Below are 144,179 nucleotides of genomic sequence, written 5' to 3'. Positions count from 1 at the left end.
AAATTCCTTGCAGTCACTTGCTGCTTGGCCAGTTAAGCCTCAAACTGCATCTTGCAGGGAAATAAGACAAATCAGCTCTGGGTATGAACCCTTCTGCAGGAAGGCACAGCCCAATCTTGTCCAGCCTGTGTGTCCTGCTCTCCCTGCATCCCTGCAGCTGGCTGAGGGGCAGCTTTTACACCAAAATTGCTAGAGTCCTGAAGTTCTGTTTTCTACATGAAAAATCAGCTTTTCTTAACAAAAAAAAAAAAAAAAAAAAAAAAGAAAAAAGAAAAGAAAAAAGAATTTAAAATATTTAAGTGTGATCACTTAAAAAGGGGTGTGTGTGCATGTAAATAATTTTAAGTCAGTCTCAAGAGCTTTGCTTGCCTGACTCATGATCAGGGATTTTTTATATATCACATCAGAAAGTACTGTAAAACATACTTTCAAAGCCTCTGAGGATCTTGGCCTCCTTGGAGTATTCAAAAGCATCAATTACACGAGCATTACGGGCAGGATAGTTTGTACGAACCCTGTTAAAAAGTCAACCCGAGACTTGTGCCTCTAAATCCCCTCACTGCCCCCAGGGCTGGAAGTGATTTTTGCCCAGGTTTCGGCATTAGGAAATGTTTCAGTTTAAAAAACGTTGAAAAACATTAAAACCAGGCCGTATGCACTTATTATTGAGAAAATCCCACACAGATGGACTGCATTGAACCACGAGCAATTATTTTCTGCCGTTCTCGTGGTTAATGAGATGATCAGAAGTCCCCGGCGGCCTTCCTCTGCCTGCAGTCCTGTGCATCAACCTCCTCTCCTGCAGCCTGGGGCTGCACAGCTCTGGCACCAGCCCCTGCCAGCCTGGGGCTCCCTGCCAGCGGGCTGAGAAGGCAGCAAAGGCAGATCCATGGTTTCCAGCAGCTGTAAAACCCAGGTTTTTTTGGTCCTGAGCGTATTTGGGTGTGCCTGTGCATCAGGGAGGAGCTGGCAGGAGTTGGTACCCTGTGGCAAACCCACATGTGAGCAGGAGCTGCAGGGGTTTGGCACAGCACGGGTGGCCGAGACAAGAAAAAAAAAAAAATCACTTTTTTTCCCCCTGTACTAAATCAGGTTGGGTGTTCTGCTGCCAGTGGGGACGTGTTTGCTGAGCGCATCCCGCCGTTGCTGAGCGCGGTGTGCCGGTGCCGAGCCGTGGCAGCGATGGATGGAGAGCCCTGGCCGTGGTTGTTTACATCCCCCGGTGCCTCTGCGCCGCCGGAGCCCTGCGCACCCGGGCCGGCATGCACACTCACTGCTCTGGCATGAGCAGAGCCCAAGGTGGCTGAGCTCTGCATCCTTATCAGCCCAGAGCCCTAATTACTGTCCGAACCTCTAATACCTCGGGCTTGGCCGGTACCTCGCGGCCGCAATTCCCTGAGACAGAAGCTGTTATTGTCCAGATGAGGGGTTTGAAGTCTTGCAAACACAAACCTACCCTCAAAGGGAATTTCTTTCTCTGACACTTTCCAAGACAAAGAAACATTTCTGCCTGGGTTTTTGCAGATGGATCTGGCTTTTTTTTTTTTTTTTTTTTTCCCTCTCCACCCTGCCCCTCTGGATATTTGCTGGGATGCCTGTGTCTGCTTTCAGTAAGGAAGGGATACGGGCAGGGGTCAGGACCACCGCCCCAGTGTAGGGCAGGAGGGCAAACCTCACTGCCAGAGGTGCTGCAGCCTGTTTTACTGGAGTTCTGGGCTCCATCTTACTGGGACTCTGGGGTGGGATCCATCCCATGGCTCTGGGGCTGTGAGCCCTGCCACTCTGGGGATGCCGTGGGCTTGGGGTGGCAAGCAGAGGAGCAGGGCTAGCTGCAGGCTGTTGCCAGTCAGGACAGCCAGGACTGCTCCAGGCTGCTTTTCACAAGGTAAGGAGCTGAAAGTGCTGCTTCCCCTGGTGCCATCACACAGGCACAGGCACAGTCTGGATGTGGCCCCAGAGAGCCACTTGCCAGCCCTCTCCCAAAGTTCAGTTTATAACTGGGAAATGTTGGGATCCTTTCTTTGCACCATCCACCTGCTTCCAGCAGGATAGGACACTGCCTGCTCTGACTGGGGCTGGCTGAGCAAAACAGTGAAGGGAAATCCTGTGGCCTTTCTGCAATGTGAGTTAATCAAATTGTGCCTCGTTAGCAGCCCAGGAGGTGATAGCTCAGAGCAAAGCTCCTGCTGCCTGTGCTGGGCTAAGAGCAGGCTCTCATAGACTGGTGGAATCAGCGATTTAAAGGGGTAACGTGATCAGATGCAGCCAGTTATTATAACAGCCTTGGTGACTTTAATGAGGTCCTGCACAGACTGGATTACCATGGTCACTCATCCATAGTTCATTAGAGCCTGCGAAAGGGGATCCACAAGAAGCCATGAAATACGATCTCCTAATCTCCCCTAAGTAGGAGAAGCCCAGCTATAAAAAAAATGCCTTTTAAAAATACCCGTGAAGTGAATAAATCTCCCTTGTGCTAAAAGGCAACGACAGCGGACCCGTGAGAAGGGGATCTGCTCATGGGATGTGTTTTCCATGCGTGCACTTAGAGAGACTTCACACAAGGGTGGTGTGCCTGGGTGGAGGAGCAGGAGACTTTCTAAAGGTTTTCTTGGGATTCCGGGAAAAAAACAAATAAATAAATAATGGCTGGGAGGAGGAGTAGGACAAGCAGACCTGCTGACCCCATGGGCAGCAGTGGGCAGAAAGCCTAGAGGAGAAAGGTCTGCCCACCTTGGAGGGATGCCCACTTTCTGGTGTCCCTCTCTGTTCCAAACGCCTCACCCAGTCTGGGGCTGGATACATCATTTATGGGTAGTGAGTGGCAGCCAGCTGGCACCTGCTCCTCTCAGGCTGTTCCCAACCAATCCCTTTCCCAGGAAAGGTGGGCTTGGCATTAGCCCAGATATCCTGCCCACCAGGACAGCTTATTGGGGTGATGATGCTTCTCTGAACATGACACAACACCTGGTGCCATCAGGTCATGTCTGCAAGTTCCCGAGTCTGAGGACATCACTCCCCTCAGCTGGATCCTCTCTGTGGAGTGAGGTGGTGGCCCAGGGCCATTTCAGGGTTAGAAGAGCAAGGTATCCCCCAGAACCTGAAGGAAGTGGGATGGAGCAGCTGGGACAGAGCTGTTCCAACAGCTGACAGTGATTTCCACAGCTGGTTCTGTTGAGCTGAGCCGTGTCCAGCCCCGCTCCATGGGCAATGGGAAGTGGAACATCCCTATGAATAGAAGAGAAAGCAGTGCTCCAGAAAATATGGGGTGAGATCCACAATCCCTGCATTATAGTGCCGGCAGCTCTCTTAACTGGGAAACCCACATTGCTCCACGGGCAAAGGAGTTGGCATGGCAGCAGGGATGCCAGTGTGGAGGGATGCCCATACAGGACTGCCCAAGCAGGACATGCAAAGAGAAACCCTGAGAAGATTCCCTGTCCACTATAAATGAACCCAGTCCTTATCAGGGAGAGCATTCAGTAAGTGATTAAGTGACGACTTTATTAATTCTGCTGCAGCTGGGACTGCTCAGGGGCTTAACCTGAAGCATGTGCTCCTCTGGCTGAGGGTCTTAATGCACTTAGTGAACATCTGGATATGGCCCGCCCCTTCCAGACCTTTCTTCTCTCCACGGGCAGTCGGGTTATCTGGAGGGGAAGGAAGCCTGAAAGCCGACTCTGTCCTCCAGGGCCACTCTCATTCCTCAGCAGGCCCAGGGGACAATTTGGCAGTAAGGAGCGTCGCGTAAAGGAATGTCCCGTGATGGACGGCGCTTAATGGGACGCCTCCACGTGCACCCCTGGCCACGGGTGCAAATCCTGAACTGTTCCCAGCAGCCTCCTGGTGTGGAGAGGTGATGGCGAGGCTGAAGGATGCCCACACTCACCCTCACAGCATGGAGGGTGATTTCCCTGCAGACACCTCTGCGCAGGCACTGGTACCTCTGGACGCGCAGGCTCTGCAGACTCCAAACGCCGAGAAATGTTTGACAGAGCAGCATACATATTCCAAACATTGTTTGATTCATGTTTTAAAGTCTCACTTGCAAGCATACTTCCCCAGCTCAGACATCAATCACTGCAAATATGTTCTTATAAACAAAGAAACACAGACTGACTGTCTCTTCCACCCTTACCATACGCAGGTCACCGGGCAGCACCCTGGGGAGAGGAGCTTCCCAGCACATCTGAGTCCCCTTGGAGGACACCAGCTCAGGTAGCTGAGGAAAAGTGATGGGAAACCTGCTACCAGTGGCATGGGACCATCCAAGGATGTGTATCCCAAAGGAAGGCAGTCGAGTCCATCACTGTGCTGGGAATGACTCGCTCCTGCTGCACAGCCGCTGTGCAAGGGTGCTTGTCCTCGAGGTTACAGCTCTCCCTTCATCTCCTCATCTCACTCCATGCCCCACCCAAACACACACCTCTGCCATTACAGGGATGAGATTTCCCCAGGCAGGAACAGGGGATAAAGTTCCTGAGGGTCAGGATGAAGTATTTCCTAGCATGTGGGGTTCCTGCACGCTTGTATCAATAATGAGAGCAGACGCATAATTTCATTTTATGCTTTAACTCTGAATGTCTGATTATCACATCTACTATCTCAAGAGACCCCCTCTTCCTCACCACTAGGGAGCTGGTGTGGGCATGGGAGTGTCATAGCTGGCCGCTCCCCATGGTCACTGCACTGTCACCACCAGAGTTTTCCCACTGCCTGCAGGGACATGGTGAGGTGCTGGGTCATGGTTGTACCAGCTTCCTCAGCTACTGTGGACATCCCAGACCCCACAAGCCCCAGCCCTTGCTACCACACTGCAGGGACACCAAATGCAGCTCTGAGGCCACCCCTGCCACCAACGGGCACCCCAAGCATCTGGACAAAAGCGGTGAGACATGACAGGGACAGTGGAAAAAAAATGTCTGCTCCAAATTCATGGGGTTTGGAGGCTTTTTAAAGCAAACTCCCTTTCTTTAGGATGCTCCAGAAAAGTTCAGGATCCTGTTGGTAGGTGACTCTCGCACTTCTCAGCCCTCTGTTTAGGAAAAATAAATAGGAAAGAATCCAGAGGCGGTGCTTTCCTCCTGCTCCGCGAGATGGATCAGCTCTTGCCACTGCAGGAAAACTGTCCCACCGTGATCTAACCCAGTGCTTTGTCCTGAAATGCTCTGCCACGGCTGAATACATGACTCCTCTCAGGCAGGGTGACACATTCCAGCCCCAGACAGTGACACTGACAGATGCAATCAGCCTGCAAGGTTTAGTGGGAACACGGCGCTGGTGGAGCCAGCAGCGGGAAATTTATGAGGAATTCACGAGAGGAAGAGGAGAATGAGGAGAATGAGTTTGCTGATGCACGGCGAGGGAGGAAGATCCCAACAGGGCAGCAGCTGAGCCATGGCTTGGTGGCATTTGCTGGGGGCAATTTGGTGGCAGGGTCTTGGCTGTGAGGAGGGAACAGCAGCATGGTGGGACCAGAAAGGGGTCCCGGCCCTCAGCCACAAAAAGAGCAATTGGGAGGAAGCTCTGTGGCCATCTTCTGCATGGGAAATGATGGCCCTGTGTCCCACCACAATTCCTAAATTGAGTAAACCCCACCCTGCTGCCAAGCATATCCAGAACTGCTTTTTCAGAATAGAAATGCTTTTTCTGCCATGTTTTGGGCAGGCTTAAACTCTCCCAGGTCAGGAGCTACATCTAACAGGTCACTGGGGCTCACCCAGCCCAGGGCTGAGCACCAAATTGCTGATGGGAACCTGCTCACTGCCTGAGCTCCCTATTTCAGCCAAAGCACTAAGGCCAGGGAGATTTTGGACATGTACATCCCAGGTTTTCTTCCTCCACTCTTGCCCTGCACCCCTGTCAGTCAGACAGAGGGCCAGTATCAGTCTCCATCTCTCCTGACTCAGCCCAGCACCAGCTGCGATGGCCTGAGATAGCAGCAAGTGGCTCAGCCACAGGGCTCCGGGGGCAATTAGAGAGGAGACAGCTCCTGCCTGCTCCCAGCTCCTTCCCACACCTCAGGGCAGGGCTTGAAACCTCTGGAACCTGCTGGGATGCTCGGGGGGCTGCATGTTTTGGGATACTTCCCCACAGAGGGGTGAGGAGGGCGGTCCCACCCCAGCTCCCACAGCCAGCAGGGTCTGACAAGGCTGTGAGGAGGGAAGAGAGGGGAAAAAATGTCTCATTGCTGTAAGGAGATTTACTGGGCTTGTTATCAGCACAGGAAGAGCCAGAGCTTAGGGGAAAATGGGAGATGCTTTGCCTATTGCGGTATTTTTTCCTACTGTGCTCTGAGCCGGCTCATGCGGCGCAGGCAGGCGGCACACTCGGCTCCACTGCCCCCTTTCCAGCCACCTCCGTGTGAGCCCTGTCTCCTCCAGCTTTCTGCTTGCTCAGAGCCCAGAGCACCCGTGTTCCTTTCAAAAGTGCTTTGTGCTTAGGTGCTGGTGTCCATAAGCCCCGCAGAGCCCCTGGCGTGGTGAATGCTGCAGCCCAGCTCACCTGGCTGGTGGCCGCTCTCCTCATCCACCACACTTGGGTCTCAGCAGCTGCTTTTGACCTGGACTGGGGTTTGCAACCACAGCCAGGACCAAGAGATGGGTGGTTGTGGAGCTTTTGTTGGGCTTCCCCATTCTGCTGCCTGCTTGCACCTCACACCATTGTCACCACACCACTCCTGGGTTGGATCCTGGGGCTTATTTCCATGAGATCTCCAGGCTGTGGAAGGTTGGGAACGAGGTTTTTTTTCCTTGGTGAGAAGAAGGGCTATACTTTGTGCTTGTTTGAAACCCCTGCAAACACCCAGGGGAGCACATGTGTGCTGGGGAGCCAGTGCATTTTAGGGGGCACATCCAGATACATGTGGGAGCAGGGGAGAAACAGCTTCCTCATCTCATAGACTGCATAACAGCATCCATGGAATTAAAACAAGGTCTGAGCAAGAGAAATACACCCACAAAGGCCTTTATCTGGCAGAATCAGAGCTCAGCAGCAGCACGGGAAGCAGCGTGCAGCTCACAGGAGACCCAGCCCATCTAGAGTTTCGGCTCTGGTTAATGACACAGCAAATCGAGCCTGTCATCTTTAGACATGATGTTTCTTGTCCTTTTGGCCCAAGAAAACAATCACCACCTTCTAAAACTGCAGTTTCACGGTGGTGTAGCCCTTTCTCCCCCCATCCTCTCCAGAAGAAAGGCGGGGGCAGCAGCTCTTGGGGTGGGAGGACGCGGCACTGGGCGCTCACCACCCTCCACCCCACGATTTCAGCATCCCCCCGAGCAGATGAGGCTGGGCCAGCTTCCTCCTGGAGAGCCACAGCGAGGTGGAGTGCCCATCCAGAGGATCCCAGCTCCCCCCATAAACTGGCAGGTTCAGGCAAATCCGTGAGGAAAAACTTCTCCCTACCTCCATGGGTGTTGAGCTCCTGGCAGGGCTTCACCAGGCTGGACTTGCTGCACAGGAGGGGCAGCTGCATGGCAAAACTTCACTGCCAAAGACCCTGGCACAGAAATATTTGTGCCTAAATCACAGACTGATGCCACTAGCAGAAAAAGCAGCACCATATTCACATACATATACACATACACATGCTGTATATATTTCTTTATGTTTACGACTACAATCGTAATTATATTTGTACTTATGTTTATTTTATATAGTAAAAATATTTATATTTTTATAATATAAAATATATATTTATAATATATATTTATGTATTAAAAGATATTTTAAAATATAGTATATATATAAAAATATATATAGTATATATATATAAAATAGTAAAATATAATATACATTATATATATATATATATAGTAAAATATTGATTTATATATGCAAGTTTATTCTTATCTATATATGTATAAATAATGTATCAGGGTTGCTGGTGTGTATATTGCTGGCTTAGGAATTACTGTGGGGTATTTTTGTGCTCTAGGTATAACATGGAGTATGTTAAAGAAACTTTAAGAAAGGCTTTAACACCTTGTTGGAAAATGGCTTTTGTTTGTCCCAGGGGGAGTGCTCTCAGCTCCTGCATATGATGGGCCCTTCAGAGAGGCCACAGGAGCTCTGGGGCAAGATCAGAGTGGGGCTGAACGCTGGTACAAAATCCCTCCCTGCCAGAACTCACGCTGCAAGCCTTCACCCCGATGGAAAATGCGCTGTGCTGAAGTCAGGGAGACTCCAGCAGCCGGGATAATGAGCAGTGAAGTGCTGGTGGTGGCCACCACCTTGCCAGCACCCACCAGCTTTGCTCATGTCCCACAAAACATCCCTGGAGCCGCTGCACCGCCAGCGCGGCGCATTTCACAACATTTCCCCAGGAGTGTTTGGATTCAGGGTGTAAAACAAACCACTTTTGTCCAAACAAGATGCTTCTTGCAGAGATGGCTATTTTGGGTTGGGTGTTTTTTATTTTAACGGCCTTTCAAAGAGCAGAACTGGTTTGCACGAAGCTGCTCCAAATGTTTCCAAGCAAACTTTAAGAGAAAACTGGAGTTTCACTTAAGCGGGTTTTAATGGGGAAGGCTTGTTTTTCCTTCATGTTCCCTGCTCTTCTTGGAAAACCGGGAGCCAAGAGAAGAAAGGTCTTCAGCTCGCAGCAAACGATTTTGTTTCAGTTTTGAGAAGTAGGGAGGGATCAGCATTTTTATGGGAGCAATTTATTTCCTTCCAATAAGCTCCATTTCAGACAGTTTTTTTTTTCTCCAGAGCATGTTAGGAGGAGTCACATATTTACTGTGTATATTGATATACAATAAAAGCGTTATTCTTCGGAGGTCTGGATTCACTTTTTGCAGCATGTCCCCATCCTGTGACTCCCTGGATGCAATGAGGTACAACATCCATGATGACACCATGGACCATACTGACAAAAGGACTCTCAGTGTCTCTGTGCCTTTTTGACCCAAAATCCCCCCACTTCCCCCCATGCCTGTGAAGGCAGCAGCACAGCCATGCTGGGTGCTGGATCCCAGTTTGGGATGGGGAATAGTGAGCTCTGGGGAGGCTTCCGCCACCTCCCATTTATAAAACAGGGGGGGAAAGGGTGGGAAAAAGCACTAAAATTATTTAAGACCCCCAACTCCCAAATAATTTTCTGTTGCAAAAAAAGTATTAACAGATGCTTGTTAATTCTTAAAACCATCTCAATCCAACCTTGGAAAACCCATCTTGAGAGTCCTGCTGTAATGGCTGGCCCAGCAGCTGCACAGACATCTCAGGATGCAGTGGGAGGAACCAAGGGAAAATCAGTCCCTCTGCTCCCATGGAAGTGAGCAGTAACTCCTGCACCTGAGCAGAGAGAACACCTGGAATTTTGAGAGAGCTGAGTATAACCAGGATAATAAAGCACCACTAATAGCCCTCATCCTCCTACCCTAGCACAGTTGGGAAGGCATAGCCAGACCTGGCATGAGACACTGTGTGATGAGAACTGCAATTGCCCTGAAAATCTTAGAGACAAAATTAATTAAAAACCCCATGTGGATCCACACAGAGAGGAAGATGGGAAGTAGGGATACCAGAACATGGTCCCACCACAGGGAAACATGGACAGGATGCTGTTCCCTGGCTCTGGCTGCTCTGCAGTGCCAGCACATCACACTGAGCCTGTGACACAGCAGAGCCCTCTTAAAAGCATCCCGACCACTGTCAGCAGCCTTTTCTCACCACAAAGCCATTTACCTGCAATGTCACACAGACAGGTGCAGAACAGGAGCTCACCCACCGAGCCAGGCCAGTCCGTGAGCCAGGCACAGTAGCAATGGGACAGGAGGGAAGCCCCTCTTTCAAGGAATGTGAGATGATGGCCTAACAGGGAGCAGAGAAATCCCTCATGCACATGTGGTGCCGTGGTACCTGGGGCTGGAAGGTCCCTGAGCTCCTGGAGTTGGAAGGAGTGGGAAGAGAATTCCCCACAGCGGCACCACCAGGGTTAATGGAGAGCAGAGGGAGAGGGAGAAGGACACATCTCATGACCCACCTCCCTTTCCCCACCAGCACATAGGAGATGACCCAAACCTGCACTAAGGGAAAGGTTGGAAGCAGCAAGTCCAGCTCTGCCCATCCCGAGCCAGCAGTTTGTCTCCAGCTATGCCCCAAACCAGATGCTTTTGACGAGGACGCCAGGAGCTGCCTTAATAAGCACTTATGCAATCCTTCTCAGCAGAGGAAATGTCTTTCCCAATCCCCAGCCATTAGCAATTGGCTGATGCCCTGGAGCAGGACATTCTAGAACCCTTGTAAATTTGCTTCAGGAGTGGAAAGTGGTTCGAGGAGGGAAAGGCACTGGTTTTTGTCAGGGACCTGAATCATCTGGGAGCTCTTCTCCACTACTCCCCAAGAGTGGAGAGTTGCCACCACGAGCCAGCAGCCAAACCCTGCCCTGAGCCAGGTGATCAAGGATGGAAGAATGATAGTGGCAGCTTGTACCCCAGGGTCAGCAGCCAGCCTCAAGGTTTTGGGGGTCAGTGTTTGTCTCAGCAAGGAATCTGAGTGGAAAAGAAGAAGTTTTAGGGTAGAAGCATCACTCCTGATTCAGTGCAAAACTTCTTTCAAGAAGAGAGATCAACCAGGGAGCAACTGGACCCACTCTCCATGCACGTGGCTCACCTGGACTGCCAGTCAGAGTTCATGGGCTGGGTTTTTCTGTCATCTCCAATTTCATGTCTATAACATGTAATTTAATATAAATAGAAATTCCCCTTTTAGCAGGTGGAGCCTCCTTCCACTGATTTCCATAGCAATCAGATGAGGGAACAGCTCTGTTTTAAGTGAGACTCAGGGCACCCATGCCAGCCTAGGGTGATGATTCTGGGGCTGGTTCCAGTGGCGAGGCTGCTGTTACCTTCCCTTTACCTGTTGTTTGCATCCAAACCTAATTGCCAATTGACATGAGCAGTCTTTGAGGAACTGCTGCTCCATCAGCACAATGAGCCATTGTTGAAATGGCCGCAGCAATTTTCCAGGTTAATTTATGGCCGCCACACCCCATTAGCAGCAATAAATGTGGAGCCCGGTTTTGCCGAAATTGTGAGTTACGATTTTTCAAATAAATACATTTTCCTATAAACCAGCTCTCTGTTTAGTTTGAATGTTCCTCACAGACACATCCATCTACATAAAATACACAGGAGAGGAAGCTGAGCTGTGACTTTGCTCTGATGACATAAAAACTTTTGTAAACACAATGTCACTTACAGTACTAGCAAAGAGAGAGCCCAAAAAATAAACAGCGAGTGCCTGGCCCATCCCTTCAGGAGCACATGGAAAATTTAATACTTTTTTCCGTAAAGCTTTGTTTTCCTTTTGATTTATCCACGCAAGACAGTGGCTGTTTGGCCATAAAGAGATGATATTTCTTGAGGGGCAATGGTTGCAGTCATCCTGTGTGTCGCCATAGGGGCGGCACAGGAGGGGCGTGCACAGAGAAGATGTTGTGGGTTGCTGCTGAGAACAGGAACATCCAGGCACAGCCCTGTGCTCACCCCCAATTCCTCCTGCTCCTTCCATGGGGCTTTGACAGACTGTACCTCACTGGGAGCTGCTCCTGGGGTGCTGATGCAGGATCAAGCAGCCCAGTGATGCAGCCTGAGGGACTCAGGCAGTGCGTGGGCACAGGAGAGCACAAGTGTGAACTCTGCTGCACCCCAGCACCCCTCACCCCTATGAAACCCATCCTGGCACAGCAGGGCACGTGTGGCAAACCCTGCTGGGGAAGAGAGATGCCCTGAGTGGGCTTTTGCAGCCCAGCCTTGGCTGTGACCCCAGAGCTGAGTTCATTGCTGATCAAACTGACTTGATTCCATCCACTTCTGCAGGTTCTCTCGCTCCTCACATTGCCAGGAGGAAAATAATCCCCCAGAAAAGCTCTCCTTGAAGCAGACTCTGCTCATGCCTCAGTTTCCCAAGGGTTCTTGCCACTGTCCCCTGAGGCCTCTGAGAGCAGAACTGTTAGGAAGGTGCTGAGTGATTATTATTGCATTATTTCAGGCAAGTGCTATAAATACCCAGGGGCACCTTTAGACACAACCCAGCTGCCCAGGGGAGCTGGCTCAGCCCTGCTCTGCGCCTGCAGTGGCTGAGGAGGGGATCGAAGGCAGTGGCTGAGGGAGGAGGTACCCTGGGCATAACCTGCTGGGGGAAACGGTGTGGGGCTGTGGGGTGACAGGGCTGGGACCCTCCTGGCTGCACCCTGGGGCTTCAGAGGAGCTTGGTGTGGGGGGGATGTGGGTGCAGCAGGGTGCCGGGATGCTGCAGGGAGATGCTAACAAGGAAGACAAGGGGAATATTTTACGGGGCTGCAATGTAAACAGAGCTGGAGCAGAGCCCCTTTTTATGGAGTCCCTGTCCTGCCAGGGCATCTGCCAAGGCCCTGATTTACGCTCCTATTTAGATAAGGGAGCCGGAGGGGGGGAGCAGAGCTGGCGTCAAAGTCACAGGACACCCGGGGCTGCCGCTGGCTGGGCGCTGATAAGGAGGTGGCTGAGAGGCCAGGGCCAAAACCTCAGCTCCTGTCCTAGAAATGGGGATGGATGCAGGGCTTGGTGGCCCCTGCTGGGTTTGGGGTGCTGGGGTTCAGAGACCTGGGATGACCTCACTGCCAACATGCAGCATTGGCCCCCTCACCATCACCTGGCCATGAGGGCAGGAATTCTTTCCCTGGGAAGGATTTGAAGGAAAATAGATGGAGAGAAACATGGTTCTTCCTGCCATGCCAGCCATAAATCGCCCAATCCAAACTGCTCAGTGTTTTCTCCCCCATGCGAGTGGGGAGATGTGAAATTAAAGAAACTCACCAAAAGTTTGAGAAGTGCTAAATTTGGACGCCATGACAAAGGCAGTCTGGTTTGATTTAGAAGGTGTCGGCATGAAAAGGGCTCTGGTTTTATTATTTTATTAAAACACCAAAGATTAGAATGATTTTCCAAAGGAAAAATCAACCCTCTGGTCCCACTATTTGCTCAGCTGAGCACTTCCAAACTCTGCGGGGTCCAGGGACCTCCATCAGGGGGTGGATTAAGCAAGATAATGCCCAAGCTTGGGCTGGACTTACCTGGCTTGGCAGCTGGAAGCTGGAGGTGACTCTGGTGCACAGCTCAAGGTGACAGCTCCCAGCTGGATGTGGCTGTAAGTGGCCTGTGCAATGCAGGGCTACGGGGATGAAAGGGGTATTTTTGTGAGGTATTTCTAGAGCTGGGGTTGAGTGCCACAGACTCTGACCTGGCAGTTTGCAGGGCTGGGGAGAAGCTCAGTGAGGAGCCTGGGTGGTTTGTAAGAGGAGCAGGGCTCCACAGGTGATGCTCTGCCAGCATGGAGGGGTGAGGCATGAAGTGGGACCCCTGAACTTCTCCCAGGTGGGCACTGGCTCCCATCAGCTCTGAGCCGGGCTCGGGGATCCCACCCAACCACGGCTGTTTAGAAGGAAATCGGGGACACAACGCCCTACCCTACCCAAGCCTGGCTCCAACAGGAGAGTAATCACTAGCAAATGTTTGCAGGGCGCTTGTTTAAAGGGGGTGGGGAAGAGGGGTCTTTGCAGCAGCTGAGAACAAAGCAGGGGGGAACAAAGCTGGGCAGATCCGGCACGGCCGCTTCCCCCCAGCCGCCGGGGCCCGGCAGAACCGGAGACCTGCTTGCACCCTGCCCCGGCCCCCCCAGCCTCCTGCCTTTGCAACTCGCCTTGTAACAACTAACGATGGAAAATCCGAGGCATTTAAGTGGCTCCCGAATCCGCCCGGGAACCGTGATTGAGAGAAGTCAAATAAAATTTGTCATCTTTAAAATGCAGGAGGACGTTAATGGTGTGTTAGCCCGGATGATTAATACAAGCGCCTGCAAACAACTCTCCAACGTTTCCACCCTCCGCTGCAAGATGAATCGCTGGAAAGCGCCGTTAATCGCTAACATACCTTGGGCCCAAAGCCCCTTCCTGCCCCGCCGCGCTGTGATCACCACTGCCGTGCCCAGCCTGTCCTCACTGGAGTCACCGCAGCAAGAGCCGGGGTCAGCCCCAGTGTCGCCCAGCAGGGCTGGGGGTGAAGCCCTGGCTCTGGGAGACATCGTCCTGGGGATCTGTCACCCATGGGTGCAGAGGCGAGCAGGATGTGCTGTCCACTTCAGGCCCCACCCTGGGCTTGGGTTTGGGGCTGTGGTGAAGTACAAGATCCCAACCCCAGCGTGTCCCCCCAGCCCTTTCGTGGCCAGGCTGGGACAGGAAAACGCAGGGCAGGTCCCCGGCTCCCTCTTGTAAATACATTTGTGTGCATGGACAGTATAATTTTTATATATTTATGTATCTATGCAGAGTCTGTACACGGGTGAGCAGCACACACGTGTGTTTATAAGCCATGTGTGTGATAAATGTGCATGTGCCACACGTGTGTGTGTCATATACTTATAATGACATTGTGCATGTGGCACATCCGTGCTGCTGGTGTATGTAACATATATGGGTGCACGTGTGTGACACGTTTGTGGAGTGTGTGTACAGCACAGAGGGCTGTGGGGTGCATGCTGCATCTTTGTGGTGCATGTGGGCAACGTGTGCAGTACAGAGGTGCGAGCAGCAGTGCATGGTGTAACCAACACAAGTGCAGCGTGGATTTGTGCAGCGTGCATTGCACAGCGTGGGCGTGTGCTGGACACGCGTGCAGTACACATCCCTGTGCAACCGTGCAACACAAGTGTGGGCCAGGAGCCCCATGTGCAGGGAGGGAGCCCGCACTCCATCCCTGCCACCCCCAGCCGCAGGGGTGCCCAGCCCGCCTCACTCCGATACCTTCGCCCCCTTTTCTCCCCATCCCCCGGCTCCGAGTGCGGCCCCGAGCATCCCGCACTGCCCTCCCGGCCCCGCCGCCTCGCCGCGCTCCGCTCCCACGTTCCGGCCGTCGGAGGTGCGGGCAGCCGCGGCTCCCCCGCCCCGCTGCCGGCTCTCCTCCTCGGGGGGCTCGGACACCCCTCCCCGGCAGCGGGAGGCAGCGGGAATCAGAGCGCTCCGGGACGGGGGTGGGGTGCCCCTCGGTTCTTCCTCACCCCCTTCTTCCTGGAAACGAGGAGCGGGCGGGACCGAGGGCAAGCGGCGGAGGTGTGAGCCCAAGCCCCCGAGCCCGGAGCGCGGCGCACGCCCCCTCCGCCGCTTCGCTCCCCCCGGGGCCTCCGCGCATCCTCCCCTGCCCATTGGCTCCACGGCGGGGGGGCCGCGGCCCTATATAAAGGCAGGGTCGGGAGGCTCCAGAAGGGGTTAAAAAAACCCCAAACAACAAACCCAAATCCCCAAACCCCGACCGCCCCACCCCAAACCCCACAGCCGCCTCCGCCACCGGAGCCGCGCTCCCCGCAGCCCGCCGCGCCCGCCCGGCGGGGAGCGCCTCCCGCCCGGCCATGGAGCGCTGCTGAGCGGCCCCCGGGGCCAGCGGAGAGGATCATGAACCTGGTGGGGGGCTACCAGCATCACCACCACCACCACCATCACCACCACATGCTGCACGACCCTTTCCTCTTCGGGCCGGCGGCGCGGTGCCACCAGGAGCGCGCCTACTTCCCCGGCTGGGTGCTCAACCCGGCCGAGGCGACCCCCGAGCTCGCCGGGCAGAGCCCTAACTACGGCCCCGCCGAGTACGGCCCGGCCGGCCCGGGGCGGCTGGAGGCTCTCAGCGGCCGCCTGGGACGGCGAAAAGGTGTCGGGGGACCCAAGAAGGAGCGGCGGAGGACGGAGAGCATCAACAGCGCCTTCGCCGAGCTCCGCGAGTGCATCCCCAACGTGCCCGCCGACACCAAGCTCTCCAAAATCAAGACGCTGCGCTTGGCCACCAGCTACATCGCCTACCTGATGGAGGTGCTGGCCAAGGACAGCCAGCCCGGGGACACCGAGGGCTTCAAAGCCGAACTCAAGAAGGCGGACGGCAGGGAGAACAAGAGGAAAAGGGAGATGGTAAGAGGCGGATCGGGACCCGAGTCCCTGCTCTCCGTGGGCCCCGAGCGGGCGGGAAAAAACCCGGGACTGGGGAGGAAAAATTTTCTAAACTCTCCCGGCCTCGCTGAAGCCTTTTTTTCAGCGTAACAACAACAACAACAATAATAATAGTAATAACAAATCTGTGAAGGGAAACTCGTCGAAAAATAGCCCGCCCGACGGGCCGGGTGGGCTCCCGAGCACTTTCCGCGAGGGGTCAGCCCCCGGGTCCGGGACTGGCCGCGGCGGAGCCTCCCCCGGGCTGTCCTTCACCTCTCCCGGGAGCTCTCCCAGGACGAGCGGGAGCAGGAGCGATTCGGAGCAAGGGTGGCCGCTTCTGCCCGTGCAGCAGCGGGCGGGTGGCGGGGTGGGGACCTCTAAAGCCCCTCTTTGTCCTCGGGCTGGCAAAGCCGCTCGGAGCTGCGGGGGCCGGCCTCAGCCCTGCGGTGGGCGCAAGGGGCGGGCGGGCGGCCCGGGCTCCGTTCCTGACCGCTCCTTTCTCCCTCCTCTCCCCATCTCCTCTCCCGCAGCAGCCCGAGGTCTATTCGCAGCCTCTGGGTCACGGCGAGAAGAAGCTGAAGGGCCGGACGGGTTGGCCCCAGCAGGTCTGGGCTCTGGAACTGAACCCCTGAGAGCTGCCCCGCCGCCCCGACGGCCCTCCCCGCCCGCCCCTCCATGTGCAATGTTGGAGAGAGCCCAGCCCGGCCCCGGAGCCCATCCAGGCGCAGGATACGGGGAGCCGGCCCGGCTGCCCTCCGCCCGGACGATGCTCCGCGGGAGAGAGAGACGAGAGCGCTTTGCGGGCTCGGTCCTGCCCGCCTCGTCGGCAGCGGGGACCAGCCGGGCCCTTTCCCCTGTCCCCTTCCCGCATTTGCAGTAATCGTTGCTCCTTCCCGCTGCCAGCAGCGATCGGCGGCTCCTGCCCTGCCGGGCCGGACTGGAGCGGTTCGATTCGTTTGCTGTTGTAAATACGAGCCCCCGATCCCCTCTCCCCGTCCGCTGCCTGACCGACGTGTGGCTGCGGTGAAACTACCTAGAGGTGCATTTGGGAACACTCCTGTGCCGGGTTTTCTACCTCAGATCTGCATGACCACTTCCCGAGGGACCGAGCGCGCCACACCACGTATTTAAAACTGAATAGCTAAAAAAAAAAAAAAAAAAAAAAAAATTAATAAAATAAAATTTAAACTTTATGCAAACGGCCTCGGGTCCGAACCCTCTGCTTCACCCTGCTCTGGCAATCGCGCTGCTCTGGCCGGGTCCCCTGCGCTGCTCACAGGGATGCTGCGGGATTAAAGACATCCCTGAAATCAGTATTCTGCTGTGGGGCCGATCCATGTGAGGGAATTTCTCCTTGGGGAGCTCGGGATCCTTTGAGACTTGTTTATGCCGTCCTTGCTCACCACAGGAGCTGGTGGAGCTCCGCAAACGTGTCCCTGCAACCTCCTCCAGGGCACGGACTCTGCCCCTGCCCTACCACCCTTCCCTTCCCTCCCCAGGAGCCCAGCTGGAGGGACTGGACTCGTATTTGGCTTGGGGAAGGCTGGCAGGATCAGGCCTTTTCAGCGTCTGGGTGGCACCATAGAGCTGTGGAGCCCCAGGTTTTGTTGCTGCCATGCAGAGAGCCAGGGCTCGGCTCCCCTGTCCTGCCGGGGCAGCCCGGCCGGCTCCGGCACCGGCTGCGCTTTCTCACAGGGATCCCCTGCTAGGCGCTGCCTCGGCCACATTTCGAAGGAGCAGCGTCCCCTCCTCGCCATCCGAACACGATGGATGCCACCAGCCTCAGACACAGCAACGCTAACGCAGCCCAAATTCTGTCACCACTCAGGAATTAATCCTTAATAATCAATAATTAAAGCCAAATCCCCACCACTGTGCACACACGCTGCTCTTACCAAAGAGTTCCAAGACGTGCGTGCACGGGCTCAGAGCCTGATCCTGCCTTCCCAGCCTGGCCACGCTGCCGTTCCCAGAGACACCGGGATAAACCCTTACACTCGGGCGGCTGCTTGGGGCACAGAAAAACAGCACGGGGAAATGTGTACATTATTCTAGGGCTAATCTGAGGGCTCACAGCAGGAACGTTTACATTTTCTGTTTGAAACAAAGATTTTGATTGCGACTAAGTTATAGAAATAATGATGCAAGTCTGTAAAATACTGACACATCTATTAATCTGCACACACCAAGAATATGCCAGCTCACCCGTGGGGAAGTGGCTTGGGTTTTAGAGCCACTTTGTGCATGTGGAGGGATGGAGGGACGCACAAACATTGTGGGGTACAGCCAGTGCAATTAACTCTCGACGAAGAAGAATCTGGCTGCGTGAATCAGCTTTCCCTCGCTCCGGAGCCGCTGCACGGCTGCCTTCCCTGCCCCTGATCTATTTTCTGATCCCTTTGAGCGAGGCTGGGATGAAAATCGACTGCCAGAGAAGAGCAATGCTCGCCCGCAGTGGTACTTTTTTGTTTGAGGTGTAAGAGGTTTAGCATGATATCACTTCCATGAGTGAAGTAGAGTAGGGCACTCCTAAACCCGAATACCTTCAAGAGGGAAAAAAAGGAAAAAAAAAAAAAAAAAAAGGAAAACGTACAGAAAGTCAGCCTCAAAGATCCTATTTTATGTCTAAGTTTCACAGTCTCCTAAAGACTGGGCTCTTATGGGAAAGCTCCCAAGCTGTCACTAACACTACACTCCAGCACGCCATAAATGTGTCCGCAGTCCTGTTCATATGTGCCAGCCGGTATCTGTGTATCCATACAGCACCAAACGGGGCTGCCCTTCGGCAGCGATGAGGGAAAGGGTTAAATGGGGGCTCAGGACTTGCTCTGCCGTGAGGCAAAGGTGACTCTGCACGGGAATCGTGTCCCCGGTGCCGGCACACCACGGTACATCACTCTCAGGCTGCGCACCTTTCACCCCACCAGAAACCTCCGCTGGTTTTTACCCTGTGTGTTTCCAATTTTGCTTCTGGGAAGGGGCACCCGCACAGCCAGGGCGATGTTCTGCCTGCATCCGCAGGATTTTTTCTTTTCTTACCACAGGTTTCTGGTAGTGGTACCTGCTGGCTGCAAACTGCTGGGGAAGGTGTCCCCAGTGCCAGCCTCCCCTGTCCCGCGGGATTTGCCAAGTGAAAGCGCTCTCCGTTTCCACGGCTGCAGAGGATTTCCCTGCCCAGCAAAGGGGTTTTCCTGTGAGGTAGTGGCTCAGCGTTTGGGGGAAGAGAGGGGGAAAAAAGCACTAAACGTGTCCTGTAGCCTAGGGCTTCCCCGCTCTCCAAAACGCTTTGGAAGGGCTGCACTTGCCAGCAGCGAGCTCCGTCCCCAGCTCGGCACCGCTCCGGCGGTTCCGCCGCTCCGGGGCCGGGACGGAGAGCCGAGCTTCCAGCTCAGCGCCTGCTCCAGCCTAGGATGGGGTCGCCCCTTCACCCCCAAAGGGAGAGGAGCTGCAGGGGGATGGGAGCCCTGCACAGGGACAGCCTCCCTTCCTCCGGCAGCGAGCCGCGGCTGGGAGCGGCGTCCCGGCAGCCTCGGGCCGGCAGCGGCAGAGCTCCCGGTGCCGCCGGCACCAGAACTCACCGGAAGATCGGTTTGGCCACCAGCTTTGAGTTTTTGGCTATCGAAATGCCTAGCTCATCGGTCAGGGGAGATGGCCCTGCACATACCTTCGGCTCGACCCTGCCGTGAACTTGATGCCGTTGGGAAGCAGCTGGCTCGGGGCACGCAGGCGGGGGCCGGCAGTTGCCCGGGCAGAGGAACACGCACGCAGGGATCGCTTGGCCCCGGGGCAGCATCTTACGTGCCAGGTTCCCTGCCGCTGGAATCCAGGCACGAGGGACATTGCAGGGGACCCTTCTGCCAGCCCTGCTTGGCCCCTGGCTCCCTGTCTGGCCAAGGAAGCAATGCTGTGGGCAAGGAGGCTGTCGGGTGCTTCTCACCCCTCGCTCTGCACCCCTGGATTGGCATGCAAAGGAATGGCTCCTTTTTTGACTTTTTTTTATCCCCCGCTTCTTTCCTGCCAAGCCCAGACCCCGCTTCTTGTTGTTGTAGGTATTTATGGGCCTGTTTATCTGATCTCGGGGGAGCCTATTCTTATCTCAGAAGCAGCAAGGGAAGGGTTACACTGGACAGCTCGGTAGACAGGATGGAGCCAAATAAAATACCAATCTGACAAAAAAAAAAAAAAAAAAAAAAAAAAAAAAGGGAGGAGAAAGAAACACCCAGACCCAGCCACCCGATCACCCATGAGCACTGTCCAGGCTGCATTGCAGGCTGGATTTGCCAGATCCCAAAACAGCTGCTGTGTTCAGGCAGACAGCACAAGCCTGAGCAAAAAATGCCCAGGGACAGAGCAGAGGAGAGGACAGTGTAATGACACTGAAAGATGGGAAGAAAAATAATCTTTAGAAGTTTCAGGTCGGTTGTTACGGCGGTTCAGCCGTGATGCTGCTGTCCCGTGTTTCTCGGGGTGAGCACGGAAATGTCCCAGCTTGGAGTAAGAGGCACAGCCGGTCCCCAGCCCTGGCAGGGACTCACTCGAGGTCGTCCCGAAGGTCACGGCCAGGGCCAGGGCTGCTGCCTCCCGCCACGGGGCCCCTCTGGGCTGGCCCAGCCGGTGACAGGGCTGGGGGAGGCAGGGGGCAGGGCAGCCCCCACCCCGGACACCAGCGTGGCAGGGAGCCCCACCTCTGCTTGGCCTCTGCGGAGCCCGAAGGTGCAGCAGGGATAGGACGGGATCGGGCTGCATGGGATGACCCCTCCTGCCTTGGCAAACAGGGGAGCAAGGGCAGCCTCATGCCAGGGGTACCCCCAGTTCTTGCCCCCTCCCCACCCCACGCCCCCCTAATTACCGCTCTTAAGGAAGCGCCTGGTAGTTGTGGCCATTTAAGGTGGCCCCAGCCCCTCTGAGTAAGGGTAATTGGGCCATAATTTGTTTTCGGTGTCAAGATGGCGTCAAAGATAAGACAAAAATCTCCAGGTTTGGGGGCTAAAGAGACAGGAGAAATCCTGACCCGGGGCCGACCTCGGAGGAATGGCCACAAGCCCCAGTGAGTCACATGGCAGGTGAAAGATTTACTGCCAGAGGAGCTTTTTGATCCTCTCCCAACACTCGGAGCCTCTCAGGCCAGTTGCTGGCTCCTAAGTCAGGCTGTCTCCTGGGAGCACTGCTCAGGTGGGAAGGTTTTCTGCCCAACCGAGGCCCCGCCCAGCTGCAAAGTTCATGACATTCAGTAGTTCCTCCTCAAATCTCCATCCTCCTGGAGTCACGTGATGCCCAAACCCACCCAAAGGGATGATGCATTTCTAATCCTCAGCTGTAGGGGTGATGTCCAGGCATGGGAAGACTCTGCAGCCACAAGGTAGATGAACACTAACTTTTTAAAACTTTCTCGCTTTTATTTTCTAAACCAAATCCAAACTCTCTGGGTTTTCACCCCTGTGGCAGTTCCTGCTTGGCTCTGCTTGCGCTGAGCTCTGCCCAGGGTAAATTATTGCATGCAGCTGCCTTTGTTGGGAAAAGACCAAGAACCCTGCACCTTGGGCCAACCTTCCCAAGACCATCCTTTAAGCAATGGACAAACTCATCATCCATCCCACATCTCTGCCTCTCCAAAGCCAACCTGCATTGCTCCTTTACTCCATGAAGGCTCTTTCTCCAGTGCAGAGGACTGGGAGATCTACAGCTTTCTGCAGAATTACCTGCTCTTGTCCTGCTCAGTGGTGGAGCAATCCCCACAGCAAACACCTTCTGTGGCAGTGCTGACACTTTGCTGCCAATTTCCCAGTGATCTCCCACGACATCTCAGCAGAGCCCTCAGGTGAGGGGGGGTGGTGTGGGCTGGCACAGCAGCCCACTTGTGTCTCATGCAGCAGCTGGATTTAAGGCCCAGGGTGGAAGGACTGGCAGAGGACCAGCGCTGTACAGCTCAGGGCAGGGGGTGGAACCATCCAGGCACTTTGCTCAGCAGCACTCTGCCACAGCCCTGTGATGCTGGACGAGCTCTGTCTTTCCTGGTTACTCCAAAGCTGAAGTGCAATAACAAACCTGGAGGTGCTGCAGCTCCAGGAGCCTTGGAGTTGATCAGAGGGGACAAGGAGCCAGATGGGGCTGCTGGAACACAAGTGAGAAGCACAGGCTGGGAGGAGGATGTGCACTGGGGAGAGGAGAATGAGAGGCAGTTACCTAAGAGCAGAGGCATTGCAGAGATACAGCACACGCTTGGAGCCTCGCTGAGCCCTTGTGACAGATCCCCAAGGCAGGGAAGGCCCTTCTTGCTGTTTCCTTTCCCCCTGCTTCTTCTCTTCTGTGAGGAATTCAGGTCCTGGCCACCCTGAAAGGCTTTACAGTAACCAGAGAAGTAAGGGAATTTATGGCATCACTGGCAGCTGAAAGCTGAGGGATTGAGAGGAAAAGCATTTTTTTCCCCCTCAAACTGCAGCAACCTTGACAAAATTGTCATGGCCTGTGACTGACCTGCAGGAGCAGCTGAGGGGAAAGCAGGGGCCAGAGCAGCCTGGTTTAACTGCCATGGCCAGGAGCTCCTTCCCAAACTGAGATGTGGGAAGGAGTTATGAGTTAGGAACTCTGAAATTCCTTCCTCTGCTCACCTGGGCTTCCTCCCAGGCCATGGCTGCTGGACTGGGAGCTGCTGAGAACCCAGACACCAAAGTGAGGTGCAGAGGAGCTGGATACAACAGGCTTGGCCCACACAGGTGTCAAGGCCAGGAAGAGACACAGGGTTTATGGGGTGCCCATCACTGTGCTCTCTGGCAGTCCATGTCTGTGGTAGGAGAAGCAGCAGAGCCACCCCAGCTACCTGACAGTTCCCTCCTCCCCACAGCACCAAGGTGTTCCTGCTGAGGTGAAGGTGCTGGGGTGATCGTGGAGTACTTCCTGCAACACCTGAAGGGAAGAGATCTTGGAGAAAGTTCAAAAGGCAGTTAAGTAAAAGCACATTGGGGGTTTTCAGGTGCTTAGGGAAGAAGCCAGCATTGCCTGCAAGGATTAGAGATGTGAAATGGACTCCAGCTCCTGGTAAAATGAGACGGAGTGCTGGTGGAGCTGTGTAGTTATTCCTTATTGGATAGAGGAGAAATTTAAAGAAAAAGCGGAAAAAAAAAAAATGCAAGCAAGCTCTGAGTCTCTCTCCCCCACACTCCTCCAGCACAGCCACATCTCTAAGACACAAAACCATTAAATCCACATTCACATATTTCCCTGGTCCTCTGTGCTGCCCTTTCTGCTGGGGAGCAGGGAAGCAATGCCTGGTTTCCATCAAGGCTGCAAGGAGGCCACGGGACGGCTCACGCAGAGGATCGGACGTGTTCAATTTCAATGTCCAAGCAGGAAAAAAACCCTCAAAACCCAAACAAACCGTTTTTATGATCTCCACATCCCAGCACAGCATAATCCTGCTTCCGGTCTCTGACAGGCACAGCCAGCTCCTGCCAAGGAAGCATCTTCAGGATGGGGACACGGCCCCGGTGCCCCCGCAGCTGCCCTGGGCTCGGAGGGGCAGCGATCCCCCCCTCTGGCTTCCTGAGCTAACACTGCCCTCGCACGGCAGCCGCGAGTGCAGAGAGGGACGTGCAGCTCTCGGCCCACCAGATCAGTCTGCTGGTTCCTTTGTTCGTCAGTGTGAATATGTTAAAAACACTGAGCAGATTCCGCCTTGGTTTCAAGCCTGAAATCTCCTGTGGGTTTCTTGGCAGGGAGCAAACATGAGATTAAGTAGCATTATTCATTGCTCCGTACAAATAACAGATTAACTGGCAGTTTATTTCTATCACAAGTCTGCATTATACCCTCTTGTACTAAAGTCAGCACCTGCACAACAGGTTGCTGCTTACAGCTGTCCTCCTTTAGCCCTGCTGCCTCTCCTCCTCATTGTGCTGGCAGAAGAGCCCCCAGTCATCAATTTGGGAATGCAAATGACACAGTTTTCCCCTTCCACTGGGGCATGATGCCCTTATCCTCCCCTGAAGACTCTCTCCTGACACCTCCTCAAAATGACAGCACACAGGCTGTGTGATGTGATCCACCCCTGGTGCCCACCTGTGTCACCTCTGGTCTTGCCTTCCTCCACTGAGAGCTCCCCGAGGCAGGGACAACCTCCTGTAGCACAGCAGCATGTTCCAAAACTACCCATGTTCATTAAGGCCTCAGAAACATCCACAAAGGCAGGCACTGGGGACACCAGGATCTGTTTTGGGTGTAAAGCTTTCGACATCTGATCATCCTCCTCTGTGAGAATCCAAGTGTGTGAAAAGCTACGCTACAACCTCTTTTCTGGCTAAAAATCAAGGCTAAAAGCACAACTCAAACAGTGCCAGCAGAGCCTTTAAAAATACCATGACAGAGTTCAGACAAGTAAGTGCTCAAATCCCAGTTTTTTTCACTTGCTTCCTCAGTGCAGCAAGAAAGTGAGGCACCTTTGCTTGTAAGGCTGATGGTCAGGAGGAGTATCAGAAAAAGAAATGAAACAAAGCATTCCATGGGTAAGGATCTTGAATGCTGGAATGATCCATGTCATTACTGCTCTGGAGCAGTGCCAGCCTTGTCAGCTGGGCATGCAGGTTTGACTCTGGACAACAGGAGCTATAAATTATGATGAAACGAAGCCAAGGATGTGTCTGAGAAAGGAGCAAAAGCACATGGCTGAACTAGACATAAAGAAGATTCAATAGGAAACATGAATCAAATGAGAAGCTGCACTTGACAGACTCTTCGTGACACAGGAGGGGAGGAATTCCCACCACAGAAAAGCCCAACACTCCCCAAAATGCAAGGGCACGTGGCTCTTCAACAGCCTCCATCTTTCTTCCAAGTTGTATTTTTGTTGCATTCAAAAGACTCCATGAATTGCACCTGTGCAACCCACATGGGTTTGTCAGAAAATATCCCATCACCTGAGATTTCTACTGCAGTCTTGGCATTCCCACTGAGCAGTGCAACTCTCTGCTCCATGTCTGCAGTGTTTTCAGCCCTGGGGAGGTGCGTGAGAAAAGGCAGTGAATCTGAGAAGCCTGGCAAAAAACATCCACACAAAGCAGGACTCCCTTGGCTCTGGAACCATCGGTGCTGAGGGCAGAAAGGCAAACAAAGGAATGTGAGCCTGGTTGCTAGATAGATCATTTATTAAAGTGAAATTCAGAATTTTATCTTTGTCAGACAGTACAGAGTTAAAGTCTCATACACAGTGGAAGCAGGACATTTCCTACACCTCAGAGAAATGAGTTCTACAGTTTTTGCTATAAGTTACTAAGTTGCTTTAACAATACACAGCTATATTACACAGTTAAAAATACAAGGTGTCCAAAACATTTGGCATAAGATCAGCACAACACATGGAGGCCAGAAACAGAAGAGGGAACACAGTTTTCTCTCCCAGTAAGCCTGCCAAAAGACTCCAAACCATTCTGCAAGTTACCTGCTACCCACCTCCCCTGCAGTAGCTGTGGAGCAGAGGTGTGGGTAGGACAGGAGTAAACCCAGCCCCGGTAAGGCTCAGGTAAGCCAGAGGCTCCTGGAGCCTGCTGATGTGCAGGATGGCCTGCAGAGCTGCTTGCAAGGGAAGTTCAGGTTTAAAGCAGGAACCTCCCCCTCTCCCCACACTTTGTTCAAGCATTTAGTTCATCCCAAACAGCTGTGTTCACAAGCAATTAAAAAACAGGAGACCAGGGATAGCTGTGAAAAGTGCAAGGAGTATCTTACATCCTAACAGTTCATTTGCACTTTGAAAGTGGAAAATGAGAACTCCCTAACTTGATAAGCTAGAAATGGTTAAAGGGCATCAGTGACACGAGGAGTGAGGCATCAATAACATTCCTTCACCTTTGGGACTCTTCTGTCCTTACTCTGGGCAGCACAAGGACTCCTTTTGGAAGGGAGGCCACCTTGTATTACCCACGTTTCTAAAGTGTAGACACAAAGTGACTCTAGTGCTCCAGGAAGTCCAGCGATCTGCAAACTTAAACAAAGAGTCCCTCAGCAGACCCCTCCTCTCCCCTCCAACTGCGGGTCCTGCTGAAGATCTCCCATTGGTATTTACATTTGGCTCAACCAAAAGATGTAAAGTGCACAGCTCGCCCTCCTCCCCCTCTCATAAAACATCCATCACAAGAGCTGACACAGAACAAATCTCTCTCCACGCTGCTGCTGCTGTGGAAGTGTGTTTTGTTCAGTCTCCCTGTGGGCCATGTCCTGCTTCATCCTCCCTGTGCCATCATGACCCACATGAAAACTCCCATTTACTGTAGATTATTTCAGCTCTTGTGTTCAAAGCCTCTCTGAACCCAGCTTGCACTTTAGACTCACTTGAAATGCCAGGCTTGACATGTTCTGGTCAATTCTTGCACCCTGGGGTATCTAGTGGTTTACCAGCCACATTTCTAAGGAAAACTGGGACACCAGAATACTGGAGAGAAGTGGTACAAAGCTCTGCTTTTCTCAGGCTGAGCATCTAAAGTGCCTGGCAAAAGAAACATTACTTTTTCCTGCAATAGTTTACTTCAGTTTGATATACAACAATCTTTCAGATTATGAAATTTTGAAAACTGCATTCTGACAGAGCCTCCCTGGATGTGTTTGCACTTTTCAGCCATCAGGCTGCTACTGACTTGAGTCTTTGCATGCTTCCAACTCCCCTGAGTTGAGCTCAAGCCAATAACTACCAGCAATGATTTCTTCTTCTTCCCTTGAAGTGAGCAGAGGGTCAGCATACAGGATGAAATTAACCCCAGAAGAGATGTTTCTGCATTATTTGGATTGCATACTAATGGCTTTGGATCTATTCAGAACTCTAATTAAGTTAATGGAACTCTGCAATGAGAATTGAGCTAGGCTATGGAATTACATTAGGCTATATAATGGCTGGAGACCTTCAGAGACAATTCCTCTGCCCCAGGGTGAATGTCACCTATGCAGGCTTGTAAGAAATAAGCTTCCACTATTATAAATAGAAGATGACATCTGGTCATCCTCCATGCCCCCAAGGCTTGTGCTCCATGGTTCAAAGCTAGACAGAATTTAAGGCCCATCTGTGAAAAGCAAAATGCAAAAAAAATATCATACCAGCCAAAGCGATTTGGGTCTTACACCTTTCCAACAAGTCCCATCTAAAAGTGCTGAGAAAATGTCCCACCTCATGGCTTCACAAGTGTGAGGTTCAAACACATTTAATTTGACATTTAAAATAAAAAGTTGGAAAGTCTTTTTTTTTTTTTTTTTTTACTTGGCATGCAGCATAAGGAATCGAACACACAGCACGGTATCGTACACAACGACAATTGCATTGTTGCGTTTTCTGGTTATTAGACACTAAATGCTTTTCAAGAATCACAGGCACCCTGAACATGGATATTGCTACTGAATTGACGTGTGGTTTCAGTTCATAGCACGGGAGCCAGCAAGTGGCTGACCCTTCCAACAAGACCATCAGCTTTCTGTTGCTCAAGGTGTTTTGCTCTAGCTAAATTGAGAACAAGGTAATAAGGCATTTGCAAGGGGTTTATAAGGCCATGGGGTCTGACAGCCAAAGATTCTTCTGTTTCTTTGGTGTCTTGCCTCCAAGCTTTCCACCTTATAAACAACTGCTAATGGCTGGTAAACATCTCTTCATCATCACACTTCACTAAGAATTTTTTTTTTTTCAAAAAAGTATAATTGCTTTAGAAGTGAAACCAACAAGGATCACATTTAACATCAATTGACTATTTCAGGAAAAAAAAAAAGGAAAGAAAAGTTTCCTGGATACCACCTCGGCGCAAAAGCATTCCAGTGAATTCACCTGAACAGATGGAACCTGCCACCATATTTCCTTGAAAAGAATCATTTTGCTGCTGGCTACTAAAACACCCCAACAGATTTATTTACTCTTAAAAATAAAACAAAATAAAATACAACCACAAAAAAAAGTAAATCCCAAACAAACTACATTTTTACAGTTTTGGTCTAGAATCACAGAATCACAGAATCAATTAGGTTGGAAAAGACCTCTGAGATCATCGAGTCCAACCTATGACCAAACACCACCGTGTCCATTAGACCATGGCACCAAGTGCCAGTCTTTCCTTAAACACCTCCAGGGACAGTGACTCCACCACCTCCCTGGGCAGCCCATTCCCATATTTAATCACCCTTTCTGGGAAGAAATTCCTCCAAATGTCCAACCTCAACTTTCCTGGTGCAGCTTGAGGCAATTTCCCCTTGTCCTGTCCCAGGTTGCCTGGGAGAAGAGGCCAACCCCCACCTGGCTCCACCCTCCTGTCAGGGAGTTGCAGAGAATGAGAAGGTGCCCCCTGAACCTCCTCTTTTCCAGGCTGAGCAACCCCAGCTCCCTCAGCTATTCCTCACAGGATCTGTGCTCCAGATCCTTCAGCAGCTTTGCTTCCCTTCTCTGGATCTGTTCCAGCACCTCAATGTCCTTCCTGAATTGAGGGGACCAGAACTGAACACAGCACTCAAGGTGTGGCCTCACCAGTGCCCACTGGAGGGGAAGAATCACTATGAGGCATAACCCTCTCAACTCAGAAACTCATTTTCCCTTGGTAACATCCTCTGATTACATGAGCCCTTTGAAGGTTAGCATGCAGTCAGAGAATGTACCCTTCTAACCATCTGTCCTGAATGAGAGAAGCCAGAGCGTGTTGACTGACGTGGGAACTACTCCACCCTTTCAATAAGGAAAGGACCAGCACAAATAGGAAATTTTTAAACATTCATGAAATACTGACACAAGACATCCTCTCCTCATTCCTTGAACCTCTCTCTTGTATGATGTTCTAAAAATGCATACAGAATTGAACAAGGAAATGCTGAAATAATCACACTCCCAAGATGTCACAAATGGGACATGTTCCATAACAGATTATTTTTGCCTATGACACAGGACTTAAGACATGTTGAAGTTTGTTGAACATGTTTTTGGAGTATTAGCAAACAATTCAGAGTGATGTGAACTTGCTTTAAACTGTGACTTCAATTTTAAAGAGACCCTGGGAGAGCTTTAACAAGAGCTTCACTAAGTGAACCCTTCATGCCTTACAAAACACAATGCAGTACTAAGCTGGGACCATGACCAGTGTGTTTAGCTCTTAAACAAAGCTTCATCCAGTTTTGAAATAATAAAACCTGCCATTTACAAAATGCTAGCTGAAGTTTTCTACTGTTCATTTCGTTGCTTAAGGCTTGTTAAGAATATCCTCTCTATGTGGAGTCTTGGCATCTTGTACCAGAATGGAGACACTGGTCAGGACAGCAAGGAAACAGAGCGGTGCTTTAAATCATGAGATCCCCTGAAGAGAATTTGAGGTCACTGGAGAACAAGCAGTCACAACCAACACTTTTAAAAGCTCCTTTTGCCAAAATAATCACTGTATTATCTGTAAGGACACCTCGGCTTTAAATAAAATCAGGGTGATCTCCTCCTACAGTGCCCTGTCAGGGAGCACCAGTGCCACCCTCACACACACAGCTCTCGTGAAAGCACATGTAATGTTCATGGAAGGCAAATGCTTTGATGCTTCTTGCCCATGAAAAAGGGAGATGAAATGTATCATGAAATGCTCCAGTCAGATCACTGCCCTGGTTATGGTGCCTCACCCATAAATCTGCTTTATACTAAACAGAGCCCCTGAATGCACACAGCAATTTTGTGACACCTGCTAAAGCTTCAGTACAAAATGCACATCATTTGTGACCAATACTGACCTGACACAGAAATTAAGAGACTGATGTCTCAAACCATTGTTTCACCTACCATCACTGAAATATGCATAAATCAATTAAATAAGCACTTCTACCAACATGATCAGACACAGCAAATTGGTTATGTTTGCCTTAATACCACATTCAGAGAAATGCAGAAATTTTTAAATGCTTACACAAAATTTAATTAGTGAGTTCTTGAAAGAAATTAGAAAAGAGACCGCAGAGAGTTGGTTGGCATCTGTGTCGGATGGGGTCGGGAGGAAAAAAATGGCAAAAAAACCCCATCAATTTCAGACTGGTCAAGTAGCATTCACTGGAGTAGATCTGGTGAGCTGGAGCATTTGTAGAAGTTTGGGACTTGAAGCAAGACTCAAGGCAAGACAGAGCATGTGTAGGTGAGCAGCAAGCTTCAGACAAACTTCTGACCCATGCACCTTGATAAAGAATTTTATCTCTGTTGCTCTTCCAGTCCTGTACCAAGACAAACTGCATGGTGGTTTGTGATGCAGCCTGAATTCAGTGAAAAAAATTCCATCTGGCATTTGAACTGCACTGAGATGTAGATTTCCAGAAATGGTTTAAAACAGCAAGTTGACAAACTCCACAGTTCTACAGATTTATTTGGTTTCCCCATTATCCTCATTTCTTTATTCCAATATGACTTTGAAATGAGGGGAAGAAGTCTTCGGAAACATGCTGGGCACATGTTTTCAAATACTCCTCATAAGAATGTCTATATTTTTTTCTGTCATCCAGACACTGCATTTAAAAAAAATTTACAATTTACTTTAACAGTTTTTATAAACCTAAAATGCACAATACCACATGTTCCTTCAAGGTCTCTCTTATTCCAAGCCTTGTTAATCTTCAGTCGAGTTGTTTGCTGCCTTCTGATTTCTGGTCCAGCCTGCTCTTGTTGTTCTTCACCATGTAGATGAAATATGCAAGTGTCTCCTTCTCATTCACTGGAATATTCCTGAAATGACGACTGACAGTCTAGAAGAACAACAGGTAAAGAGACAGAAATACTGAAATTAAAATCTAGAAATAATCAGAACAGGGTCTCTCTTCACTTTCCAAAAACAATTTTATGGCCACTGAGCACATTATCCTTTGAGTGAAACATGCACCAATTCCAACTGTCAGTCCTCATTTACCTCCCTCTCTCTTTACAGCTGGAATGTGTGTATGAACATAGCATAGCCTTGCTATGTCAGCAGGATTTGCAGCCAACCTACAAGAGGAATTTGGAAGCCAGAATGTCCTCCTGCCAAAGCAGCACAGCTTCTCCTCAGCAACATTTTGTGCTGAGATTATTTGGCGAGCGAGTTTTCCCTGCACCTCCGGGTTTTGAAGGAGAGTGTCAGAAACACTGCAGCACTTTGCTGTGTGAACCAGGTGTAGCAAAGTTTTATTCAAAATTATTTCCTCTGGATTCTTAAGTTTTCACTGAAAGCAATATCAGGGAATTTGCAATGGGAGGGTTAGGGTTTAGTTAGGGCTACCTCTCTCTGACAGTAGCATAAGCCCTGAAACATTAGCTGCTTTTTCCTCAGAAAGTGAATGTAGAAAACATGCTGGAGCTGGACAAGATCTGCTTCTCCAATAGAAGAAACTCTTTTTTTGGTACCCATCACAGCTCTAGAACAGGATTCTGATGCAGGTTGAGCAATAAGTCACTCCAAGGAGATTTATGGAAGCTTGAGTTTCCCTTACAGTGGGATAGCATGAGGAGTGTAAGAGCCTCAGGCAGCAGTGATTCAAGCATGGGAGCTGGATGAGCATCCAGCATAGAGTCAAAGCTGCTCAGGCTTCACAGGAAATCTAGGAACTGTGTGACAGCTTTAAGTTAGGCTCCCTTTTTTTTCCACCTGCACAGTAATTGATCTTTACTTTCCTCTTGGGTACATTCATGGTAAATTCCTTAAGCAGGCGGTCCTTCATGGCAGGAGGCAGCTGACAGACATGAATTGGTCAGTTAAAATATGACAAACCAGGACTGCTAATGAGGAACAACCCCACCCTACTTTGTTCAACTTACTCTTACATGCCCTACACTGCACATTCTCTATATTCTATAAGTTCACTCCCTGGTTGACTTTGAAAGAGAGAAAGACAGTGTCTTGCTCACTTTTTTGGTCTGTCAGGTTTTTGTTCTTTAAAGCAAAAGTAAAAGCAAACCAGACAACTGTCTGAGTTGTTAAAGCCACAGCTTACAAAATCAACCTCAGTACTACTAATCAGTAACTACTACAGTTTTTTCAAGTTTAGAGAAGATTTTTCCCACAGCAAGGCTTCAGATCAAGTCAAGAAAGAGAGCAGAGCAGAAGCACAGCAAGCACAACTTGCCCAAATACCAGAGAGATACAGAGAGTTCTTTCTGAACAAATAGCCCATATGGTGAGAAAGCAGCAGAGGCCCTTAAGAAAAAAGCCTTTTGTAACACAGAATCATGAGGACAAGGGAGGGAAATAAAGAATCTGAATCCATGGACAGTGATGCTGCCTTTAATAATAAGTAATTCCAACGAGTTCAAGTGCCTGTGAGGAAAGAAAAACTAACAGGAGCACTTAGGGAGACGATTAGTGGGTTAAGTCTGAGTTTCAGCTGAGCAGCCATCCCCAGATAACACCCAAAAACTGGGTCCTGTTTCTGTTCCCTAAAGGGCACCAACTGGGACTATGAAAAAAGTGGGAAAGGAAGCAGAGACAAGCAAGTTACTAAAACAGGCTTTCAACAGCCAGTGTCTGTGCCTTCCAAGCCTGTCCCAGGTGAAAGCAAGCAGGCAGCTTTCTGCTGGCATCACTCCCTGAAACCTTTCAGTGGGCACTTGGTCCATACCAGTGAGTCACACAGGTGTGAGTGCCCACAAAATGTGCCCTTGAACAGAGGAGATAAAAAGTTTTCTTGTAACAGAGATAACACCACTGCTGTCCTCACTTACTTCTGCAAGCTGAGCCTTGTTGAGTCCAGGCCTAGTCTGCAACTTATAATGTCTCTTGTAGCGTCGCAGGGTGTTCACTTGGAGCTGGAACAAGTCAACCTGGAAGTGATGAAGAGAAGAGGGCATGAGCACTACCTTTAGTTTCTATGAGTAGTTATTTTATCTAAAAATATCGAAAAATAACGACTTCCTCCTCAACAGGACTTCTCCTTGCTTGCATTCAGAACCACACTGGCTTGTCTTACTGACAAACCTAAGTATATTTTGTATTTGTTAATGCTAAAGGACCAAAATAGCCTCAGGGAAATAGAAATTTTTGTTCTGGTTCACATGCTGTCAACAGAATTGCTGGCCAATTTCTGCTCTCAATTACACCTCTGCAACCTCCAAGCAAAGGGGAACCTTTTGCTCCCACAAGGTTTAAAAAGCTCACACATGAAATAACAATTTAGCAGGCACTGAACAAATGGCTTGTGACATAAAACAGAGTACAGAGAGATGAAATGAAATTCAAATACTTAAATAGGAAGTGCACAGTTTAGAAACAAAGGGGGTGGTGGCAAGGTTACAGCAGGGAAGATGAAGATCATGTGGGAAATGCCAAGTTTCAAAGACAAAAGGAATCTCTGCTGAAAACTGAGAGGGAAATGACATTAAAACTGACATGGTGCAGAGTTCCCTGTTCAGCTGGGTGACGTGCATCCATCAGGTTTCAGCCACCAAATACTCTGTGTGCTCTACAGCACCAACATTTTTAGATGCCAACTGGGTCTTCAGCAATCACCCTGGCAACTACTGCAAAGCTTGAACAGGAAAGTTTTGATGGAGAAGCTTGCAGAAAAGAAACATGAACAGTGATAACAAAAGGTCAGGTTATCTTAAAAAAAAACCCCATACCAAAAATTTGCTACTCTTTCAACACCTCCACACAGGAGGTGTGTGCACCAGATTTGCACCAAGACACAGCTTTGCTGGCAAAATGAATCTTGGTGGCTTCTTTTTTTTTTTTTTTTCTTTCAGAAATAAACAGCTTTTTACCAATAGGGTTGGCATTTCCAGCAGAGGGCTCTGCTGTGGCCATGCTCTGCTTCTCTGAACATCACCTCTGCACAACTTTTGCCATGTCAACTGTACCAGAAACATCACTGAAGCAAGTGCAGCATGCAGAGGCACAGAGAAAGGATTATTCTAGAGTTCTCTATCACAGAAAACTTCCCCCAGGCCTATCTCCTGAAAATAAAAATGTGTCACAAACTATTTAAAGGTAGTTTTAAATAGTGCTAAAAAATACCACATATGCAAATATCTGGAGCAGCTCAATATCCATGGGTATCAAATACCCAATCAAAGAGAGTGACCTATTGAATTCTGTAGTCTATTTGCAAAATGATGCATGCTAATTAACAAGGAATTATGTTGGGGCATCAGACACCACCAAAAATAACTTATTTTTAGCCTTAAAAAATAGTATCAAATATAATTTTAACTGTACATACATGAAGCTGTGAAGTTACCTTATCACACCTCTTTTTATAGAAAACTTTACATGGGCAAAGAACTCATAGGGGAATGAAGAAAATCAGGACACCAAACGTTAGAAAAAACTCCTCCTGGAAAGTGAAAGTAACTCCACAGCAGCTTCAATGGCCTTGTAATTTAAAATATAAATATTTTCTGATACATGAGGACATCCAAGTGAAACTTCAACATGCTAAGAACTGATAAAGCAGCCCACAAACCTCTGGAACATCCGTGTCATGCTCAGGAGAGTCACCTCCATCATCGCTCGTCTTCCTCTTCCTTTTGTTCCGAACACTTTGAATGAAGTTCTTGTGAAAATCACAAATATACAGATGCCTCACCTGAGAACCAGAAGTGGTGAAAAAGCAATCAAAACAGATACTGTGAAACAGCATCCAACGGCAGCCACTTTGACACCAGTGTCAGGTGCATCCTGAAAGACTGGCGTGACCGACTGACATCAAGGAATTTCTAATCTTAAATCCCAGCCCTGATATCACACTCTTTATTCAGAGATAATTTACCTTACAAAGACTAAAAGCAAAGAAAACAAAGAACTCAAGCTTCAGCTGAATTGAATCTCTGCAGATAATAAATTTCTTTTTTATGGCTGCAATCATCTGTCAGGAAAAAAAATGGGAGCTTGTCTGTAGGAAGTGCATTTATTTCAGGACTTACTAGCAGGTATCTACCAAAAAATGTATTATTCCATTCTTGTGAACTTTCTGGCTTGAATAGTACAGAGGATTATTAAGGCAAGTGTTTCAAAACCTTGACAAATAAAACTTGGGCTGATCACCTCAATTAAAACTAACAGACCAAATGCAGAACAGCCTCCTTCCTACTGCTTGTTCAGCAATGGAACCTCCCATTTAACAAATATAATCTCACTAGAGTTAGCAAAACAAAGGATTTCAAATGATCAAAATTATTTGGTGTCTATACGGCAAAATATCTTCAGATAACACAGGCACCCTACATCCAAAATCACTTCATGCAGCCTGCTTTACACTTTCCCTTTGTTCTGACTGCATTAGTCTGATTTCCCCTTTTTGTTTCTAAAGCCTGGCATCTGTCAACAAAGACTCATTTCTAAAATGCAAGAAATTACTACGCCACTAGACAAATCTGCTGAGAACTACAACTGGGAGAAATGCTCTATTTTTTAAGAATACGTTTCAAACTGAGTCACTTTTCCCGTGACACGATGCATTTTGGCTGTGCAGAAGGGACCCAACCAACTGGGGGAGCTGCCAAACAGACTGACTCAAAAACTTCACCTTTTTTTTTTTTTTTTTCTGCTTTTGCTTTGTTTTCAGTGGTTTTGATCTTTGCAGATCAGGCGAAAAAAAAAAGCATGCAGAGCTGAATTCCGTTAACGAAGTCACTTCTGAGAAATTCCTTCTGTGATCTGCTCTTCTCTGCCTATTTCTCTGCTGGGCAAAAAACCCGTTTCTATCTCGAGCTGACAGCTGTCAATGTCATTAGGCAGCAAAGCGGGCTGTTCTGTGTGCGAACAAGCCCTGCTGAAGAGGCAGCACATCTCACCGCCGGCTCGGTCTTTAACCTGCTTCGCCACAACACCGATTCTTACCAATTAAAGAAGTAACGTCAGTGCCGCCTGACTGAAGCAGCGGCCACAGCGCTGTTTTCACCTGACAGCACCAGCCTTTCCAACCCGAGACCGCAATGGGAACAGCACTCCTGCCTCCCAAGCACTGACAGCTCGCTCCTTTGCTTCCCTGCACACCACCCGCCTCCCAAACACGGCGTTTAGGGCTTTAGCTACGTTATGCTTCAGCAGGCGGGCAGTGCCACAGCGAAAAGCCGGCTCTGCACCCGCGGAACAGCCGGGTCCACCCAGGCACGTCCTTCCCCTTCCCGAGCGCTGTAACGCCGAGGATGGGCAAACGCGGTCCGGAGGCGCCGTGTGTGCCGCACACAGCCCCGCAGCCCGCAGCCCCAGCCCGCAGGGCCAAGGCGAACCGCCCCGGCCGCCCGGGAGCTCAACTCGCCGGGCGGATCCGCATCTCCCCGGAGGCACCGCAGTGCGGTGGCGCCTGGAGCCGGCCCGGCCGCCCCTCCGGGGGGCTCGGCAGCGCCCGGCAGCCCCGGCCGAGGCCGCACTCACACTTTTGTCGATGTCCAGCTTCAGCTTCTTCTGCGAGATGCTCTTCTGGATCCTCTTGCTGAAGGACGCGTTGCCGGCGGGGCGCACGCAGCGGTCCCCGTCGTCGATGAGGCAGCAGCTCTGGCCGTAAAAGGGGGCGGCGGGCGGCCCATCCCGGCTGTCCTCCTCGGTGCTGAACCCATTCATCGCCCACCTGCCCGCCCCTCACCCCGCGCGGGGAGCCGACAACCGGGGGACCAACCGGGGGACGAGCCGCCGTCACTACCGCGCCCTCGGGGGGACCCCGCCGCCTCCGCGGGGGCCCCCCACTACGGCAGGGGAGGGGACCCCCCCGCCGCCGCCGTCACTTAGCGCTGCCCGCGGGGTCGGGCCGGGCCGGGCCCCCCAAGCGCCGCCGCCCGCGGGGAGCCGGGACCGCGCAGCGCTCGCACACACAAAACCGCCTCCCCGGCCGCGGAAGTCCCGCCCCCGGCCCGCAAAAGCGCCTCTGATTGGGCCGCGCGGCTGGAGGGGCGGGGCGCCCCGCGCCGCTCCGAGCGCCGATTGGCCAGAGGAGCTGTCCGTCCGCCGCCGCCGCCCGGCCCCCGCAGCCGGAAGGTCGCCGTGAGGGGCGCGCGGAGGGAGCGGCGGCTCGGCCCCCGCGGCCGCCCGGACCCTGAGGGGAGCCGGCCGCTCCCTGCGCTGCTCAGCGGCTGCCGGGCTGGTACCGCCCGCAGGAGGCGGGAGGCGTTCCGGCCCCGCCGGCCTTCGGGTTTCCCTTGCTGCCGAGACGCGCACGGGACGCCCGCATGCAGCCGCGGGACCGCGGGTTCCTGCAGCCGCCCGCAGCTGCACCTGCACCGCTCCTGTGACAGACCTGAACCCGCAACAGGCCTGGAGCTGCGGCTCCCACCCCGCCCTCGTACAAAACTCGGGTTGGCACAGCCACAAATGCGTGTTCTTGGGTCAGCACCTAGGCTGGAGTTCCTGGTAAAATGTAATTTTTTATGGTATAAGAAATACAAGACTTTTTTTCTTTTTCTTTTTCCTTCCCCTGATCACAAAGCAGGGATAGTGAAAAGATGGGACCTGGAGAAGTGTTTCTCAAAGCAATGTGACTTTAAACTTCGCATTTTTCATCTTCAGGGAAAAAAAAAAAAGCAAACCAAAAAGAACCCCGAAAAAATGACAAAAAACCCCACCCCAACCTCCAAATGTCCCCAAAAATAAAAAAGCGGAGAAAAAAGGAGGCGACAAAGTGGGGGCGGGGTGGGGGGGCAGTGAAAGAATTACATTCTTGATGATTTGTGAAGAAAAGATGTAACTTCTGGAAATGCTTTGACTTCTGTAATACCAGACAGCGAATGCTATTGTCAGAGGTTCCTGAGCAGCTCTAAAAGGAAAAGGATTTCATCTTTCTGAAGAAAGGACTTTCTGCTCAGACAGAAGAAAGGTTCTATAGACTAAAATGACTTCAAAGCCTGAAATCCTGCACATGGAACAATGTGCGTGAGCTGTGCTGAATCACACAAAATACCTTCGCAAGAAAGAGACTCCTTAAAGCCCTTGGTCATCAGCTCAGGCTCTCCACGCAGTAACACTGCCAACCAGCTCTGCATGCTCTGCACAAGACAACTGAGAAAAACCAAAATCTGTATTTTCCAAGCACTCCTTACAATACCAAACAAGCCTCCGAATAGATCTGGAGGGCAGAGACTTCATGCTCCTCAACAGTCCCGCCTCTTGTCTGGGCTTTTACTGCGGGTGCCCTCGGCAATTAGTAATTTCTGTTTGTGCATGTGACCAGCGGAGAACCACAGTGCACCCTCCTGGGGACACGCTCCCTCGGAGCCGGCCGTTCTCACGGGAAGCTGGTGGAAACAAATGACTTTACCCACAGAGCAAACAAGCAGTTAGCAAAGAGCAAAGAGATTAAAACAGTAAAACACTACGGCTTTATAAAAGCCCCAGACCAAGCTGATTGGAATCTGCCTGCCTGAAGTAATATCCTCCTGGCAAAGCCATACAGATATGCCCTTGTTTTGGGGAAAGGGAAAACACCAAGAGGCTGACAGAGATCTCAGAGCTGCTGATAACAAGCTTTCTGGCTTTATCTTAACATTACCAATAAAAATCAAATGGCTGGCTGAGGAAATCTTGCAGAAGGATTATCTTGACACTCAGGAAGCCAAACCCACAGACTGTAGGGATAGATGATAATAACAGCAAGCACGGAGAAAAAGGGGAACAAGCAGAACTTCTTCCTGTCCCCTTGAGGAAGAGATTGTGCAGGTGCTCCCTGACTATATTTTGGGAAGAAATAGGCACTATAAGTGTCAGAACAGGCTGGTACTGACCATCAGATTGTATTTCATCTTGGGCTGCAACCTCTCATCCCTGCAGATAAAAATGTTTTAAGTCCTTTTGCACTGCTCACTAGGAGGAAAAAAACCCAGCTTTTGTCACTGTCTGTTTGCTAATTCGATGCTAATTACCTGCTGCTCAGGCAAACACTATGACACCTTTTTTTCAGTCTTACAAAATAAAATAAAAAAAAAAATGCATGGAGGTGTCTTTATAATTGCAGTTTATTTCAGCATATTTATCCTCATGGGAACCTCCAGATTTCACAGTCTGCTAGTCTGGAACAAGCTTTCTGCAAAATAAACTGCCTCATCGAGACCTCCTTTATTAGGTATCTATCACTAACCTGATCCAATAATTCTTTGTGGGAGCTGCAATGAAGTGAGAAACAATGTTTCATAAACCCATCAGTACCCAGGCAGCTTTAGTACCTCTGAAGCAGTAATAGCCTGGCCATCCCAGTCAGCCTCTAATCAAATTAGGGGAGCCTGTGCAGGCCTGTAAATCTCACCCGCAGCACCACTACCCCCTAAAGAGAAGTCAGTGGTGTAACTGTCATCTGGAACTTAGTATTTTAATGGAGCCATTCAGGGGGCTCAGGACAGAAATACTTCACTCCCAATGGTCTGTGCTGCTTGAGATGTCCTGGGCAGAAGGTTTTTTTAAACTTTTCATCATCAGAAATCAGATAATTTCCTTCTGCAGTACCTTGGGGAGGCCAATGAAAACACTGCTCTGGCACCTTCCCCCAGACGCCCACTCTCAGCACTTTTCTAGGGTTGCACATATTGAACCTGCTAAAATGCTTAAACTGTCACAGCTTCTGGCACATACTTACCCTGGGCAATGTTCCCGTGGCCAAGAATCACAGCACAGTCTTCCCTGGGGATCATGCCTTGCTCGTCCCCCCAGGAAGGCTCTTTTCCCACACACAGATTTTCACACATTTCATTGTTTGTCTCCCATCCATTCCCCCCCCAATGTTTTTCACCAAATGGAGCTGAGTAAAAAGGAGGCTTGAGAAGGCCACTGAAGAAATGAAGTGATGACAGTAGGAAGCACTGAAGGTCCTAGTGGGAACATGAGCAATGCTGATACACTTCTCTTGTCTTGGGCTGAGCCTGCTCTCCCCACGTGGAGATCAGAACACAAACAAGGCCATGAACTGTTAAAGCCCACCCCTGCAAACCAAGGGGTGGGGATGGATCTCCCAGCAGTCACTCCCAAGGCCAACAGACAGAGAAAGAAGAGTCACAGCTGGGTTTTCTCCATTCCTCTGGGCACCCCAGTGTGCCCTGCCAAGGCCAGTCCACCCCAGGGGTGTCCTACCTGGGCACAAGTCGTCCACTACAGCCTTGGTTCCTTCAGGATTGCGCCACTGGGCATGGAGTGACAGGAAATCTGTGCTGTGGAAACACCACACCAGGGCAGCTGAGTTTATTCTCACAAGAAGAGAAATCAATCACTGGAGCAAAACAGGCAGGGACAGTCACGTCTGCGTACACAGTTTTCAGAAAACACATTAAAAATTTATTTTAAATATATTATAAAAGGAAGTCCATTCAACTTTAAAAACACTAGGCATTCTATCAATGATTCCCAATTTATGAAAGCTACTACATTAAAGTGCTACAAGTCCTTTACCACCCCCAGATATTAGGCTGTTGCTCCTAATACGCACAAAATAAATACACACTGATTCAAGAGGCACCATCCAGTTTTACAGAGAAACGCATGCAGTACAAGGTACAGACAAACTTAGACCTAATCACCGAGATCCTAGAGAATGCATTTTGAAACCAATTCCCTTCTCCACCCTAGAGGCTAAAGCTATTTGTTGCTGTTATTGTAAGGGCTAAGGTTTCAGGCTGTTAGCTTGATCAGTTTTTATCTTGTTTTGTGGTTGAAGTTCACATTTGTTTGCTCACTACCAGGGATTAAGACTTTTCTCCATGAGTTGAACTAGTATATTTAAAACCACATTGATCCAATGGCTTTATATAAAACTCCCAAATCACTCACAACTGCTGGAATAATTTAAGTCTTTTGGGTCATACAGAAGCATCAAGAAAGCTCAAATGCAGTCAATTAAGGAGTGTACTCAGCTAGCAGAGGCAGAGTCAAAAACAGACACAGGCTTTTCTTTAGGGTTTCCATGATCTATCATTGCCTAGTTCCATACAGATCCTCCAAACTAAAGCATGGCATTACAAAGTAGAAATCAGAGCAGGAGGTGAGCTTATTTTGGTTACACTTCAAATTTATAATGTGAATAAATCAATCTGACTGGTTAATGAGGAATATGAAATGAATTGATGAGTCTGTGTTGAATGCTGATGGCAATTTCAGATCTCATTTCCCATTCTCCACCCACTGCATCTCTCTCCACTTGAACCAGGTGAGGATTTCCAGCTTGTTTTAAAATCTGGACTCAACACTCATTAGGTCAGAAAATTAAGCACTTAAAGGTGAATCCTAACCCTAACCCACAAACTCACACTAAGTCCCTGTCTGTATCCTGAAAGACAATTTAGAATAAAATCTTCTCCCTTGAAGAACCTGGCAGTTCCATGATTGCCCAATCTGACTGTTAGGAGACGTCTCCCCTGGGTGATGTGAGCCAGCAGAGCTGCTGTCACAGCCCCAGAGCACTGTGCTCCTGCAATGCTGCTGGTGCCTGTTTGACTCTCAGGTCACTGATCTCAGTGCAGCAGGGAGAAGGAAAGTCTGCTGACTGGAACACTCCAGTAGTAAAGGAAAGCAAAGCCCCGTGCACAGACTGCTGTAAAACCAACCACGAGGAAAGTTAGGCTGAGAAATTGCTTTCTTGCTACTTCTGTATTTGAGATTTTAATACACTCTTGAAAAAGTTTCCCATTGATGGAAAGCATCAACTTCTTCTGAAAGACACTTCTGCTAGAGATTTTATCTGCTTTTGGGATTATTTGTGATTTGCATACTTAGAAAATAAAATGCAGGATCCTGCATGAGCCTTCACCATGAGGTGAAACATCCAGCAGCTAACCAAGACATCTTCCAGTACAGCTTCAGCTGTTACAGCACACCCAGAGGAAGCTGCCAACCTTTCCAAGTCTTCCTATTAGGAGTGACAAACCTCCCCAGAGTCATTAACCATATCGATTTAACAGAGGGAACCCGGGAGCTTCTGAATTACTGTCGTTCACACAAATTTTGCACTGAAGACATTAAAAAAAAAAAAAAGCCACACACAAACCCTGCAGGAGTCAAGCTTTCTCTTACATCCTTATCCCCCAACCCCTTCCCCTCTCCTCTCTTGTCCAGCAAGGCACTAGGAAATGGTTCAAGTTTAAGCATTTGCTGTACATTTACATTTAAAAAGGCACATCTTTATTTTAATCAATGCTGTATTCCCCTTTCAGGAAGGCTCACACTTTCTTCTACTGTGGTTTGAAAAAGAGAATTAATTTCCTAGGTATGAGAAAAGACACCTTGCACACATGAGAGCCCCAAACCTATTTACTGTCTGTAGGCCTTAGAGATTAGCACCAGTATAGATCAACAACAGCTTCAAGAGCAAATCAAAGTATTTTTATGCAACATAACACACACCCTGTTGTCTGGGATTCTGATACTTAAAAGCAGCAAAACTTATGCAGCCATGAAGAGAGGGGTGTTTCAATACCTTTGGGGGGGAAACATGAAAACATGTATTTGGCATTAGATAATCACCAGTATTTAATCTCCAGTCTTGACTTGCATGCAGATGTGAAGATTTGATTATGTACTCATGCTTTAGTGATTTTGCTTACAAATAACCAAAAGTAATTGGAATCATTAACCAGATTGCCCTGCAAAGGCTCAGTTAAAGATGCAGATGATAAAATACAGCTTATATTTCTCAATCAGTGGATGGTTGGCTAATATTAAGTCTTTGCATTAGTCAACAAAGCCTCTAGGGTACTGAAAAGTGTAACTGATGCAAATAATTAATAGCTCAAAGCCCAGTGAGCTAGTCAGAAGTGTACAGAATTCGTGAGGCTTTTGCCACACTCAGACCCCAAACCTTCAGAAAAGAGATCAACCACACTGAGATGGATCTGGTACAACCACTGACACTAAATCTCTGGTTTCTGTGTACTGGTGGTGGGTTGTCAAACAGGAATTGCCTCAATTATTGCCTAATCTGTTGGTGCAAGCTGCTAAGAGCTGACCTTTCTCTCCAAATTAAGATTACCGAGTGGTAAAAGACCTGTTCATTGCTGCAGCTCTCTCTGAAGGAAGAATCCAGTGAGCCAAGCGAGGGCTCCCTTCACAAGGTGAGCCCAAGTACAAAGCAAGCCATGCAGTTTAGAAACAGAAGCTAATCCTCTCATTAGAAAACTAAGACACACAAAGCTGCAACCTGCAAGCAGAACAACCTACAGTCCATTTATAGAATATGCTGATTGTGTCCCAGTTATAAAAAACTAGCACTGTTCATGGACAAACAGCTTCTTGTTCCACAGGCATTAAAACATTCATAAAGACATCTAGTCAGGCCATCTAGTGGCTCCACAGTCAGCACTACTCTGCTAATGAGAGCATTAATAACTTAGGGAAAGCAGCAGTCAAACACAAAGTGCTGGAAGGTGACTCTGGCTCCCACAGAAATGCAAAGGGATCCTAATGACAGACATACTGTAGTAACTGAGAACATAAGATGTCAACTCTGCTTGAAGCTGGTCTCACTTCCATCTAATACTGCTGCAGAACTGTCATAAGGGAAGTCTAGGGCTGTTTTTTCTTTCTTCATTCCCAAAACCTTAGACATCAAAATTTGGAAAGCCCGGTCCCAGCTGCAAATGCAGTGGCCATGTTTCCTGTTCTCCATGGCTACATGGACCAGCTAAGGTCAGATGTGGCCTCAGCTGTGTGGATGAGAGAGGTGGAAACGATTCTGAGCCTCCTACACAAAACTGGAGAGTTTGGGGGCAGACAGCTGTGTTCTTGTTTGCTCCCAGCTGCCAGGCACAGCACCACATGGCCTCCAACACATCTGAAACATGGGACACAACCCTACAATTGGCAACAAAAGGGCTTTTTGCATCTGGAGCTCTGCAGAGAGAGTTACCCTGCTTGTTTTGGGACACTAGGGTAGCAATTCCTTGCCTTCACATGAAAGACACCCCAGAGCAGAGCTTCCCTGCCCCTCTGAGGAGGGGCAATGCTCATCAAGCATCCCACAGGGGTCCCATCCCCATCACCCGAGAGCTGGGTGCCTGCTACCTGCTCTTGCAACACCCCTGCATGGGCAGCTAGACAAACCAAGGAGCTGGGCAATTCCTGGCAAAGGAATCCTGTTTATTAATTTACACAGCATCTGTTCACTGCATCATCATTCACAGCTTCTACCAGAGAATGTCACCGCTCCCTTCAGTACAAGACTAAGTCAGGGGAACCAGTAAACCTGTTTTTGCAACAACTTCATTTGAAACCAGATTTTTTAAAAATACTTGCTTCAGATAGATTTGAACCAATGATCCTCCATTCATTCTTTAGTGTCAGTACATTCCAGCTCCTAGGATGAGACAATCCTGGTTCACTGTCTGGCAGATCCCACAGCCAAACCAGAAGGGGTAACACCTTGCACTGCTCACTTGCTGCACAAAAGAGAGGGTACCAGGAAAATGGGTCAATCAGTTCCACATCTCTGCTAAAGCAAACAGATTTCCAGTCACAGTAAACTGTACAGTGCTGTGGGTGCTGGGAAATGAGGAGAGATTAATAGCACGTTTCCACAAGGCTAGAACACCACTGACCACAGGACTCAAGAAACTACAGACTGATGAACAAATGGATAAAGACCAATGGCCAATCTCAGCCCTGACTTTATTATCCTGAATTAATCTGCTCACACCAACTGTAAATTAACTTAGCCTTCAAACCTCTAAAGGAAGAATGGAAATTGTCTTCACGCAGTAGATTTAACTCAGAAATCCTAGAGATGTCTATGCTAAAAGGGTTATAAGAGGCAAATTTGGAACCTGATATCCAAAGGCTTTTAGCATAAAGTCTTTATCTGTAAGAACAGTGATTATTAAAAAACCCTCTGCTAATCTTTCACCTTGAAGATTCAACAGTGAGTGACAAACTGACTGCAAAGTGAATGGACCAGAAACCCAGATTCCTCATGGCTAATAACAACAGCCATATTCCCAACACTTGGCTGCACTTCCACTAGAGCTCATTCCTTCATCAGAGCTATGATTTGGAAAGTAATAATACTCAACCTGTTTGAAATATATTTGGTTCAGGGCAAAGAAATACACATTTCATTTTACAATAATGGGCTTTTTTTTTTCTTCTTTTTTTTTGATTGGAGGCTTAAATCTTGTCTTCAATATTTTACTTATATGGAGTTTGGAAGATAAAGCACCTATTTGGGAATGCTTCAGTGGGTGGTATAGCAGCTACAGAAAGTTCTGCAGGGTCCTGGATAACAAAATCATTTAACACTAGACCCCAGTGGGAAATAAAACAAAAAAAGGTAAAAAAAGAAAAGCGCCATTTGAAACACATTCAGACTCCTCTAAAAACAGAGTTTCTGTTCAGTCTCAGCACAGAAGTGGCTCTGGCAAAGCCTTTAAAATTCCACCATCCCCAGAAGAGAAGGATGCAGCATCTTCACAATAAAGACTGGCCTGCTAGTTAACCTTCTCCTGAGATTCTCCCTTTTACCTTCATTAAGTGTTTAAAAAAAAGTATTAAAAATTTTTTTTGTAACCCTCCCCAGTAAAAACTATAATTGTAAAATATATATATATTTTCTCTCAGTCTTTTAAAGATCAAGATTTCTGTTAAATTTTTCCAAGATGGTTGAGTTTGTGTGTTCAAATATCCACTGCTGGGTTGGAGATGAAGGATTGCAGCTATTCATAAAGATCTTTCGATCACTCTCACTGCAGTCCATACAGCTGCTGCTGACTGGGTGGTAGAGGGTCTTGTCCTGCAGGAGAGAAATTTGATGTGAGGTTGCTTAAGTGGAGAAGAAAAGTAGTTTTAAAACCAACAGAAAGAAGTCTTAAAAACCTAGGCAAGCTATTACGTCACTTGGGTGTATCTGAAGTTGTTCACACTTAACTGGTTGACAAGTATCTGGGTTCATTCCCACCCCTTCCAAGAGAATGCAGCCCAATCCTCACACCTGCACTGGGACTCTCTAAAGCTTCCCAGGGCTCTTGCTGGAATCCTGCTGCATCCCTCTCAGGCACTCTGCCAGCAGATTGCAAGGACTAGGACAGGCACTTAGACAAGAATTTACTTACCTGTGGCCTACAATAGCATTGCTTAGTAGGAGGATGAATAAATCCTTATCTACTTTTGGCAGGACATTGCAGCTCAGAACAAACCACTCTCAGAACACCTCTCTGCAAACAGAAGGGTGTTGCATCACCTCACGTCAGCTGTGGGGACACTGCACAGACAGTGTCCTCTGCTCAGGAGCCCTGGGGTCCTCACCTTTCTAACCAGTGAAACAGGGGAGTCACCTCTTTTTAATCAATGGTACAATGACATCAGGCTGTCTGCAGATTCTCTTATTACAGCTACATTAAGAGAAGGAATAAAACATTGTGGTGACATTTTCAGGAAACGTAAGCGCCTCAGGCAATTTGACACCTTAGATGAGAGTGCACCCACACACACAGACTCACTTTTCGGTATCTCCAGAGCTGGTTCCCCTTCATTCCATGACAGTCATAGAGGGTCACAGGGCTGCTGTGGGAAATGGCATCAAAACAAAACTTCTTGGTGTGCTGAGGATCCCCTGGACGGATGTCCTCTCTCCAGCTGAAGGTGAACACCTGTCAGGACAAACAGGACCCTCAGCATGGCTGGTCACAATACTTTCACCAGCAGAATGCTGTTCCCTGTGCCCACAGGGTGGGGATGGCTTCAAGGGAAGGACAGTATCTTCTAGAGGAAAAACTCCTCCTGTCTCTGGGGCCTAGGACTGCTGACCAGGGGACTCTGTACCAGCTGTCACACAGCATGTGAAACGAGATTGTGCTGCTGCAGCCAGCCATGCTGGTCAGCCTGGGTACCAGAGCAGCCCTGGATATCTCTGCAATGCAGACATACATCAAGGATTAAGTGAGCAGCTGACCAATTACAGCCCTTCCCAGCCAGCAAAAAAGCCAGAGCGCTCCAGCAGCTTGGAGTTAACGCTGGCAGTCAACACCAGAGTCTGCACAGGCAGCCTGCAGTCACCTTGAGAAATTGTCCCACGCTCCTGGGACAAGAGACCAGGAGCCACAGCTTCCCACCCCACCCACCGGAGTGCAGGAAGGGCAAACACTCGGGCGTTGCTTCCTGACGCTCCCTTCTACTGACCCTGCAATGAACTCTCAGCACTCTCAGGTGAAATGAAGGAGGGACTCTACAGAGCAGAGGAAGAGTTTTAACTCCAGTAACTGAGCACAACCTATGCCTGGCAATGCTGTGCTCTGATGAAAGGGCAGCACTAGCCCATTTGCTTCTGCAGGGCTGCCAGCCAGCACGCCTCCCTTCCAGTCTGTAAGGAAAAAGCTGTTCTGGAGGCTCCTTTGGAGTCAGCTGGAGGAATAGTTCTCCTCAGAGATCTCTCCTGGGGCACTCAGAAAGACAAGTAATGATCAAGGTGCTGCTATTTGAAGCAGTGTGGCCAAAAACTTTTGCACAAAGAAACTACTTTGTTCTTGGCTGTCTTTTAAATCCCTCTTGAGACAGAAATTACCACAATCATTTAGACTCAACGCTACTCAGAAGTTCAAACCACATTCTCTTCCTAAACATAAGCCAAAACTAATTTTCAAGATCCTCCTGACACAACAGAGGCTTAGCTTTGGACTGTGCCTGAGTAAATTGGTTTTGTTTCTATTTTTCACGCATCAAATTGATATGCAACAACCCTCTGTCTCCTACTACTGAAGCCATTCCCTGAAGAGTTATGCATGGCTCTGTAATAGAGGCATTGTTTTCTTGATTCTTTCTCAGCTCAGCTGCTACAGTTTAGACAAACTAATATTTTCCTCCCTTCTGTTACAATAAAGCTGTCGTTTCTGGCACCTCATATGTTGAGAGGGTGAATCTATAACCTGGCTGGTTTCATCTCTCCAGCAATGGTTGGGTGTTTATAATGCATTTGCCTCCTGTCAGGAGGATGATAGTGAACAGTTATTGAATGCTCCTGCAGGTTCATTAATATGCATGATGCTCCTCTATCACTTCTTTCAGCACAACCTTTGAAGTTAATATTCACTTTGTTACATATTACAGCTGCCTTCTTACTGGTTTATTGTTTTGGCACACTGTTTTCTTGTCATTTCTTTTGTTCACTCTGAGAACTTCAAAGTAGAGGTAAAAGCTCTACACCATCTGCCAGGCTCCAAACCCCCCTGTGCCACAAGCACAAGCCACATCCTGTACCAAAGTACAATCAGCACGTGAGCCTTGTGGTGCACCTGACAGCTCTGAATGGCCTTCCTTCAGCACTGGTCCTTGGAACCTGTCCCTGCCCAGATTTAGGGGCTGATGATTTATCAGGGTGTTACCTGCACGTTGTTCCATGCTGCCTCTCCTCTGTCCTTCACGCAGTTTTCCAGCCTCAGTGGGGATCCCAGGGCTCCATGCTTAGTATCCACACACAGTCCAGTTCCCACATTGCGTATCTGAAATAGTGAATTAATCACTGAATCTTCTACTCCTACCAGGAAAGAAAGCTCAAATTGTCTCAAATTGCAGCAGTATTTGTATGAAGATAGTTTTTAAGATTCCTCTCTTAACTCTTGAGTGTGAGCTGGCCAGTAACAGCTGGAAGAAAGCACAGAACTGAAAATGGGACCCAGTGGTATCCCCAGCACACAGCAAAACCTAGCAGTGACAGGACTGCAGAGCCCACTGTGGGCTGGGCTGTCTGGTGGTGCCATTTTCCACAGGTCTATACCTTGCACATCCTCCCTTAAGTCTGTGCTAGTGTGAATATGCTATAGCAAATGTACAATGAATGTTGCTCTTCTGGATCCTTAAGTACTTTAGATTTGTGAGTTACTCTTGTGCTGTAGTAAATTCTACATGAATCTTTTGTTGAATTGTTTAACTTAAGCTATAGATTAAGTGCTGTTAAGTTTAAGTGCTGTTAAACTGTTAGGCTTAAACTATTGGTTGAGTTCAGAGCTAAGTTTAGTAAGGGGGTCCACTCTGAACCTTGTGACCCCATGAGAGGATCTCCCTTATTCTTTTTTATCCTTACCCTTTTCCATCCTCAGCCTTCACACAGGTAATTTTTGATTGATTTCATTTTTAGATTAATTGATTTTAGATTTTAGTTTGCTTTTTCTCTGTGTGCTTTAATATAGTAAAAAAGGCAACCCCGACAGGGAAGAAATGATGATGTCTGGCTCCAGATCAGAAGGCTGAAGGATAGCTTTATTAAAACTATACTATATTACATTAATATACTATTTAAAGAGAGACTATCCTATTCTACACACATACTTCTTACTTACCTATCAACTAACTAATAACTCGTGACTTCTCTGCTGAGAGTCTGAGACATAGCTGGATCCAATTGGTCATTGAACCCAAACAACCTTCAGCAGAATCCAATCCAGCAATCACTTCAGGTAAACAATCTCCATACCAAATTCCACATGGAGAAAACAAAGGAGCAGAGCTAAAGATTGTTTTCTCTTTTTCTCTCTGTGCTTCTCCTAAGAGACAGAATTATGTCTCTCTGTCCAGAGAATGCGAATGCCACACTTTAACCCTCTACAAAGTAGTGGAGTGAACCTTACCAATAATCTTTGTCATGCTTTCACTTTCATATTACACCTGCTTTTGCCAACACCTTTGCCAGTTATTCTTTAAGCGACCCAAAACACTCAGCCACAACAGTTCCGTGTAACAATTCACAGCCTTGCTCCTGGGGGGATTCTATATATACAACACAGCTGACTTTCAAAAATATGGATGGTTTTCCTGTCTTTCACATGGGAAAGCTAAGGACAAGAGTGGCTCAACACAGTTGTGAAGCCCTCTGGAAATGCAAGATTTCACTATTGCTCAGCTGCCGCCTCTCCCTAATCTAATCCTCCCTCTGGCATATTCTGCTTTCTACTGAATACACAACACGCAGAACAAGCCAAGTCTCTATTCTCGTTGGAGCTGTGCACTAATAGAAGCAGCTGCCTGCCCAACTGCCTGCTTTGATCAGGCCAGTGCAATGGTAGAGGAGTTCTGGGTTTTGAAACATCAAGCAGATCTTTTAAACACTCGCTCGCACCTTACTCACAGCAACTGAGGCACATGGGCAGCCTTAAAAAACCAAACTGCAGCCTGTCTGCTCACTGCAGATGTCAGAGCACAAACTTGCCTCTCCCCAGGCAGCTGCTGGAGGCTCCACTGGTGGGTAGAACTTTGGCAAGTCCCAGGCAACCTCGTTCATGAACCACTTGAAGCTTTTGCAGTTGAGGTTGTTGCGAAGCTCCTTCTGAGCGGCGACGTCGCCCGCAGAGAGGTGCCGGTACTCGGGTCTGCGCTGGTAAATGTACTCTGCATATTCATCCATCCACACCTCAGCCACCCTCTTCAGGTTCTGTGGGGGAGAACGAGAGGGGAAACCACTTGAGAGTGCTGCACAAACCACCATTAGCATTCAGAGCAGCTCGCATGTTTTTGCTCAGAAAGGATTTTCATTCACATCCACTCTTTCTCTCCAGCTTCAGGACAAAGATTATTTTTATTACTCTGTAGTTCCAAGGGACTTTTAGAAAGATATTTTCAGTTGAGGTCAAAACAGAATGCTGGCACTTGGCCATTATATCTAGTTCCTTGTGGCTAAGAAAAACAACATTAATCAAAAGTTGCTTTTTTTTCCCTTTTTTTCTGTAAGGAAACTAGTCAGAGCATGATGCTGGTAAATACCACAGGACTTTCAAAGGTCTCTGACAAAAAGCTGCTTTCTTAAATCCTTCTTATTGCATCTTTTATTTCCATCTAGAAATGGGATTTGAAGTACTCCCTTCTGAAAAGCTCTAGTTCACAATACTCTTTCTTAGCACTATTTTTCCATTTTCTTTGGTAAAACTCTGAGATATCTCAGGAATACAGAGCTTTGAGGCGACGACCCTTCAGAACAGAAGCAAAGGGCTTTACCTTGTGGCAGCAGCACATTTCATATATTACTGTAAAGCTTAATCCCCTGTGCAGCTCCAAGACAGCAACAAACACCACCCACTCAAGACAACCTGCTTGTCACAGCGCCCTTGAGAGTGCTGGACCTTGGGCTGTTCTCTGGCAACATCAGGCACATTCTTGGTGCCCCTCGGTAATGTGCCATGTGCAGTTGTGACTCCTCACCCAAAGCTGCTCAGTCCAGCAGTGATCATTTACCACCAAAAAAGTTAGGAAGCTACGAGTGAGCAGTGTGCTGATCCTGCCCCAAATGCAACCTGCACACAACAGGAGCAGGTGTTTACCTCAAGGTGTCTGTTAAGATGCCAAGAAACAGCCTTTCCTACCTTTCTGCTGTCTCCTTCCAGCACTGTGGGAGTACAAAAGAGCCAAATACTTGAAATCACAATACTATGAGTCAAAAGAAGTACAGCTCCCTCCTGAAGAGATGGCACAGACAGGAGAGTGCTCTGTTGGGTCATTGCTGGGCTGAGGAATTAATCCAAATCTGTAACTGGGTGATGCCATTAAATCATTGTAACACTGTGCAAGCCTTGAGATTTCAGAACAGCGGGGCAACTCTCCGAGGTTTTTAGTTTTGCAGTCTTCCTGCTCCTAGGATGTTTTTCTCCCACCAGAGGGCAATGCAATCCCTCCTCAATTTGAAAATTAGCTAGAGAAACCCAGTGCAGGATAGATGAAAGCTCTTTCTTCTTTGGGCTACACTAGATTAAGAAGTAAGATGGCACAGAACATTCCATTGTGGAAAATTACAGCTTGCCCATTCAGTGGTCTGTGATGCTTGAAGCTGAGAGGTCTTTCAATCACCAAAACCAATCACCACGCTGAAGCTTGCTGCTCTTAGAGAGCACAGCTATAAAATGACTGAAGTTATTATACAAATAAAGCCATATCTTGTTTTTATAGCCAGCCTGATCACAAAGTCCCTGCCCAGCACCCAGCAGTGGCTGATGTCTGGAGCATGGCAGCTGTTCACACACACATCTGCAGCTCCCTGGGCTCTCTTCTCTTTATGCTACACATCCACCACTGCAAAACTGCTCAGCTTGCACTGTACAAGTGCAAATTACAGCCAAAACCCCCTACGTTTGCCTCCCATTGTGGGTGAGAGTAGACAACAGCACAGTCACTCTGCAGTCAGACTCCTGCTGTGGGGAATGCCACTGCCACTTACCCTTGCCAGGCTGACTCCTGTGGGAACCTTGTATGGAACATATTTCCTGTAGATATGACCAACTCTAGAGCAAGGGATGTCCTCCATGCGACCTCCACACATCCATACCTGTGGGACAGCAGAGAAACACATTCAGTCTTGGCTTTATGGAGGAAAACACAAAAGAAAAGACTTCCAAGTAATAAAGAAACTTAACCCAGATTTTTACATTAAAGTACGCTCTTCCCAAATCCCCTCCCTTCCTTGCCTTAGTCCCAAATCCTATAACAACCTGCTTAGAGCCATTCAGCAAGCTTTGATTTAGCACAAGTGCTCTCAAGCCTTCTATACAGAAAAGAACAGGGAAAAAAAAAATCCAAGCAATGAGAAAATAGCACACACCTCACTATAAACTGATATATGTTATTACAGCAATAGCAACCACAATAGTTAAACTGGGCTGCCATAAAAAACCCTGGGTGTAGGTTGTGTAACGAGGCTGTAAAAGGGAGGCCATCTCCCTAGTACAGGTGGTCATGTGCTATGCAAAAGGCTCCAGGGAATTCATGAGCCTGTTCAAGTGCCAGAAATCAGAAGAAACTGCTACTTTTTCCCGTGGTTATTACTGCTCTTTTATGGTTTCATTGCTGACATTCATTCATTGCTTTTGCAGCCTTACAATTAAGTGGAAATCTCTGCCTGGTGAACACATAAATAGCTTTAAAAAAGCCCTCAGGAAGTCACTAGAACACACTGCTAGTTGGAGATGACTACCTTGATGCTTGGTTAATGTCTAGAGCAGACCTAAAAGCTTCCCTCCCCCATCTGGGAAGATTTCACTTTGTGCCAGCACTCTACAACAACTTTCTTTTATTCTTTATTTATAGCATGGATATAGTAATTTTGTCCAAGTGAAACAAATGGAGGCGTTTTCTAAACCAGCCAATCTACCTCATTAGGTTTAAGAAATATTTCAGTATTTCTCAGAAATATCCAATCAATACTTAAAGAAAAAGTACCCTTTAGAATGCCAAAGAAATGACTTTCTGAATTCCTGAAGGGAGGCACTGCCTTTGCCCTTCTGTTTGTCCCCAGATCCCATGGGAGTGCCCCAAAGGCCGTGGATTTTGGGCAGGCTGCTGCAGTGCTCTTGGTCTCGCTGTTCACTGGGGCTAATTTGAGCCACCACAGTTCACTGTACAATGAGCTTAGTCAACAGCTTCACACATAGCAGGCAATTCCATTAATATTCTACAGCGACAATATTAAATACTTAGCTCAGAAGAGAAATATTTGGCCAAGGCTGCTGCATAATTATTAGCTCTGACACTAAAGTCCTCTGGAGTTTCAGCTCTGACTGCTGGCCCTAATAATTACAGTCATTTGCTGACTGCGTATAACCTAATGGAGGTTGGTTGCTCTCAGTTAGAGAAATATTTTTCATGGGCAACTTCTAAAGTTCAAGGTACTTAATTACATGTCGTTATGGTGAGAGAGACAAGAAGAAAGTTGACAAACACTCCTACAGAATTTCATTCCTTTTGTCCCTGCTGTGTCCTGAGAGGCTGGTGCAGAAGAGATGAAAAAGAAACTAGCACTCAGCTTCAGTGAAGTTTCTTATGGAATTAGAAATGCTTTTTATTCTGCAGTGACTGTGCTTTTGGCTGCAAAGGGCCAGAGTGTGATTTTGCTGCTGGGAAATTAACAGGCTGAGAAAACAAGAATTTGGACATGGTTTGTGTTTCTAGGACAGAAATGGTTTGTGCAAGGCTGTAAGAGCTGCAACAGACCTGGGAACCATAAAAACCTTCAGGAGCAGCAGAAGAAGCCCAGAGCTCAGTTGCACAGACACACACACTCCTCAACAACCTGCACTACCCTGCAGCAAGAAACCTGAGGGGTTCACAGCAGCTGCATTTTGGTGTCACACAAGCCTGGCTGCAAACACCAGCTTGTTTTCCTTGCTGCCTGCCCACAGGATGCCTCACCTGCACTGTCTCTAAGGAAGAGCTTTCAGCCAGGCCACCACAAATACACTTCTCTGGAACATGAGGTCCCTGTGCAAGCTGAGCAGCAGAGCCCTGCAGTCGGTGCAGCTGGAAAGGATAGAGCTGTCCTTGAGCTGCAGAGGCAGCAGGAGGGGGAAGATGGACAGAACTGTTGGGCCAGGAGCTCCAAGCTGGTACAAGACTCCAGGCATAGAAGACAACATCACAGAACACATGCAATGTGATCAGAAAAGCTACTTAACTGAGTTGCTTAATAAGTAAAACCTAACATCAGTTTGACTTGCTCCTTTCTTGCTCATGCTTTACAGTATTTACTTGCAAACGATGCTGCAATAGAGGCAATGGAAGGCTTCCTAATCCCTACCAGCAGAGCTCAGTGACCCTTTCAAGGTACTTTGCCACCTCTGTGCCTTTTTAACGTTGCCTCACGCTGCAAGTGACAGTATGGCACCCGCAGTACAAATCTAATTTTAAAGGCATGCTTTCCATTCATTCCTTGCTGCTTTGATTTATTTTATTAGTGAGCTGCTTTGTGTGGTGACAGAACTCATTACAACCTCCATAAAGACAATTACCAGTCCTTATCTATACAACTGGAAGAAAGGGGAGAGAGAAAGAGCGTGATATGCATTGGTAAAACACAGCTAACAAAAGCATTAGAAAGCCAGAGCTAAAGGTCAGAGAATCGCATCCAGGGGTCTGTCAAAGAGTAAATGCAAGAGAAGCAAACCCAAAATAGCTGTGTGCTAGCTGAGGGAATGCTTCCACTCAGTGATATTTGGTTGTTTTTAAACAAGAGTACAGTTCCCAGGCATGACACACCAGAACGTACACTGCTAAAAATACCGCGCTGTCAGACAGCTGAAATGGTGCTGGGCTGTGGGGCAGCACCTCGTGCCTTCCCCACAACACTGACTCTCACTTACTGCCTTCTCTAGGCCTGTTTCTTCTAGGTGTTTTACACATCTTGTCTTACTCCTCAGCTGACATGACAGAAAACGTCAGAGCCTGAACTTGCACCTGATTTCAAGCAGCCATTTATGCCGTAAGAACAAGAATTAAAGCCGGTCAGGCAGACAGTGCTTCTTACAATAATCTAATCAGATCTCATCAAGAGGGAACAGGAAATTTCTCTTCCTCCTCAGGCACAATTTTGCCAGTCTTCGTTTTGGGCTTGGAATCCAGCAGCTGACAGATCTGCCAGAATTAAGAGAAAACCTGGCTACACTGAGGTCAACGGGCACACTCAGCAGATTTAGCTAAGGCCACAATCTCACCCTAATAATAAAAACTACACAAGGGAAATAAACTAACACTGATGATATTGCTTCCATCTTCCCAGCAGCCTGGAGAGCTGTAACTCCATATTCATAAAGCGACTCCAGAGCCTTTGATTCAGTCGGTATGCTGTGAGAGCAGCAGATAATATGCCACCTATTCTCTACATGGGAATGTTATGCTGATCCAATTCCCTTTCTGCAATTTCAGAAAACAATGTCAGGTAAGACAGCTGAACCTCTCCTCTCAAACACACAATACAATGCTGCAGTTGGTGTGTGAACACAAATTATCTGGGTATACAAGGTTTATGGTTTCCAAAGACTGCACCATGATGAGCCAATGCTTCCCAAGAGAGGGAAAAAACACAAAGGATAGTTAAGCCTTGAAAATAAAGCTGCTTCTGCAAGAGACAGAAATGAAGACCATGGGATGGACCTACAGAGAGCAGCTGGCTGGTTGGGTGAGCACACACTGAAAGGTGGGAGGAAAAGGGCACAGAGGATAAGTCAAGGGGGTTTTCTTTATAACAAAGTAGCTGAGAGGATGAAAGCAAGGGCAATAATTCAGGAAAATTGTAATCCTCTATACTGGAAGCATCAGCTGCTCCTGCTGCTGGGACTTGGTGCTCTCTGAGAGATTAAGGCAGCCCGTGAGGCACTGGGATCTGTGTGTTTGCACAGCACCTTCTCACACACCACACACCAGCAGAGCCCATCCTCACTGTCTGCAGCATTTGAGAGTAATGACAGCACTTTGTAATAACCACATTTCAGGGAGTGGAGAGGAGCACTTCCCTGCTGCTGCTTGGTGGGAGGCTGCTCAGGAACCTGAACCAAGAAAAGGGTGCAGAGAGGCAAAAAAATTCAAGTCAATGGTCTGAAACTGCTCTGTGCATCACCAGATAGGAAACAAGCCACCCTGTACTGCAGCTGAGAGCTTTAGAATTAAGCAGCATGTACTGGCTAAAAAAAAAAAAAACAAAAAACAAAAAAACCAAAAAAAAGCAGCAGAATGCCTGGCCTGTTCCAGTGTGGGCAAATGTGAGCTGCTGGAAAGTGGAGTGAGGATGTGCCTGGAATAAGCAGTGCAGGCTCACAATCAGCACTAACTTCAGCAACACAAGTAGAAATGCTGTCAGAAGGGATCCCTTGGCAGCTGCACCCAAACTACACATCTGCCAGAGCCCAGGGGCAAAATGGGAATCAGAAACGTGCTGCTGGCATGGGGCAAAGGAGAGGCAGGCATTACACATGTGAACAGAAGCTGTGGAGCACTTGGATTTGTTGGAAAACATGTAACATGTTTTAAGCTGTGGAAATCAGAAGCAATCCATGTTGACGGTTTGGGAAAAGGATCTGGAAAAATGCAATGACCTACAATGACCAGAATAAGTGCAATGGCTCTTTTCCTATTGCTGAAACAAGAATTGAAGACCACGAGTACTAACCAGCTCGTCTCCCTTTTAATTGTTCTTTTCAGGGCAACTGTCAATTTGGCTTGTTTGCACTGAGCTCTTTGCATTTTATGAAGGCTTTACAATCTCCAAATTACAAGGCAAACGTTTCTAAAGCTGAAATGATTTTTCACCTGGAGAGGGACATTCTGGATTCTCATTCTTTGTGCAATTAAAGGACTGAGAACCACACCACTTGGATCTGAGATACAAAGTACATCTATATTTATGCCTACACAAGTCACACATATCCCTTTTTACTCTTCTGTTTCCCCATAACCAAAAAACATCACAGACTAATTATTTATGGAAGAGAGGCGTGAAGCAGTTTAGTGAAGATTTATGTAAGCCAAACAGAATAGAAGCCACAAAAATACTGGAAAAGAGGCAACATCATCTCAAATAAAACTGAGTGTAGCTAAGTGCTGTACAAAGTAGCACTTGCAGAAGGGAACAGTTTAAATGTTTCACACATACTGCTCCAAATTAAATGCATTTATGTAAAAAAAAAACGAAGCGCTTACGTAGGCAGCTGTTAAATTGTGTTTAGAAGAGGAAAGGTCCATTAAAACTTTGGGTAAAGAATTGAGTTTTGTTTCCACAATTAGGAAGATAAAAAAAGACCAGGAAAAAGTGCAAGAGAGGAGAGGTGAGGAAGTGACTCCAAAAAAGCAAAGAACCCCACTTGAATGAAGCCTGCTGAACAGAGGAACCAGGAGGCAGCGGAAAGGAAAGGTGACAAATGCCCCACAGAGACAGCTGTGAATGCTTGTTTACCCTTTCTCCAAAATACAAGAACACACTTCAAGGTCAGCACCTGGGAATTCACCTGCAACTAGCACTGCAGCCTGTGATCTGCCTGCTGTGTCTGGGGTGACCTGACAGGAACACCCTGACCCGCAGCAGTGCTGGCTCACAGACACTGAGCTGCTCTGGATGCACACAGGTCAAGAGAAGGAAGCAGTGCCTGTTTTCTGCTTGAATATGGAATAGACAGATCAACTCCTTCATTTCTGAACTAGACATTTCTGTTTTAAGGGATTGCTAAGACCCAGAAAACAACAAGCCAGCAGTTAAGGTTTGAAAGTTCACCTCAATTTTTTTGTTCCTCCTACATGCAATGTTTTCTAATGATGTTTGATGCACATGTTTCATACAAAGTGCAAGGTTTCTAGAGTTTGATCTACCCTCTAGCTAAATGTTTTCTGAGGTGTTAAACACTGTTGGCTTACTTTAAAATTTCTGCTCAGAAGGAAGCAGAGCCAGCTGATAACAGAAATACATATGATTTCTAAAAAGAAAGGCAAGAGGTTCCTAAATAAACTTGTTTATTTCCAGTCCCTCAGCAACAGAGCCCTGTATTTTAAAACAAAGGCAAAACCAGCAAAACACAGTCCATGAATGGCCAAAAGAAGAATATGCTTAAGGAAAAAAAAAAATCCAAAACCCAAAAAACCTCCCCCAGAAGTCCCATATTCCTGGTGAGGCTTGAGAAGGCCAGATCCATTGCAATGAATCACAGGCCAGCAGTACAGAAGAGTATCTGCACCCACAACACCCAGGGACAGGAACAGATTCTTTGTTAAAGCTGGGCTGTAAATCTGGCATGCTTAGAATCTGAATTCCCATGAGATAATAAATAATGTGGAAGTGGGTACCCCACACCTAAAGCCAGAGCTTTAAATTATTTGACAGTGCACCTTTAACTACAAGACCTCAGTCTGCTTCTAAAGGTAAAAATGTAGCTCTAAGCTCACCAGGCAATGTCATAGCTTTATAAGTTCTATGAACAAACCTTCTATTCTTGCAATTCCAGCAGAATTATTATATCTATCAGCCACAGATGAATGTATCAATTTATCTTAATGTCTGAAAATACACTGAGCCTCTTTCAGTGAAAACTTCATTTTTCTGTTACACAATGAAAGAAAAAGGGGGTCTTTGCGGAGATTAATTAAAGCAAATTTATCCCTCCATAAATTACCATCTCTGGACTGAAATAAAACACAGCATGTTTCAGAGGGGATAAGCAAACAGATGAATGAAGCAGTCTTATTTCCTGCAGATCAAGCAGTGTGACTGTCTGCTGTGGCACTGGAGACAAAGGGCTTGCCCAGCCACTGTCATCACTCTTGGAAACCAGCATTTTCAGAGAGGAAGAGGCTGAATGCTGCCCCTCCTGCAGAGAATGAACACCTTACACAATTTCATTACAGGCAACACAAAGGTGAAATGGCTCTAAGCACAATGACACCCCCAGAGAGGGAGCCCTCACCCCTCCCTTCCTGCCACTGTTACTGAGGACAAGGGACATCCAAGGTGACTTATGGGTTCTGGTGAGGAAATGATGGAAGAAAAGGCTGTCTCAAATTCAGTGTCTTTTCTCCCACTGTGTTCTGCCCAGCAGCACATGGGGTGTGTGTATGGCAATGTGGCTTGCCACACTCTGCATTCCTCTGAACTGCTCAGAGGCATGGAGATCCTGGAATCTGTTTGGTAAGCTATGAGCCACGACTTGTCAGGGGAGACAGAATTTTAGCTGCTGAAGCCAAACTGTGCACTACATCCCTGCTATCCTCTAGCCTCGTGTAAGGTCAGCTAGCTTAGATCAGTGGCATCCAGACAGCTGTAAAATCAAATATTCAACCTCTGAAAGAAACTTCAAACAGAGTTTAACATAGACATCTTTACTCACTTTGGTCCAGGCTATGGACTGGGCACCTGCCTGCAGGGGTTTGGGACATTCTGGTGGGTTTCCCAAACTGGATTTCAGAGTTCCATAGTCCAACCTAACACAGGTACCAGCAGTCTTGGTGGGTTACAGTGACTTGTTACTCTTTGTATGCATTTTTGGTCAGCTGGCTAACTCTTAAAGCCCTCCACTGACCAGCTCAGTCAATCAGTGGCACAACTGTCCCCAGGCCAGGCAGATATGACCCAAAGTCATTGCCAGCAACAGTAATGACTCCAGTTGTTGCAGATTTCTTCCTGGCTAAGTAATAGCTTGAGTTCCTCACAGCCAGGGGTCAGCTGGATTGACTACAGACAAAGCTGCTCTCCTCTCTGAGAACTCAAGCTGAGCACTGAGGTCCTCCTGGAACTGGAATCCTCCTTCCCTCAAGGAGAAAGTATTTCACCATCTGGCCAGGGTGAGCACTAAGCAGCCCCAGAGGCAGAGAGCTCCACACCAGCTGACTTACCCTTGCTGGGAACAGCGCTTGCATCGGAGCTGTGACCACACAATGGGGACACCCCAGCTAATCCTGCTCCAAAACTCAACCTCACAGGTCACTGCTCACATCAGTGCTGATTCTTCTGTGCACTATCTTACTACTCCCAGCTCTTTCACCTTTAGTCACACGCAAAAGGACAAGACAGATCATTCACATTCTGCACCTCAGAACAAATTCTTACTTTTCAAAACAAAAGTAATTTCCAGAGAACATGGCTCACCTTAAAGGATATTTCATATTGCTCTCCTCCCCATATCTCCAGACCTGCATCATACCCTCCCAGCTCCCAGAACCACTTTCTATCGACTGCAAACAGTCCTCCAGCCATTACAGGAGACCTTAAGGAAAAACCAGACTCCATATTACAAACACATTCAAAGACACAGATCTCTAGCTAAACATTTAAAAAACAAAGCAAGATTTGACAAATATTCCTTTCACCACCCAGTGTTCCCAGTGCCTTTACAGCCCCGTCAGCCCATCAGACAGTTGTTTTGGGGTTACCTACTGATTTTCCACTTGCAAACGAGGAGGACGAGACCAGGCTCCCTTCAGAACCCAGTAATGCCTCTCCTCCAAGCAGGGAGTTGACCATTAAGTGACAGGACACCACCTCAGCCCAAGGGACCTGTATGCTCCACACATGGTGCTCTGCTTCTGTTGTAGGATTGAGTCTTTGAGTTTGACCTCAAAAAGTGTTTTATTGGTTTGTTGTTTTTTCTTTTAAACACTGCAGAGTATAAAGGACAGCAGAACTGTCTCAATGTTGGCAGGCACAGCAACAGCAGAGCACAACTTGATCACAGATTTACTTCTGCAGTGCACTCTAATAATCAAAATTGCTGTAATTATTCTGCTTAGTTTTCTTCTTCCCCCACCTGGGAATGGCACATAACCCACCACTGATTTGTTGTTTTTGGCAGAGCATTAGGGATACTAAGTTATGTTTGAAAGATCTCAGTAATAAATGACCACATTAATTGTTACACATTAGAGATTTCAATGAAATGTTAACTTCTGCAGGAATTAAGGTGGGAAAAACAGCAATGAAAAGGAGAGTGTTCACAGCTACTATACAATGCATTTCTTTTAAACCAGCAAAGCAAACAGCTGCCAAAAAAGCAAGTAGCTTAACACCAGCTTCTGGCTTTTGCTATGCTGAGGTGTAAACCAACCCTACAGCAGGGTGTTATTTCATTAGCTGGCTCTTAGCACTCTGCATTTCAGCAACTTACTCAAAGGGATCACTGGGATCAGGTTTCTGTAATTCAGGAGGAATAGGGATCCTCTTGTAATACATCTCCCAGTCAAATGCCCCTCGCATTGCATCTCCAGCCTGAGTCTCATATCCAAAGTGGTCGTGATCAATAACATCAATCATTGGGCAAACGATAGTCTTGCGGTTTCGGGCAATGCGATCTGAAGATTGGAGAAACACGTTAGAAAACCTGCACCAGCTGGTTCCTTTCACCATGAAATCACTAAAAAAGAGCATCAAAATATGAAGTTGTCCAAAAATGACACAGTTTTCTTCCTGTTCCTTCTCTCGTGAGCAGATGCTCCAATTTATATCAATTTATCTGCTACTTCTGCAATCACTGAGAGAAAAACACCAGGCACCCATCACCCAGAAGCAGAATGGGAAGATACAGCCACACTACCACAGAGAAATGACTGCCAGGCTAAAACCAGACTTCTTGTACTCGGTGAGCAGTCCTCATTTCCACAAGTGACCAGGATATGAACCCCTTCTGTGGAGATCCAGATCCAGGGAATAACCCACTGCACCACCCAGCCCTAAGTGCCACACCAGAATCTGGCAGGAAGCATTTCAGACTAATGGCGTAAGTACTCTCAGCAGGCTCAAGAAATGCAAGTGTTACCTCCTCTCCTCCAACCTTTTCTTCCAACCAAATAATACAACACAGGATAAATTCCTGCATAAACATCTGGAATTTCTTAAATACTTTGTTACTGAGACAGTCTCTTGTTGGAAGTTAGCTCTCGGAGCAGAGGCAATAAAATGATGTTTCAGTTTCCAAAACACATCTCACAGAAATCCTTTCTGTGCTTTAAAAATCAAAGCATCCTCTTAGTGTTCTCATTTAAATGGCATTGGAGCTAATTCTGTCCTCCCTCCCTGGGGTTCATAAAGCTGCAAATGTTTCAAACTATTGCCAAATATAAACTGTAGCGAAAGCAACAGGATAACCATCCATCAATCCTGCAGGAAAATCTGACTCTTTCTTAAACCTCTGCTTGACTATTGTTGCCACAGCCTGTTTGAGAAAGTCACACCTCAAAGAGCACTGACAGGTCACTGACAGCAGGGCTGTGAAGGAGTTTGGTACCGGCCAGAGACAGACGGGTACCAGAAACAGACGGCACTGTCCCTTCAATTAGTCATCCTTGAAAGGAACTGACACCTCCTCAAAGATGGAGTGCTGCCTTGGAAAGGGGTGCCCATGTTCTACAAATACACACCAGCAGCTCTCATTCACAAGAAGCATTTTTCACAGCCTTACAGACTATGAAGTTAAATATAGTTATATAGGAGATAAAACCCTTAAAACCACTCAAAAACTGTATGTAAAAACCTTTTCTGTATCATAAAGCCATTCCTCTCTGCAAGCTGTTGAATGACCATGTGATAGTTTACTCTTCTAGCAAGCTGTAAATTATTTAAGATTTCATTTAATGAGGAAACAGAAGAATATGATTTCTGCTCTTTAATTAACAAAAGCATATGACAGGGTTACTGCACAGTGCAGGACTCCAGAACAGAAAAAAATCTTGTACTCAACACTACAAATTGCCAACAATTCACTTGAGTCTTGTGGTTGGTTTGTTCTCTCTTTTATGATATTTCATCTCCCTTTTATCCACTTACAGCACGAGGGGAAAGCAGCAGGTGGGAATAATTTCAGCAAGCCCCCACTCACCTAGCAGAGGTGGCAGCCAGTTGACGTTGGCCTCGCAGTGGGAATCCAGGAAGGTGATGACGTCCCCGATGGCCACCGAGGCCCCCAGCATGCGGGTCCTGATCAGCCCTTCCCTCTTCTTGGTCCGCAGGATCCGCACGCTCGGGAACTGGGCCATGTAATCTTCCAGGCGTTTCTTCAGGTGTTCTGTGTGAGAAGGAGACATTGGGACACTGGGACAAGCAATTCCTTAAAAATGCTCTTCTGTCTTTACCAGAAGGAGATGTCTTTGGAAGTATGGCCTCAACAGGTAACAAATGCAGCAACAGGAAAAAGGAAGTAAAACTTACTGCTTTTAAAGGTCTAAAAATAACTGCCTAAGCAAGACTTTTGAGGATGTTCAAACCTTTAGAAGCAATTAAACAGATGAGAAAAAAAAAAAGTAACGGAGAGTATAGGATGAGAAAGAAAGCAGCAGAGGAAGAGGAAAAGGAATAAAAAGACAGCTGGCAGACCCTGAGCCAGGATTCTTGGACACTTATGGAAAACCACATTAACTTAGAAAAGACACAGGAGAATTCATTTTCAGAAGTAAATCACACTCAGGGCATTTAAGTTCTGTGTGGTTTCTTCAAAACACACAACATAACAATCTACTCATGCATAAACAAAAACCAGAAAAAAGCCTAGTCAGACACCCCTCCAAGCTGCAAGGCAGGCACAGCCAGTGTGTATGGGGATGGCTTCCTCAAATGCTTATCAGAGGAGATTTGCATTTAAATATGGAAATATTTACACAACTGAACATGGACTGGAGCCACATCTGAATTAACACAGTGGCAGTCACCATGACTGATAAGAATTCAAACAGGAGAGCAGCAGAGAAAGATCACTGAGTGATCAAAACAATGGACAGCTTGTTCCAAAGTAGAGATTAAAAGTTTGGTCAGCATAATGACAGAGGGGAACACAGCTGTCTTTACATCAAAGAGTGAAGCAGCAAAGAAAAACCTAAAAATAGGCTGAGCTGACGCTGGCCTCATCACTAATGGGTTGATCTTTTAGGCATCTGAAGTTTTGACAGCAAGGCCCATTCAGAGGGTGCCAGAGATTGTTCATTAATGCCCCACACCACCCACTGCAGTCAGCAACCGATGCAGGAAAGACACCTCACTAAACAAAACTTAGTATCTTACATCTAAGCAAGAAATTCAAAATTTCACACAACAAAACCTTACTAGAGGCAATCACTGAAATACAAATAACCCTCTGAGGGCATTTGCCTTCTGTAGGGAACACATCCTCTCCACTCTGTACAGCACATCTTCCTCAGCTTCCAAAGGAGGCATGAAAGGCAGGGGCTGGAAAGGCCAGCAGCAGGAAAGTGTCCCTGAACAGGGCACCAGGGAGGCTGGGCATTGGAACAGCTCACTGAAAAGAGCAAAGGAGCAAATAAATTTAACCTAGTTATGAGCTCTCCCCCTTGTGCTGACCTGGCAAGTGTGAGAATGGTCAGAAGCCCTGTGGTAACACACATTCTGTGCCTGCTCTTTGAAGCAGCCATCATGTGTCTTCCTTCAAACATCACCCAAATACACCTCCTTGCTTTTGAGGTATTCCCAGCAAGCTCTCTGCCCTGTTCAAAGCTTTGTTTAACATTCCCCAGGATTTTATTTCATAGATCCATTTTAGTGTTTTGCCTGACAAGTGTAATTGTCTCACAATATCTACATAGGTTTCCCTCTCAATAGAGCCCTTAGGACTTCTTGATGTCTAGTGTGCTTTTCCCTCATCCTTTTCAGGTCTCTTCTGAATAGATCCTCTCAAGCAACCAGAAATTTTGTCCACTCAATTACAGATTTTTCAAATAAGGGCCTTCCACAGAGACTAGACATATTATTAGTGCAGCTGCCTTCCTCCTGAGGCAGTGGGTAGACTTAAAACGAGAGGAGAAAAAAAATAAAAGAAAAGCTACCACTGTTTAACATCAGAGCTCATCCCTTGCCATTGTTAATTTGCCACAAAAGATTGTTTCATTGCAGAGAACAAATAATTCTCACTTCAAGCATAAATCAGCTAAGCCCAAACCAGGATGCAGACTTTACTTAATGTACCCAAGACAAGATAAACACAAGAGTGGCTGCTGGTGCTTGTTATAATAAAGGAGGGAACCATCACACAAGACACTCTCAGTCTGATTTCCCTAACAACAGCCAGAGATTGATAATAGCAGAAGACACTTGGAAGATCAGACTACATAATACATACATTATCCAAGCCAAACCTATAAAGCACTGGAAAGTCTTAAAAAATCCACAGCTCCAAACCAATGGAAAATATAAAGAGCCTTTCTTCAGCTCTTTATTTTGATTAAAATGAGACTGTGAAAGATCCCAGAAGTTTGTCTACCACATGTGTGTTCATCATTCCCATTTTGGCATCACCAGATTTTCTGAACTGTTCTGATTTGTGGTGCAATATTCTCTGTGGTGACACCTGGGGCAGCTGAAGTGACTCCTCCAGGGACACAAGCATGGCATGCTCAGCCTGCTACCAAACACGAGAATGTCCTGGGATCTGGCCTCACACACACCCCAGAAGGTGAACAGAGTCACTGGACTTGGCCATATCACTTGTGATGATGATGATGGCTGCTCTGCTACACTGACTGAGGACAGGGTGATTTGTATCTATTGATGAACAGGCAGCTAAAAATGGAGATTTCCCCATTTCTATAGTGTAATGGGGAAAGGAAGGCATAGGAGCCATGGAGTTTTCTCAGGCAAGTACTGTGCAAAGAGACAGCAGAAAGTCTAATCCACTGACTTCTCACTGCATTCCCAAAAGCTGGGTTTGATTCTTCAGCACTTCTTTACTACATTTCCATAGTAAGAAAACACCAAAGCATTCCATGCTTGCCTGCTGTTTGCTGCACTGGTAAAGTGCCTCACATGTCAGGAATCATATCCCTGATGGTTTGGAGAACAAGGAAAGGCTGCAGGTGTTCCAGCAGCACCTGTGCACTCACACTGCTGCAGGGAACACACCTGCTGAGGGCTGTCCTGCAGGATGATGCTCAGGTAAGCTGTTCCTCCCAAATGCTGCAGAAAAATCCGTGTTTGATCACTGCATTTTGTAAGATTAAGACTTCTCTATCATGAACTGCAAGTGGGCAGAGTTTATTGCATCTGCTTTGCCTAACTGAAGAGTCACAGACCTCTGAGCAACCTCACAATATACAAAACTCAGTAAAATGTGGTTTTCAAAGAGATTTTTTATTTCCTTATCCTTGTGCTATTCCTGCCACACGGCCTGGCTCCTATGCACCCAGATAGAAAATACTTATTTCCTTCTATTTCAAATATTGTCCCAATTAAGCCAAATTTTGCTTTTAAAAGAAAATTTTAAAAACCCAAACAAGTACCGTTAACTGCTACAAAATTTAATGAAGCTTTAAAAAAATATATTATGGAATCTTGTCACATTGAGTAATTTTTATTACAAGGGCAATTTTCTTTAATGAAAGTTGTTAGGTGAACTGGATGGATTCCAATGGCTGTGCCTATGCTGGGCAAAGTAACACAGCCCAAAAATATAAATGAGAGTAAGATTATCTGCAGATTAAAAACTATTCTGGTAGTTTGCTAACACACTCTGCAATAAAGTTGATGTACAGTGTATACATTAACAGTACCAGTCAAGAACCACTGCTTTCTTTACTTTGAGCTGTAAATAAAGCTGTGTGAAGACAGCAGAGAAGCTTTAGAAGCAGCCTGCTTTACAGAAGCAGCCCTAAACTTTGCAAAATAAGGCATTTTTCCCCCTAGGTCAAATTTCTGTGGTGGTCTTACTGTACTTCTTCCTACTGCCCTCATCCAAGCAGAGCTGCCCTCAGATCCCTCTAGTCTGGTGACCACTTGTACCATGCCAAGGACCTTCCAAGACTGCAATTCCTCATATCCAGTTGGCTTTTCATTCCAATACACTTTTTATTCCAATAGGCACCTGAGAAATTCAAACACAAGCATATGCAGAAGCTGGAGGAAGACAGAAGAGTCCATGGAGGTTTTTTTTAATAGTTTTTGTTGGTTTTTTTAAAATAGTTTATAGTCCCTGTAACAGCTCTGCAGTATTTGGCAGGGAAGGGAGTACCAATATTTGTCGTAGGAAAGAAAACACCAGCCATGACTTGAAACTATTAAAGTGATTTCTGTCCTGTGAAAGAACTATGAGCGAAACACTTCTGTCCTACCAGCGCAACATTTCATGGTTCATATGATACCGTCAGCTTTGGTTTCTGAATTTTACACTGTACAGCACATCTGCAGCTCCAGTGCCTTTTCCAGATGTGCATCATCAACCCAATCCAGAAGGAACAGCACTGCAGAAACAGGAAACATTCCCAGACACCTTCCCACGTTACTCTGATGCCACTGGTAACACCAAAGGTCCCTCTGCCCTACAGGATCCTGGCACCTGCCGAGGTGCTTTGCTTTAGTTTACACTCAGAAGCTTGAAGATGTGAAGACAGAAGAGCCACTGCCCTCTGAAAATCCAGGGAACCTCCCCCTCCCACTGAAGGGCACAGGAGGACAGGACTGGAGGATCTGCAGAATTCCATTTTAGGCAGAAAAGGACCGTTTCCCTTCTCTGCAGGTTGTTTTGGCTGCTTTCCAACACCAAAGCCTGAAGTGCCAGCATGCATCTGGCATTTGTTTGCAGGTTACCCCAGCCTGCCATCCCACCCTCCCACACACAGACACGCTTGTTGAAGATTACAAATGAATCCATTCATTTTTACTTGGCTACTTGGCCCTAACGTGCTGTTTAACAATTTAAGAACAAATTATACTTCTTCCTGAATCCATCATAATGTGCAAGCCAGGCCTCCCTGAAATAGAAGATTCTAAATCATTGAAATTAACTTCTCCTCCTGTTTTGGTGCAGATGAGTAATCCTTTGAAACAGCAAAATGTGCTGTTATCCAAACAAGCAACACTTCCACTAGTTTTAATTTTCTTTCAGTGTTTTCACGCTCTGATCACTGAAGTTGGTTGGGAGGATAATAAATTGATTTAACAAATTGTACTATGAGCACCAGTCTCAGTAATAGAAAACTGATTAGGCTGATCACAGCTTTCCAAGCTGAATCTTCTTACAAAGAGGAAAAGGCTTGAGAAAGGAGAGAATTAATGTTCATTGCTTCACTGATTACAGTTCTGGGGTGCACTCCAAAAGGGAAGGGGGCCCAGTTTCCACTGCCCATTCTGCATCAGTGTTGGGTATCAGCACAACTTTAAAAACAAAAACTGAGGGGGGAAAGGGTTTCTGTGCATGGGACAATGGCTGAATGTGTACCACCCCCATGATAATACAGCATGGTTTGTACTTCAACAAAGATTAAAAGGGTTTGCTGAAAACCTTACTGGTTTTGTTCTCTTTCTAAATGGTTTCAAACTAAGCTTCTGTTTCAGGCACAATAAAGTGCACAGAAGTGGAAGAATGGTGCCCAAGAAATAAACCAGATTGTGAGTTAGTGGGGAAAAGACCATCAGGTGTGAGCCTGGGCTGTGATAAACTCAGGTGCATAAACTTCTGCTGTCCTGCCTGTGCCATCAATTCACCCTTCACTTTGCAAAGGGAACTTTCTCAGTGCTTTCCTCCACCCTACAGCAGACATCCCAACCCTGCTCAGGTATCCTTCAGGAGATGCTAGCACTGAATGCAGAGACAAAGGTGTAATTTTAAAATGGGAACATTTACACATACTGGAATTAGTATATGAATACACCCAGAACCCAAGGAAGGCTTAGTAGGCTGCATTTCCAAGCAGGGAAATACACAGGGAGTAATCATCTTAGTGACAGCACAACCTCTCAATCTCTCAGGAAAGTTTAATTTGTAAAGTAGTCTATTCCAACTGCTGCTTTCTGAGGGAATCCAGAAAAATCCATTTACTTATCTTTCCTTCATGCTGTAAAGGTTTAAACACCTTCTGCTCCTCGGGAGCAGTGCAGCCAACCTGTGGTGAATGCATCACCTCTTAATTCCTGCACACTGACCTCCTGGCCAACCCACAAGATCAGTTTTTCCCCTCTGCCAGAACCCATCTCTCCCAGGGGAAACAGTCAAGTCATTCTCATTAGTTTACTCTTCTCCCTTTTCATTAAATATGTATCAAGATTAAAGCACCCACTTAGGTTTTTTCCCTCTTCTGTTGACTACATCTCATCTAAAGAGGGTATTTTGTGGCTCTCAGTGATTTCCTGTTGATTGCTTTTAACCTCAGAGCTGCTGTGCTGGCACACACACACTGGAGAGATGCAGGTTTTGGCCTACACAGCCTTTGTAGCTGCAAAACAGGGGTGAATTCCTTGCAGTACACTTAATATTCAGCTCAAGTTTGATGTAGCCATGGTGACTGGCAAGGAAGGGCATTATTGTCCCAAATTACTGCCTTCAACCCGAGCAATCTCTGTGCTAATCTTAAGGCCACACCAGTAGCTTTGTCTACCCAGTTGTTTAACCAAAGGAATGCCTGCACTCTCAAAATCTTTAATTGCCTTGAACCTACACCATCAACTGCTTTCTGGGCACTGGAGAGACAAGCAGGGGTGCAAAAGCATCTCAAGAAGTTTGTTCCAAAGCCTCCTCTGTGCCCAGGGAGCACAGGACACAGCCACTGCTGCCAGCGACGTTCTGCACAGCGTATCGTGACAGGAACGAACGCCTATGACCAACAGCAAGGCAAAACCTGCCATCATCTCGAGATGCAGGCAGATGAAGTGTTAAGACAGCCCTTACTGAAACATTTTGGAACCTATCAAAGCTGCGAGATTAAAGCCTTAAAAGTCACTGAGTTGTGCTGGGGGAAAAGGAGGGGAAAAGGGAAAAAGGGAAAAAAACAGTCCTCAGAGAGCTGGCTTTGTAAATGAATAATGCTGATAGAGGCAAAGAACTTCTTGGCCTGAAAGTATTTGCTCTGTACAAATCATCAGAAAAGGAAATATTCCAGAAAGAGCATGAGGACTGTCAGAGAAATCTGCTTCAGACTTTTGTCTTGTTAGAGAACAGTCCATTAGGCCTGAGATGTAACTCACTTGAAAGTGGCTTTGATTTGGTAGGAATGCACCCATTTGGATCCCACAGGCTCTGATCTCAGGTGTCTAAGTGAGGAAGAACAACTACGAAGCCTAAAATAGCAGAGAACTACAAAGTTTTTGCTCTGGGGTTGCAGCCAAATTGGAGTATTGGGAAACTAACTGATAATCCTTCAGTCCTACATTAATAAGTAGGAATGACAAAGCAGAAGGAGGTTTGTCCTGTAGTCTGTGTGTCAGAGAACAGGAAATAATGTATTTGGCAAATGAAAAAATTAGCAATACAGCAGCAGGGAGAACACACACAATTGACTTGCAGTAACAAATTCTGCCATGGCAGAAGTATAATTTACAAACTCACACTTTACTCTTCTTCTAGACCTCTTCACCATCAGTTCCCAACACTCTAGTTTACTTTACTCACAAGAAATGCAGCTATCACAGTAAGTCAGTGACGTCTGCTAGAAAGGTCAATAAATCTGTTAAATCCCAAAGCACAAATCCAGGCCTGTTCACAGCTGTACTGATACCAAAACGAAGCCATCTTGTGGGCAATACCATTCTCAAGTAACACATTCATTTCATCTGGATGTCAGAGGACAGGGCAGGACTGATAGCTGAAGGTCCCTGCTTTTAAATCTGGAGCTTTGGCTTTCCCCTGCCCAGCACAGTTTAACTCCTGTGCTCCATCAGTGCATCCCTGTTGTGGGTAACAGGCAACAGTGCTCCTCAGGAATTGATGCTACACTCAGAGAATTGTGTGCCATTTCTCTACTGAGAAAATATAACTAAAATTAAAACTAGGAAAGGAATGTGGCTTGGTTTATCCACTTTTATTTTTCAGTTGAAGCAGCATTTAGCTTCCAATTTTCTCAAAGTGAAGAAGTTTCCACCTTTATCAATATCCCTGTGTGGAACAGCTGCTTTGTTAATACCACTCCAAATGCAGGTTTAAATAGCAGAAACTATGATTACCAGTAATAGATATCATATATGAGCAGAGGGTGTTTGAATCACATTTCTAATTAACTTCTATAGAGAAGCAGCTGTAAAGCATTAAAATGCTGATTTGCACTGCAGCTGGCAGATATCTAGATTTTTGACTCCTAGCAGATGAGGACATGTACTTCAAGGTGAGGAGAATGAAATTAAAGCTGCTTTCCTGCAAAGTTCCTCTAACAGAAGCTACATGTGTAGGGTTTCTTAGCAGCAAGCAATGCACTGAGATTTACTTAATGAGCTGTAATGGAAACTCTGCTCCTCAATTATTTATTTTTTTTAAACTTTAGACTGCCAGACATCCTTCACTACACAATAATTAGCTGAGAAAGAGGTCACAGTACACTTGACCTTTTAAAGCCACCTCATTTCCTTTTTGGAATAATCTTTCAGTCACAGCAACTGATCTTAGAGAAATAAATACAAGATAATGAAAAGTAAACTGGTTAGTTAATTTAGGCTGTCACAAACAAAGATGTAGTAAACAACTACTATAGGCCCTGATGCTTTTTAAAACACCAGAGAATAAACTTTTAATGCTCCCCAGCCATTGCCTAATGAACAGCACAGGTTATAGACATCCCTTTATGAAGGGAATACATGAATACAGACATTAAAGACACATTAAAAAGGAATACTCAAAAAAGGGAAAACATAAAATTGAATTTCATCCACATCTCACTCTGATCCGAAGCAGACTTTGTCACTGTTATCTGAAGTATCCCACACCCACAAGACACTGCCAGAAATGGAGAATAACAAATTTCTTACTTCTCATGAACAAAAATGGGATGTCTGCACCAGCTTTTATTTTATTGCTCCCTTGGGTGCTCACTCTGCAAAAGAGTGCTGGTGAGTTCACAAATTCACTCCTACACTCATGTCCCTGCTCTGCTGTGCTCCCTGGGAGTCATGCTGCAGTTTGGGACAGAAATTTCACATCTCTCCACCCAAGAAGAACCAACCCTCTCCCACTCACCCAAAGGGAGATCTGTCTCACTGTCTGTTACTTCAAAGGCATTTCTCATGAGTCTAAACAGGCCTGAGATGGTCTGCAATGAATTCTAACAAGAAAAAAAAAATCCTCTTTATTCTGTGACTTAATTTACAAAAATAATCTTTCTATCAGTTGTTTGGGACAATATTTACCACAACTTTTATGAGACCTTGAAAGCAACACTTAGAGGTTGTGGAAAAGCACAGTTGGCCCAAAAGAACCTGGCTTTTTCTTCTTTTCTCCATACTTTCTGGTAAGAAGCTTTAAGATGAAAATATTGATAATTCAGCAAGAAAGGCTTTCATCACTTTGTCCTAAGCACAGTCACTCCATATTCTGAGATGTACTAACCAGATGCACTTCAGTGCATTTAAGAGGAAAAAAAAAAATTACTTTTACAGTGCATGTGCCTAAAGATGAAAAGATAATCTCTTTAGCTGCATAAATCTGTTACTGTTCCATTTAAAGATCAAAAAGAATTCAAGTATTAAACCTTTTTCTATTTCAGATACTAAGAACATGATTTCTTTCAATTAAGGCCTGGCAGATGTGGTTAATGGAACAGAGCTGTATTTGTTATATACCTGCTGCTGCACCAAATGACACATTAATCACCCCTTGCCTTCTCCCTCACTACACTACTCAGTGACTTCTGCCCTCCAGACCAAATTATGCTGCTCATGGTTCAGCCAAGTTACCTCACTCACATTTGGTTTTCCATTCAGGTTATCCCATACTTCCAGAATTACCTGCACTGCAATATAAAGAGAGGTTTAATATGTCACGGGGATTTATCTGTCAAGGGAAAAAGAAGGATTTGGTTGTGTTTCCCCTCTGGTGTGGGGAATAAAAAAAAAATTTAAATGGTTGAAGATATAAATAGAATAGACTACAAAAAAAAAAAAAAAAAGTTTCCACAAATTAAGATGAGGTTCAAGGTAACAGAGTAGTCTTGGAAGATGAAGTTGAAACCCAAAATCTCCATAATAACCACCCAAGGGAAAATGAGTTCCCATACACACTCCTCAGAACAAAATTGTGTACTTGAAATCCACTGCAGCCAAGGATGCATTTACAGAGCCTCCTGGACAGCCACTCCCTAAACCAGACTGTGCTTAATGTAAAGGCCAGAGGGTTCACTTTGCAGATGTCACTGTCATATTGGGTCAAACACATTCAAATACTTGGGCTGAAAGCTGTTGTTGCCTCCCAGTGACAGGTGCAGGTTTTGCCTGGCTGCTCTGAGAAGGATGCTCAGTTTTCACATCTTGCCACTGTCTAGACATGCAACACCATGGGCACAGGGCCCAGCTGGGTTAACACTTCCAGAACAATCCTGATGTTTGGAGACTGCAGCATTTGCAGTGCTGCCACATCCAGATTTATCATTGTACCAACACAGTGCTTTGCATGTAACTCATGCTTTGGAGATGACTGATGCTGCAGCTCTCTTCATCAACAAGGGACAACATTTGTTCTAAAACACTGTCATTTATACCAAAGTAATCTTAAAAACAAGTAAGAACAGGCTGTCACTCAATATGCAAATAACTGAATGCTGAAACGTGAGTTTTATGTGAAATTCAAGCACTTAGCCACAACCACTGATTTTTGTCAAGTTCAGCCATGAAATAAGATAAACCCTGTGTGGTGTGTACCCTTTCCTCTGTGCACACAGCCAGCCCCAAGTACACCACAAGATGTTTCTTTTAATGACATTCAGCAATTAAGTCACAGCCTCCTGCACACAGTAAGCTTCAAATGTCTTGAATAACTGTAACATTTTCACTGCTGCCAAGGGTGAAAAGATAAAAATCCTACCATGTCTGACACTAAGGGAAAGGCTGAAAAATCCATGATATCAGTTTGCTCCAGAAGCACATAAATGCGAAAAATTAGTTTGTTTTAGAGGTATTCTTTTACAGGTATTTCCTAAATAAGTTATAGGAGTTCTGCAGAAAAGGACCTGGGAGTCCTTGGGCACAAACTGAAGCACAGGAAATGCTGGTTAAGCATAAGGCATTTTTTAAATTACTTTTTTTAAACTAGGTCACTGACAGATTGACTGAACAGCAGAAGAGGTTCCCCAGAGACATTATGGACTCTCCATCCTTGGAGATTTTCAAAATTTGGGTGAATAATAAGATCTGGAGAAACCTGCTGTAGCTGAGCAGAGGGGTTGGGTTAGATATCTCCAGATTTCCTTTCCAAACTCAACTAATTGTGATTCTGCACCTGTTCCAGTCCCACCTGCACCTGCAAGAGACCTCTCCTCCAAAACAAAGGAGTTTGCCTTCTGCCTTTCACCAGGAGTGTTTGATGTTCCACTGCTGTGCTGGGCTACCAAATACCTACCAGGTGAAAAGCAAAGAACATTCTGACAAGCATCCTGCAAAGGGATGTGCCACCCCCTGCTCCTCCAGCTCAGGGCTGATCATTTATTACTGAGAGACAGAGGACAGCTTTACATCTGTTCATGCAGACACAGAGACAGCTTTTACAGCAGAGGTGTCCACAAGCTACAAGAATTAGGTGCAGACCAACAATTCATTTAATACAAGACAGACCCTAGAGCTGAACAGCTCCATTTCTCACCACAGCAATTCTGCTGCAGGCCCAGGGACTGAAGCAGACCCTGAAGAACCATGAACTGCCTGCCTGTTACTTGTGGCCAGCTATCAATAACAAAATGCCATCAGAGCTGACAGAAAAACCTCCAGCGTTACAAACTGACCTGCAGCTCCACTTCCTCCTCCCATTTCTATGACAGAATAGAACCAAATTCCCACTCAGCAGCATGGTAATTAGATATTCAAAAAGCAAACAATTTTCACATGACAGACCCCAGGAGAAAACTGATATACATGGAAAAAACAGTTTAGTTTACTTAGGGCCATTCTGGTAACAACAGGCTTGGAGGGATACAATTAGTACCCTGCAAGCCAGCAAATGAAAAGGTTTAATTTAACCTATCAGACCTAAAGAATAGCTATAGAAATTAAAAGTGAAGCCACCAATCCACACAGGACTGCCACAGCTAGGAGTTTTTATAATCAGGAATTCTAGACTGGTAATTCACATGGGTTGCATTCCAAATTCTGCTTATCCAGAAGGGGAGGCATTATTTTGGACCACCCTGCAAGAGGTGAGGTTCATCAAACCCTTGGAGGTCAGTCTGTGGCTCTCTAGCAGTTCTCTACCATGCAGGAAGAAGCAGCCAGTGCTGGGCAGATTAATTCTTATTCTCCAACAACAGTTTGCTGAATTGGTGTCTCCCTCTTCAATATAACCTATTTTCTTCTGCACAGAAAATCCCTACAAGTGTTCTGAACTGGGGAGAAAGTTCTTACATCACTCTCAATCACATTTGTGGGGGAAAAAATCACTATAGCAGTCTTAATGCAATGCTACCCTGACAGCAGAGACTACCAACAGAGAAAGTGAAAACCAGCCCTGCAATATTCACTCTGCTGTGACCAATGGCACATGATGGAAAGCAGCTCCTTTTAAATCAACCCAACCTACCAAGGGAATCCCCACAGAGGAAGATTTAAGTGTCAGGAAGGAGCTGCTGGAGGTGACAACGTAGTCTGCAGCTCAAGGCAAAGGGGATGGAACCACCACAGCCACTGACCCCACTGACAGGCAGCCTTTCCCACAGCGCTCTGGCTGACACGGAATCCTGCACAAAATCTGGGTGAGGTAAGGCTCTAGCCTTTTTTTAGATTTGGACCATTTGCATTATACTGCAGGCATACAAAAAAAAAAAAAATCAAACCATTCCAGACAGCAAGTTGTTCCAGCACATTTTGACTTTCCAAGTACAAAGCAAAGGAAACATTTAAAAAACATGACTTGTAAAGCTTTTGCTGCTCCCTGTTAAGATTTGCTGTCATCAGGACAGCACTTTTTGGATGAAAAATGCTTATTGCTAAAGGTCACAGAGTTGTCTCTTTCAAAAAAATGAAGAAATAAATGGCTGCTGACACTTCCAGATGATGATTCAGTTGTCCAGAAGCTCCAATAATGCACAGCCACATCTGCCCCTCAGGTTTGCTGCAGATCACAGCAGCCACCAACTAACCCAGAAATCTGTCTTCACTCTCCTGTTACTCTGTTAGCCAACTTCTCAGCCCTCTTCATAGACACACCAAAAATTTCTTACACTCAAGCTTAAAACAAGATGAAAAACACATGAAAATAACATCTGTCAGGAAAAGCACTGCTTGCAGTAGCCAGGTTTCCACACTTACTGTTTCTATTATTACCAAAATCCTCTTTTCTTCATGTGCAGCAAAGGTTCTCTGTGGATGAGATACAGGGATGAAAGAGGCTGATGGATCAGCACCAATAGCACCATTCCCAGAAATCAGTGAAACAGGAGAACAAGAGAGAAACATTCCAGCACCTCAAGGGCAGCTGGCAAACCCCAGCACATTTAACCCCAACACAGGTCAGCACACAAGAAATGCTGGCAGGAGAAAGAGAGAGAATCTCCTTGCCAGGGAAGGTCAAGCTATCGAAGAATATTCTTTAAAAAGTTATTAAAGCTCTGGAGGTCTGTTTAGACAACCCTCGAGTGAAAGGCCAGCATGAGATACAGCAGAGATATCCAATGTTTTATCCTGTCAGAGTAACATCTCCATAAAAAAAAAATAATAGATTTTTATTGAGTGATTATCCTTTCCATCCTTGGCTTTTCACTGGAGTTTATGGCGACTATTTACTGATCTCTCCAGGGAAGGAGATGACATTTACTGTTCCTACTATGCCCCTCTGATCTCAGCCCTGGCCTCTACTGTCACTACATCCAACAGCGATTCTGTAACTTTAAAAGATGCTGCTACAAAGTTAGGGGACTATTATTTCAAACAGAAGCACAGAATTCTTGAGGACAATACAGAATACTTTGCAGACAATGCAGAGGACCAATCATTTATGATTTGCAAAGAAAAATCAAGAAATTTCTTCTCATTCTTTCTGTTGCTCTCCAGTTCTGTGGCACAGCTGTGATGATCATCAGCTTGGACATGGAGTTCTTATTATCTGCCCAATTTAATCATCAGAAACAGATAACCAGAGCAGTTGCCTAACAGTCCAAATCCAAGCTCTTTTCAAACATATAACATACAAGTAAAAGTTTTCCTGGAACTTCTGCTCCTTCATGCATTTCAGTTTGTTGCATAAAACTATCAATTCTCAGTTACTAGGTTGAAGTGTTTGTCATTTAGGTTTTTAGTGAACTTTTTTTTGTTTGGTTGGGTTTTTTTTTTAACAATGGATAAATTACAACCAGAAATTTGTAACCATCAGCCTTTCAAGTCAAGATCATGTGATTAGGATTTAAGAGCCCCCTAAGACTAAGGATCTATTTAAGCCCATTGAGGGATGTGCAAGCCAACCCCACTGTGGTTAAGGAAGAAAAGTGCAGATACAGAACTGACAGCACTGAAGGAAAGATGTTTCATCCTAACCAGCAATTGTCCCAGTATGCAGAAATCAACTGTGCTAGCAGGAAAATACTGGTTAAAAAAAAAAAACCAAACAAGAAAAATACCCCCCCAAAGAGAACCCCCACACCAGAGTGTTATTCTCTTCCCTTGACAATTTAGCCTACTGTCCAGCACCTGGAATCTTTTATATCCACTTATAAATAGATGCTGCACACAAATGAATCCCAGCTACTTCTTGCAACCTTTGTATGAAAGATGGATGACCAAGGGAGAAGAGTTTTTGTCTTATCAGAGGCAGGTGGAACAGAGAAGAGTGAGCTGGACAAACAGCACAGGCACAGACTGAGGAGCAGGGGTGGAGCCAGGAGGGTTCTCTTTCACCTGATCAGGGCATATCTAAAGAACAAGGAAAACAGATCCACAGGAAACTAGATTTCATCACTTCCACTTCTCTGAAAACAAACCCATTTGTACAATTCACTTGTGGTTACAGCATGAGCTTGTCTAATTTGCTTCTAGATTGAGAACCAATAAAAAGACCTTGTCAGGAAGGTGGGTTTCCCTTCTCCTCACCTTAGCCTGAAAATTCTGTAAAGAAATGCTTATTTCATGTAACATTGATTTGTTCACTGCAGCACGCCTTGCTTGCAAACTAATGAGTGAAGAACTTCAGACCAAGTACTACAGCTGTTGGGCAGTGCCTATTTGGAAGCCAGTATAGGTCAGAACACTAAATATTCACAAGCTTGTTTCCAAGCTCATTTAGGAGCTTCCTAGATGTCAGGTTTCTGGAGATGTATCCTTTAGGAGCTGTACAGAAAGCTCTTTTGCCTCACTTGAGTAATACCAGCGGCTTGAACTCTGCAGCTCATAAAACTGAATAGTCTTAGTAATTTTAAAGGAGAAAACAGAGTTTCTAGATCTGATCATAACCCCTCAAAGTCACTGTGCCCTCTTCAATATGAGTCAGAGGACTTGCCATGGGATTTCTCCACCTATGCAGTGTCTACATGACAGGAACATTGATTCCTCCTTCACTTGCCTTTTCCACCACAGCAAGGGTGCAAAACACAAGGCAAAGGGCAGCTTAATTTGCATCAGGCACCATTTACGTGGCTCAGAGAAAAAGATCTCAGCAACTACATGCACACATTGCTGCTGCAACGACAAGTGACTACTCTGGGCAGGGCAGTACAGAATATTGAGGGGTTCCCAGCAAGGGAGAGAAAAGGTTTGGATGCTGCACATTTACTTTTCAGGAGCACAAAATGCATGAGAAAGGCAAGCCAAATCATAGGCAGTCCCATCTGGGATGGAAACCCCATCTGAGGGATGGAAACCTTTTTTCAAGGATTCTTTTACATGTTCTGCATCAAGAAAGAAAGAAAGAAAAAAAAGTAGAATGCAAGGAGTGAGCTATTCCCAGCTCTTACTTAGCTCTTTGTTATTTCAGGAGTCAACATTTAACATTTTACATTAAGGGCTACACAGGCCCTTAGCTGAATATTAAAACCAGCTTCCCTGGCTTTTGATATTGCCCAGAACACAGGACAGTCCATGTCAGCAGCAGCTAAACCAGCACACCCTGAATATGGAACATGAATTTTCTGCTTTCAAATGTACCAGAGCAAGATTGCCCTGAGCTCTGCTGCTGGCAAGTAAAAAACCTCAGGTGATCACACACATATTTGCAAGTGCACTGATCCCTAAGGCAGGGAAGCCTGGTGGGGATGTCACATGGAAACCACCCTACCTCTGTCACTGAAGTCATCCACCAGCACGATCTCTGCCACCAGCTCGGGCGGGGAGCGGTTCAGGACGCTGTGCACTGTCCGCAGCAGGGAGGACCAGCCTTCGTTGTGGAATGGGATTATCACACTGGTGTTTGGGAGCTTCTCCAGGTACAGCTTGTTCTTGCAGCTGGGCACAGACAGAACAAGTCAAAAGGTGCTGCCAGAACACATCAGACACACAAAAAAACACCCAAAACACACCAGCACTTCTGTATTAATTACCAGCAAGCAACTTAGTTTGTTCTTTACTCCTCAAAATGATGCAGAGTGCATTAATTTTCTTACTTTAGGGGTAATGAAATAGGGGAAATAGGGGTAATGAACTCATGCCTTGTAGGGTAGTTTCATTAATAAAATTCTGCAGTATGAAGTGCAGTGTTTACTTTCTGGAAGGTGTGGCCATAAGTGGACTTTACACCTGGTGAAACAGGTAACCTCTAAGGCCACACAGCGACCCAATGCAGTTAAAAACCCCAGTAGCTCTTCAGTAGGGGTCAAAAATCTGTTCCATCCCTGGAGCCCCCTGTGTCCAGAACAAACCAGTGTGAATGGAGGTGTGTGGAGGGTACAATGACAGTGCCACAGGACAAGCTGCCCTGTGCCCAGGAGCAGGGCAGGGAGGTCCCACGCTGCTCCCTGTCCCTTGCACAGCCCCAGGCTGCTGTGCCCTGCCAGGCCCTTGGGAGGCTGTCACTGTGCACAATTCCATGCACACAGGCACTAATTCCTTGCCCTGGCCCCCGGAAGGGTAGACAGGAATGAAAGCAGCTCTGGCAGCGGCAGCTTTTTCCTGGTACCTTTCCCAGGGCACAGAGAAGGATGTACCTATGTTATACAAGCTCAATACATCTGTGCCTACAGGAAGTTACTCTGGTGCCTGTGTGAGAGGACAGTAACTTATTCTGGGTGTAATGAATTGTCCTGGGGTGCTGCCAAGAGCCTGCAGGCTGTGGCTGCAATGCACAGATGCAAGATGCAAACTGAAGCTGCAGGGACTGCTTTCATCCAGCCCTTGGCATTGCCACCCTAACCTTCTTCCAACAGCTACTAGCTACAGCTCTGTTCCAGTTTGAACTAAGAGCCCTTGAATTGTTTCTAACTCTTCTTAAACTGGAATCCTCTAATTTTCTGACTAACTTTAACAAGTGGAAAACTTTAGCTATTAAGTTTAGCCATTAAGCGTGGAGAGAAATTGCTTCCCTCCAGCTACTGTATCTACAATTGCTTTACAAGTCCTGCAAAATTAGTATTTAATATTAAAAACCCTAGAGGTGCTTAAAGGAAATGTTATCAGGGGAAGACATGACTGTTGAAACAAACAATTGTATGTGTGCACCAGGCAGATCCAGTACATGCTGTGCCCCAGCTCCCTGAGTCCCACAATTAACAGAAAGCAGAGGTGACACATTGTTTGGTATATTAAAGTCCAAACAAACCATCTCACACATCAGCTGCTTCTTTGCCCTTCCCCACCCAGGGCAGCTGTTGGGGAGAAGCCCAGCTGTGCCCCCAAAGCTTAGGGCAAGGCAGATGATGCATTTTTCCCCAGGACACCTTCTCCTCACACTCCCTGCTGTCTGTGGGCATGATTCCAAGCTCTCTATTGCCTCACTGCATGTAGGGGGCTCTAAAACACAGCTCCCTTCTTTCTGGAATATTCTTTATGGACTTGTAACTTTATGGCTAGGTCTCAGCCTAACTGTGTTATAAACTGCCCTCATCAACCTCTCCAGTAAGACAAACCATACCATTTCATGTATATCTTTTTTAATGGGCACACAGAATGCACAGCAGATCCTTCCAGTTGTGAATTCCTTCTCTGCCCATCCCCACTGTGGGTAACCCTGCTCCCTGCCCAGCTAATCCCAGCACCCATTAGGCACATGCTGTGTAGCCACTGCTCGAGGCCCCCACAATTACAGTTTGCTGTGCTGAGGGAAAGGATTTGTCAAGCAACAAGCAAACCACTGCAGCAGCACCATTAATCACAGATTAAGTCGTTGGTGTCCCAGACACTTCACTTATTAATTCTGTCTGGGGCTGGAGTTAGAAGCTTCACATTTTACAGAAGTTTAAATAGCAGAATTAGCAACACTGAGTCGCAATTTCCGGAAACACTGGAGCATGTGAGGCAACACATTAAACCCTCAGATAACAAAATACTGGCATTATCTGATGTTTAAGTTCCCGGAGCCCAAGGCAGGCCCTGTAAATGGAGGCCAGGTAGAATTTAGATTAGTAAGCTCAAATTGTATTTCTGAGAACTTGAGCATGGGCTGATCCACAGACATCTTCAGTTACCTGATTTATCTCTGTGTTTAAACATTTCAGCTGCATGCCTAAAATACTTATGGTGTTACACTCACTACTGGTTTTTAATGTGTTTATACTGAGAAAGGGTGTCAAGCCAGTGTATTTGATTAGTTTGCTGTGACAGCTGAAGAGGTGATATCTCAATTGTGCAGTTAACAAATTATAAAACCTGACTTCTGGAACTTGTAACTAGTGAATAAAGTAGATGTTGAATTCAAATTTACTAAATTGTGATAAATACAGCTTTACACAAAAGAATCTTAGATTCAAATGTCTAACAATGCTTTCAGATTAAGAACCAGTACTTAAGAACCAGTACTTAAAAACCTCTCAGCTTTGTATAAACATGGGCTAAGTCCTAACTGATGCACTTTTGCAAGAGAAAAACTTCTGGCTTGACCAAAATCCAGTTCAACACCACCTTACAGCATAATGTCCAAAACCAGATGAACCATAAAGTCAGCATTCCACTGGAATGCATTTCTACTTGTAAACCCTGATGAGGCTGCTTTTATGAGGAAGATGCCCACAGAAATAATCCATAAACCTGGTAAAACTCTTCACACATAGTTGAGTGAAGCTACTCACATCTTTTTCTGCTCCTGAGCATTCCAGAGTCATTTCCAGCTAGCGGCCAACATAAGAAGTGGAACCTCTGGGTTACATTAAAGATTTCTTTTGAGCAGGGTTGCAAGTTTAAGTCTTTTGAAATCAAAAAAATTATTTTTTCCCCCAGATTTGATCTCTTCTATTTCCCACTGAAATCACTGTACACCATCCTTTATTAAGGAAATACCAGGACCCAGCTGTGCAAGGATTGTATTTTATGAACAAAGGTACAGGAGTTCATAATAAAAAAGAACACATTTCTGTAGAGGTGGTAATTCAGGGCTTGCAAACCTTCACTCCTAGAAATGTAAACTGTATACTCACTTTGGATGCCTGATGTCTGGAAGGGAACGATTCAGAGAAATTTTATCACTCACAAAGATATTAAAGCCATTTTCCCTGTATGCCTGGTCCACTCGCTCTGCATCAGTCATTGGGTAAGGCTTTCCCTGTTCTCCATTTCCTGTGGATAGACAGAAAGTAAATACAGATCACTGCTGCTAATTAGTGCTTAACGGGCCAGAAACTAATCCATATAGCAGAAAAAAGAGCATCTTATAGTCCTTTGAACATTCCTTTATGAGTTTTGTGCCCTGTGTCATTTAGCACCAGGTCAACCACGTCAATTTAACAATTTTATCTGATAAGCAGTTTTGCTACAAACCACTGAGCTGTGCAAATCAGAGGTAAAAGTCTTCCTCCTAACACCAGAAACAGATGAAGGGGTTTTGGCAATGCTGTGGAAGATCTACAGAATGCCTTTTGTTTCACAGTGGGAAGAATCCATGTGGCTTGAGTATCTCAGCACTGCTGGAATTCTCAGCACAGATGGATTTGTGCTCTCGCACTGAGGGGCAGAGCCCTTGCAAACACACCAGTGCAAAGCTGTGACATTCAAAATGGGCCTTATTTGCAATGCAAGACAAACCCCAGAATTATGGAATGGACTTGCATGAATGTTATAGTCCAGAACATTTTTCTTATTCTTCCTTTCTGGATTTCCCATTTTTGAGAGAGGTACATGCTTTTTTGAGGGAGGGGGTAAGTTTTTTAAAAATCAATTTTACACCTGTCATAAAAACACCAAGATTTAAGTGATACATTTGCACCTCAAAATAGTTACTGTGGAGTTGAGGAAAAAGGAATTTAACTTTGTGGGATTTATCTGTGTGGGATTAACACAGTTAAAAGATTAAGAGATTAATTGGCTTTAATGCTGCATCATGTCAAGAACATCACCTTGACCCTAATGTTGAACATGTTGTTCCACACTCAGCCTACCAAATAAAATCAAAGTTACAATCTATATTAAACCATTTTTATAGCAATCTTACATACCTACACGCTCAGAGTCCCTCCTTATGGCTTCTTTGTTATGCCAGTCCTTTTTCCTTTGTCCATCAGCAAAGTAAGGGTCTTTCTTTTGCCTCACGTATGGTGCCTTTTAAACAAGAAATTGGATATATAATAAATACACAACAAATGAAACCTTTCCTCAGCAGCCTCCCCTTCCTGTAAGAGGAAATTAAACATCTCCCTTAAGGTAAGATCATCACAAGCAAGTGGCTTTTAGCCTGAAAGGGGCGAGGGAGGAAGTGAGTTCTGCTTGTTTCAGAACTTTATCTGAGTCTGTTAAGTGCTATTTTTCCAGGGCACCATCACATATGTAAAACATTATTTCTTAATCAGAGAATCTATTAAAAACTCCCATTTTCATTTTGAAAACATCCAATACATCTTACAGCCTTTTTGTTAATTAAATAGGATGTATTGGGAGACCTATTGCAGAATCATTATTAATGAGACGCTACCACAACTGAATAAAATCAAAATAAGATTTAAAAGGTCATTTATTAAGACTCTTGCTGCTGAACCCAATTAGAGGTTCTATTTCATTATGTTGTTCCTGAAATTCAAGCCAAGGGTGCTTTGAAAACAAGTCAGCAAATGAAGATCCTCAGTAATCCAATGTCTCCAGCTCACCTCTGACTGCACAGGATGGAGACTCACATTTGCTGAAGGAAAGAGGAGTCATGAGAGGCACTGCAAAAGCCTTATTGATTCACATCATGCAGGAGAAGGCAAGTGCAGCCCCAGAGCAGCTGAGCTGGTGAAAAACCACACACTCCTGTCATGGAAAGGCTCACCTGAACTCACCAAACATAAATATCAAACTAATTTGCTTAACCTGCCTTGTGCTTTTCCAGCTGTCCCATTAAACAGCACTGTTCTCCTGCAAATTCCTGCCTGGTGATAATGCCACCCCTTCTAATCATTCCCACTAAATAACCCACACTAGAGCACACTACCATCCTCTGAAATTTTGGCCTCTATTTTACAAGAACAAGTCTTTGCCAGGCCAGCTCACTGACCAGTCTCCTCCTCTGCCAGGAAAACTCCTGGAAAGCTCTCACAGACCAGAGCACCTCCTTGCCAGGAGAGTTTTGCCAACTTTCTGAGCGCAAGCCTTCTGCACAAGTATCATGATGGGCACAGGAACAACTGGCAGGTCTGAAATCTCTGTATCTTAGGTCTCTTTTGTCTCTTGCTTATAGTGTTCTGGACTGAATGCACACACCAGGAGAATCACTGACAATGCCACTGTCCCTCCTGCCATTTGCTGGGATTACACATAAGAAAATCCCTTAAAAGCACTTGCTCTGGAAACCCCACCCACCACTGCAGAGGAAAGCATGGCCAGAGAGTCCAGGGGACTAGATGCAGAGGGAAGAATACACAGTGCAGCTCTGAACCTCACAACAGCCACCGGGCTTGTGGGAGCCCAGCACCCCAAGTCAAACCTGTACACAGTGAGCAGGGAATTCAGGCAACCTGGAGAAAAAGAGGAAAACTCAGACCCACCAGCAAACAGACATCCAATCTAACAGAGCATTGCTAAGGGGGCTTAAATCTCCTCTCTTTCTGGGACTTGGGCAACTCAAAACTAGAATTGCAGAGGCACCTCCCTTCCCTTTGAAAACATCCCTTGGAAAACACCAGTCCATTGCTGCAGGTACCCGCGGGGACTGCTCTCTGCGCTGGTTTGGCTGGGGTAGAGTTAATTTTCTTCACAGGAGCTGGTATGGGGCTGTGACTTGGCTTTGTGCTGGAAAGTGTTGATAAAACAGGGATGTTTTTGTAGCTGCTGGGCAGGGGTTAGCCAGAGTCAAGGCATTTTTTGCTTTGCCCTCAGAGAGGAAGGTGGCAGTGCATGGGAAGCTGGGAGGGAACACAGCCAGGACAGCTGACCCCAGGGACATCCCAGACCATGTGGTGTCACGCTCAGCACATAAAGCTGGGGGAAGGAGGAGGAAGCAGGATTTTTTTGGAGTGATGACATTTATCTTCCCTGCTTTCCTGGAGAAGGCTGAACACCTGCCTGCCCGTGGTAAGGGGGGAATTGATTCCCTGGTTTGTTTTGCTTTGTGGGGTTTTTGCTTTACTTTTTAAACTCTGTGTCTCAACCCATGAGTTTTCTCACTTCTAACTCTGCCAGTTTTCACCCCCACCCCACGGCAGGGGTGAGCTGCCAGCTGGGACACAACCACGACACATTCCTTCTAAAACACACTGAAATGCACTAAGGGGATGGATCTGGAGGTGTCCTCCCCAACAGCTCCTGGGAGATGGGAGAGAAGTTTGAAACACACCCCAAAGGATTCATACCAACATCTCCAGACCCTCTGAGGGAAGCCACAGCACTGGGCTGGCTCAGGAGGAGCATCTCTCACCATTACACAGCTGTCCCACCACACAGCAGCCCAAAAGCCATTAAAAAGCAATTGCAGCCATCCCTGCTCAGCGTGTGCAGCCCCAGGCTCTGGGCTGGGCTGATCCTTGTCTTTGTGAACTCAGTGTAGGATAATGTGTACAGGGAAGTAAATTTTCTGCACAGCTTCAAGCCATTCTCCAGAGGGGTCAGCAATGTGCATGTAAACATCCTCAGAGCAAGCAACAATCTAATGCAAGCAATTTAAACCCTGAGATAGAGGGAAAGCAGGCAGCAGCACACCATCCTCCAGGGCTGTTAAAATAAAGGAAAACAAAAACAGAAAAAAAAAATCACAGAGACTGCCACAGCATTACCCACTGCACCAAGCAGACACATGGACTGCAGAAAGTCAAGCACATTGATGTATTTCTCTCAGTCACAGATAAATTTACACATAAAAGCATCTGTGAGCTGGGTTAAGCTAACCCTGTCAGGGCCACACATGTCAGTAATTTGTAAACTTTAAATTAAGCAAGAGGGAAAACTACAAAGTACACACATCAGTTATTCAGACCTCTCTGAACTGCACTGTGGGACTTCAGAGGTGCACAGAGTGAGAGTTATTGATCCTGAAGTCCTGGGAATAGGCTCTGCACAGCTCTCAGTCTGGAGACTTACAAGGATCAACACTTCTTCATGCTGGCACTGACAAAATGAAACGAGGACTGTGCAGGGTGAGCATTATCAGCTCCTCTGTCTGCACTGCTCATGGTGTTTCTGCCCTGTACAGCTAACACCAAACTGTCCTATTCACACAGGACAAGCACAACATGAACCTCTGTCGGATCAACATTAACCTCCAAGTGGCTTTTAGAATCCTGAAGGGTAGACACAGTTCCAGATCATGGCAGACATGCTGCATTCTGGAGCTTTTTTTGGTCTTTGGCAGAGTTCATCCAACACTGGAGTTCTCCATTACATTTAATTCAGCTTGGGTAAATGTTAAGAGGTTCGAATATTTCTTACTGTATCCCTTGCAAGCAAACATACAATGCTTACACTGGTTTTGCAGGTCGCTGTTAAAACACCATAACTGAAAAGTCTGCTGTGAGTCACTGACAAGTTCTGTCAACAGTGTCTAAACATTAATTTTGAAGTGACTTTCAGTGCCAGAAAAGGAGTATCAGTGTCTCTGCCTCGGTGACCTTGCCAGCCCTCACCATCCACACAGCCCTGGAGGGAAGGTGTAGCTGCAGCAGCCCGATCAGTGTCGTATTTCTGGTTAAAAACCACACTTTCAACACCAAGCTAATTTCAGCAGACCACCAAAAAACATCAGTGTGAACCATAAAACATTTGCCTTCCCCCTCCTCGACTGCAGTTCTTATCTCATGCCATCACTATCAGCAGAGCTGTGTGTAAGGTTACGGGCTCGATGCCACCACGGGCAGAGGAAGGATGTGCACATATGTCCTCAGAGTCCCTCTCACTGGGAAAATGGGCAGGTTGCTGACATTGATGTGATTTTGGAAGCTCTTTTCCTTCTTTCTTGCTTTCCTCCCCCCATCCCCTCTTTGTAAAAAAGATGTCTGAGGTTCTAGAAATCCAGACACAGCATACAGGGACCAGAATGTTGCTTTTTTTAGTGGTTTCCTTCAGGGATGCTGCATGGGATTTGACTCAATTATGCAAATTACATAACTTGATGATACTCCTTCAACAAATGCTCTAGACTGAGATATCAGAGCAATCTGCAAAACACAGCAAGTTTCCTAGGACTGACTTTTTCTTTAACTCTTAAATAAGCATCTCATTTATGGGGAGTTATGTCATACTTGTAATGCTGTATTTCATCTCAATTTCCACTCTCATCCTAATTCCTCATTAACTCTAACTGCAGAGCAGGAGATAGAACATTCTTGCCCAAACCCTCCACCATTATTCCCCCCTTATGTGCATTTTATCTGTGGAATGCAGTGACCATTGTTTGAACATTGGAGCTGTCAATTCTGCATGGTTAGGGTAAATTCACATTATGGACATGGATTTCTATCCCTATAAAAGAGGTCAGCAATTTTCACTTTTGCTCTGCGTTAGCTTCCCATTTTGCAAAAATATAGCTGTTTTTTTTTTAAATGGTCACTTGTAAATAACACGTAAAAAACAGATTTTAAAGCGTGAAGGTTTCATTATGATCATCTAGTCAGGCTATGTAAGTGCACCAGTCATTGAATTCCATCCAGTAACTCCTACAACAAGCCTGTAAGTCCTATTTCAGCTCAAGCACATTTTCTTTCCCTTAAGAACTGAAAGTTGTTTACCACTAAGGAGTGATTACTTCTCCAGCAATATCTTAAACTGTTCTCCTGCCTGTTTCCAGCCTTCATTTTTTAAAAACTGAAAATGAACTAAAGTAGAAAGGCATATTAAGCAATACATTGAAAATGGATTTAGACAGATTGCTGTAAATAAGCCCCTTCTGTTGTCTACCACACTGTTACTTAACACGCCGCCAAAGCAATTGATCAGCGTTCAAACGCCAAATGCACAAAAACAGAATTTTAATTTTTTGTTTAATCACTATTTAGTGTGCCTGGCTGCAGCCAAAATAAAAAAAAAAAAAAGGAAGTGCAGATGGAGACATAAGCCAAGAGTTTTCCACACATGAGGAAAAAAAGATTTGCTGAAGCATATATGTTAACCATAATGCTGTACAGATCTCAAACTCTCTTCAAACATTTGTTTTGCTGATTTATTATTTTCTTTCACACCAAGGAGCCATAATCAGACCCAAGATTTTTGGAGACAGTGTCAAACAGGGCATCTGCTTCACTCCAGACCTCTTCCTTTATCCCAGCACCTCAGCAAGTCTGTCTTGCACTTATATTCTACAACAAGATGTTGAAGATGCCAAAATAATTCAAGAAAAACAACAGGGAAAGGGAAAGCAGCAAATGAGAACCATTCCTCTATTTATTAAAGGAATTTGCAACCTGAGGTGAACTTGGTGGATCACTCAAGAGCACACACCTGGGAACAATCCAGTTGTCACATTCTGTGACATGGCAAAGCAGAAAGAGAAAATGTCTACAGGCAGATTCCAGTCTTCCAAAACCTGCAGTACCTGAGGTGTTTCAGGAAGCAAAATGTGAGGGAAGCCAGGTCTAGCAGAAAACAGGAGAAATCCTCCCTCTCACTGCAGCAAACTCAGGTTTTAATCATCGTGGGACCATCCATGCCAAATGCAAGTAACCCTTTCATAAATAAATAGATAGCAAGTGTTATTGCACCATGAAGAAATGCATTTCTTTCTTTGGTTTGTCAGAGCTCTATTAGCCAGTGTTGAACAACAAACTGGTACAGCACTCATGCAGCACAAACAGACTCCATCCTTTTTACTGGAAAACAGCTGAGACTTTCAGATGAGCTAATGAAAAATAAAAATATCACCAACATCAGCTGGAGGCTGCTCCTGGGTCAGGAAGCTGAGCATAACCTCAGTCAATCAAAGCTCCTCGATTACTGGAACAGGAGGCAGAATGCTACTGGAAAAAAAGGCTGCTAAAAGCCTGTTGTGTGATCTACCCTAGTGTTTTCAAGAGGTTAATTTTTGAAGCTATTTCAGTCCATAAAAAATTTAAAAGGTACATTAACATAATTCATACCTTCAACATTTCAGGCACTATTATAAGGCAATGCAGGACTAAATGGTACCCCATCATGCAGAAATTTTAAGTGCTCTCAAAGACAAAAAAGCCAAGTTCATCTTCACAGCTTGTTGGGATTCACATCCAAGCAACAGGTTTGAACCAGACTTTTTAATTTTTCCTGCAGAATGCTATACCTTGGCCATCATTTTCTTTCCCACCTGTAACACCAGTAATACTGAAATTCAGATTTCTCCTTTTTTTTTGAGGAGGCCAGGCTTTGGAGCATGGAAATATCCTGTCTGATTCCTCCAGCAGTAGAGCCCCAGATAACTGTGGGCACTCCTGGATCAGTCCTTACCCTGTGTCAGAAAATGAAACCACAGCTGGACCAGAACCAGCTGAAAAGATCAGTGCAGAAAGGCACAAAGCAGAGACTTTTGTGCAGAACACCCAGGGACATTTGGGAGCTGTAGAGTTATTAAAGAATATGTTCCTTGCACAGAACACCAGCTCCTCAGTGGATGGGACAGCCTGCTGCTTTCAGCTGACTCTGCTTTGTAATGCAGTAAGTTTTTTGGATCAAGTGCTAGAACAGTACTTGCTTGAAAAGAAACTTCCCCCCCCCCCCCCCACCTTTAAATTCCTTCAGTTAACATGTTTTATTCAACATCAATTGCTGAAAACCCCTTAGCACAACAAAAAAAAAAAAAAAATCCAGCAAAAAGTCCTGGATCATCAGTGGATTAAAGTCTGCAGACATCAGCTGAGGACAGTGACAGGACACCCAGCTTAGTCATCGATCACCGCCAAACACCTCACACTTCGTTCTTTGCTTACCTTTAGATACAATATTATAGTTTTGTGATGTCTGCTGTTCTGAACTTACTGTTGGACTAATTCAGCCCAGGCCTGCAGAGACACAGCACCTTCCAAGGTCAGCACAGAGCACCAAGCAGCGTTTTCCTCCCTGAATTTAAGCACATCTTGTGATAGCACAGCAGTTTCAGTCTCAGACTTTCCTTTCAGCTGCTCAAACCCCAGCTGGCCTAGTTTTAGAATTCATTTGCCCACAACAGCTTTCTCATCTTTTCTGTTCACTAAAATGTTTACAGCCCTTTCCATCTACAGAACTGCTCCACCTCCCACGCTGAGCCTGTCTCAGGAATCTGCTGAACACCGTGGAATAAGCTCCTGCAGGCATTTAGCTGGGGTAAACCACCTTGTTTTCCCCTCAAGCAATAGGAACATCTCTTTGACCTGGTTCTAAGATACAGCAACACCCTATAAAATTCCCAAAGAATATCTCATGCCCTGGCTAGCCTCTGGCTGAGATGGAGACAACCCCCTCCTCACCTTGCCTGAGCTACAACAGCCACGAGGGGCTCGGACAACAAACACACGAAATGAAGATGTAGACAAAAATAATCTCTGAACTGCCACTCCAAATAAGATTAGACTTCCCACCCCTCCCACCTTCCCTTTCTGCTTTACAGCTTGCTGGAAACGTAAAACTAGATGAGTTTTCCCAAGGAACCAGGGCACATTTAGTGTTTTATCACACGTCCAAGAGCTGGTTTTGGACTGCAACTCCTGGCAGAAGCTACGGGCATGAAATCCAGAGAAATGCATTTTGTTTTCCACAGAATCTAGTGCTAGCTGAAGCTGTCTTAAATACAGCCTTATATTCACAGAAGGAGGGAGCAAGCTGGTTTGGAGATCAGCTTGAGAAGTGACCATTTGAAGCAGAACCTGGCACGTGTGTGCAGACACCCACACTCCATTTAGCTCAACCAAACAGCCCACAAGGTGTAGTGGCTTCCTACAAGGGCAAACTTTGGAGCACTGTTTCTGAAATCTGACTTTCCAGTAAGACTTACAGATTATGCTGCATATGCAAAAATAGTTGAATAATCTGTATTATGATTTAATAAAAATGCAGGGCACAAAACCTATTAATTCCATCATTTTGGTGAATTCCCTGTACTCCAGCTATAAACTCCAGATCAGATTATAGGAATGTTAAGACAATCGAGGACTGCTCAGATGAACACAACTTCCAAATATGTTATACACAAGCACAGAAGCAAATGTTGTATAATATTAGCAGAAATCTCATTAAAAATACATCAAAACGAGTATCCTCAACACAGAAATACTACACAGAGATGAAATTCCCAGCACTCAACCAATACAAGATGACAGCTCAGGTGGAGCTGCACGTTGGTGGACCTGGCAAACGTGTGACTGCAAATTTGACTTACTCAGATTAGAGGAAAAAATGTACAGCATTTATAAATCTTTGAATGATAAAACATGGCAATTTGTGCCTTTCGTTCAGTGGAATTTGGTCCTTGGGAAACCCTGGTATAAGTCCTGGTATAAACTGGCACAAGAAAAGAAATCAAATGATAAAAAAGATAAGGCTGCTAATGTTCCAATAATCTCTGAAGCAAGGACAAGACAAAATCTAGCTGCTAGACAAAAGAAGAATGCTAAATACTTTCCACAGAGACAGACATTTCTAGAGAAAAACACTTAATTTTGGGGACTTACCAATGTGCAAAGTATACTACCAGGACACTCTGCACTTTGTGATAAAGGCACAAGCGAGACTGCACTAGAACATGTTTTCTGAGGTAAGATGAGCGAGGCAGTTTGAAAGCTTGCCAACAGTTATAGTTCATAATAGTAAACAGAAATGCTCAGGATTTTGCCCAAAAAAGCAGGCAGAGCACCATAAGGCATCCATAAGCCTGACAGAGCTGCTGCAGTCTGCAACAGCTGACAGTGTAGATCAGATATTTACCTTTCCTCATGGAAATTGGGCTGCTGCCAAACTTACACAAACAAAATTCAAGGGCACATTATGGAAGGTTTGATGCCTGGTGAGGGGCAAAGATTTGGCAGCAAGCACACAGTACTGGCTTCAGAAAGGTTAATACTGCTCTTCTGAAATCTTCAAAAAGGTAAAAAAAGACCCAACATTCAGCACTATGGAAAAGTATATTCAATCCATACAAAACCTATGTGACAGATATGACTCAAAAACTGGAATAAGAACTGTAGCTGCCACTTTGCTGTGTGCCAGGTACTGAGAATGTGTTTTATGTCAGCACAGTGCTTCCCACAGCAAGTTGCATACCATGCTTAGAAACTGTTTCTTCCCTGAATTTTGAAAGCTACTAGGAAAAAAAAAAATCTGTATTTTAGGTTTTTTTTCCTTGAGCCTTTACCCATCATTAGGAGTTACACAAAATTAATGAAGTATCTCTAGCCAGATATTTGAGAGGAGACACAATCTGACTGTGGAAAAGTCAGACCCAAAACCAGAGGATGGCAGAACATCTATGAACAGCACCCACCAACACAGGGAACAATCCCCAGACCTGCTCTGCCAGCTCACCTTGCTCAGCAGACCATGACTGCAGCTTAACCCTAAAGCATCCCTGCAAATGCAGACAGGTGGCACAATAAATACTCAGCCAAAAGGATTTTAGGGAGAACTTAAGGCATCAAGAGGCCAGAGTTCACTCTTCCCCCATTTATCTCCTGCTACCAGGAACAATTAGCCTGCCTACATAACATACACATCTCGAACCACATAGTTCCTGCTAATTCCAGTAAAGCAAAAAGAAGCAAAAAGCATTTTTCTGTTTTATTTTCCACACTCTTCTGGCAGTACCTTTAGTGCTGACACTGCTCACTTGCCTTGCAGACATTGGGAAATCAACAACCATTCTGACAGCTTCAGTTTAGGAAAAAAAAAAATCATTTTTTTCCAATAAATTTTTACTATTACTTCAGGTGGTGCTCCAAAACAGCTTTGCTGCCTGATTCTCACCAACAGCATCACTCTCAGCACAGCTTTTTCTTAGCAGCAAAACCACAATTTTCTGGCTTTCATCAACAGAATACTCCTATTTCCCTTTTAGCTATTTAAAGATTTTCAAGTGAATTCCTTACCACCTTCCTGGCAAACTTGATGCTTCTTGAGAGTGTTATGTTAAATGTTAAACTGAAAACATCAGCACTGAAAAGAAACATTTAACAGGGCTCTTCTTCCCAAGGAGTTAAATAACTGTGGCTCACACAGTTAGCATGTTGCACCCAGCAAATGCACAAAAATCCCAAATTCTCAAAAATCAGAGTTGCTGCACAAAAATCCCAAATTCAGTCATCAACCTCTTCCAGGAGACCAGGTCACCACTGATGGGTGGCAAAAGTGACTCAGAGAACACACATATTATGGACTAATAAAAAAACCCACCAGGAACCACTCAGGGAACGTTATCCCATGGATGAGTTCTGTGCACCTTAAAAATAACTTGCATTTCCAGTAATGTTCAGAGGCCTCTCAGGAGTTAAAAGCTGAGGTGCCAAGCACACGTACCCAGCAAGGGAGAGCGTCTGGCACCCTTTCCCCACTCCTCCCTCCACAGGGAAAGCGCTGGCAGAGCTCCCTGCAGCGTTCCTGGGCACCGTATGTGCATCATCTCCTCACACTTCCCAAGTTTCATACTCCTCTCCCAAGCAAGCTGCTCACGAGGCTTCACTGCACCCCTTTCCAACACCACGTGGAATTGTGAATGTCACACGTCTTTATGCCACCCCAAGACTTAACCCTGCACCCTGGGGTGAGGTGAGGCTGACCCAAGGACAGGAAAGGATCAAGTGCCTTCTAGAGATGCCCTCTAGCAGTGACCACTGAGCCTGGTTTGGGTGCAGTAGGGGAAAAGAGAGGCTGGAACAACAAATGAATTGGGTCTGGGAAGAAGCTGGTTGACAGTGTTAGGCTGCCTGTGGAAGGCAGATAGTATTTCCAATAACTGAAAGATGCTGAACACTTCTGGGGAATTGAGGAAGAGCAGGGCTGGGGATGCAGACACCAAAACATTGTATATGTCTAAAAGGTGACAAATCACTTTTGGATGTCATGTTAAAAGTGACAAACTGCTTTTAACTACAGCAGTGTCAGGATTAAAAAGGAAGAAACAAGCAGCTTCTTTGTGGGACACGTAACAACCAGGCAGACAGGAGAGAAAAGAGAGGCGTCACTGATGCAAAACTGAGCACACTGAGTCTTGTTATTGTTAATGTCCAAATTGGAATTCACTCAAATCTAATCAAAGCTTGCACATTCTGATGCAAACATTCAGGTCATGTGTCGAAACAATCTTTGCCAGAATCTTTCTAGACCCTGTAAAATTATCTATCGATTTCAATACTGGAATGGAAAACAGGCTTGTTAAATCTGCTGATGTCGCTAACTGGAGAATGGGATTAAAATTCAAAAGCAGTCCTGGCCACAGAAAAAAGCATCAAAAATTTAGGATACAATTCAAAGGGTAAAGAAGACATTAGCTGCACAAATGTGAGACTTCAATGATTTTTATGCAGCTGTTCAGCAGCTGTTCTATCATCATGACTGTATGGAACTCTGTCCTGCTGTTTGAAAAAAGCTAATTTCATCCCGAGATATTTACAAAAACATCACATGCAGAAAAATGCAAAATAATGGATGCTGATGAGGGCAGAGATGACTGGGCAGAAAAGGAAGGGCATGCATTACAAATAGCCCTCACACTTTTCCACACTGCTGCAAAAAAGAAAAGGCCAAGACATGAAATTAGAAGTACCACACATGGAATAATGGAAGAGGCTTTTCAACTACGTGAGAAATTAATATATTCCATCCTGGGCCAAGAGGCAAATAGACTTTGAGGAGTTTAATTTCACTACAAGGATCTTAAGGGAGGTCTTTCCCTTGAGAATACACTGAATTCCTGAAATTTTACATGTCCACTTCCTGGATAGAGTTATAGCAGCCAAACATCCTCATGAGCATCCTTTAGGCATCACATTAAAACATACCACAATATTTTCTATTTTCCTAGATCTATTCTAGCTCCCATAGCACAGTAGAACTAAATTGCAAAGAAGCTGAATTATTTAGAGCATCTACTGTCCTTCAGGGTCATTACAAGAGCACAGAAGTTAGCCCTATGATAAAATATAAATTCTCTTCTCTACGGCATGGTCTGACCTCGCTATAATGAAGCTCCATGGGACTGAGAAAAATTGCTGTACAGCAGGACATTCTCTGAAATACAGTTTTTGTAGCTTCTCATACCAGAATAAAGAAGAACCCAATTTGACTCGAATGTGTTATAGATGGTATTTTTATGAGTTTTGCTCCATATTGAAAGAATACTGCTTAAGCATTGACAAAAAGGGAAAAAAATCAATAAAGAAATAAAACGCATGGTTATACATGAGATGCAGCAGAGAATGACAGCAACAAACCCCTCAGATTTGCTTAGGTGTTTGTTCTACCAAGTCTCATTAAACAGGAAAAAAGAATTGAGTTCTCACTGCTGGGACTGTTTCAGAGAGGGCAGGCTATTAGCAGGTCATGTTAGAGAGCATCTGACTAATTCATTGTGTGTTCATCTCTCTGGAGTCCTCTGAAAATTTATGGTGTAACACCTCATGGCAAAAACAGCACTGGCAAAACAGTGCTGGCTGCTCAGCTCACACAGGGAGCTCCACTTCAGCTCTTTGGAGGAATTCTGAAGGTGAATCTCTGTTCAGCCTCGTACAGAGCAGCATAAACTATTTTAAAGCCTCCTTTTAATGGGAACAGGGAGTGAGACACAACTTGTCTCCTAGATTTTGTGTGTTCTCTGGACTCAAGGACAGTTGTTCTGGGAGTATTCAGGCAATGCTCAGATGTTCCTTTTAAGAGCCACATGCATTGGCTTTCAGCACAGACAAGGATAACTCTGCTGAAAGGGGTTATGGTTAATGCTGTTCTGCACAATGTGAATGAAGGAAGAAGGGCCACTGCCCTCTGGAGAATGATGTCCTACAGAAAAGCAATGGGAAGATCATGGGTGTAACACACAGCATTTTAAAAAGGTTTTCAGAACAGCCTTTGTGACACTGGCAATTTTTTCCCTCCCTGAAGCAGCGCAGATGTTTTGAAAATGGAGCACTCCCAGCCTTAAGCATTTCCAACTGTGGTGTGCAGAGTCTGCACTCACAGTTAACATCAGTCAGACTTCCTCAATCCTGTGATGTGGTGAACTGCAATCAGACAGAACTGCTTTAACAAAAACTTCATCTCCTTCAAGCTCTGTGGTTTTTAAATGCTCTGCCAGACTTGCACATCTGTTGAGTGAGGAAGTGACCTTGGAGGAGAGTAAGGAGGCTGAAGAAACTGCCGGGAACAAAGAGATGCAATTACTGATGATGAACTGGTCTTATTACCATAGAAGACTGAAGTTCAAGTCTTGATCTGTGTCATAAGTGAAGAATCAATCTGGTTAATTTTGCCAATAGCCATTCTTCGGAAACCATTTTTCATTACTACCCAAGAAAGAGCTCTGACCTGAGGAGTGAGAGCATTAACCAGAGCATTTGGGGGCAGCCAACACTGCCCTTCAGACCCATCTCCTGACCACAGAAAGCTTTCACAGAGATCCCTTTTGCTTGCAACAACCGCCTGTTTCACACACACTTCATGCAGAGAATCTTAAAAACCCTGCCAATGCCGGAATACTATTAAATATTAATTCAAGACTAGGATAATGGGCATGGGGGTTCCTTCCTCTCTTCCTGCAAGTCAAAAATTAATTTTCCATCCAAGAATGACTTTGAAGAAACTATATTACATATACACATGTAGCAACACAACCTATCACAAGTTTTTATCAAAAGTGACAAGCTCATGGCGTGAACATTACAATGTCTTAAAACCTTTCAGCACAAAAGAACAGCTGAAAAGTCCTGAATGACTTTGCTCAGGAGATGGACATCGTGTGTGCTCCAGCTGACCTTACTAATGATCATTCAAGCTTCAAAACTGCTACTAAAGTCTCCGTTGTAAGCAATTATTTGCTCCTGTGCAAAAATGTTCATTTCATGCTCTGTAAACACATCTCCTTGTGAAAGACCAGCCTGCTCATAAAGATTGCTTCTGACAGCCTGCTGACCATCTCCTGCAGCAAGTGCCTGGAGCACCTTTTGGAGGCAGAAACATCTGTTCTCCCCTCCCAGAGAAGAGAACATGTTTACAGGTGAGCCATGTACAATGACCTCGACAAAAGGCAGCTGGAGAGTGCTGGCACTCAAGTAAGACAGAGTAACTTGACACTGTAAAATTAAAGAGAGAAGCAACTGCTTGCAAGTAGCTGTAATAATTTGTCATAGCATTTAATCAACTAACCTCTTGTGGAAAACATCCCCTCTGCAGTGCTGCTCTCAGGGTAAGGATTCATGGATGAGACAGGCTGTGGTAAGAAAGATGGCTTTTAAAGTAAAGGTGGAACTGCAACAGGACGGGTGGTTGTCAAGCTTCAGGGGAAAAAAGCACCACACTGCTTACCAAAACTGGCAGTAATAAGCAGGCAGATTATTTAGCCCAAACCACAGACAGCCACACCTAATCCTGTGAGCAGTCTCTACCCATGAGATCATGAAACATGATGCTATAATGCAAGTGTGTTTTGCCCAAGAACATTAGTCTGCATCCCAAATCCATCATACAGTGCCAGTTTTGGATGTCAGCACATGCAAGACCACTGGGAGACAAGCCAAATATTTTAAGGTAATATAAAAAAAAAAAAAAAAAAAAAGCAACTGCCTTCCCAAAACATAAGATAACTGCTCAATGTGGAAGTTGCCACCTTTTCTAGAAAGGCAAGAGAATCATAAATATGCCAGACATTTAATGCATGGAAACAAGTCAACTTTGAATAATTTTATGCTATTAAGAAATGCACACTGAATATGGACCCAGATCACTTCATAATTCATAGCTAACACATACTAAAAGTCAGCCTTGGCATTTCACAGCAAGATGCCAACCAGAGTGGTCTTTCAGATGCATCTAAATTCACTTCACCATGCAGACAGAGCAAGGAAACACTTTCACCCCTCCTCAGTATCTACCTCAGAGACAAGTGCCACTTCTCTCAGTACTTCTTCACAGATGACTTCAACCACATCCATTTTCCCATGCCTCATGTTACAAAACACTCCAGAGGCCACACATAAAGTGAATTAGTCTTTTTTATTTCTAAGAACAGCTTCTGAAACTTGAAGTAAGCAAAGAGACTTCAAGATTTAAGCATCCACATGATGCTCCCAGATTAGGAAATATTTATGTATTTCCATAAATTCACCACTGTGCAAAGAGGCAAGACAAGTCCACCATCCCAAAAAGCCTAAGCCAGAGCAGTTGACTATTATGAATTATAATAGCAAAAAGCTCAGATAAATGTCCATGTTTCAGTAATCCCATTTAGGACAGCTGCTCAGAAGAGCCTACAGGACTGGATTTTCACAAATTACATTAAAAGGAGGGAGGACCATAACACTTACTGTAATGACAAGATGTCCATCTTGCCAAAAAGTAAAAAGAAAGATTCTTAGTACATGCAATTCAGTGGAATTAGTGTCCAATTTGCATAACAAAACAAAAATCAAGGCTGCTCTGTACTTTCAAGTAAAGCTAATCTTAGATTGATAAATCCTGACACTTTTGTCCATGGTCTGAAGTAAATCCTTGCAAGTTCTTTGAAGGGGTGAGACCAACAGTTTTTTTACTCTACACAGCTGAGCAGAAACAGTTTGCTGAACTACACTGCTGTTGTACACTCATCATCTTCGGAAGCAGAGCTCAGTTTAAAGGCTTTTTTCTTGTCTCAAATCCAGCTTCTCTCATCGATCTGGTTGCAGTAAGTCCCCATCCAGAGCTGTGCCAGCACAGTGGAGGGGAAAGTAAACTGGAAGATGGGGGCAAGATCATCAAATTGCCTTTATTACTGAGATAACCCCTGTCAAAGTCCTCCTTAACAGGCCCTGGTTACTGGACCCTTATTTTTCAGGCAGCAGAGCACATTCAGGCAATTAATTTACTATTCTTCCTGCCATCTCTACCACTCTGAAAAAGTCAAACTCTTTCAGGCTTCTTCATACATGCATCAATCTCCATCTCTCCCTAACTTTTAGGCTTATCAAACCAGAGAGGTTAAAAACCTTTTCAAGCAGAAAGTTGCTTTTCTCAAAAAAGAGGGGAAATCTCAGTGTCAGCCTTAAAGGAATCAATAAATAATTATTAGTAGGTGAGAAATTCAACACATTTTTGTCTGCTTAGTCCACCTATTTTAACATCTCCAAAACGCTGAATCTAATTAGTTGCTGCAATTTAAGCCACCTTTCTTATATGAAACTTTAAACAGACACTTGCTTTAGTTTCTAGAACTGCATCAAGCCTGTGTTAGCATTTTAATCTCAGTGACAGCCAAAGAAGAGCCCGATTAAACAACAACTCCACAGTAACACTGTTCTATTTAATCTTCTTTGCAAGCTTCAGAAAGACCTTTGCATAAAAAAACAAAACCAAAAAACAAACCCAAAACACCGAAACCAACCCAATGCTCATGTAGTTATAAAAGCTTTCATCACGTAATCCTCTATCCTCTGTAAGAACTCTCCTGACTGTCTGGAACACTTTCTGCAGCAGTTCTCACTGCAGTAAGCTGAACATTTCCTCCAAGAGGGGGAAAGTCTGAAGAAACTACAGTACATGATGAGTGACATGGGAAAATCAAATACTTTAACCACCAAACTTCCTTTAAATGCATTTTTAGAAGGCAGCAGTTGTTTCAAACAAGCCAAGATATTCCACTTAGACCACAGAGATGAGAAACCACCCCAAATTCCTTCAAGTTAAATGGAAGCCAACTTTCTGCTAGATTCCATCAAAGGTAGGATCATTTTCTTTTCCTTAAGAAGATGCAAGCCAAAGTTCATAGCTTCTATGGATTTCAGAGTATTCAGATCAATCTTCTGAGAGCTGCATAAAAATACCGCGTGCTTTTGACTGATGTTTCAGACAATGAACTGTGGCTTGTCTTTTAATCTGGAATGTGAGGGATTCAGGTTCCATACACAGTAGAGAAAAAGGACCTCTGAGCATAATTATGTTGAGACAGCTGCAGCTGAGGAGCACATACTATCTTTGAGATTTTTTTTTCTTATGGAGTTATGGCATGACACCAGAGCAAGCTCAAGAGATAGTGGAAATATCCTGGGTGAGTGGAGGCTCAGGTGAGCCTTCTTTGTGGCTCAGGTGAGCAAACACTAAGAAAAGATTCATATTACAAACATCAACCTTCAATGTATGAACTTTCTTAGTAATGATTTGTAAGCCAAGAAAAAGATGTCCAACTCAACACATGCAACCAGTAGCTCTGAACTCTGAACTCAGTAGAAGTTCTCCTCCTTGCCAAGGATTTTATACATACATTCTGTGATTTTTCCAGAGCCACCCCACAACTGGCAAGCATCAAACCAAATCTCTGCCTGAATGTTTCATTTGTTATAGCATGTCCATACAAAGACCCATTTTATGCTCCTGTACAAACAGAATCAGACATGAAAACTTCTCCTCTTTGCCAGGCACCAGAGAGAACCTTTGTTCAGCTGCACAAGAATTCAGTGTAACCAGTTCATACTTAAAAATCAGAGTGCAGCAGCCAATGTTCACCATCCCAGAGCATGGAGAGATTTGCTGGAGGGATTATATCTAAGCAGTTTTAAACACTAATGTGAAATAGCAAAATCCAAATCATTAGACCTGCATTTGCTGGGCTCTGCTCCCACCCAGGGCACTGTGCCATGTCCCTCCCAGAAAAGCATGCAGGTCCCTGCTCAAGCACTTACCCATTGATGCTTCCAGCCCTAATCTGCTCTTGGAATTGCTCCCCAGTGCCAGGCAGACTCCAGGGATTCCAGTGAGCACAAGCTGGCTTATATTTAAACCAGAGCAAAGCTGGAGCAAGGCTCTTTAGGGGTAACACAGCAAGGGGACTCCCTTTGGTCACCCTGTGTGGTACAAACTAGATGCAACATTAGCCTTTTATACATAAGTACATACCATGTTCTGAAATACCTTTTTACCAAAACAGCTCTCACACACACACAAAAAAAAGAAAGTTATTGATAGCACTTCAGCAATCCCCATTTTCCTTTAAAACTCCATAAAGATTTTTGGCAAGACTCCCAACAAAATTTCAAGGACCACCATTACCTGGTGAACTGCTAACATATGAACAAGCCCTGTCAGATGCAGTGCCTGTTTGGCACATCCCTGCCTGAAGAGGTATTTCTACTACCCAGTTTTCAGCCTGCAGCCTTTAGTCACTCAGCCTGTCCCCTCAGGACACCTCCTTCCTCCCCTGTTGACCTGAGAACTCTTAGAGCTGCATATGGAATCACATGTTAATGAGGTGTCTACAGCAAAGCACAGATATTTTCCCACTCTCTCTCAGGGTATGGAAAAATGAATGTGAATGGTTTATGCAGTGATGGATCAAGCTGTCTGAATTTTGCAAGTCAAGGACATCAGATGCAATTCCCATGTCAATATTCATGTGGTCCCTCTCCCTCCACAAAGCCATGCATCTGATACACAAGCAACATTTTGTATCCCATGTATATGCGAAAATATCTTTCTGGGTGATTCAAAGCTATGCAGAAAAGAGAAGAAGCACAAACAAAAAATCTTTAGTTAAAACTATTTCCTTTAATCTTGAACAGAGTAAGTGAAATATCACAAAAGTTTCTGTAACAGAGGGCCGTGCCCTGCTCACTGATTCACAAAACAACAACGTTTCCATATGTTTTAATAAATACTTCAATTTTTTTTTTTTTTTGCCTTAATGCTGAATAGCTGTACACCTGTTACGAATTCCAGGTCAGCATTTAGTTATATGTTAAGGTACCTTTTCAAGTGTCCACCTTCCAGTATTAGCAGTAGAGGGCCAGTAAATAACACCATGCAAGACCATCTGTGGCAATATTTGTTCCAGTCTCCATATGTGTCTTGACTAACATCTGTGCCTATCTCACAGAAGAATGTTTGCAGCTAGGAAATCCCCCTGAGAAAGGCAGAAAGTAAATTTTCTTGATTCAGACACTGAACATTTAATTCCTAAAACTTTATTTTCAACATTTCCTCGGAATGCAGTGTATGTAATATTTAGAGCTGCTGGCTTCCAGGAGACATTTGTCAGAGCCCATTTAGAAGCGATAACATCTAAAACATCTGCAGCTGGTTATAATGCATCAGGAAAATAAAGTTGTCTGGCCTTAGCACCGTGCCCGTGTTTAAAGGAAAAAAAAAAAAAAATCAAAACCATATGTCTGCTCTTAGTTTAGCCTCAAGTGATCCATATTTCATAAGGTAAGTTATCATTAATTTTTAAACTCCTATGAATTGAATTCTACTAATTGGACTTCTTGGGTTTTTATAAAAATGCTTTAAAAAACAACCCCTTAAAATTCCCCAAATCCAGCTGGTTTTGATTGTACCAGTCAAACATCCATAATCTTTCTGGTAAGAGGAAAAAGGTCCAGAAGTTATCATAAAAATGCCACGGCTGAAATACCTCCCTTGGCTTCTCCCCCAGAAATAAGTTTCCTGCAATTGTTTTATTCAGCTTATCACCATTATGGTTGCACAAAATGACATCCCTTCCCAAGTAATTTACATTGTGGGTTTTAAATTTAAACTTAATCTCCAATAAATAGTGGCTTACTGCTTCAAAAGAAGTACACGAGAGCAGGGATTTTAAATCAGTCAGGAACTCAGTGCTGACCCAGGTCCTCCATTCCCTCTGAATGAAAGCCATTCAAACAAGGTGATAGGATTTTCCTGCTGCAAAGGTTCTTGAGCTGCTGTTCCTGTGGCCCAGACAGGCATTCCTGAATGTAAAGGCTAAAGCCAGCTTAAAAAAACTTGTACTACAAGGTAGGCAAAAGTGTTCAATTTAAATAGCAAATGTTCAGCACAATTTTGTGGCCTCTGTGCACAGCTCAACATCACTAAGGACACCCCACCAGCCAGATCCAGACCAAGAGCACTGGGAGAGTGATGTACTGCAAATGGAAATCCTCTAAACAAACACACAACTTGTGCTCCAGATTGCAGTGAAATGGTCCAAAAACTATGTAAACCTTCCCCAAAAACTCCATCTTCCCAATAATTGTTGTTTTGTGGGTCAGAGAGCAGCAACTGTTCCCACAGCCATGACACTGCCTTGTCTTTTAAATGCAAGCAGCTCTAAACTTCATTTTACCTCTGTGCCCTGAAAAAAGCACCTCTCACAAACCAGGCACATCTGCAAAACACTCTTAAAACCAGAGCAGGAACAGAGGAGCAAGGCTTGTGCTAAAAACCTGACCTCTCTGGGCAAGATGTTTTACAAAGGAATTATCTAGCACAGTGATGGAAGATGCTGAGCACAACGTATTTTGAGTTCTTACCTCCTGTGAAACTTAAGGGAGATAAACAGCCCTGTCAAACTTTGTTATCTTAGGAAAAGAAACATTTTTTCTCAGTGCCATGGATTAATGCACTCACTGCCTTCACTGTTTAGACTCTGATCTCAGTGCAAAGTTGGTAAGAGCTGCCTCCCATCCTTCTTTCAGAACACAAAAGACATTTAAAGATTTGTCTTCTGCTCCCACTTGCTCCATAGATGCAGTTTCCCAGTAATGCTTTTGCTGACTGACCCCTCAGCAGGCTTTCCCATTACTTAACAGTAATTGCACAGCAAACATGGGCACAGTCATCCATTCCCACTGCTGAACTTTTAATAAGGAAAGATAATTACACAGCTTTTGATACACCAGAAGATTGCAGAGCAAACAGAAAACAATTAACATTTCACTTACTGTGAAAGAATTTGGGATGATGTACGTGACAACAGTGCTCTCTATAACCACACATTTGTTTTCAGGCCAACTTCTAACCTGACATGCTCTTCCAAATTCCAGTCAGAATTGGAACATCAGCTTTATCAGCTCTTTCACAGCTGCTCATGGGTCTCGGCAAAAGCAACATAAACTGACAAGGTTCTCATTCTTTTTTTTTTTTAACCTTTTGCAACTTCACAGAGCTGAGCAGCAAAATGCCAAAGCCAACGGCAAGCTCAGGAAGGCACCAGTGCACTGACTTTATCTTGGAACCAGCAGTCAAGGTTTCCTAACACTGGCTGAGTCTAGGAGACATTGATTATCATCTTCCTGCAGAAGTTAACTACACCAGCCAGGAAAAGGTGACAACATCCACTGAAGCTCCTCCAGAACACCTGCAAAATGCAAGAACATCATCTATGCAGAACTTGGATGTGCAAAGGAAGCAGAACCAGAGCTCTCTTACAAACGTGCATTTTAAGCTAAGAACTTTGCTGCTACAGAAATCCACTTCCCTCCAATACACAGCCTTTTCAATTTGATACACAGAATATTTCTGGTTGCAGTGTGCCTTTAAAGCACTAAAAGCCTGATTAGAACCCAGAACAACAGCACTCAATCCATGTCAGTACATACATCCAAAGTCAGGACAGGGTTTGGCTTTGAGGCTCTAACCACTATTTTGGTGGCAGAGAACCATCTCTTCTCACAGAGCTTGGCAGGGACACACCCAGGACAGCACAGCTTCTCTGTCTTTGGCACTTGTCACCTTCAGATCACCTCAGCAGCACACTGAATACTTGCAGCACCACAGCTGAGTGAGCAAGCTTGCACACAGTGCATTTTTTTCTGTATGATACAAAATCTATGATCTATGATCATCCAAGTCTTTTAGAAGCAGACACATGTTCTGCAAAGCAAAACAAAAGCATTCTAGATGGCTGTTAGTCTGTTGTCCTATGCAGCACTACCTGCTCGGACATAGCCAGGGATTTTAGAAGTGCCCTAGAAGAATTTGCTTCCATTACTGCTGAAGAACCACAACTACACAATGGCAAAATCCTAAAGAGTGACTCAATAGCAGTGTCAGTTCACAAAAAGCAAACTACTGCAAAAAACTCTAACCATTTGTTTATTTGAACTTCTCTGTAACCCACAAGCAGCACAATATTACTTTGTAACTCATAACGGGCAGTAGATCAACTTTGAAAGGAATGTATAGTCAGCTTTCAAAAGACTTCTACAAAATGCCTGGAACATTTTAATAACTTAATTCTGACTTAGAGAAATCTTTAATTAACAGAGCATTTAGAAAGCATTTTCAGAACAATCTGGAATCCTGTGGAATGTGTTAAGGCCTCCAAGGAAGTCTGTTCTGCCTGAGCTGAGATCAGTCATGACTTAGAAAGGGAAAGCAGCAGTCAGAAGCAGGCAGCATCATCCAAACCTGAACACACAACTCACCTGTTGTCTTGGTATTGGCCTCCATAATTGCCCCTGCCACTCTTTTATCACTTCATTTGAGGAATTTACCCTGTTTTTTCCACAAAGATGGCATTATCCAAATCACAGTCATACAGGACTTGACTTACAAGAATTAACTGCTGCTTACTTTTACACCAGCAAGCCACTGCTAATCCATGCTCCAGCAAAAAAGCAAGTGAATTAGGTCAAGGGAGCTTAAGTGTTGCATAGCACCTTATATCCACAACTCAGACAGCACTTCCTCACCCATGAGCAAGAGCAGACAACAGTAACTCAAGTCCAGATGGCCAAAGGGTTTTTGTCTGGATACCAATGAACTTTCATTTACTCTTTAAAGAAGGCTTATGTCTTGAAATGCCTTATCAAGTACTTATTTAGAGGAGATTATACACTGCTGGGTGCTGTTTTGTAACTTCTTTCAACTATAACCTTTCCAAAGTACAGCCAGTCCCCTTCTAGCAATAGAAATGATGATAGAAATAGATGGAGCAGCAAAAGCTACAGCAGAGATACATTTCTCTTTCTGAAAACTGCCCATCCAACCCATGCCACTGTTTCTAGATGATGCCTTACACTGAAAGATACCAAAACACCTCAGTGTTTACAGTTTGTTATACATACACAAAAATGTTTACATGACACACATTTCCTTTCAAGCTGCAGACCAGGAGAGAAAGCAGAGCTATTCTGACACATGAAAGCAAGAGAGAGGTCACACAATCATCACCTCAGAGTGCTGCTTTAGTGCAGCCACCTTCTGCACCAGCTGCACACTGACCTGCTGAGCCAGAACCTTGGAGCTGGGTGGGAGCCTTGGGAGCAAATATTCAACCCCACAGACCTGAAACACCCCCCTTGCTGACTCCACAGTGAAAAAACTAAGGCCACTCAGGCAATTCCACTAGCACAGATTAGGAGTTATGTCAAGCACTGTGTCAGATCCATGGGATGCCAGCTTCTAGCACTCAGCCCATCAGCTTTCCTAGAGTTAGAGCCAAGTGTTCGCCCATCGCAGCCCACTCTGTCTGCTGGGTTTGGGATTAGGATGCTGCCTGAGGAGCAGATGAAGAAATGGATGTTTCTAAATCCCTCTGGAAAGCTGTTCTGCAGTATGTTTGCTAAAGAGCCTGTTTGATGTTTCCACTATTCTGGCTGCAGATCACAGAAATATGTTACACACTGCCATGGATCGCCCAAGTCATTCTGCAGACCACAAGGAGGAAATTTTCATAACAAACTGAAGCCAAGATTACTTTGAACCACAAAGGACACTTAAAACTCAAGGAGCTTCAAGAAACTAGGTGATATCTTCACAACTGCTGTCTCTCCCTCCCTGCTTTTTCAAGTATTTCTTAATCTTAAGACCTTTTGGAGGAGGTTCACTGTTACACGGAGAGTTCAGCCTCATTAGGGACTAAGCAGAATTGCTAAAGTCCACATTAAATGCATAAACCCAGACATGCAATTAAAACCTTGGATTAAATTTCATTAAATTTTAAGAGTACACTATAACCAATCAGTTTTCAGGTCTTGTCTGCCAACCAGTCTCCTCTTCTGAGGAGCCACTGAGAGGTTTTAGAGGCTTTAGAAGCTTTTCACCCTGTGATTTCAAACAAGATCCAGGTGCACGATCTGATCTCATTATTTAAATCCCGACCCTTCTTGCTGGCTGCACACAGCACAGAGCCAAAGCAGGTTGCACACACACTGAATGGTGATGTGTTACATGCTGCTCTTGTTTAGGAAGCCAGAAGAGAATCCTAACTGCATAACCCAGCAGCACTGAGCACAAGCCCAAACTCATTCATGCTAAGCTGACAAAGTTCCTAAGCAGGATGGAAGGAAATTTCCTTTGGTATTCTCTTCCACCTCCTGAGCAGAGATCACTGCAGATGATGAACAAGTCCACAGTAATATCACAACACTTCACCAAGAGCTACAGCTTCCACCACCCTCAGCAGAAGAGAGAAAACCCCAGACCATATCTGCAGACACAATGTGAATCCATTTCAAATGGATCCTGCTTCCACGAGCTTGAAAACATTTTGCTGAAGACACCATGTCATTGTGAAGCTGTGACTCCCAAATGAGGTAAGTTGGTGCTCCTCTTAAATGTTTAGACCTTTAACAATTGCTAGGAAGTAAAAAGATTAACTATAATCAAGGTTTCAAAGTTCCTTTCACAGCTCTGACAAACTAAGGAAGAGGAAAGGATCCATAATCTCATGCCTGAGCCAGCAGATTCAAGAATGAAACAATTACAGAACTTAGAGACACCACATATCAGACTGAAAACACCAAGATCTTTAAATATGGGATTCAGTCACCAGTGAAAATGCAGATGTCCCTTTCAGAAATCCATGCAGTACTGGTGACACAGTACAAAATCTCATTATTGCACTGCTGAGAAGCTCCTTTTTTTTTTTGGTACAAGTACCAGCAAACAATTCAATTTTTAAGGTATTTTCTACAGAGCAAATTTAGGGAAGTAAAATAAATATATACTTTCAGTTTGGGTTACTTTATGGGAAACAGTCTGCCTTTGGGTGTTTTACTTTCTCCTTGCAGACTTTCTGACTAGGACTCCTGTGTGCTATAGAAATCAAATCAAATCTCATGAAGCCTTCACTTTTCCCTAAAGGGCCCAAATAATTTAATTCTGTTTTTCCAGTTATCTCAAGCATTATTCAAAAGCAAGAACTTTACAGGATAGCAAAAACCAGACCTAAAATAGCTTTAAAAACACTTAAATATGAGGGAAAACTCTGCCAAAAAAAGTCTAAATCAGGTAAATCACAAGTGTAGTAAGCTGAAGACAGTTATTTTATAACTTGCATTTAATTGAATATTGCTTGGCTTCTTGCATTATTTCTTTAAATATTAATAGCCAAATGTCTACTTTGCAGCAGCAGTCTAATTTTGAAGCCAGTTAGGTAATTCTATGTAGCAATCTAATCTATCCTTTTTCTAGTTTTCAGGTATTCTCTAACATCTTCTGACTTCCCCTAATACAAGTTGTACTGAGCTGCTCTGACAAAAACATTTCAGAGGGGAAAACAAGCAGTTTTCATAAACAAATACTGGCAAAGTTCAAGTACAGGCATCAATTGTGATAAAGGGAGCAGAGCATCTTCATTTTGTTCCCATTTATGTTGAATAGCAAAAATTTTGGAGCACTCCAACGTAAGTGACAAGATATGAACAACAGGGTGAGGCAGCAGAACATTTTTACAGCACTTGACTGATGACTAACCTATGATGTCAAGGGCTAAATATACAAGAAACTTGCAAGTCACAAGGCTGTGCATCTTGCAGCTCAACTTCCAGCTTTGTGCTTCCCCAGTGGGGTCTGTGGGCACTTTGAGGATCTCATTAAAACAGCTGGGTGTGACAGGCTTTTCACCTGGTTTCTGCAGGTCTTGGTACATGGTTTATGTACAGTGGTGCCTCTATATTGCACACAAATCACTTGTACCTGTCTGCATGCTTTTGTGCCTGCAAAGAACACAGACATTTGTTATTTTGGATGGTCAAAGCAGGGAGGCAAAGTCTACTGAGGGCTGTAGCTACTGCACTGCAGCTCTTGAGTAAAAGCTGTCAGTGATCCTGGAGAAGGGCAGCAGGGTTCCATCCATCCTCTTCTTTCCTCCAGCCCAGGGCTTGGAACACAAGTACCAGAGTCCCACGTGGCAGGTGCAGAACTTGGGGCTGAGGGCTGTGCTCTGACCTCAGCATCCTTCACAAGGCAGTCGATGCCAAGGATGGCTCTGGAGGGAGAAGGAGCTGACAAATCCCACCCCAAACACGAGCACACACCTCACAGGCTTGACTGGCAAGAATTCTGGACCCAGGATGTCAGGTCTGGAGAGACTCAGTTGGTTTCTGAGGATCAGTCCCTGCCTCAGCCCTTAAACCCACAAATTCACAAAAACATTGGGTACCAAAGTCTCTCACTTCCTGAGGTTTTCAGTTCACCGTGAGCATACAAATACCTGCATTATGTAACACCTGCATAACACAGACAGCAATCGATTCAAAGGGAAAACAGTTTTCTACATGAAGAAGAAATTAAGGGGAACACACAGAGAAAGACAGCAGTCATCCTCTCAGTTAAACCTCAGTTATTTGGAAGACAGCATGTCAGCTACATACAGACATCCCTAAAAATAACTATTTTCCATTCCTACCCTAAACCCGACCCATAAACCACTACATTTCTCATGTTCTGTCCATTCAGCTTTTTCTTCACACAACCATATTTCTTCCACCTCATCCTGCAGCACTGGTCCCACTAATCACTGACATATGCTCCAGCACAGAGTATTTCCTCTGGCATGCTCTAAAAAGAAGCACTGTCACCAGAGCAATATAAGTGCTGGCAAATATGGTCTGTCAGGTTTTGTTTTCAAGGACTATAAAAATAGACTTCACTGCATTAGGCTTGAAAACTCATACCCTCTAGAAATAATTTCTAAAACAAGTTTTCACATGACTTGTTATTGTTTTCAAGTATCCAGAGAGAAAATCTGTTCTTTTCTATTTAATTTCACATTTTCAGGTTAAGCCAATATTTGAGTTCTACTACAGAACTGACAATTCCCAGCTAATTTATCAGCAATGCCAGTGCTCTCTGCTCACGCATTCATGACAATTCATAGCTTCTCAGATGCATTTCTACCAGGAGCAGCCACTTATTATAAAAATATCAGCACTTGAAAAGCCATAAAACATCAGTTGTTTCCACAGCTTAGGCCTTTCACCCAGGGTGACCAGTATCAGTTTATGCTGATAACAGCTTTGGCCAAGATGCACGGAAAAGGATGTTGGCACAGATTGAGGTTCAAGACACTTTCTTGTTAGTTTGCAATTGCTTTGCCAAGGACTCTTTTTCTGTAATCAGCAGGCCCAAGTTCCTATTTGCAGAAAATATGACAGTACAATGAATGAAAACTTGTTATGTTTTATACAGCTTTTACACAGATTCTCTGCAGCAGTCAAAATCAAGGACAACACAAGTAGGACCTTCATACATTGCAGATAAGACTTTTCCCATCTTCCACATCCCCATTAGCAGAGCATACAATTCACATCTGAGGATCAGAAACAATCTGGGGCACAATGGGTCAAGAATCACATTTCCAAAAATCAACTGCAACAGCGACAGTGATAACCTGGATAGTTCTCTGGTCTCCATACACATAACCAGACACAATTCTGCCAGTTTCTACATAAAAAATCCAAGGTCTTCCAATACTTTACAGATATTTTTGCAGTTTACTTCCATGCCCTCAGTACCAAGCAAGCAAAATAATCTTGAGAAATCTCACTGCAAACACTTTAACTGTACCAATATAACTTCTTCACTGCTGTCAGTAAGACCTGTGAGCAGATGCTGGTTTTCTGAAGGGACACTTTTTTCCTAGGCTAAATTAGTACCTTGAATCAGTTTCCAAAACAGCCACACACATAAAAAAAAATCTAGGCAGCATGCAGCAGCAAGATATCCATAGGAGTTTTAAATATTTCTGACACAGTAAGCCACAGCCTGAGAATCAAAGGGAAGTGACAGCCCAGAGTGTATTTGGTGGATCAGCAAAACCAACATGCGCAGGAGTGGAAAAAAGGAGTTATTCCTTCTTACTTGGCTATCACACAAAAAAAACACACTGGCAACAGGCCACCAGGGAGATAAATGAGAAAACAGAAGATAATCACAGGGTTCACTTCTTTTTGAGATCCTGAATAAGCCTGTTACACAGTGGCTAACATGGACGGACAGGCTAAATTTAAGTGACCTTCTGTAATGTTACAGAAAATTACTTGCCCAATGAAAGCCTTTTACAACATCATTATGTCTGTATTTATCTCATTTTTGGTGTTCTGATTTTCTTCAGTGATGGAATATATTTTGCTTGTATTTATCTGAGCTGAAATTACAGTCTCTAAAGAGAGCCACTTCCAAGGAAGCAGAGTTAAGATTAAAGTCAGTCTGACCAGGAGTGAAGGAGCTGCTTACTCTTTTAAAGACATTATAAAAACCCCAGAAAACAAACAAAAAGAAATCTTATGGGATGCCAGTCCTGGTTGTGGTTATTTTTATACCATACTCTAGATCAAAGTCACTAAGACTCTTATTTTTCAAAGGAACATCATACTCTAAGACATCTTTGAAAACTTTGGTCTAAGTGTTAAGAATACTCAAACTCTGTTTCACCTGTTTTATTTATTAAGAAACAGCTCATGCTTACTAATCCCTGTGAACATTTCTTCTTTGGACTTCATCTGAAGGCTGGGAAACATTAGAGAAGCTCAAGAAAGGAAAAAAAAAAACCTAGTTCTTTGCCATCATGCAGAAAAATGGTTTCCTTGCTAGTGTGATCAACTAGGTAAAAGTAACTTCCCAAATGAATCTGAACACAAGTAAAGGCAACTTACAGAAAAACAAGCCTATGTGATCTTGCACTGTGAAAAAAACAAGACTGGCTACTAGGGGGTTTAAATATTAGATCTTCTGAATAATCATAAGCAGAGAGAGAACAAAATTACTTTCCTTTGAAAAGTCACCTTAGCTTGCACACATAGCTGCAAGCAAAGGATTTCAGGCTTTAGGGATCAAGCAGAGCAGAACTTTTCATATCAACTTAAGCTTGTAAAAAAACCCCAGTTGTTCAGGAGGGCTGCAGCAAGGCAGCTCTGTGTGGAGGAGGGACAGCTGACAGTGTTTACAGATAAGATCTGGTGAAGTCCCAAAACATCACCAGACCTTATCTAACAAAGACAAAATGCCCATCTAACTGGATTTTTTGAAAGGGAGAGTATTCAAACAAGAAATTCCATGCATCCAGAAAATTAAAATTCTTGCAGGAGACAGACTGATTTACTGTTATTCTGTGAATCTTTTATTTTTATGACCAAATAGTTCTGCAGCAGGAAGACAGGGTTCATTTACAGGCATCCAAGTTTAAAACACGAGTTCTTTTTGTTTGAAATTTAACCCCTTTGCTGGTCATTATTTCAGTAAACAGCTGCATTTTCTGTGTATTTAAAAAAATATATTCTGATGTGCCTTTTGGAAGTTCCACTTCAGCAGTCACTTTGTGATCTGCAACCACAAAGAACAGGACAAGTTCTTCTCTGAAAGCTACATCAGGGAAAGGTGTCAGGTCACCACTGGATCAACTACACATGGCACACACATGAGAAATACTCATTAGTGGTGAGGGGAGATGCTCTGATCAGAAATTAGTTACCTCTGGGCAGAAGCAATTTGCAGCCTAACAGGGAAGGATGTCAGCATTCACTGTTTTGAAAGACAGTTTTTAGAAATTCTTTCTGCTACTTGTGCTAGCTGCGAAGGAAAAAGATATTAAAGCTGAAAAATTAATAAGAAGTTGAGACTGGAAGACACAGTCATCTTATTTGGTGACATTATGAGGGAGCTTCTCCACCAAGCTGGGCAGCACAACACAGTCAAGCCTTCCTAGACTCCATCCTCCTTCCCCTCCTTTGCTTTCTATTTCTGACCGAGGAAAGAATCAAAATATCCACATGAGTTACATGAGTTTGCTTAAAACAGGGTTTCCATTTTAAACCCTCTGAATGTACTCATGAGGGACATGATTTGCAGTAAAGTTGGCAGCCTGTGTTTCCAGAAAATGACAGGGGGGCTAAATAAAACCTTTTCATTCTTGTGAGCTGCAGAAGACATGCCATGAATGGTCATCAGCTTGAGGAAGATAACTTGGCAAAGTGGGAAGGCATAAAGCAGTAGCAGAGGAAACTCTGTGAATAGGACAGGAAAGATTTTGTTTGTAATAAAATCAACAACTTTTCTACAGAAGCAAGTTTCTCCCTTGGATATTGGTCGCACCAGAGCACCGCCGATGCTCCACTGTAATTGTGGTTTAAAAGCCTTAATTATAGATATATGCTCTAGGGAGCTCTCTTATAACCTAGAGCGAAGATTAGAGAAAATGGAGGAACTGCAAAAGGGAAGAGAAGAGAAGAGAGGTAATTATTTAGAAAGAAAAGCAAACTTAAGGACCAAAAAAATGGTAGACCTCCCTTCTTCAAAGCTGCAAGCTAAAGCTTTATCAAGTTTATACAAAGAACAATAAGGAGACATGTCAAACAACTAATTTCTTGTATTTTAGGGGGTGCAGAGCTGCCAGAAGATCTCAGACACAGTAGAAGTTACTCTTCTACCCAGGCATTTGAAAAGGAGGGCTGCCTGGCAACTCTTTGTGCTCATATTGATTTACTGATCTGTAGCTTTCTCCAATCGTTTGCCAGACCCTGTAAATCTAACAAAAGAGGCAGAGTCTGACAAGTCAGCCATAATTTGATATCCACTACTACTTATATTCTTAACAAAGCTGTGTAGATAAACACTCCATTCCTTGTTGCCTATCCATCACCCATGCAGGATAACACAAATGCAGGAAATACCACCATGGGTGTTGGTTACACTGATAAAAAAGATACCATTGCCACTGAGAGGCCAGGCTTCATGTGGAATAAAGCAGGAGCAGCAGCACTTACTGGCTCCCTGAGCTGTAAGAAGTCATGACCTGAAGGGAAAACCACAAGCACACTCTTCAAGAGATAAGAGAGAATATGAAAGTTTTTTCACCATCACCAAGACAAAAGGCAGTCTGAAAGCAGAACATGAATTTTTAAAATTAGAAAATGCAGGCTATTATCCCTGGATTTGGAAATTAAGCATCACACTGTTACACTCTTGAAAGTGACTCAGGCACCAGAATTTGTTCAGGAGTCTGTGAAACATGATAAACAGATTCACACTATCCCCAAACTGCTAAAAATCCCCACCGACAGCTTTTGGTTCTGCAAACAATCTGGGCCCTGAAGGCAAGATAGAATGTCATTTATACAACTCTCTAGAAGCAGAGGAATCCCAGGCCAAGCTGTATCCAGAAGGAATATGCAAGTGGCCAAACTACACTAGGACTGACCAAAATCCTTCTGTCCAGAGAGAGGAGACCAGGCTAAGACAAAGTACAAATGTCAGGCAGAAAGGCTGTTCTTGATTTGATTTCAGAATAAGAACAGAGAGCAAATTAAATTAACAGAAAGTAACTATTCTCAATCTAGCTCAGTCTGACTGAAGCAACATTTAAATAATATTTAAATGAATGACTACTAAAATAATCATTAATGTGTGATTGTCATCACAGCAGACAGTTTATAATCCATTCAGCCTTTCCAGTCTTCTATACACGGTGATCCAGAAAAAAAAAAAAAAAATCTACACACCCACTCAGGTCACTTGACCTGAGGGGACCTATTACTAATAAAAAATTTCATATGCACGAAGTCACTGCAGCCACCTCTCTCCCTGAGTGTACACAGAATTGTGCATTATTCATGCTACTACTGAACAGAAGCACTGTTAACTCGGGTTACTCCACAGAGTTAACAGGATGGAAGCATGAAGCAGGATGGACACTAGAGAAAGAGAGTGTCCTCTGATGGCAAACACCACAGCAGCTTTGTTTACACGAGCATTTACACTGTGCTGAAGCACCAGGGAACTCGGCACACTGCACTCCGGTTGAGGTGCACTCCATAAAAACCTACCACTGACAGCTCCACTAAAACCCACCCGATAACAAGCTCACAGGTTGAAATAGCTGCTTTCATGGGCAATCAAAACAAATTCCTGCAGCACAATTTTTCTTCTACTGATATTTCCAGCACACAGCAGAATCCCTCCTACCAACTCCGAACGCGCCCCACCAGCTCTGCGCTTCCCAGAAGGAAGCTGAAGGCTGCCTGCCTTCACCTGGCACTGCAAAAGGCTGCAGACAAACAGGAGCAGCATGCAGATTTGTTTTAACACCTGGATACAATTTCCTCAAAGTTAGACAGGGTCTGCTCCTACACAGTGTAAGCAAGGTTACAGCTGGCTCCACAAGGAAGCAAATACAGAGTGACAGGAAGGGAAACTGCAGCTCTTTTTCTAGTGACGCCTGTACCTGTATTCAAACAGGGAGTAGAACGTGGCACTATGTAACAAAGTCTGGTTGATAACATTTTTCTGCCTAATTTCACCAGCCCTCCTCACTGGTAATAAGTAACTTCCTGTTAGTTTTTCAGTCCTCGCAAGTCAAATACCTGGTAGTTATCTGCCAGGAAATCTATAACTGTAGTTGCTCTTAAATCAGTTGTCTCTTGCAATTTGATTCATATTCTTTCAGGAAAACCACACAGCTCTGGAGATCACCACATGATTATGGTTTTCACCAGTGACCTAAAATGCAGTCCATATGCCAGGAGCCAAAAAGTTTTGCAATAGAAATCTTCCTAGCACGAAGAAAGGTCACCATTGTAGCAATTAAGTGCATATGGAGCATGTTTGAACAGTGAAACAGAACCACTTTTCCAATAACAGAAAGACCTGCTCAGTGATGAAGAACAAAATATAATAAACCTTTTATTTTCACACAGCATAGGAGACCTACAATACAGCCCATTTTGTTCACTCAGCTCTGTGTTGCCATTACAACAAAGATCACCACAATGAGACCTTGAGTGAAGGCCACTGAAAGCTTCAGTTTCTTTATAAACATATTTTCAAATTTTACTTCACACTTTACAGCTGTGAGATGGTTTAGACATTTCACTTCAGCTCCCTTTGCCAATCACTACTGCAGGACATGCTTACCTAGCTCAGGAAACCCTGCTCGTTTCACAAGTGCACTCGCTGAAGTGATAAACTTCAGAGTAGCCCACATTCAATCAGTCACTCTTAAATCAAAACAGGCTTGTTCAGCTGGAGCACTTGCACTCCAGTCTTTAGACGCCAATTGTTTTACACTATACTTACAAAAACAAGCTTTTCAAAGTTTCCCTTTACATCAGCTGATGAGTGCCTGGCAAACACAGCTGCCAACACAGCAGTGCCTCAGACAGGAGCAGCAGCAAGGTTTAGGACACGACCAGTCTCCCTGCCAGAGGAACCTGTGAAGTACAGCAAGCTGGTTGTCCAATTCCCTTCTGGCTGGCAGAGAGCAGAACAGGCGTTCCTCTAATTTTTCCCAAGGCCTTCTCCTCCCTCCCCACGTTTAACAGGCTCCCTCTTCCTTATTGGCTTTTGCCAACCACACCACAATGCTGACAAACCCTGACAACCTCACAGCTGCCCCCAGGTCAGAAGAGCAAAGCCCATCCCCTTCCTCAGCTGAGGACATGAGCAGCAGCAGCCTGGAAGGCAGAGCAGCATCGCTCCCACTCAGTCATCACCAGGGTTGCATTTTCAGCCATGCTGGCTGGAAACTTTAGGCTCAATAGCACTAAAGCCAAACTTTATCGCCCCAAACTTTCCACCAGCAGCACCATCCCAAGGCATTTTTCAATCCCAAGTTTGCAGTTGGTTTCTCATTGCCAAGGAAGCAGCAGGAGGGTGTACCCCACATCACTCCAGCCGGCCGGCAGCAGAGGGCACCACACAATCACCGATGTGATTTATACACTTCCATCATGCTCCCGAGTTAATTTATTGAGCACAAATTACTGCTACAACAAGCTACAGGGTGACTCCATAAAGCATTCATCATATCAGATAAAAACGCACTGCCACGAAAGGCAGCTAATTTGCTACAGTGCTTTCAGCCAGCAATTCAAAGAAAAACCATCAAGCTTAGTATCTCTCCGAGCTCAAAGCCACATTCCCAGAACAGCAGGTTTCACACAGTGCAGATCTCCAGCCTGACCACAGAAGAGCAGAGCAGCCGCTCTGCAGAGCATTGAAAGCCACATAAACACTTGCATTAGCCCAAACATAAGCCACCAGCCCACAGCCTAACTCATCCAGGGTTTACACACTGTAAAGCTACATCCACATCAATTAAACATTTGGGCTGAGGATGCTCAGCAGCCTCTGAAGCAGACAGCAGAGATCCAAGAGACAAAAGAATAGCTGCATTCCTTTTGCTTCTTCCTACCCCCACACCCACAGATCGTATGTTTTTACTTATTGAATAGTTGTTAAAAAAGGAAAAAGATGAATCTACAGAAAAGTCAATCTGCATTCCATGAGCACACTGAGACACACATAGTGATGAGCAAACAGCACAGTCACGAAGTCAAAGCAGCTTCTAAGCTGTCAGCAGAAACACTTCAGTACCACGATGCCACCATCCCCATTTAATGCCAGACCTGTTACACACCCCAGGACTTCCCAGATCATCTCCTCTGCTGAGCCACTGTACAGAGTGACAGAGACCACTTCTGAGCGCACAGCAGTGAAGTGAGGACTAACTCAGAGCTTCAGCTTTTCTAAGGAGATCTGCAGCATGACCTTGAGGCCAAGAGCTTGATGACTTCTCTCCATCTCTCCTCTGTGGAGGGAGAAGCACTCACAGAGCTGCAAAAGAACAAACCCAAAAGCAGAAGGAAAGAGCAGATAACTCACCCTCCTTATTAAAGCAAGACACTATTTTCAGCCACCATAATGTTTCCCCTGAACATGTAAATACAGAAGCAATTAGCTGCCTAGGCATTTCCGCAGAAACCGTTTAGAATAATCTTCCCTAGAATATATTTACATCGTTTCTGATTGCTTAATTTTCTGACACATTTGTTTTGGGCACTAGAAAGATTAAGTAAAGCCAAATCACCTATAGTGATGTATATTGCCATCTTACTGAAGGTAACACACAGCACAGACAGACAACAAAAACTCCTCGGTGGTTTCAAACTTCAAAATTTTAGCAATAAGACAAGGTTCTAGGAATTTTTATAGCTTTAATTCAGCTGTTTCTTAAAATCTTTCCCCCTCTTCTGCTTTTACTCTGAGGGATAAAACTACTGACTGAAACAGCAGACACCATTTAAAGAAAAAGAATGAGCCTGGACAGAGATTTCATTGAAAAGCTCAATTCTGAAGTACATAGGAAATGTCCTCAATTCAAAGATTAGCCTGCACAAAAAGGCAAATTAAAGCCAGAAACAGAAGAAAATCTTTTCTGACTGCTCTGAATATATTTTTTCATTATATTCTCTCCGATCATCTGGAGTTTTTGTATTAAGAAGTCAGCTCTTTCGAACAGCTTCAGGAACAAGCAGACAAACAGTATATTCATTTACAAGCTGGAAGTTGGTTATTAAGTACAAAACCCATGAATGTTTGTCGGGACCAAGGAAGGGAGGCTGGAACCATTGATTGTGAGGATGCTCAAAAAACTCTCTGCAGTCAGCTGGCAGATACCTCTATGACAACAGTAAAACAAACCCACACAACTAAACAGAAAAACAAAACCACATTTGAGTTGTTTTTATTCTGCTTCATCTGAAATTATTTTTACCAAGACAGCCTGTTGTCCTTAAGGCTATGTTTTCCCTTGCTCAGTGTAACTGGAGCTATCATTGCAGGGCCAAATCATTCAAAAAATAAGCACATAACACAAATATATCTTCACTCACAGACCCCCTGCAGCCCATAACTCCACGTTAATTAGACTGGAAGATGAAGCCTTCAGCCTAAACCCCAGCAACTCTGATTTACACAAGCGCAGAGAGGTTTTACTGCGAATTTTCCTGCGAGCTGCACAGGCGTTTCCTGCCCAGCTCCACACACCATCAAAACAAAAGCAGATCTCAAATCACTGACAGCTGCCATACTTTACAGAGACATAAAGAAAAATGGAGCAGGCATTGTGTACAACACGGGCGGCTCAGGATAGCTGAACACCGAGAACACTGCAAGGACACAGAAATCAGCAGAGATACTGCCTGGCTTACACCTACCCAAAGCCTACAGTACAACGACAATTCTGGAAGACCAAAACCACAAAAGCCAACTTTCCACTTTGAAGCCTCCTAAGAATAATTACCAACTTTCTCCTCATTACCTCTGGAGGACACATGATTTTACAAAGGTCTTCATTTTGCCCTAACACACGAAGCTATGGAGCAAGGCTTGATTTTTACCAGTCATGCAAAGTAGATTCCCTGCATCCCACAGCAATACAAGCATAAGGCAATAACACCAGGAACTCCAGGCATGTAATGATCACTGTGTGATCAAGTCAAAAGGACTTCTGCACAGATTTGAGGATCTGCTGCAAATTTATGTTTTATGACAGGAAACAGCTGATCCCTTTCCCCAACAGCATGGGACAAGAGCATGGTTTTATCCAGACTTACACTAAAAAGCTTGAATTTGAAAAAGCGTTTCTTGGGGGAAAGAAGAGCTCAATCCCAGTTTGAGTACAGCTCTTTGAGAGCCTTCTCTCCCTCAGAGCAGAAATTGTCACAGCAGGTTTCTCCACCTTTACGGTGCAGTTACAGCAGGAAGTCTCCAAGGAGGGAAAGATTTAGACTACTAAGAGTTTTAAGTGGTTTTGAACAAGCGGAGCCTTTTAGAGTGGCAGCCGAACTGATAGTTACACAATGACATTTCAAGCTTTCAAGTCCCAATCATTCTTAATGGCACAAAGCTAAACCCAGAAGGGGACAGAGCTATTACACAGCCAAAAGTGAGTGCAGCTAAACTGTGCTTCCAAACGTCTAATTTGGGCGATCCAGCCTTCCTAACTCACACACTACACAGACAGGTTTGGCTTTTAAATTTACTACTACACCAGTGGGACAAGAAAGGAATGCAGCCATGTGTTGCAACATCCTCAGGCCACATATCCGGCGGGCATCCTCTGCCTCTCAGGAAGAGTTATCCGCTTCTCTTTTCCCGAAGGAGCATCACTCCACTGACATAATCCGCAAGCTCCACCTGGTACTCTCTGCGAGCCCTCGCCCTGAGCTCTGCGGGAACGCAGAGTAACAGGTGATGTTTGCTCTCCACACCCTTCCAAGGCAGGTACAGAGAAATGGCACGGAGGCACACCCTTGGGAAACGGAGCTGCCGTTCTTTTCTGTGCACGGCTGGGACGAGCTCCCCTGCCTCGCTCCTTGGCGCAAGATGCGAAGACCTTGCTTTATTCCCTTACCACGCTCAGCCAAAAAAAGGCAAGGAGACCCTCCCGTCCCCGCACCCGTGAATTGCCAAGAAAGTACCCGCGCTCGCCCTCCACCGCAGGCACAGGACACACAAACCAGCTCCTTCCCGGGGACCACAGGAGCCCACCCGGCTTCTCTCCCTGGCCCCATCCTCTTATGGGGGCGGCCGCCGCTTCTCGCCCCTCTCTGTGATGGGAGGGGTCGCGCCCAGCCCCGCACACGCCCCGTGCGACAGCGGCTCCCACCGGAGCCCCCCGACCCTCACCCAGCGGCTCCCACCGGAGCCCCCCGACCCTCACCCAGCGGCTCCCACCGGAGCCCCCCGGCACACCCGGGGCCGCTCAGCCCTCCCAGCCCCCCCACTCACCGGCGCCTCGCCGGCCGCTGCCCCCGCGGCGGCCGCCCCGTCCCCGCCGGCCGCGCCGCCGCCCTCCAGCTGCCGCTCGCGGTACAGGGACCAGAGCCCCACGTTGGGCAAGAAGACGAGGGCGGCCAGCGCCAGCCCCACCGCCTGCAGCAGCCGCTTCTGCTTCCGCCGCATCGGAGCGGCTGCCGGGAGCGGGCTGAGCAGCGGGATGGGGCCGAGGAGCCGCGGGGTGAGCAGGGAGCGCGGTCCGGCCGCCCCCGCCGCGCTCCCGGAGCGCAACTTTCGCCCGCGCTCGGCGGCGGCGCCGGGCGGCAACTCCGGCACTTCCGCTCCGCTCGCGCGCGGGGCGTGGCCTCCGGGGCCCCGCCCACCGCCCGGGGAGGCCCCGCCCCGCTCCCCGCTCATTACCCTGCGCTAATGAGCCTCCGCTAATGACTCCCCGCTAATGACTCCCCGCTAATGGCTCTCTAAGAACGGCGCTCCGAGGATGCCGCGGCACGGCGGGGTGTCTGCGCGGGCGCCGCCGGAGCGGGATGCGAACCGGCCGTCGGTGGGGGGGGAGTCACGGTGGTTAATTGGCTTAAAACGCCTTAATAAGGGAGGGAGCCCTTGGATGGGAGCGGGGACCAGGGTTGGGAGCAGCCTGAAGGTTAAGGGCTGCAAATGCTCCCCAAAGGGTCCGGGTGGCCCCCAAAGGGCTGGAGTTCGCCCCACGGGCACACAATAACCGGGGGATAAGCCAGCCTCCAGCAGGGATGGAGATGCCATCGCCGGCCACACCGACAGAGAGCATCGCTCCAAATCCATCCCCATCCCTGGTTCGCATTAAAAAACACTGCCGTTTAGTCGGACGGCAATTAAGTGGCTTCAACTGTAACGAAAACAATATAATTTAGAGGCACAGGACAGCGTTTGGAGGGGTCTTTTTAGGAAAAAAGCAATGGCGGCAGAGCTTTCCCAAGAATGGGGAGCGGATCCGTTTCCTCAATGAAGAGCACGCAGCCCCGGCGCTCAGAAGATGCTCTGCCAGCACAACAGCCGTGAGGCTCGGCTGTGTCAACAGCAAAGCTGCGACAATCCGGCGCCCTGCTGGGCGCTGGTAAAATAAATATTAGTTCTCTTCCGATGCAAAGCCCCGCAGGGAAATACCTAATTTCCTGGAGCGACAGCAAAAAGTCTACGGAAACCATTCTGCACCCCGGCATTTGCAGCTCTTGCCACCCTCGCCCCACAACAGCAAGTAGATTTAAACTTAAATAAACTTCCATAACCCACTAGATGGCATCTTCTAGCAGATTTCAGTGCCTGCTGCGAGAGGCAAATAATCAAGGAAAGCATTTAATTTAGAGAGCAGGTTAGAGTTCCTAAGTCTAACTACATGTTAAGGCAGCTTGCACTTTCATTTTAATTATCGATGAGAATTTGTCGCCAGCTGATTTCTTTACCAGAAGTGTTAACGCTTCCATTGTTTCTCCGTGGGTGGAGAAGATAGCGACCCGTGAAATCCCTTCACTCCTGCCTTTAGAGCAAAGTGTATTCCCTTTATCATCGCTGAATCACCTCCGGCAGCGCAGAGACTTAGACTGCTCCTGAATAATGCATAGCCACTAAAATTGTACAACAATAAAGCTACATATACATTACCTGGTACTGTGAGAATCCAGGCTGGAAAGCTACAATACCTCTGATTTAATGCTGCAGTGCCAGTGTACTGCCATATGGACCCTCATAATAACATCCACATCCCCTTACCTCTGCAAGAGCTCTTTGAAAAGTGGCTGTGAAATAGCAGGAGGTTTCGTAGGGATGCACACAGGCTGCCCTTGGCAGAACATCCTCATTTATATAAAGAAATGACAGCCACAAAGTTTGAGAGTTAATTAAAACAAAGCCACTAGCTGGCTTGACATATGTTTAAATTTAGGATTGTGAGCCTGCTCGCTAAATTAAATGTTTGCTTCACAAATTGGCTTCAGCGGAGTTGCACAAGTTTTAACTGAGAGCAGATTATGGCTGGTGCTGCAGGTAGATTAGTATTTTGTGTATGTGAGAGCATCCTGAATGATCAAACCATCTGAAGAGCCTCGTAGGAATTGAAGTCTGGCTGCTCCTCAGTGATCACTCTGGAAATGGATGTTCCAGGTCTTCCCTCTTTGCTTTAAGAGGGACTGAGTCCTGTTGGGCTTACCAATTAAAATAATTTATACCCCATGCAGCTGCCTTGGTCCCAAATAAATAGATGTTTCTTCTAGTAAAGGTAGAGTGTGTCTCCCTCTCCTCTTTCTCCTAAAGTGTTTTGGTGGAGACAGAGCTCTGATTTTGGCCTGTTGGATGCAATGCCTTGGGGATTGATTGAGTACATGCAAAATAAACATGGATTTACATTTCTGAGAAAGGAGAAAGCCTGTGGCTGTTAAGCTTCTAACTGGAAAGGGAAATGGTGTACCTTCCCCAGGCATCTTTTCAAAACAAATATAGGATAAATTAATAGCAGCTCAATCCCTCTCTGAAGCTCTCTTTGCTAGCGAGCTGGTTTGCCTGGTTTGCAGCTCGTGTGCTGAGCTGCTGCAGGGCAGAGTGCAGCAAAAGTGGGTAACAGCATCATGAAAATTAAAAGCCTTGATGAAGGATGAGGAGCAGGGTTGACCAGAGGGACTTGGTCAGCAGATGCTGGGAAAGGGCAGGAGAGCATTGAAAAAATGCTAATGGGAGTGGATGTGACAGGAGTTCCTGGGACAAAGCCCACAGATGGCACGACAGCATGGAGACGAGATGGCACGGACTGAGGGAATCAGTGTTCTCCTGCCTTCTGGTCTCCTCCGACTGCAGCTCCTCAGGGCAAGGACTGACTCATGTCAAGGGCTGCATTTCGACCTTGCAACTTCTGCAGGGGGGGCTGATGGGAAGCAGGGAGTCCTTTGGGTGCCTGTAAGTGAGGTGAATGGTTATGGGATATAGTAAAATGCTGTGTCCGACCAGCGGGGAGAATGAGCTGACTCCAATGATATCAGAACACAAATTAATTACTTTATTATACTATATTATACTGTAACTATATTATACTAACAAGAACTATAACTAACTAGGCAAACTCGTGACTCTCTACCTGTGACTCTCTCACAATTAGCTGTGACCTAATTGATCAATCAATCCAAAACACCTTCACCAGAATCCAATCAAGCAATCACCTTCTGTAAACAATCTCTACAACACATTCCACATGTGCACAACAACCAGTAACAGCAAGTGAGATAAGAATTGTTTTGGTTCTCTTTTCTCTGCTTCTCTCAGGAGAAATCCTGAGAAAGCAAAGTCTCTCTCTGTTCAGAGGGTATGTGAATACCACAATGGGATACCTCCTCTCCTGCTAAGTGGTCATAAGTGAGACAAGAGCTGGCTTTCCATGCTCCCACTGCTGTGCCAGCCTCACAGCATGGCTTAGGGGGAGAAAACACTGCCATAGGGATGGCATATCTTCAAGGGGGAAATGGGGAAAAATATCACCCAAGAGCTTGTTAGGTTTTTTCCTTGGGTTCCCAGATGCTGCAGATACACATTGCCACTATGGGGGGTGGAGTTAGGGAGCTCCCATCCCGGCCTCTGTGTCCACACTGTGTCCTGTGTCAGATGGCTGCACCTGCAGGGAAAGTCAGCTCCTTTTTTGATATGTGTTTGTATGCTGGTGATGCTTTCTCTCTTCTGAAAATCTCATTTTTAGCCAGGAGGAGAAAAGGAAAAACAATCTCTAAAAAATGAATGAACCTTAGCCATGGCTGTGTCACAACAGGACCTTTGTTTTTGTGGCATTTCTTTATCCTTCGGTGTTTATTAGTTGAAGTTCAGCTCATATTTCATGTGAACAGAATTGATTTGTTGGGGTTTTTCCCCCCTTTTTTCTTTCCTAATAAAAGACAATGCCGAGGAACCTGCTCACCTGTGGGCAGGAGCACAGCCCTCCTCTGCTCAGTATGGGGGTGCCTGTCAGCACAGCCCCCCACAGCAATCCTGCTGCACTCCCCAAACCCTGGAGCTGCCTCCAGCCAGCACTCAAGATGCTGAAAAACAATGTAAATGCCTGAATAGCTCACAGAAGTGAGATGATTACAGGCTTTTAAAAAGAAATTGCAAACCTTGTCACTGCGGGAGAGCATCCAACCCTCTCCCCATCCCTCCCAAGAAATGAAGAGACAGCATCCATGAATCCTTGTGCCCTGGTTGGGAGTTACCTGTGGTGTGACTGACCTGGGGTTTTATCAGCATAGAACAGACTTTTAGCAGAAAAATAAATAAAATAAAAATGGTGATCCACCTGAGCAAGCAAAATCCCCACGGTCAACAGAGAAATCTGCCTGAATTTACTTTGGACAAACAGAGCCCAGCAGTGCAGGGCAGGAGAGGGTGGCTGAAGCTGGATGCTGGTGGAAGATGCTCAGGGTCCTGCTTGGAAAGTGGTGCCACCACCAGTGGTCACTCCTCCAGTCTGGTGCAAAATGGAAGTGACTGGGTCTATCTGCAGCCTGGAGACGTGCAAAAGCAATGAAGCTGTGGAAAGAGTTTTCCAAAGTGTAACATTTTTGACTCGTCTGGCCTTAAATCAGGTAATTTTACTGATTGCCTGTGGCAGGGGAAATTGCTGATGTCTAAGTTGAAGCACAGTCCTGGAAGATGAGGCAGTGATGGCTTGCTGGGAGCATAAATACCGGAGCAGAGTATGAAGGAAGGAGGGAACCTCACGCATTCCACATTGCAAACAGATGCAACTACACATCCAGAGATTTCCTTTGCACAGAAATATATTTTTCCTCAGGAGTAACATGAATCCATGCCCCTCTTGGCCAGGCTGCCCAACCTTCAGGAACATTAGTGGCCGAGAGAAAAAGTTCTTGCTGCGCTGTGCAGGGTCTGAATGGTCCCAGCTCTCTCTGCTGGACTTTGGTGGTCATCGAGGACACCGCTTCTCCAGGCAAAGCTTTGCATGTCAGGCTGCTTTAGTTCTAGAACTGCTTTTCCAAAGCAGCCCTGACAGTTTGTGCATAATTATCAGTGGGGCTCAGTATAGGAACGAGGAGACAGAGTGTCTATTCCTGGCTGTCTACTCAAGTAACCTTATTTTAAAGAAAAAACGAAAACCACAAATGTTGTTGCAGTCTCTCTGGCTGGAATAGGCAATGAGCCTTGTCTGCTCCCTCTGCTCTGAATTCAGAGCTGCTGCAATGAATCGGACTCATTCCAAGGCCGGTGGAGCCAGGCAGACAGACTGCAGTCAAGATGTCCCCAAAACTCCCTGGATCCCTGGCTTCTCTGAGCACGCCGTGAATTTTGAGGCCAACACTCCCTGTGCTTCTCAAGGGATTTGGAAGCTCACGCTCTAATAATTAAGACAGCTTTGAACATCGTAGCCTTCAGCCTCGCTTTTCTGTTCCCTGAAGCAGCCATTAGAGCTTGGAACAGGTACCAGCTCTTAAAATGGGCACGCCAAGGGCTTGCATGGTTTTGACAAGGAGGAATTTAAAGACACTCTCCAATGCATATGTGAGAGCAACAAAGAGCTGATTTCAGTGGAGGTTTGCAGCTTTCCTGTGAGCAGGATTCATTTCTACATCACTGAGCTGAACCTGGAGGATAGGTCTGTTCTTCTTCCAGCTTGCTGAATGCATTGTGGGGTGAGAGGAACATCACTGGGGTCCAAAGTCTTCTTTAGGATGGATCTGCAGTGGATCAGAACACTTATATGCTCAAGCTCTCTTTTAACAGATTATTTGCTAAGTGTGATAAATTCTGCTTATACCACTAAAAAACAGCCATGTAGAAAGGGGAAATCAGGATAAAGGTGCTTAATCCACCACAAAAGAAAAAAAAAAAAAAAAAAAAAAAAAAAAAAAAAAAAAAGGAAAGGGAAAAATAAAGCTGATTATAAGAAAATTTAGGTGAAGTGATTAAAAACTTAAGTGATACGGATAATATCATCTGAATTACCAAGGGGAGAGGAAAAAGGGCTATAAAACCTAAATAGAGGAGAATCAAATTCAGAACAGATGTCAAGAAGCACCTTCCCAAGTGAAGAATCCAAAAAGCACGGAATTACCTACCAGGCAAGGCTGGAGTGGGCACGCTGGGGCTTTCCAAGATGAGATGTGACCCTGGAGCACAAGCGTGGGGCTGCTTTAGCGATGGACTTGGCAGTGCTGGGTTAACAGTTGGACTCCATCGTCTTTAAGGTCTCTTCCAACCTAAATGCTTCTATGAGTCTAAGCACAGAACAAAATGTGCCAAGTGGCTTCTGTGGGATCTTGCCCTGCCGTCTGCATCTGACATAAAATCAGCTTCAGGGTTTTTTATATTGAGGAAAAAATGATTGCCCTCAGCAAGGGGAGCCTGGGAAGCTCTTCCCATGGGAGCCTCCTGCTTCTCCAGCCCTCTGGAATGAAAGCACAACATGTTCAGCATTGGAGGGGTCCTGAGCCACCCAGCAGGTGCTTTTGCCTTTTGCCCACTCCAGGGAACAGGTGGCATTGCTGCCGCCCGTGCCACGAGCCAGTGCAGAGCTTCACCTTCCCCCCTCTTCCCCATGGATCCTGCCAGGGCTTGTCGTGGAGACACTGATTTCTGCCACTGCTGGAGGAGCATTTGGCAGCTGGAGTGGCTGTTAGCAGGTGTCTCAAGTGCCCGACTGGAGGGCACGGCACTGAGCCTGCCCTTGCCGGGCCGCTTTGCCAGCAGTGGGAAAGCTCTCCTCTCTTAAAATAGATCCTCTCCAAGGGCTCTTGTGTTCAAGAGCTAGAAGGAAGCCAGGACCTCTGTCCTTTATATTCTGTCTCTACAAAGAAAGGCAGAAAAAGCTGTGTTTGAGAAGCAGAGAAGGAGGGCAGATGTGGTGTGGGACAGGATGAGAGGATGAGACTGGGAGGGCAGGTGCTCCCTGGAGTCGTGGTGCTGATCCCTGGTGATGAAGAGGGAGAGCCAGCAGCTCTGTGGCACCAGGAGCTCGCTGCTCGGGCCCTACTGGGTCAGCTCAGACCTTCAGCTCTGTCTCAAAGTCACTGCTCTCTGCATCTTCAGGGAGCCTCACTCCTCCAGGCTGCCCTGTGGCTGCAGGTAGACATCAGCCAGGGATGGAGCTGCTCAGCTGCTCAGTGTATTTTGCCAGTTTTTTTATCTTTTAGAGATGAATTCATATCTTAACATCAGAGGTTTGGATACCTCATGTTTTCTTATTCACATCCCCAGGGTTGCTCTTGTTCCTTCTATTTCTTCAGAGCCTGATAAAGCTTCTGGCCTCTGAGACACACAAAGACATTGTGGAAGGAATTGTACAGCTCCCATCAGCTGAATCTTGTAATTCAACCGAAATTCTGTTATATTTTAACTCTGATATACAGAAGTACACAGATTATCTGGAGGTCAACGAAGAGGCAGTTTTCTTCCTGGAAGGCCCTGTCCCAACAGGCATTTCTAACAGGCAGCCTCTTCTTTGGAGGAATTTTCCCCTTCTTTGGCTGGGAAGATGCTACAGTGAATTATTTGGATCAAATATTTGCACTTGGAGAGGTGAAGTTCAGTGCTGCCTTCATCCTGAAGATCCCAAATGTCCTTTCTTCTCCTCCCCCTGTACTCTGCAGTTATTCCCTCCCATCCTCCTCCATCCTGCCTCCTCCTGCCCTGTGAGGCAGCCAGTAATGAGTCTCCTGGGGCAGCAAACAACAACCTTAAGTGTCTGTGTGTGCGAGAGAGGCAGTGATTAACCTGAGACCATCAGGAGCACTCACTGTGATGGGCTCTCAGTGCTCCCTGGGTTCCTTCTGCAGGGAGAACCGCGTGGGAGGACCAGCGTTGGGCTGGGGTGGGAGCAGGAGCAGAGGAGGGATGATGCTGCCTTTGGAGGAAGCCTGGGAAGCAAAATCCTGCACGTCCCGCATCCGTGTTGCTTAGCAGGTGAGTCTGCAGGGCCAACACGAGGCACCAGCGACAGCCCAGGCTGTGGCTGTCACACCCCATTGCTGTTGCTGTTGCTGAGGATTGTTAATTCAGCAGCCCTATGTTAAAGACTTGAGCCTACTGAGCAAAGCCCTGTGCAGAGCTTTCTGCCTTGTTCCCAGGGGATGCAGCAGGATGAAAGATAAGTGACAGCTGCTTTGAGCGTGCTAATAACCATCATCTTGCAGTACACAGCTCTGTAAGACAAAGCACTTCCCACAGGATTCCCCCAGACTTTCCCTCCTGGGAAACACATCAAAAAGTTTCAGAGGAGACTGGAAAATTCATCCACCCAAGGAAGACCTCAGGCTGAACCCTGTCCATATCACAGAGGGGAAATAGCAGGCAAAAAAGTCCCTTGGCCTAAGCTGTGGGGTCGGAGGGTTAGAGGGGGTTATCAGGGGTCCCCCTATTACCAGGGCAGAGACAAAGGGAAGGGGTTTATGTTCTTCTGTGCTCCAGAACAGTCCTGTGCACTTGTGGTGTTTGCTTGCTTAATTTATTGGAAACTGAGCAAGAAAGTCAGTTCTGGGACTCTTGGATTTCAGCCTGAAGCTGATGCATAGATTTGCCCAGGAAAGCAAGCAAGGGAGGAACTGGGTGAACCAGAGTTGAGAGAGCAACATCTTGCTTTGCTGCTGGGCTGTCTGAGGACGGAGAAGGGAAGGAAAACACAGTAAATGTGTCCAGCGCTGGAGAAGAGATGCTCTCATCTGGAAAATCACATTTCCCTGCTCCTTGCACAGAGATTGCAAAAGTGTGGACTCTCCTATGGGAATAGTTCCACATGGACTGTTTCTCCAGCCACCATCATGCCTAGCTCCCCCTTTCTTCCCTGACATAAACAAGGAAGAGCAGCGTGACTGCAAATCTTCTAGAGAGCTGCGTCAGAGCCACAGAGAGTCTCATAACTGTGTAATGGGGTATGCAATAAGCCTAATGAATCTCCATCTCCAACCCACGGGCGTGTCCTGGCTGTGTGCATTGTCCTCTAGCACCCTGAAGGCAGCCAACAAACAATCAAATTAGGACAATCCCAGATTGGCTGGCGATGGCTCTGCCAGCTCCTGGCACTGTGGCTGCCAGGGCAAGCAAGGCCTCCACACTCCATCCTGCTGCCCACGGGACCCTGTCCCTCCTGGGCTGGGACAGGACCAGTCCCTGCCGTGGGTCCCAGTGCCTGCGTGGGAAAGGCTGTGCACCTGCACATTCCTGGAAGTGCTGAGTGCCAGAGTAACTAACAGTGGTGATGGGCAGCACTGGGGAATGTGCTGGAAATGAGCTGGAGAGGCAGGAGGTGCAAGGCAGGGAGAGAACACCCTGGGGACTGTGTGTGGGTTGTGCATCTCTGCCAATGCATCAGCTCCTGAAAGAAAAATACAGTGACCACAGAGCTGGTTGGAAATGCTTCAACAGAACAGGGCTTTTTCCCCTCTCGGAGATTGCCAATTTGTTAAATCCCAGTTGTTTTGCACCAGCAGACTTCAAGGATGCTGTGACAAACCTCAGACAGGTCACAAGCCCCAGCTCTCCGGCTGACAGACCTGAGAGCTCACATAAGGGCTCAATCCTGGTGCTGTTCCTATGGGAAGGAGGAAACAGCACAGAAAATGTGACACACTGAAGCTGCAAACCCCACCACTGCTGTTGAGAGCTGAACACAGAGGCAGCGAGGCATTCCTGGTGTCTGTCACCTGCTGACCTGCTCAAGATGTGCTGACACTGGTGCGCCCCAGACCCACAACCACCCACAATTATTCCAACTTGTTGTGCTGCAAGCACGCAGTTACTCCACTGTTGCCATTCCCTGGTGACTTTCCAGAATTGTCTGTGTGCTCTGCTGAGATGGAGGCTGGGCAGAGCGCAGGGGACATTGTCTGGTTGCAGCAGGCTGTGCCTGGCATCTAGCTGGGGACCACAGGGACACTCAGCACAGAAAGCTGCTCCTGTCTGGCATTTTCCCTGGTTAGCACAGGGCTCAGGTTGGGCCAACATGGTGAAGATGGATTTTGAGCTTGCTAAAAACAAGTGCCTTCCCATGCTTCCTGGAGAAATCACCCACCCTGGCACGAGGCTCCATGCTGGGGAGAACAGGACACTCCAGTCTGGAGACAGACAGTGTGGAGAGCAGCTCTTCTGCTGAGGTAGAGCCTCTGGGAACATTTCTAGAAGCATTCTGTCATTCCAGGCACAGGGATGCAAATGATTGCTGGAGGGTTTCTCAGCTCTGGGCTGACATGTGACAGAGCCAGGGGAATCAGTGAACTTCTTTCCCAACTGAGACAGCCTGGCTGTGGGCTGGGAGGACTGGGAGTTGTTTCCCCAAATCAAATTCCCTGCAGCAGTTTGGCTTTGCTAGAAGTGTCATTTTCTACCTTATCATAGGACTGATAAGCCTAAATTTGTGCCTCTCAGAGCCTGGCTTTAGGTAAGCCAGACACGCGTGGCTGCTGAGCTTCGTGTGCTGCCTTGAGCTGGGCCCATTTCCTCAGAGGGAAAAGGAAAAAAAAAAAAAGCCAGAGGAGAAGAGAACACAGGGGAGAATCTGTGGGGAAACCCAAAGGGATCTGCTGGGCTTGGAGAATGTGGATGGTACCATGTCTGGGTGGAGGTTTTGCAATCTAATGAGAGCTCAGGCCGCCTCTCCTAAAGAAGAAATTAATACATTTACAGTACCCAAAAGAGAGCTTCACTGGGAAGACACAGCCTGTGGGACTGGCAGAGCTTTCTCAGGAATGAGGAAGGAACCCTGGACTTGGCCAGTTATAAATAGTCCCAACATTCAAAGCAAATAGTCCTGAGAGAAACTGAGATAAGAGGCAGGTGGCATCATCTAAGGTGTGGGAAAAGATTCAAAAGAGCAGATTCCTCTTTTAGGCTTTAGACAACCCTTCCACTCAGCACTTAGGTAGAGTCTCATTGGTGTGGGGTCAGCCAAAAGGAATCTGTGTGCTGGTGGATGGGTGGTGTGGCCCTCAAGCCACTTACACAGGCTTCAGGGACATCTGGTGTCTTCTATCTAACACATGCATCCTAAATGGGCTTCTTTCTCCACAGACCTGAGATGTGTGCTAACAGCTTTCTCCTGTCCTGTGGGGGCTCTCAAGGCACTTTATGGAAGGGAAATTCTAATGTTTCCTTCCCAGTGTGGTGCCAAGGGGACTCACTAATCCCCGTGGAGCTGTTCAGTGGCAGACAGGCTGGCCAGGAGCCTCAGTGGCCATTCCCTGGGCTCCTGCAGCCACAGCCCAAGGGGAATGGCCCCAGCTGTGTCCTCTGGCAGGTGCTGTGCTCTGGCTCAGGGCTGCCAGGCTGCCACTGCCTCCCTGTGAGCTGTGGGGACTCCCAGAGTCCCTGAAACCCAGGGCAGTGACTTAAGGGGAGTGCTGGGAGGAGGCTGGACAAGAGGAAAGAAATTAAAGCAATAAAAAATGAGCTGACATAATTCCTCTGAGCTTCCACAGACATAAACCCTCTGCTCTACTGGCACCTGGGTATATCTCATCGGCTTGGATTGGATTGTTCCTCCGCATATTTTAGTTGTGTGGATGAAGAGAAAAGAAATGTTGTGGCAGAGAAGAAGAAAGACTGGAGAAGGCTACAAAAAGATGTGAGCTGCCAGTGTGTTTTGAGTTGCTTTATTCTGAATCAATATTGAACTGAAGAGGAATTATAAATCTAACAGATTACAGCTGAAGCAATGCCAGGGCATCTGTTTCCAGATATTCTTTTTTTTTTTTCCTTTTTCTTTTACTGGCTGGAGCAGCTGTTTTTACAAGAATCCACAGTAAAAGAGTTATTAAAACAAAGGGGGAAAAGAAATAACAATAAACAGAAGATATATAGCAGACAAGGAGTAGCAGAGATGAGGGGCTGGGAAATAAATGGAAGAGGAAGAATTTGACAACCAATAGTTTGTAACCACCGTCAGGTGCTACAAAATCTGGAAGATGTTTGTTTTACAAGACAGTGATCCGCAGCAACAGGACTGTGCTTGGTGATTTATGGCTCCTGGCAGCTGTTGCAGAGGTTGAACTAAGAGCAACAGAGACAGAAAAGTGTAAACCACCCTTTGGTTCTTGCCTGTTGTTTCCTAAAGGAAGGGGATTTATTAGTGGGAAGCCCGTGGGGGTGGCTGGGGGCACCTGTGGGCAGGTTCCCAGCTCCATTGCTCCCCGTGCCTAGGATCAAACTGACTTCTGATGAAATTCAGGCTGTAATTAAGGCAAGGGGCACAGAACTCAGGGCACTCATGTGGCTTAAAGCCTTACTGTGCTTCAGCCAAGATGATGCAGTCAGCAAAAGCACGCTGGTGGCCGGGCTGAGGGTGGAATAGTGTGTCAGAATGAAGCCCTGGGAGGTCATGAAGCTGCTTGTCACAGTTCTGGCTGGCCACCACAGCTCCCTGGGGAAGTGTGAACCCACTCAGCCTGGGCTGCCTGGTCTGTGCATTGGCCTCCAGAGTTACACAGACTTTACTTTCCCAAACCTTTATGTAATGTAACAGATTTCTCCAGAAACAATTCTAAAACAGGCAAAATGAACCAAAATCTGGTGTGCCTCCCATAGTTTGACCTTTCTTTACACACCACCTTTTCACAGTCTCCAGCTCTCCAAAGAGTGGCTCACAACCCTTGAAAAGCCATTTACAGTGGTATTTTGTAGGATTTACTTTGGTACAGCCCTCTAGTTTCATGGTCCCAAATTTTTGGGAGTCACATTCAGGTGCTGTGCCCTTGATATGTCCTTGAAATCTTGATATCAAGCAAAGACCCCTTCTCCAAGCACAGCTTATCCCCACAAGCAAGGGTTCATATTCCTCTTGTTGCTTTACCAGCACTGATCACTGTGGCTGCCAAAACTAAAAAGAGGATTTTGAGTTGTATCTGAAGTTGCTCAGAAGCCAGAAAAGAAAATCATCTGTCAATAATGCATATGCTTAACTTTCTGTCCCAGGAGTGCTTTCAAACACCACTCACCTGAGAGACTCAGGGGGATGTGGGAGGCAGCCCCTGCTGCAGCTGACACAAAACCATTCAGGATGTTGAGGATTTGGCCTTGTGCTTGCTTCAGGTTTATTGATTCATTTTGCAACAAGGCACCGTAAATAGATTTATTCTTACAGTTATAATTGAGCCGATGAGAGCTTGGGAAGTGGGGGCTGAGAGCAAGCAGAGCAGAAATCAAGCCTGAAAGAAGACACTGGTAGAATGAACACATCTCCCAGATGGTGGGAAAGAGGAATTAATGTTTCTCTCTCTGGACACTGCACTGGAATGGTCCTGCATGCCCAGATCCAGCACTGCTCTCCTTTGGGGCCAGCTCCACTGCCCATGGGGGACATTGTGTCCACAGCCTGTGCTGTGCTGCCACCAAGAACCCACACCCAGTGCTCTGCTGTGTCCTTGGAGGGTTTCATAAGCCCCATCCCTCCCTCCCTCCCTCCCTCCCTCCCTCCTTTTGGCAGTGCTCTGTCTTCAAACCTAAATTTTAATGCTTTTCCAACCTCAGCCCTTTCTATTAAATGAGGAGAAGCAGAATTCTTTTCTTTCCTTTATTTTTGTAGCTTGTGTTTTTAATTACTGAATCTTTCATCGCTTCTAAAGCATCTGAGGAGCACAGAGAGCAGTGGCCCTCCAGCCACTGCTGCAGCTCCAGGATGTGCCCCGAAGAGAAATTATTCCAATAAATTTGCAGTCACCTCACAAACAGATGCTGAGCAGGAAGGCAGGAATCTTCCCTTAGTCCACAATTTGATGCAGATTATTCACATGGTGCTGTTGAGGAGTTAATACACTTGGCTGGGACAGGACAGAAATGATGCCTCCTTAATATGACAGAAAATAAATAGAATCTGCTTTCGAAGGATGCATTGACCGAGCTGTCATGCCTGATGCTGGGGAGACAAGTGTCTACAAGCTTCAGCTTAATGTGGCATGGAAATGTATTGGGTTGTATTTATGGCCATATACAATACTTAACTGGCTATTGTGCTGATTAAATATTTAATTGACTGTCTGTGAGGAGAAATGCACCATTAGTCTATAGGGAATTACACTGTTCCTTGTGCCTGCTCTTAAATGAAATGTGTAATTCGTTGTCACTTAAGCATAATGTTAACTGCCTGTTAAGGACATATTTTCAAGGGAAATAAATACACAACTTGCCTGCTGGAGTTGCTCCAGGTGAACCCTTACATGCCTCAGTGTGGGCACAGCCCTCAGGGGCATCCCAGGGCTCAGAGACAGTGGGGGGGGACAGCCAGGGAAGGGACTTTGGGGTTCCTGCACTGCCAAGTGGTTTTTGGAGGTGCTGGTTGAGGCTGATTTGAACCCCTTTACCACTGGTCTTTAGCACTATGGCTGTCTAGGGCCTGTAACAGGAGAGGGAAAGGCCAGAAGGATGCTTCTAAAAAAACTCTTCTTGCTGCAGAGAGCTTGGTCAGAGACCACCAGGAGAGTTTCTTTGCCTAAGTTTTGTTTGGGAGTCTGAATTCAACGGGGAAGATAGAAGGAGGAAAGAGGCAGGGAGGAAGGCTTGTGAAAGCAATTGTTTCTTCCCTTCCTCAGGGCTACCCCAGGGTACAGCAAAAGCAAAGTACATGGAGCAGAGTTCTCTTGCCTTGCAGGCTGCACTCTGCTGAGCACCTGCGAGAGAAAAATTTGGAATGTGCTGAGTTTTATTCCTTATCATTATCATTATCATTATCATTTAATGTAAACCTTGCAGATTGTGATGTAAAAACTGCTGGCATTTTGTTGGAAACCCACCCTGCTCTAGGTGCCCAGCATGACACCAAAATCTTCCAGCAGCACGGACCCTGATGGCTGCACAGCCTCTGCCGGGCAGAGTTCCCTCACCACGGCTGCCACGGCTCTGTGATTCATCCCAGCAATGAAACTGCCATCTCTGTTGAATCTCTGATCCTTCAGCAGTGTAACTCTTTTTCCATTGACAGTTTGGCAGGCTTCGACAACTGGCTCCTTCTCTTCAGCAGATTTTCACGTCCCTGCCTGCGTGCTGCTGCAGAAGCAGCTCCGGGCAGCATCCTGGCTTGCAGCGAGGTGCCTGCGGTGTTTGATGCTTAAAAGCACTGGCCAGCTATTGACATTCAATAGCTAGACCTCATATTCTGAATACTGCAGCTTTATCAGTGTCCTTAGAGCCAACATTGATTGGGCTGAACTGTCTGATAAGTGCAGCTCCGTGTTGCTCTCCCACGCTCCCTCAGCTAAGGGAGTTTTGAACCTCATGATGAATGGTCCTGAGCTCCAAAGCTTCTCTTAACAGGATTGACCTGGAGACACAATTATCATAGGGCACACAACAAGGAAAGCCCTGCCAGGACCAGAGCAGTGAAAGCACAGTGTTAATTTTAGCCAGGATCCATGTCCTCGTTAGGTGCAGGCAAAGCCTGACATTCCCCTGGCTGGCACGGGTGGCTCGCCTGGCCTGGCACCAAGGCTTCCTGCCTGTGATGTGCTGCAGTGTCCCCAGGCAGGATCATCTCCTACAAGAGCCCCAGTTCAGCTCTACCACTGTGGCTGCTCATCTGTCTGCCCTCAGCCTGTGCTGGAGCTGGGAACTCCTCAGGGCACCCAGCCTTGAAAGGAGCTGGCTCAGAACTGGGGAATCCCCTGGGGATGACAAAGTGGTGGCACCAGTCATGCAGGACCAAGAGCAGAGCTGCACCAGCAACATCCATCCTCCCAGTGCTGGCTGGGAAAGCTGCTTTGCCACAAGGGATGTGGAATACATGAGTGTCAGCAGCCAGGGCTGCCTCTTTCCTCTCCTCTGCTCCTCCCTGATGGTAGGGGACACATATGTGGCTGGGACAAACTCTGCCTGTGCTGCCCCAGATACGTTGTGGTGATGGTCTGTAGGGAACTTCATTCAACACTGATCAGCAAAATCCAGAAAATCCAGCCTAGGTTTGCTGCAAACAGCTCCAGGGTAAGGGACACTGCTGGGAATGAAGGATGCACCTCGTGGTGTTTCTGTATATCTGAGTCTCTGATAGCTGTGCTGGGAAGTGAAGAGCAGAGGGAGGGTCCTGTCCTCCAACTCCAGTGGTGTCACCTGCTGCCATCACCCCCCACCCATCCCTTGCTGTGTGCTGTGAGGTGTAACCAGTCAGAGCTGCCACCATCCCCATGGGGACAGTGCTGCCACATCTGGGAGCACCAGGGAGATGGCACCATGGCTCCCTGGAGGTATCTCAGCTCTGAAATGCCCCAGGTGCCAGGCCCCCACCTCCCAGCTCCAGGACCTTCGGGAGGCGAATGCAGATTGTCTTAGGTTGGTTGGCTTTTCTTTATTTTTCTCCTGTTTTCCTTTTTTCCCCATAGCTTTCACACCTCCCCTCACTCTCTATTTTTAATCAACTGACTCAACCCTGGTTTCAGTGCTTAAGGAGTGGAAAGGTGACCCACTCCATCAGCAGGGCACAGCCCACACATCTCCCCTCTGTGCTGCTTGCCAGCCCACACAGCTCCGCACTGTCACGTGTGCATCCCTGCCAAGATACCACTATAATGTATTTTTGTCTCTATGGAGGTGGGGTTAAGGGGCTGAGGGTCTGAAAGTCCTGGTTTGGAGCTGCATCAGCCCTTGGGAGATGCAGAAGAGAATCCTACCAGCTCTGCAGACCACAGCCTGAAATTGGGATACCAGAAGGACATCAGCAGCCCTGAGTGGGGGACAAGGGCTATTGAAAGTGAGAGGCTGCTGGAGAATTGGAAGGAAGCTGATATGGGGTCAAAAGCCCCTTCCCAGTCCAGGGATACATCTGTGTGAGCAGCTCCTGGGAAGTGCATGTCTGTGTCAGCCCTTCCCAGTGCCAGAAGCACATCTGGCTTGCCTGTCCTCACTCCAAGCCTGGTGGTTTGAGCCATGCAGGATGTGTGTAGGCCCAGTTTTGGACTTTACTTGGCCACCAGTAGTGATTTTGGTAGGACTCCACCATCCCTGTCATGGGCTGAGCCCATCCCCTACAGCCTGGGGAGAGGGGGCAAGAAGAGGCATGGGGTTTTAGCTTTTCTTTAGAACATTAATCACACTTTAATTATATTGAAACCTGGAGACATGGCAAAGGATTAAGTGGATTATCTTCAAAGTAATTTGTTATCAAATATTTATTCTTCTGGGAAGGGAGATGCAGCCTGAGAAATTCTGCATTATCCGTGCTGCCAGCCAAGGACGTGTCACGTCCTTCATGCCTCCCCCTGCCCTCACCCCACCCTGACCCCTCGCTGCAGGCTTGAAATGCAGAGCACGATCCCTTGTCCCCTGGGGAGAAGGTGGCTGGTGCCTTTGAAGCCAGCTCTGTGTCGGGGATTGGGGTGGTCTCTGCTTTACTGGTGGTCTCTGCTCAGCGGGAGCAGCCAGCAGCGCTCCCGGCTCTGGCAGGGGGATGGATGGATGCTCCCGCTCCCTGCCAGCTCCTGCCCGCTGCCCGCAGGGGTGGGAAGGGGCCGGGGGCTGCAGCTCCGTCGCTGCCCGAGGAGCCGGCGAGATGCGTGGTAAATCGGATTCAGCCTGAGCTCTTTATCCGTTCGGCAGACTGTGGGGTTAGTGCTTGGATGCTTCATTAACTAATAATAATGAGTCATTGTATTTGCCTCCTGGGCATTGTAAATGATCCAGTGTCAGGAGACGCCGCGAGGACACGGAATCGCAATGAGGCTGCAAGGGGCTGAGCGCTGATAAAACCGGCGCAGAGGAACCTCTGCGCTCCCCACCTGGGGACACTGCCCGGGGAGGGGACAGCCGCACAGGGACGTGGCCTCGCTGCGGATCATGGCCAGCCAGGCTCGTGGCACCAGGGTGCTGGGATGTCCACGATGTCCACTGGGATGCCCACGAGGTTTCCCTCTTCCCTGTGGAACAGAAGCTGTTCTCTCCATTTCCTTCCCATTGGTAAAGAGACTTTCCAAGCCCTCCCTGCAAGCAGCTCTCGCAGTCCCCCTCTGGTGCTGCACCTCAAGGTGATGTGACAGCTACTTGGGGACCTGCCTTTGTAGGACATCTTTGCATTTCTTCTATGGATAGTTCCTCCCCAGGAGTGAAAGAGGAGTGATGTGCAGCATGGGAGAAATACAAATGATAAACACCTGTCCCTGGCAAGTGGGGCATGCCTGCCCAGTGCCCATCAGAGCCCTGCATGCCTTGGCACTGTTCTGGGGGTGAAGGCCAATTACCAGATGTGCAGGGCACTACTGGACATGATACAGATGCCTGTCCCCTTCCTTGTGCCTTGTTTGTGGGCCCATTTTACCTCCAAAAGCGGGAAAACAGCTGGTGGGCTGACTGTGCAAAGAGCACACCTCACTGGAGGTGAGGTTGTCTCAGCTCACACATTGTCAAGGGCTACAGGCAGAGTACCTCCTGCAGGAGGGACAGCCACCAAAGGCCTTCTTCTGCCTCAGTTAACAGGGGACTCTCCAGCCATTCGGAGCTGAGGGGGTGGCAGCAGGGTCCCTGTCCCTGTCACCACAGCCCCAGTCTGCCAGGGGAGCTGGGGTGAGCCTGTGCAGGGGGAGAGGCCCTGCAATGCTGAGAGCTGGGAGCCCCACATTTCACCCCAACTGCAAACCCTTTGCTGACAGTCTGCCAGCCTCAGTTTTGGGGGACCAGGCACCCTCCAGTTCAGAGCCAGACCCCAGGAACTGTGGGCTGGTGCAGCGTTGCAGTCACCTCTGTTCATGCAATATCACCCCACCATGGAACAAGCCAGCTTTGTTTGACAAGACATTGTTTTCCATAAACCATGTGGACCAGCATTAATTAGATTTCTATCCTTTAATTCTTTATTAATTGAATCTTACATCAGCTTGTCTTTTAGTTGCATGGGATTAAAGCCAGGCTGAGCAGGCAGCACTGATCTGGGTCAGCCCCTGTTTTCTCTCCAGGAGCCAGCTCACCTTTACCTCCTGCAGCATCCCTGGCTCTGGGCTTCACTCCAGGACCTGGCTTAGGCAGGGCATGGAGCTGAGGCACCCTGGCCTACCTCTTCTGCAGTGTTTATTCCTGGCAGATGATATTTAATAAGGCCACATAATTAATGAACTAGAAAGTGCTTCAGCAGCTTGACGTGAGACAAATATAGCTGCCTGCTCATTTCCAAGTACCAAACAGAAATATTTGCTGCCTGTTTCTGCCTGTTATGTATCATTAGCAATTTTGCCATCTCTATTAAGCATTTGTCTGTAACAATACAAATGCAATTTTAAAAACTCTGTTCTTATTGCCCTTAGCCCTTCTGGGTATCCTTTTTCCCCGGTATTTTCATTGTTTTTTGAATTCTTAACATCTCATATCTTCCACACCATAAGAACCACTGTTTGGTTTTCCTTGGCTATATATACATATGTACATTTTCCCATTGCAATCGCTGCTTTCATTTCACCACTGACCCACAAGCTTCCTTCTCTGACCCTGTAACCAGTTCTTGTTGACTCTGAAAAATCCCTCCTAATTCCCAGCTGTGTATTTTTCCATCTGATTTTTTTCCCCTCGCAGCCAGCAGAGCACAGGAGCCTTCCCAGGGCTGTGCTGGCTGTTTACAGATCCTCCTGCCTCGCCCCGGGCACGTTTATTCCCCGCCATGGCAACGAGTTCTGCTGCAGGGATGCTCCTGCTGTGCCTGAGCCCCCATTCCAAGAGGGCTCCTCTGGCCACGGATCCCCAGGTGAGCTGGACTCACTCACTGCCCTCCCTTATCCCCCAGCCCGCCCTGCCGTGACTCAGTTTCCCTTCCCGAGGACTCCTGTTACACAACACCCGCCTTCGCTTGGCTGTGGGAGGCGAAGCAGCGAGAAAACTCCCACTGCTGGAGGCGGGAGGATGGGGAAGAGGGAAAATGTGTCAGCAGGGCTTCTCCAGGCAGCAGCATGAGGACACTCGTGTGGCTCTGGCTGCATTCCCTCCCCTGTGGGGCGCCCCACAGCCGTGACCCAGGGCAGGGAGGGATGTACAAACGGGCAGAACCTGCTGCAGGGAGTCAAACCGGGCAGAGCCCTGGAGGAAACACCCCATGGGACCTGGTGTCTGCTGCAGTTCCACTTGGGAGATGTCACCTGGGAAAGGGGATGGTGCTGCTCTGCTGGGGCAGATGTGTCAGGTGTGTGACAGTAATGGACATGGTGATGTCCCACTCGGTCCCCGTGGTGGCAGCCCTGTGTCAGATCCTCTGGGACTGCCCAGTATTGCCCTGGGACCAGTTTTGGGGTTCACTGCTGGGCTCTCCATCTCTGAAACAGTTGTTTCCACCCATCTGCTGAGCAGGGGCTTATGTCTGCCTTCCCCTGCTGATGGGAGGGGAAGAAAACTCAGGAGAAGGTCCCTAAGCTGGTCCCTAAACTAAGCTGGTCCTGCCTCCAGGACATTTCCTTGTGTAAGGATTAAAAGAGAAACAAAGTGGATTAAGGTCTCAGCAGCTGAGTTCCTCCCTGAACCTCCAGGCATTTCCACCCATGCAGATGCTTGTGCTGGTGCCTGAGCAGCCCTTTGGCTGGAGGCACAAGAGGGAAAAACCATGTGGGATGAAGTTTTGGGAACAGAGGAGCTGATGAAGTTGGACTCTCAGAAAGCTTCCATAGTCCTCAGCACTGCCCTGACAAAGCAAACCCAAACTGAACACACCGTGACTTTCTACATTTATTCACATTTTCTGTCATCTCAGTGTTCTCCTTTGGGTTTCTGAGCTTTCGTGCCTGTTTGCATCATTATTTGCAGGTCCCCTCCTGGAGTATGAAATCTCAAAAGGTGCTCCTGGTACAAAGGAAAGCCACAAGGCAAGGAACAACCAACCCTGGAGGGAGAAGGCAGCAGACATCACAAGGCTGGTGGGAATTAGCAATTTCACAAACTGTGACTTGTGAGCAAATTCCCCGCTGGAAGTTGGCTGCAGCTCTCCCTGAGCCAGCTGTCTGCCCAGCCTGGGCAAGCACACACACAAAAGTATGAGCTTGCTTGGGCCAACCTTGGATCTGGAGCCCCATCTGGGCACTGCAGGAGCTGAGCTGGCTGCTGAAATGCTGCCCTAAGCCCAGCGAGGAGCCCCTCCCCAGCACTGCCTTCCTTGATGCTGTGGGGTTTTTTTACCAGCAAAGCCCCATCATTACGCTCCTGCCCCATCCAGGGTGTAGCAGGTTTGGACTGATGGTCCCGTGGCAGCCAGGAGGAGCTCTGGAAGCACACAGTCTGTCCTGGGGACCACATTACTTTGCTTACAGCCAAATAGGTGGATCAAAAGGAAAATATCAAGCTGCAGTGGCTGGGACTTGAAGTTGTGTAACTGCTCCTCTTTGTAGTGTGCAGGACTTCCTAAAGTGGGGAAGAGCTACAGCAGGATGGGATGTTCCAGAGCAGGGGGGACCCACTTTGTGCCTGGGGTGAAGGTGGGGGAGCTGTGCTCTGGGCACACAGAACTGTTGTTGTGCTGGGAAAAGGGTCCAGATCTCCCTGCAGGACAGACCATCCTTCCTCAGGTGGCAAAATACCCTCCAGGCTCCAAAACAGGCAGCCCCAGGTCAGTCATGGGGCAGGCGAATGCACAGGGCTCAGGGGCTCGGGGACAGGCCAGGGAAAGGACAGGAGAGGGAATCAAGGCCCTGAAGTGAAGCAGAAACACAAAGGAAATTTTCCCTCTGTCATTTGGCTGGCAGAAGGTGACACTGGGCTTGTCACCCCCTTTCATTACGTCTCCAAGGCTTTTCATGCAAATTCAGGCAAACAATTTCTCGGTTCCCTTTTAGCACTCTGGGAGGGCCAATTTCATTTCAGGAGCAGTGGGGAACAATAATCATCTTGAAGTGTCTTCCATCCTGAGAGACGCAGATAAGAGCTGTGCAGTGGACTAACAGCACTAATTTGACGTTTTCAGCAGATAGCTTTGCAGATGACAAAAATCAGACACCATAAAAAGCTGGTAAACTCCATAGCAGCAGGGTTACCCCCTCCTGCACATCCCTCCCACTCCCCTCCTCTACCCTGGGAGTGAGATGAAACCCTGTCCCTGAGGTCACTGCTGCTCATTGCCGTGGGGAGGGGGGTTTGCTCTGGCTGGGGCAGGTTTGGCTGCTGGCTGAGCCCTGGGGAAGGAGCAGGACACAGCTGGGGCAGGCAGGGAGATGCAGGTCAGTCTGGTAGAGGCAGTCTAGCCCATTTGTGCTGCACTTCTTCTTTGGGAAAAAGAATATCACCTGTCTTCTACCTTTTTGGAGAAGTCTCTGGTCATGTATCCAAAGGGAAAGAGATCACTTTAGTGCTCTGAGGTACCAGGTGAGATTCCTGATCCAGTTCATGGAGCCAAGCAAGAAAAATCCCACTTCAGCAAACCTTTCTCGGTATTTTTCCAATCCCCTCAGCTGTCTGAGCCCATGAATAATTTGCAGGCAGTTGTCCTTGTCCCCCTGCCATGCACACTGCCAGCCCCTTGGCTCTCCCAGGGATGCACAGCTTTGTCTTGCAGCTCAGTAAACCCAGCTCCCTTCACGGGAGGGGTGGCTGGGTGCCCAGTCCAGCTGGGTACCCAAGCCGTGGGTGGGTGCTGCTGCTATTTGGGAAATCAAGTGGCAAAGTGACAAAAAGTGGCTGTAGATATATCCCCAAGAGAGTCAGGCAGGGGCTGGCCCTGGGCTGGCCCAGTGGAAAATGGAGCCATTGAAACCTCAGCAATTTGTCTGGTCCAGAGCTGTGTGTCCAGACAGGACCAGCTCCCTCTGCCCTGCCCAGAGACAGAGTGCAGCTGGGCTGCTGCCCACAGTGACAGTGTCTGCCTCTCCCCAGCCAGCCTGCTCCAGGTTTCATTGCTGTCCTGGAAGGGTTTCCCTGATGTCCAGCCCCCAATGTTCTTGCTGCTGCTTCAGTCCATCCCGCCTTGGCCAGCACAGGATGAAGAACAGGCACCTCCCATTCTTGACACTTTTCCCATTATCTCCTTATTACAACCTGCTCTTTTTGAGCCTGAAGCCCAGTTTTGCCAGCCAGTCTTCCATGTAGCCCTCCTGGTCCCTCTCTGTCCCCTCCTGCATCTGCTGAGGGTGTTCTTCCCTCCATGAGTCCCTCTGATGGGTTTAATCCCACTCCCAGGCACACACCAGCAACCTGGAAAGCTGCACATCAAGGTTCA

At 46.3% G+C, this 144,179-nt stretch overlaps 3 protein-coding genes across 3 annotated transcripts; 1 reads left to right on the top strand and 2 right to left on the bottom strand.

Moving 5' to 3' along the window:
• The first annotated feature begins 15,430 nt into the window (after positions 1-15,430).
• On the top strand, positions 15,431-16,590 carry HAND1 (heart and neural crest derivatives expressed 1). The gene is made up of 2 exons (XM_053991389.1): positions 15,431-15,937; positions 16,489-16,590. Exons 1-2 carry the CDS (start codon positions 15,431-15,433, stop codon positions 16,588-16,590), a joined length of 609 nt encoding a protein of 202 aa, XP_053847364.1.
• An 8,487-nt stretch (positions 16,591-25,077) lies between these two features.
• On the bottom strand, positions 25,078-36,673 carry SAP30L (SAP30 like). Its single transcript, XM_053991124.1, has 4 exons — positions 36,265-36,673; positions 34,352-34,474; positions 32,613-32,711; positions 25,078-30,664 (listed from the first exon to the last, which is right to left on the bottom strand). The coding sequence occupies exons 1-4, from the start codon at positions 36,448-36,450 to the stop codon at positions 30,536-30,538; spliced, it is 537 nt and encodes a 178-aa protein (XP_053847099.1). The 5' UTR covers positions 36,451-36,673; the 3' UTR covers positions 25,078-30,535.
• A 3,340-nt stretch (positions 36,674-40,013) lies between these two features.
• GALNT10 (polypeptide N-acetylgalactosaminyltransferase 10) lies at positions 40,014-121,270 on the bottom strand. Its single transcript, XM_053991156.1, has 12 exons — positions 121,073-121,270; positions 83,452-83,554; positions 82,438-82,576; positions 79,152-79,318; positions 62,871-63,056; positions 61,164-61,347; positions 60,149-60,266; positions 51,974-52,081; positions 49,979-50,200; positions 48,159-48,275; positions 46,281-46,430; positions 40,014-45,574 (listed from the first exon to the last, which is right to left on the bottom strand). Exons 1-12 carry the CDS (start codon positions 121,244-121,246, stop codon positions 45,407-45,409), a joined length of 1,836 nt encoding a protein of 611 aa, XP_053847131.1. The 5' UTR covers positions 121,247-121,270; the 3' UTR covers positions 40,014-45,406.
• Positions 121,271-144,179: the final 22,909 nt, after the last annotated feature.

Source organism: Vidua macroura, chromosome 15, assembly GCF_024509145.1.
Source record: "Vidua macroura isolate BioBank_ID:100142 chromosome 15, ASM2450914v1, whole genome shotgun sequence".
Lineage (NCBI taxonomy): Eukaryota > Metazoa > Chordata > Aves > Passeriformes > Viduidae > Vidua > Vidua macroura.
Note: the sequence above shows the minus strand (reverse complement) of the source record. Positions and strands in the feature narration are given on the sequence as shown.

Coding starts and splice junctions, on each gene's coding strand:
- HAND1 (XM_053991389.1), top strand. CDS start 15,431: ATGAACCTGGTGGGGGGCTACCAGCATCACCACCACCACCACCATCAC. Junction 15,938..16,488: donor ACAAGAGGAAAAGGGAGATG/GTAAGAGGCGGA, acceptor CCTCTCCCGCAG/CAGCCCGAGGTCTATTCGCA.
- GALNT10 (XM_053991156.1), bottom strand. CDS start 121,246: ATGCGGCGGAAGCAGAAGCGGCTGCTGCAGGCGGTGGGGCTGGCGCTG. Junction 83,555..121,072: donor CAGCGGCCGGCGAGGCGCCG/GTGAGTGGGGGG, acceptor CTTGTTTAAAAG/GCACCATACGTGAGGCAAAA. Junction 61,348..62,870: donor CTGGCTGCCACCTCTGCTAG/GTGAGTGGGGGC, acceptor TCCAATCTTCAG/ATCGCATTGCCCGAAACCGC.
- SAP30L (XM_053991124.1), bottom strand. CDS start 36,450: ATGAATGGGTTCAGCACCGAGGAGGACAGCCGGGATGGGCCGCCCGCC. Junction 34,475..36,264: donor AGCTGGACATCGACAAAAGT/GTGAGTGCGGCC, acceptor TCTGGTTCTCAG/GTGAGGCATCTGTATATTTG. Junction 32,712..34,351: donor ATGACACGGATGTTCCAGAG/GTTTGTGGGCTG, acceptor CATCACTTCCAG/GTTGACTTGTTCCAGCTCCA.